This window comes from Arvicanthis niloticus, chromosome 10 (genome assembly GCF_011762505.2).
Source record: "Arvicanthis niloticus isolate mArvNil1 chromosome 10, mArvNil1.pat.X, whole genome shotgun sequence".
In the NCBI taxonomy this organism is placed as follows: domain Eukaryota; kingdom Metazoa; phylum Chordata; class Mammalia; order Rodentia; family Muridae; genus Arvicanthis; species Arvicanthis niloticus.
The window spans coordinates 52941755-53085933 of record NC_047667.1 but is presented as its reverse complement, the minus strand read 5'-3'; the positions used below and the strand labels follow the sequence as shown (position 1 = coordinate 53085933).

Here is a 144179-nt window from a genome sequence, read left to right as displayed (position 1 = left end):
TTATGTCATTACTATCATCTTACAAATTTGGAAACTGATAATAAACTGTTTCATGAGCTTTCCAGAAATTCACAGTGAGGGAAAAAGTAGAATAAGTAAGTATAAAACCCATTCTTACTCCAAAATTAACTTCTTCATTAATAAACACTGTCATGTGCCCAGTGAGGCAGTAAACAGTATTAAAATTAGTGAAATATTTCTGTGGTTTCCTAAGTGCTAATGACATCAGCTTCTTTATGAAAATGTTTATTCTAATTCTTATAATTATGCTCCCTAACATGCAGATTTCTCAGCCATCAGTCTATCTTCAGCGACGACCTGCCAAATAGCATCATTACTGGAAAAGTGCTGGTGAAGACCAATGTGAAGGAGTTCACCTCGACGACCGCCATCTTTGAGGATGGCTCGGAGGAGAGCGTAGACGTTGTTGTCTTTGCCACAGGCTACACCTTCTCTTTCCCTTTCTTGGATGAGAGCTCTGAAATCCTGGACAGCGAACACACAATGTTTAAATTTGTCTTCCCTCCTCAGTTGGAGAAGCCAACGCTAGCCTTCATTGGTATCCTCCAGCCGGTAGGAGCCACAATCCCCACATCAGAGCTCCAAAGCCGATGGGTTACACGAGTGTTCACAGGTATGATGGTCTTTACAGAAGCAACCATATTATGACCACACATGCAGATGATAAAGGCACCCAGTTTTCTAATGTTAACCTATTCTGCTAAGGTAGAGGTATAGCTCACTGGTAAAGAATTTGCCTGGAATGCGCATGATCTACTTCTGATTGATCCTTAGCATTAAAAAATAAAAGCCCTCAGCTAACTTGGGGTTCTATTTTCAGAGTGGCTAATAGCCCTGTTTTATCAGAAAAGGGAAGTCCGAGGCGAGGCTTACAATCTTATCTTTCGTTGGAATGTTCCTTGAACCTCAGGAAAACCTTGACTGTCCATCCTGTGAGCAACGCATCTCGCACAGGGGAAACTTGTTCACAGTGGCAGACAACTTTGTGGCTTTTTAAATTTTGTTTTAATTTTGTATGTGTGTTCCTGAGTGTATGTATGTGTACCAGGTACATAGAGATACCCATAGAGCCCAAAGGAGTGTGTTTTTAAAACCCCGGGACCTAAAATTATAAACAATTGCAAGCGGCCTAATGTGCATGCTGGAAACTGAACCTGGGTCTTCTGAAAGAGAAGTCGTCATCTCTCCAATTCCCCTGATGGCTTTAACTTGCATGCTATCAGTTCATGCCTGCCCCACCATCACTATGGCATCAAGAGCCCAACTCGGTTTTCTCTCTGCTGCCCTGCCATAGAGAAACCTGCTACTTTGTAGCTTAATTAAAAACTTTTTTAAAGTAATGAAAAGGTTTAAGGTAATGGATATGTTAATTATTCTGAGCTCATTATTACCCCATATATACATGAATCAAAGCCTCATAGTGTATTTCACAAATATATGCAAATAATATGTAATGATAAAAAAAACATATTAACATGAGCGTTTAATAGTCGTGAGTTTTAAATAGAGATTTAAACTGAAAAACAACCCAAAAACCTATTTTTCCTGAGAGAACACTGACTCCCCTTGCTGACAGCCTAAAGCTGACAGGAAGAAAATGGTCCTTCCAGGGAGTTTTCTATACATGGCTTTGACCATGCAGTCCATGGAGACTCATGGTTATGACTATTCCATTTCAAAGCCATCCTTTCCTTTTCTTTTCCTCTTTACTCAGCCCTCCTGGCAGTCCTCCAAAACCTATCTTGTTTTCTCAGGTCTGCAAAAGTTACCTTCACGGAGCAACATGATGGTGGACATCAACAGAAGGAAACAGAAAATGGAAAAAGAGTAAGGAGCCTGGTCTGAGGGAGTGTACTTGTAGCTGCTGCTGCTGCTGTTGTTATTGTTGTTAAAGTAAATGAAACCCGTCCAGAGGAAATTGCTTAATTTTCTTTTCATATGGTTTATGCCTAAGTGTGATCTGATACATTTGCTTTTGTTCAATGACACAAAGGGTCCATGTATAATAAAAAGAAAAAGAAAAAAAAAGTCCAATATATAAATCATGAGTTCCCACACTAACTGAAGCACCCCAGAATGCCGAGTCCATGCAACCAACAATCTCCAAACAGACCTTAAAAAATAACAGGAAGCAGTCATTCACTCCTTGTAAGAACTATGGTTGAAAGACTATTATTTGACAATCTTTTTTTTTTTAAGTTTTTATTTATATATATATCATCACTGTCCTCAGACATACCAGAAGAGGGCATTGGATCCCATTTCAGATGGTTATCTTGTGGTTGCTGGGAATTGAACTACGGACCTCTGGAAGAATAGTCATTGCTCTCAACCACTGAGCCATGTCTTCAATCCCAGAAAAGAATATTTTAAAACAGTTAAATTCAGAATCTAGGGAAAAGACAAATATGTTAATAGAGTAGCCAGTAGCTGGATGCACAGTTATTTCAATTTATTTATCAGTTATTCTGGGTAGATCTTCCCTCAAAAGCACCCTCAGGGAAATTTGAAAGAATTGATAAGACAATCTTGTCACAACTTCCTAACTTTAAGAAATGTGTTTATTCTACTATTTGGTTTTCCCTTTCAAGAAATGACCTCTATGATATATCAGTTCTCTTTTTTCTGATACCACAAATATAATTTTTCGCCTTTATGAGTAACTGCTGCTCCCCTACCCCCTGTGTTCCATTCCTATCTTTTTCATTTAGCCAGATGACTCGTTCACATTTTATATTTTTAAAACACTCATTCGTGTCTTCTAAACACTTTGAAAAGTTTTGATGGCTTATTAATTGTCCATAATTTTAGTTTTGCTCCTCTTTTACTCAAGAAAAAATTAGCCAGGAGCTTCTAAATTTCTAAGCTTGTGGAGCAAGTTACTATTGCCTGCCAGTATCCACACAAGTATGGGCACAATTTGTATCCAGCAATGGATACATGACAAGATATTTTGTGTAGCCTGAAAGCCTGAAATAGACTGCAGCTTAATCACAGCCTTCTACACAACTCATGATTCTTGCCTGTCACTTTTATATAATGGAACTGGACTCTATGCCTGCAGAAAAGATACATATATCTCCACGAATTAATCTAATCACTCGTTCAACAATTTCTGTACTAACATCACTCTACAAGGCCCATTGGGAAGTTTAAAGATGTCAATAATATAGGACTTATCCTTAAAACCTATAGTAAAGCATGTGTACAAAGTGAAGGTGACTTATAGTAAGGCATGTGTACGAAATGAAGACGATTTGTAAATAGAAGATAATAAACGTGTTGTGAAGCAGAAACTAACCCCACTGGAAATTCAGGGGTGAAGTCTAACCCAGGCATTTAAGTATTCCCTTCTTGTTCCAGGTTTGTGAAAAGCCCCAGAAGCATACATCGAGTGCAGTATATCGACTACATGGATGAAATTGCTTCTGAAATAGGTGTCAAACCCAACCTGCTCTCTCTCCTCCTCTGGGATACAAAGCTGGCCAAGGAGATTTTCTGGGGACCCTGTACCCCATACCAGTACCGTCTACAAGGACCAGGGAAATGGGCGGGGGCTCGGGCAGCCATCCTCACTCAGAGAGACCGGATCCTCAAACCCCTGAGAACCCGGGTGCTCAAAAACTCTGAGACATCATCCTCTAGTCTATTCTGGGCCACATGTATCTGTGCTGTCATTTTTTTCTTTGTTCTTGTGCTAGTTATCATGCATGTCATATATCTGTCAGCATGATTCCATACTGACAGAGAGAGAACCAGTCATTGCTATTTGACATGCATGCCTTAGAGCCAAGTGAGGGAATGGGGAAAGATATTCATTAGATTGACTAAGACACATATGAACACTTAAATGAAAGCAAAGTTACTCTATTATGGATCTCCCAAGGGTTTTATATGTAAGGGGTTTTAAAATGCATAGCTCAGTTCTACTTTATTCCATAGATGAAAGGACTTACCTTATAATTTTCCCAAAATAAGGTTGTATATGGAGAATAAGAAGCAAAGTTCAATAAGCCATAAGATAGGAGAGGTTAAGCCAGGAATAATGCCCAGAAGTACAGTATATGGGCCTCAGTCTATTTCCCCAAGATGAGGAAAACACATCTTTCCAGTAGAAAATCTGACAGTTACCACTTGAATTGATCGAACAGTGCTAAAAACTCAGTCTATTGCTTTTCACATCATTATATTGTATGGGGATTTTTTTTGGGGGGGGGGGAGTCAGTATATTTTATTTGATAAATTTTATCTGCAGAGTTTGCTGAAATCATTTTAATAATTGCCAGACTCTTCTAGATTTCTCTCTCACTCACAGAGTTATGTTGTAAACCAATACAAACTGCCTCCCTCCCGGTCACCCCCTCCCATAGTCTTCCCCCTCTCCCCATCCCCTTCCCCCTTGAGTGGAAGCTCCCCTGGGTACCACTTCCCCAACCATGGTACTTGAAGTCTCTGTGAGGCTAGGCACATCCTCTGCCACTGAATCCAGACAAGGCAGTCCAGCTAGTAGAACATATCCCACATACAGGCAACAGTTTTTGGGATAGCCCCTGTTCCAGATGTTTGGGACCCTCATGAAGGCCAAGTTGCACATCTGCTACATATGTGCAGGAAGGCCTAGGTCCAGCCTGTGTATGTTCTTTGGCTGGTAGTTCAGACTCTGAGATCACCAAGGATCCAGGTGAGTTGACTCTGTTGGCCTTCCTGTGGAGTTCCTATTCTTCCATAAGAGTCCCCAAGCTTCATCCATTGTTTGGTTATGGGTGTCTGTATCTGTCTGAGTCAGCTGTTGTGTGGAACCTCTCAGAGGACAGCATACTCTTGTCTACAAGCATAACAGAGTATCATTAATAGTGTTAGGAATTCAGTGCTTGCCCATGGGATGGGTCTCAAGTCAGGACAGTTATTGGTTGGCCATTCTCTCAGTCTCTGCTTATTATATGATAAGAAACCCAACACCATGTGATCTTACAAAAAGTGTTTAACTTGAATGTGATCATGAAGAGACATCAGAGAAGTGAAGAGGACAAGACATTCTTGAGACATCTCACTGATAGTCTAGAGAAAAGTCTGTGTCACCAGATAGTAAAAGTATCATAAATCTTTCTATAATAATGGAAACCAAGGAAGCATAGACCAGATGCAAGTTTTAAATGTGAGTGGGCTGTTTTACTATAACTGGGGAAATCAGATGTGCACTGTTTTATATGATCTTACAGGATTCACGTTTGTATTAATAGGTGCCAAGATTACAGATAAAGATCCTCATGTGTACAAGACGTGTGTGCAGAGGGAGTTGGTGATGGTGACTCTGTAAAAAAGCCTTTGTGGGGTGTGGAAGAGAACAAAAGAGGGAAATGTGTGGTGATTCTAAGGCAAGGGTTATAAAATATTCATTCCTTCAGCTCTTTTATAAATTTGAGACTTTCAAAATAAAAGCCATACTCATGTGATGGTTTATATGTGTGCCATGGATAGACCACAGATTCAGTGTTCGTGTTTTTATTAACCAAGCCATAAAAAGGAAACCTAAACAAATAAGTGAGACGTTAAATTTAACAAAAATGTCTTGGAGACGGGCAACCTAGTGGTAACACACACTCATTATGAGCTGGTTTCCCATCTCACAGTGAACTTAATTATGACCAGTGTTTAAAAGAGTGGGTCAATATAAGCACACTCTTCAAGATATTTTTCAACCAGCATAAATTTTAATGGACATGCAGGGCATAGTTTCTGAAACTCTTTGGAATAACATACTTACAAGCCTAAGGTTTCTATTTTATAGGTCTTTACTTCAATATATAAAGGACTCCTGCCCTTTGGAGGAATTGTGAGAGAGACTAAGCAGCTTCTATAAGGGAGGTCACCTTATACCAAAGATTTGAGCCCCAAGAAGACTCAGTTTGGGGACCAGGACAGTTTTTAGTGAGCTGTGTTAAGTCTGTTCCACATGGACAAATGTTTGATTGATGCCTGGAGCTGTACAGACTTTAACAAAGCCCAAGAGTCTTCCTGTGAAATGCAAGTCTGGGAAAGGTTTCCATGTACTCAATCACCAACTTCCCATCCAATGTTTAAACTGTGAGCTGTACCCCCAACATGATAGAACGTATTGTGAAAAAAGCAACTTACCAAATTGAAAAGTTAAGAAGTGTCCATCCAAAAACTTTATGTGTGGTTTAGACAAGAAAACATCCCCACTTTTTTCCCTAGAAACAACCAGCTAACCAGATCATTTGTCTAGATAGTCCCCTCAGAGCTCAAAACTCTAAAACTATAGTTTTTTAAAAAATTGTGAATATAAGAAAGGATAAAAGTATACATTATTCTATGTTAAAATTCCAAGATTTTATGAAAAGTCCACCCCACGGACCACAGTATTTCTCTCAGTCGGAGTTTCCGCTTAGACATCCAGAGGACCAATGGCTTGAAACTGAACAAGCCTTTTTCTTATAAGGTAAAGTCCATTACCAAAAATAGCAGCACCAAGTAACTAAAACTACTTCAGAGTTAACTGAATATCAGCATGATAGACAGACTTTCACCATCATCTCCTCTTCTATGTGGAGGGTCACACCAGCCCTAGAATCATCTCCTCTCAACCCAGAGACTGTGAAGAATAAATCTCTTCCTTTTTTCATTAGGCAGACGTCTGATCAGGCATCTGAGATCTCTCACTTCCTGTTTTGGCTTATAAGATGACCCAGGTGTGAAACAACCATTGTGGATAATTTTCAACCTAAACTCCCTTGAGGGTCACTCCAGAATAACTCAGGGGGACTACAAGGAAGCCAAACTCAGCTGCACGTCAAAGCTACAGTCTCTACTTGGATTAACCAGCCATAAAGGTCCTGTTTTCATTTCCACATACTTATCTCCTGTGTCTTTATCCCAATTTGTCTCTGACTTAGGAGAGATATAATGATTTGTATAACTGTGACCCAAGCTCAAACAAAAAGAAAAAAAGGGGGGGACTCATTTTGTAGACGCAAGAATGAAAGAACAAGTATAGAGTGAGAGATGACAACCGTGAGCTCTGGGCACCTTCTGCAACACCGAACAAAGAGGCTGAAGATGTACACGTCGAGCAGGGGATCTGAGGTGAAGAGGTATGGAGTCACAGAGTGAGATCCTGCTACTTCACGTGACCCTTTTACACTTCTGACACCAAAGAGAAGAAATGGAACCTGTGGGCTGATACGTGAAAAGTTATTAGATCAGAAGAGACACATCTGACTCACTTGTCTAGGCACTCGATGGCATACCACTCCTGGGTGTAGATGGTTGAGTTTATTAGACAGTGCAACGCTCTGTCTAGTGATACTATTAATATGTAATACTCCACTCCCCTAATGACTTAGAGGTGAGAAAAGGTAAGATTCATTCTTCCCAAATACTTCAAATACTAAAGCCAGCAGCAGTCCATGAAACTCTAGATTCCCTCTTTGCTGGGAGATTTTCCTGCGGAATCTGTAAGTTCATTTCCGGTACTTCGTTTGTGGCTGTTGCCAATGAGATCCTTTGCCTGGTTCCTTTTTCAGGGTGTTATTCATCAGTCTCAGGAAGATGGTGGTCCTGTTGGCAGCTCGTCCCTTGCTTCCTTCCCTGAGTCTGTTGTTTACACCCTCCTGTCCTGACGAAAGCCTTCTTTGCTTTTATTCCACTTTTCCAGTAAAAACTCCTGCCCTTTTCTTTACTTCCATTGATTTCAAGTTACACAAATGTCCAACCGGTTTTCAAATGACTACTCTAACCAACCAATGAAACAGGTCTGAAATTGCTTCCGAATAGCAAAGTGCAACTGTTGATGGCTTTGGTGTGGTTAACCTCATAAAAGAAAATTCAGAAAACTTATGAGCTCAGACCTAAGACTATTCTTTTTTTTCTAAGACCATTTTCATATTAAGTACACATTCCTATGTATATTTATATTAATTATATTATATTAATGCAAGCTTATTAAGTATACATTTATTAATATTTATCAGAAATAACACCTCTACATATTTTGCCAGAAATTCAAATAGTAATCAGCACCTTTTATCCACATTCTTCAAGAATATGGGCAATAATCTAAACTCTAAAATTACAATAGCTGGCCCAGTCAGAATGTTTTTTTCTATAAAAAAATTAATGAGTCTCATAGTTTTAAAAATAATTCCTTATCAAAATGTGTACTCTTAAGCTTCAGACTATTTGTGCATGGCATTGTTGCAACTTTGTAAGAAAGAAATGAATAATATGCCATGATATGCTACAACGAGTGTCAGTGTGAGGGAGTGTGGGCCGCCACAAGATTTTGGACCTTCAGCTGACAAGTTTTCTCATGAGTCAATGAGCAGAGTCAGAATCTGAGTTTGTTTGAACACTTTACCTCTGACGGTTCCAAGAGACTTCAAAGACGCATTACAGAGCTTGATGTGTTTCTCTTCCACATCTGTCTTCACTGTGTGCTAACAATCCAGATGACCTGCGGTGCTCACCAAACAAGAGGAACGCAGGTCAGTGACTACAAGTCTTGCTGCCTGCTCTTGTGGCATGCATGTGTATTCAGTAAGAAAACCACCAATCCTGAAACTTTCTGTATCTCCAAAGACTCCTCTCTTATTGACTCAGTAACACGGACTCCTTGAGGAGCTGAGCCTGAATGTCAACACGTCTCTCTGTTTTCCCTGGCAGCAGAGTTTCATCTGTGGCCTCCACACCATCCCTATTCCAGCCAAGGCCCCACCTTCACACACCCCAGGGAGGCCAGTGTGCTTAAGGACCACTGCTGGTGCCCCAGTGTAGCAGAAGGAGCATGCAGCCTCCAATCCAAGGTCAGGATTGGTGGAGCTTCCAGGCCTCTGGGCCAGAGCAGCAGATGGAGAGTATGAGCTGTGCAGGAGCTGGAATTCAATCTGGCATCAAGTTCCGAGTTGCATGGGACAAGTTATTAATTTCTCATCCCTCCTAATATAATTCATTTAAATTAAATTCATATAATTCATTTTTGATGTCTTTATTCATCCAAAACCTTAATATTTAAATGTTATAGCAAAAAATAAATGCAGAACGTGGCATATCTTGAAATGTTTTCAGCTGCCCTATTTCACACTTCATTGAAGAAAGTTTTTATGACTCCATCCTTAACTCTTTCTTTACACTCAGTCATCCAAAAATATAAATCATAGGAGGAGCCCAGAAATATACTGCTAAAGCCCACAGGCACCAATGTCAGAATGACCACAATTCAAACTCTAGTCTTACCCCATAGTGCTAAGTGACACTGGACAAGCTGACTCACCTGGCTACGTCTCTGTGGTCCTGTATAAGGCAGAGTTCATCAAAGGAACAAAAGGAACAGAATATATGTGATTATGAAAGGAATCCATTAAAGAGGCTCATGCAGTTAGGGTTGAATACTCCCATGTGGACCATCAGCAGGCTAGATAACCAAGGAAATCTATAGGTGTTCAGTCAAAGAGGATGATAGCCTCTGGATATTAAAGAAGCCCAGTGTTAAGGCTGAAGGCCTGAAGAGCCTGGAGAGCCACTGGGAAAAGGCTGAAGAATCTGGCATCTGATGTCTATAGGTAACACCAGCAACTGCCACAGAGGGTTAAAGCCAGCAGGAGACGTCTTCTGTCTTCTTCTGTCCCGTTCAATCTAGGCTCCCAGCCTAGATTGTGTCTCAGAACAGCTATCCTGATCTCAGTCCACTGACACACTGCCACTGTTCCCTGGAAGCAAGTCACAGGTACACAAGAGTACATATGCTTTGCCAGTTCTCTAGTCACCCTGTCCCCTACTCGGGTCAGGAAGACAACCAGCATCGTCTTTTACAGTTCTCATTCATAATGAGTGAACCGTCAACCATCCTTACCCACAGAACACATGTAATGAGTAAATAAATCCAGCAGGAGTGGAGCCTCTTAGCCCTGTGCTTTGTAAGTGCTGAGTGACATGAGGACCATAATCCTCTGCTGCATCCCAGCCTCCTGAGGAAGTCAGAAATACAAATTAGGTCATGGTCTTTGACAAAGCAGCATAAACAGACAGCTAAAAAGAAAAAAAACAACAACAACAACAGCAAAAACAAAAATAGCTTGATTGGCAGTATCATCCTTCCAAAATGATAAAAACCCATGTAACTTGCCTGCTTGTTTAGCCAGGGCACTCAGGGAGTCCCATTGACAGTGCTGTTAAATGATTTCACCTTTCCTGTACTATTTTGTTAGTGACATCATATATGGCATCAGCTGAATGCAAGTGGCCTTCTAGCTGGTGTCATTCTTTTCACAGTAATTGTGTCCTGGATATTAAAAACAAAAGTAACCTTAGCCAGTTTTATTAGAAAGGAAGACCAAACAACCGTGGGTGCCTAGAACTGGTAGAGGGATTCTATATACACACATCTGTTGGAAGACCCATTTGTGTAAATAAGGAGCAGTTAATGAAGTTGCTAAGAATTAATAGATCTTTCAAGATGTTTATAGTAAATAAAGTACACAGAAAGACCCAAGTTTCCTCTCTGAAAAACATTACTTTCTTGTAGACTCTATACAATAGTCTTATAAACTCCTTGTGATGATTTGAATAGAAACAGTAACCTCCCCACCCCCTGCATAGACTACTGCTTGTCCCGTAGGGAGTGGCATTATTAGGAGGTGTGGCCTTGCTGAAGTGGGTGTGGCCTGTGTGTCACTGTGGAGTGGACTTTGAAGTCTCAGAAGCTCAAGCTACACCCAGTGTGACACACAATCACTTCTGCTGCCTGCATATCAAAATATATAACTCTCGGCTCCCTTTCCAGCACCCTTGTCTGCCTGTACACTGCCATGTCTATGATAGACTACACCTCTGAAACTGTAAACCAGTCCCAATTAAATGTTGTCCTTTCTAAGAGTTGTTCAGGTCATGGTGTCTCTTCACAGCACTAGAAATCCCAGCTAAGATACTCTTATACAACATAAAGAAAGTATAGCGGAATTGCCAAGTCCATCCTAACTTCTTCCTGATGTTTTCTGCCACATCCCTGCCCAGTATTTCCATGGCAGTGGCTTTTTTCTTTGTCCCCCTTTTAATATATATTCATTCTATAAGTTCTGTTCTCTTAGAAGTGTTTTAATTTAGATATATCCCATGAATGAAAGAAACATGAAAAATGAGCAAAGGGACCATGTGATCTTTCATACAGACAGCGGTTTTGAACGTTGCACTAACTTTATATAGAAATTTGAGTTTCTATAATAGTGTGATTTAAGCAGTAATGATTGGCCTCATGACAATTATTAGATAAGCAATGGCCCCCGCATACAGAGAACAGGAGCCCTCTCCTACTTGCACCCCTGCAACACCATCTCTATGAGTCTATACAGTATTTCCCAATGTCTCTGTTGAGGCCCACACTGCCTGGCTTGGCGGCCACTGTGTTGCAAACCATTCTGCCCCATGCTTTGGGGCCAAAATGTTGCGGTCCACTCTCTGCTGCTAGGGTCTGCCGGTCAGGGCCTAGCAAGAGAGGCGAAAATGGAGACAAGACAGGGTGTGTGATCAAGTCCAGTTTCTCATTTATTGTCTCTCCTATTGTCTCTTATTGTCTCTCTCATTGAAGGAAAGTCCCGGGTATTTATACACTTTGTCACGTGCCTTGTAGGTGTGGATATGACATATGCCTTACAGGCGTGTATAGCATGGAGAGCTCATGCACCGAGCACCTTGCAGGCGTGGATACCACATGCGCCTTACAGGCATGTATGGCGTGGATAGCATGTGCACCACACGCCTTGCGGGCATGGATACCACGTGCGCCTTGCAGCTGAAGGCACTAAACAGCAAAACAAGATATGTGGGATAAACAAGATGTTTATCAGAGTGTGCTCAGCTGTTGTAGGCTGTTGAAAAACAAGTGTCATGTCAGGGTATATGGCTCGAGATGGCTGCAAAGCTGATAGCTGCTTTCTGCTACAAGTTGGCTCCCAACATGCCTCCCCTACCAGCATCCCTCTTTTCATATCAATGACATAGACAAGTAAGACATTGTAGCAGGAGTGCCTCACACACACATACACATTGGTAGATGCGAAGCAGAAGAATAAGACCTCAAGCCACAAAGGAGTTTTATAAGAAGAGCGGTGATCATTAAGCAGATGAAAGTGAGGTGACTGTCAAGCACTATGTAAACTTGCATTTTAGACACGTTTTCCTCGGCCCATGTGTAGCTCATGAGTGGTGTGAATACTACGGAGGAAAGAGGGTGGCACAACTGCTTCAAAACACCAGAGTAGCCTAGATGTTTTTCATAATGTGACAAGAGTACTTCTTTTTTTGCTGCTGATAGAAATTCACATTTTCCCACTGCAAAGCTAACCTAGTCTTATGCCTTGTTATTTATTCTCTCCTACAGAGATAAATGTACATGACTATAGTCTGTGCAAGAGTAATTTGGCAGTTTCGACTGGGCCACATACAACTGAGTAGCTTAAGAAGACACCAACCGAGAAGTATTTAAGAAAAGGAAACTTGTAGAAGCTGATGAAAATTCTTCCACAGCACAGTTCACTAACTCTAAAGCAGGGGAGCACACAAACCAGATAAGAGGAAAGCAGCCCCTAGGCTGTTCAAAAAGAAGCTAAACAATTCTAATAAAGCCAGAAACACTCCCAAGTGGACTCTCGGGGCTGGAGTCACAGAGGTCCTTGTAAGTGTGGAGCACTGACTCACCCACGGGAGAGAAGATCCCCTACCCTGTTTGCACGCATTTCTTGCCTCGGTGTGTAAGCTCCTTGTACAACTACACCTATCTTGTATTCTGTGGCCCAGAAAAATGTAAGTTATTTTATTTTTTCCCCTCCGTAACCCAAAGGGCAGAGTTTTGGAAAGTGGTCAGGTCTAGGTGGGCAGGGGCTGAAATAAAATACTGGGCTCCAAAAAAAAAAAAAAAGAAGAAGAAGAAGAAGAAGAAGAAGAAGAAGAAGAAGAAGAAGCAGCAGCTAAACAATTCTACACTTAACACCAATTCACATCAGCTAGTCACAATGGCTATATTTCAAATTTTCATAATGTTTCAAATTTTACAAATTTTAAATAGTTACCAGAAAGTGCCATCATCTGATTAACACACTTTAAGAACTATAGGAAAGTATGTGTTAAGAGATGTTTCAAAGGTGTCCCAATGTGGCCATTAGTAAAATGTCCATCACATCTCCTCTAAACACAGGACACAGAAAGCAGAGTAAGGAAAGCTACAAAAACACAGGAAAGAAAAGCACACAGGGAACCAGGTGCAGAGCAGCCCGGTGGTTAAGAGTGTGAGCCGTGTTGCTATTGGTATGGTAGCCTGTAGCTAGGCTACCAGCACCCATGCCAGGATGCTCACCCACAAGTCCATTTCCAGCAGACCCAACACCTCTGGCCTCTGTGGACACAGCACTCGTGTGCACATAGCCACATACAGATACACAATTATAAAGCAAGATAAATCTTTTAAAAAAAGAAACTGCATTTTAATAAAATTGCAAACACACTCACAATAACACATGAAAGTATGCAAAGTGCTGTCAACTAAACTTCCACACTAGAACAAAAACCCACATATAGTAAGTTGAAATGAAAACCAACTCCAGATGTTTTACAGAAAACACACCTAAGATACATGGCCTGAAGGATGAGCTAAAAATGTGTCTGTCACTGTTTAAACAAATATAAAACAGATAATCTAATGGTACAATCCAAGTAGAGTAGGGAGAGTCGTGGATCTTCACACCCCGATCTTTACAGTTCAATGTATCTATTAAGTAAAGTAAGCTAGAAGTTAAGAAACACACCAAAAACCTAATAGTGGTGGCTGTTTTTCACAACATAATCATCTGTGATTAATAACTTCCCTAGAGTCTGACAAAATAAAATGTAAAACTCAAACTGGAAACTAAAATAATCCAGGATACACAGAGCTCTCTGGACTGTAAGTGATAGCATGGGCCTTACATAAGAAATGAAAAATCACACATTATGCAATACATACAGGAAGTTTCATAAAAGCAAAGCAAGCACGGGGGAGCTGCCCATGCGCTACTTCCCTCTGCCTTTCCTTCTCTGAGAAGGGGTAATAGACTGAGGGGTTTGTAAAGGTGGGACTAGGAGGAGAGGTGGGAGGGGGGCTGCAATTGGGATGTAAATTGAATAAATTAAAGCATAAAGAAAAAAGAAAGATAGAATATGGGATTTCTACAAAGACATTAATTTCAATCGGGAGAATCTATGAAGAGTAGACATGCGACAAACTTGGAATTATGTCAGACAAATGTGGAAGAGGAGTCAGAGATGGAGAGCCATGGAAGCATAATTCCGAAGCTTAAATGGAAGCCCTCAGATGCTCCTGTAAAAATTGGGTGAATAATATTCCAGAAAGAATCCCCTACAATTAAGTAATGAGTCATAATGAAGAAAATTAGTCTGAAAACTTTCCAGAAATCTTTTAAAGTTAATAAAAGCTGTGGGAAAAAAAGCATTCACCTTCATGGTAATGCAGCCTCCAGTGACTGGAAGGTTTTCATGGTAAAGATGCACCCAACTGTCAACAGTGAGGAGGTAAAGGGAGGGAGAAAGCCAATGGGCATTTTGAAAGGGAAGCTGTGGCAGAAGCAAAGGCCAGGGTAACCCAAAGCCAATCTGACTCCCAGAGTCTGTGGACCAACCTTCTCCTCCACTGTCTTCTCCTCTGCCATCACAATCTTCGAAGGCGAGCAACCCTGAGGGCCATCTGGTGCACCACACTTCTCCACCACCATTGTTAGCCTCAAACTTGAAGCCTAGACCTGAGTCCATGGGGAGACAAACATCAAGACCCTGGTACACATACTCAACTTGGTGCACAAGAAATCTTCAAGACCTCCAGCCCAAGACTTGGGCCCAGAGACATGGCAGTACCTCCAGAATTCAGATTCTTCCACTGTCTGTACCTGGATGTCAATACTCACGTCCAACCAGTGGAATAAGGCAACGGCAACTGTGTTCTTCTTCAAGCGGTTTACTCAGCTATCCCTGTACAGAGAGCTTCTTCTCTTTTTCTCTCCCCTCCCCAGCTCCCGCAGCCCCTTATAAGCATTGCCTTAATCCTATCAGCAGCTGCCACGATGTCACTACTAATTGGCCACTCTCAATGACGCGAGGTAAGGCGAGATCGGGTAACCACACCTCTCAGCGCATACAGCTCCATATATGGAGTTGTCTTTTCTCTCAAGCAATGCCTATGTCAAGCGCCACCTTGTAATGGCGAGAGCGGAGCCGCTTCCCACACCTGGATGGGTATGTGCCTGTAGACTTTGGGTTTGTGCTCCAGGAATACAATCAGCTTACACTGCCTGTAGAAGAAGTGATCGCACCCTTTGGAAAGAATGGGCAGTTAAAATAAAGGGTCTTTATTTTTGGAGGCCTAAGCATTTCTGCCTCAAGTGGCAAACATCCAAAACCAGGAAGCGCGAGACCTGTTTCTTGTCTTCCATGATCTTTGTGAATTAGACTGTGAACACCTTGTTGATTGGCACCACCGGAGACAGGTTCCCCTAGCAAGTCCCTCTACCCACCATAGCTACTTCCAATACAGAGTAATCTGACCCAGAGGAATGTCAGCAGCTCCCCTACACCGACACCGACACTCACACGACTGAGGATATACTGTTGCTGAGATTTTGATCCCGGCTCTGCTCCTGGGTTCTCAAGGTTGTATGACTCACTGATAGTAGTGGATCCCACAGCTGTCGTGAGCCTTACAGAGGCGTTCAATAAACTCAAAAAACAAAGATGAGACCGTTCACATGCCCAGAGGCAGAAGAAAGGCCAGCAAATGTGTCAGGTGGACCCTTTCTTATTCAATATACTTCTGACGAGTTACCTTGTCTGTGTCTTGTGTAATTGACATACATGTTACTGTTGATGCAAGTTCACATTGAATGTAGAGGTCAGAGGTTAAAGCCAGGGGTCTTCCCCAATAGCTCTTTATCTCATCTTTTGATACAAGATGCTGAACCTCTCTCAGTGACCCACCAATTGGCTAGGTTGGCTACGAAGACAGCTCCAGGGATCTGTCTGTCTTTACCTTTTAGTAAACTTATAGATGTACAGAACCACACCTGGCTTTTTTTTTCTACTGTTGATGCTGAGCTTCTGAACTCGGGTCGCCATACTTGTATGATGGGCACCCTACCCACTGAGCCATCTTTCCAGCCCATTGTCTGTTAAGCCTGAACTTTCACTCACATAGCAAAATACTTCACACTCCGACGAAGCCCTCCAGTGATACGCTTGGCTTTTATGAACAGCCAGATGTGGAAGGATATACAGCTACAGTTGATCTACTGGGCTGTTCAATCAAGAATTCTGAACATGAAATCTGGGTTTTGGTTTTTATTTTTATTGATTCAAGGTCTCAACTAACTACACTGTCAAACTAACCAACCAGTGCCATTGCCCATGCAAGAGCTTTGTGCTGTCATACATCAGTAACTAAATTAGAGTTGATTTAGAAATTGCCTTTGCCAAACAAAATGAAGAGCCATTCATGGGGGAAGCATCACTGAAGTGTGAAATAAAAATGAATTAATTAAAAATTGTCAAGCAGCAATGTGCATTTAGTTTAGATTAAAAGAAGAGGAAGAAGGAGGAGGAAGGGGAAGGGGAAGGGGAAGGGGAAGGGGAAGGGGAAGGGGAAGGGGAAGGGGAAGGGGAAGGGGAAGGGGAAGGGGAAGGGGAAGGGGAAGGGGAAGGGGAAGGGGAAGGGGAAGAAGGAGGAGGAGGAGGAGGAGGAGGAGGAGGAGGAGGAGGAGGAGGAGGAGGAGGAGGAGGAGAAGGAGAAGGAGAAGGAGAAGGAGAAGGAGAAGGAGAAGGAGAAGGAGAAGGAGAAGGAGAAGGAGAAGGAGAAGGAGAAGGAGAAGAAAGGGAGAGGCCCCTGGCACTGGCAAGAGGGCAGAAGACACCCAGAGGCCTACCCAGCACATTGCCCACCCAGCCCAGGAGCCACTATGATGTGCAAGTATTTGGTGGAGAAGTGAGAGAGAAAGAGATGCAGAATGGTGGGCACTCTACAGTGAGCCTGATGTAAATAGCCTTCAATGTCACCTGAGGCCATGGTGAAGTCCTGGCCCATGCTGCCACTGAGAGCCATACCTGCATTCATGGCCATGCAGCAGCAGGGGTCTGTGTCCCTGGACCATGTTACCACCAAAGGCCATGCAGATGTCCCCAGTCCAGGCTGCCCCGGGACCATGATGACTGACACCCAAGAGCTGGCCCCACCCCTCATCTACTGTGAGGTGGCATGGATGAGGGAGAAATTTCCTTCTCCCCACTTACCCTTCACCACCTGTGGCAGGCAGGAGAGCTACTCCACACACACACACACCCACACACACTATTACCACCACCACCACCCAGTCTCCCCACCCCCAGGTCATGCGATGAGAGCTGGAGAACTGGCCCCTCACCAGCTATAGCACTTGGGAGAGCAGACACTGCACTTCACCTGCCCATCACAGTAGAGCAGCCCCAGGGCATGAGGGCAGAAGAGCTGGCCCACCCCTTGTCCACTGAAGCTATAAAGAGTTACCCAACCCCCACAGAAAAAAAAGTGGGGACAAACAGAATTAAATATAATTTTAGATGAAGTGGTGACAGGAGCTATTTTACCTTAAATTCACTCAAAAGCAGAGGCAGAGGTTTTGTGTGCAGGTGGTTAATTAAGGAGGATCAGGAAGGCTGGGGCAATGGCTCATTTGGTAACGTGCCTGTCATGCAAGCATGAGGACTTTTACACAGATCGCCCACACACGTAATTGCTGAGCACAGCAGCATGTGACTGCAAACCTACTGCTGGGCACGCACAACAGTCAGATCCCTGGAGCTCTTTCACCAGCCAGTCCAGACATTCGCCACACAGTGAGCTCTGGGTTCAGTGACAGAGCCAGTCTCACAACATCAAAGAGTAGCAGAGGAAGACACCCAACATCAACTTCAGGCTCCATAAGCACATATGTGCATGTACAATCACACACACACACACAGACATCACACACACACATACATTACATATACACACACATACATAATACACACACACACATCAAACACATTCACACTGACATCACCTACACACAGTCACAAACACACACACATATATATACATATATATATATATGCACACTTATATCACACACATATATACATATATATACACTTATATCACATACATATATATACATATATATATATACACACACTTATATCACACACACTCACAGTTACATCCCACACATTCACACACTCATATTCACACACACACATACTCATGAACTCACACACACTAGCTCACATGCACACTCATACACAAACACACACACATTCACACACACTGAGTTAACTAATTTATAAATAGGAAGAAGAGAAGTAATAAACAGAAGTGGCAAAAGAAGGTAGAAGATGCCACTGTAAGTGCGTTATTACTGCCAGGGTACCAGGGCTTCCGGTTTCCTGTTTTGTATAATTATAATCGCCTGCATGAAGCATAAGAAACTAGATTAGTTACTGACTCTCATCTGTTATGAGATGAGTTTCATCCATGGGCATGGCAACTCCTAAGCACTTCCAAAGCATGTGTGTGCACAGGCTGAATGTGCTTGTGAGAGCGTCCTAAGGAAGACCTGAAGATAAAGTGAGACTTGGTGAACGGTGTAAGGTGGACCTGAGACTAGGTGAGTCTGTGCAATACTGTCACCAAAGTGATGGGACTAAGAAATAAAGGAACTACAACTCAGAGCAGCAGAGTCCCCTAAAAAAAGGCCTCCTGAGTAGGTGGTGCTTGAACAAGAACTCCAAAGAAGGAGTGGACTTTGTAGGTACGGGAGCTAACAAGTAAAACGGGCAGGCGGAACATGGAGGAATACTTGGGAATGTGATGGAAACTTTTTGAAGAGGTTCAAACAAGGACACTGTGACTCAGCTGTTACACAGAAAATGGACAAAATAGAAGAAGTATGGGGGTGGAGAAATGAAAATGTTAAAATATACTTACAATGGCTAAAAGTTGTGGGAAAGAGGGGGGTAGATAGTGGGTCAGAGACATCACTTCACCCCCATGAACCTGGAGCAAAGCATCTATACACCTGCCATCGTCTTGGTCTCAGTCAACCGTAAATAGAAACCATGTGAACTTTCACAGAGAAACTAGACATGGGCAGAGCACTGAGCAAGAAAATGAGGAAAGAGAAGAATAACTCCCAGCAGGACCCCAAGCAAAAGAAAGAAAGCACAAGGACCCACAGTGACATGCTGAAAAAATGTAAAGTGTAAAACAGGAGACGTAATGTGGATAGTCATCGTAGCTCATTCCTGTGGTTCTAAGCAAGATCAGTGTTCAAGGTCCTCCTTACTGCCCATCTAGTTTGAAGTCAGCCTGGAAGACATGAGAACCTAGAAGTCCTACCAAGCAGCAGGCAGAAACTGGAGACAGATGCTTCCTGTACTTCCCAGCTGGCTCTCTGGTACCCTACAGGGGAATCCTTTTAGGAGAGGTCTTATAGACAAAGATTTTGGCCAGAAAAGAAGACTCTGCATTTGTACATGTTTAAACCCCAAAGGCCTCATGCTGGACAGGGGAATGGCCACTGTAGGGGTCAGTGGGTCTCAGAAACCTGGTTCTCACTTGAACTTGGATTCACAGACACAGATTCACTTAGATAGAGAAGTGCAAGCCACACTGAAGAGGAAACTGAGGATGGACACTTTGAGGAACCTATGGGCAGAACTGCAGTAAGAAGAAAAGGCCAGCCATGTGTGTACATGACAATGGGAGAGGAGGGCTTTAACTTAGAACTTCTTTAAGTCCAGGGCACACAGGACCAGCCAGTAGAACATCCTCTCTGCCATCACAGAGAGCTTGGGCATCCCTGTTTATGCACTTCAGAGGTTAGTGATGGCTGCATCCTTCTGGACTAGAATATGGCTAACACTTTACAGGGCTGTAGAGAATCCCACACATGCTAGGAATGTAGGGAACAACTGTAGTACTAAGACTCAGAGGGAACCGGCCTGTGTTCATTCTTTCAGGATAATCCTGGGTTTCAATTACCTTTCTAAAAGGATGTAGCCACAGACCCCGAGTAAACCACTGAAACGTCAGAATTCACAGCCTCTAGCACAGCAGAGGATGAACAGATAAGTGGCTTCAGAGGTTTGTCTATCCACTGGCTTCAGGCGTATAGCTATCCAACTCCAGGGTAGGTCTCAGCTCGTGAGATCTGCTCCAGCTCACAACTCTCCCTGTGCACTTCACTCTCTCAGTCATGCTTCTAACCGTGTGAATCCTCCAGCTTGTCAGCATTCAAAACCCTGCTTCCTTCAATTGCCTCCCTAGGCCTTTCTTGCCCAGAAACTATGGCAAGTCAAATTGAGATGCCTGGACTAATGTTGTTCCTATTTCTCAGGCCCCTATGGTAGAAATTATTTAAGAATAATTTCTCTCAAGACAGTGCCTGGACATTGCCCTCTGAGTATTAGAGTGACAAATTGATATTTTGTTCCACCGAGGTGTGTGTGTGTGTGTGTGTGTGTCTCTGCATGTGTGTGTCTGCGTCTGTATGTCTGTGTGTGCATGTGTATGCACACATGCATACGTGTGTGTGTGTGTGTGTTTAGTTGACTGAAATACAAGCAATATGAGTGGCTTGCCTTTGAAGTTGTAACGAGTATGCTTTCTAAAATGTTAATTACGTGTGTGTGTGTGTGTGTGCTCAATAACAATAACTATAGGATGAAAAAACATCTAGAACATATTGAGTAATAACCTTAAAATTGCACTTTAATAAATCATAGCGAGTTAGTTATTATGATGAATTTGACTTGGATTTTATATTTTTTAAATTTCTATAAAGTCTTAACTTTAATTTTTTTCTTGAGACTTGAGAAGTCTTATTATATTTTATGTGTTAGTGTTTTGCCTACCTTTATGTCTATGTACCACATTTGTGCAGTAACCATGGAAGCCAGAAGGGGGTGTTGGAACCCCTGGAACTGGAGTTAGAGATGGTTGTGAGCCACCATGTGGGAGCTGGGAATTGAACCTGAGTCCTCAGAACAAGCGGTCAATGCTCTTAACTTCTGAGCCATCTCTCTAGTTTCTGTCTTTTATTGTCATTATTGCTAAAAATAGAGTTTTTTATACAATAGATTCAGATTACAGTTTTTCCTCCCAAATCATCCCCCCTCCCCAACCACCCAAACCCATATCCTTTCTCTCTCTCATTAGAAATCAAATGGGCATCTAAAATAATATGAAAAAGATAAAATAAAAACAAACAAATCAGAAGAGTGTAAAACAAATGAACAGAAAAAAGTTCAAGAAACACATAAAGATGTACACACACACACACACACACACACACACACTCCTATGAAAACACTAAACCAGAAAACATCCAAGCAAAAAAAAAAAAACCTTCAAAAATTCCATTGAATTATTTTTGTGTGTGTTAGACACCTAACTGCTAAGCATGCCTGCATTTCAGTGTGGTTTGTATACATGATGAGACTCTATTGACCAGAACTACTAGTTTTCCTTTGTGGGAAGTTATCAATTGGAGATATCATCTGGGTTAGGTTAGTAACGGGTGCTTGTAGCCACATCCCTTCCCGGCATCCAGCCCCTTTGCCCATCTTAGCCTTCCAGTGAGCTATGGTTTATAGTTAGAAAATGCACATAAGTCCATTTTGAAGCTGGAACCTGCTTTGGATCCAGGTTCCTCTTCAACTTTGACTGAAACACATAAAAACAAAGTCAAGGGCAGGTGTATGGAGTCAAGTGTTTCACAAGAATCGTGTGGCCCTGCTGCATCCGATAGATGGTTGTTGTCTGAAACCACTGCCACCAAAGATGGCTCACAGCATCCTCAAGCTCTTTAAAGAAAAACAGTTCTGTTTCAGGAACGTGAGTCCTCAAAGACATAGAAGGCTACTTTCCTAGGACCAGAAACCTCAGGATGAGAATCCTCTTACCCTTTACTAAACATATCTACATTGTGCAGACAAATCACAATAGAAACCTGAACACAGCCCCAAAAATTCAGCTGTTGAATTTAGAAGCTTGGCATAGCTTCAGCTGAAATGTCAATAAGATTTTATTTTGCATCCCTCCTCCCCCAAAGCAAATCAAGTGGGGCTGCATCTCAGCAAATGAGTAATAGTGGGAAGGTCTGTGTGAGCACAGAATTAAAACATAATCGGACACTATCACAAACGTGCATGTAGTCAATGGGAAAAAATATTTCCTGAAAGCTGCTCTCCTTCACACTACACCTATTGAAGTTTCAAGGACATTAGGAAATGGTGAATCACATAGTTTAGACCGAAGCTGCTGGCTTCTTTTCAACCAAAAGATAGCAAACATCACTCAGATAGCTTTGCCAAAACATAAGACAAATAGACACATATTTCAAAGACTCTAAGTTAAACACGGGATCATTCATTTGTTAAGGATCTCAGTGTAAGGAAGCCCACTTGGGGATTTAGCCAAATGACCCACACATTGAAAGTAAGAGGGTCTGAGGAGTATCTGTACTACCACATTTTAGCTAGAAGAGCACTTGGCATGCTCTCAATTGGTTCATGGAGAGACTGAGACGAGAAGTAGACAGGAGTCGTGGCTCTTTAAGACCTGGAGGCGTGTTTTATCTTGAAGTAGCATCCCTGCACAGCCCGTTGAGATCATTCGACAAGATAGCATCTCAAACTGGGTTCAGCCATTCACCTAAACTTTACAAAACCCAGAGAAACACCTTTCCTACCGCAGGGCATTGCATAATCTTCTTTCAGTCCCAGGTGCCTCTCAATACAGCCCCAAGCAGCTTGCACCTGACCTAAGGGGCATGGGTGCAGGCAGAATAGAAAAAAAAAACAGAAGAGACCAGTCAGCACTACTGTACCCTTTATATCGGGAAGCTGTGTCACAGTGATACCGACAGGGTGGAGTGAGTACAAGAAACAAATTTAAGTACTACTTACAATTTCCAAAAACAAATATACACACAGAGAATTTAAATGTAGATCCTGGGATAGCACACAAGGTGTTCAGCATTTTCCCTTTTATCGCTTGAGACCTTCATGCATGCACATAACGTTTTGAATAAATCCTCCTATACCTCCTACCACATCCCCTCCCAATTTCTTACACTGTTTTTAGCCCACTGAGGCCATTCAGTGATGCAATATGTGCATAGTGCCATCCATGAGTGGGGTCAACCTGTCAGAGCTGGCATCCCTGAAACAAGCTAAAAACTCTCCTTCTCCAGCTGCAACCAGTTGTCCAAAAGGTTCTTCAGCTAGGGGTGGGGCCTTCATAAGCCCCAAATCATCCATAGTAGGGATTTTGGCTGGTTTAATACTCTGCAGGTCTTGTACACACATTCCCAGTTATTGAGTTCATCTGTAGAACAGCTCTGTTATATCCAGAAAATACTGTTAGCAGCAGCCCTGCCTGAACTCTGGTTCCTAAAATCTTTCCACCCACCTATCCTGCAATAATCTCTGAACCTTTTGGAGAAGAGGTGTGAGATACGTGTCCCATTTAAGGCTGAGCATTCCAGAGTCTCCTGATCTTTTCATATTGACCAGCCAACAGAGTACTGAATGTTCTAAGATATACAATAAATAAAATTGAAAGAAAGTGATGTAAGCAGAGAAACAGAAAAGATTGCCAAGTTATACAACTACTACTGTACGCTAATACAACCTATAAGTATATTTGAAATCATAGCTAATCAATCCAGGGGAAAATACAAGTGACCAAAATGGTTGGATAAAGGCAACCACTTATCAAAAATTAAGTTGAAAATGTGTCAAATATTTTACTTTTATAATATATTTTTATTCACATTATATCCCAATTGCAGCTCCCTCCTGTCTCTCCTCCCAGCCCTTCCCTTACAAATCCCTCCCCCCACTACTCCCTTCCCTTCTACTCAGAGACGGGAAAGCCTCTCTTGGGTACCACTCCTAGGACATCTGGTCCCAGCAGGACTAAGCACCTCCTCACCCACTGAGGCACAACCAGTCAGTTCAGAGAGAGGAAGGAGATCCAATGCCTGGCAGCAGTCAGAAACAGCCCCTGCCGCAATTGTTAGGGGTTCCACATGAAGACCAACATCTTCTAAAAATGGGGAGGGAAGCTAGGTCCAACCTCTGTGTGCTCTTTGGTTGATGGTTCAGTCTCCATGAGCCACCGTGGGCCCAGGTTAGTTGACTCTGTAGGTCTTCTTGTGATGTCCTTGACCCCTCCAGCTCACTCAATTCTGTCCTCTAACTCTTCCACAAGACTCTCTGGGCTCTATCTGATGTTTAGCTATGGGTCTCTGTATCTGTTTCCATCTATGGCTGGATGAAGCCTCTCAGGAGACAGTTATGCTAGATTCCAGAAATACGTGTCTTTCTGGGTCTGTGTTACCTCACTTGGAATGATTCTCTCAAGTTCCATCCATTTGCAAAAATCATGGTGTCTCTGGTTTTAATAGCTGAGTAGTATTCCAGTGTGTAGATGTACCACATTTTCTTTGTCAATTCTTCAGTTGAGGGAAGTCTAGGTTGTTTCCAGTTTCTGGCTATTATGAATAAATCTGCTATGAACATAGTTGAGCAAGTGTTTCTGCATCTTCTGAGTACATGCCCAGGCATAGTATAGCTGAGTCTTGAGGTAGAACTATTCCCAATTTTTTGAGAAACTGCCAAATTTATTTCCAAAGTGGTTGTACAAGTTTGCACTCTCACCAGCCCTGGAGGAGTGTCCCCCTGCTCCACATCCTCAACAGCATGGGCTGTCACTTGAGTTTTTGATCTTAACGATTTTGACAGATGTAAGATGGAATCTCAGAGTTGTTTTAATCTGCATTTCCCTGATGACTAAGGACGTTGAACATATCTTTAAGTACTTTTCAGATATTTGAGGTTCCTCTGTTAAGAGTTCTTTGTTTAGGTCTGTACTCCATTTTTTTTTTGTTTTGTTTTGTTTTGTTGTTTTGTTTTTTGAGACAAGTTTTCTCTGTATAGTCCTGGCTGTCCTGGAACTCACTCTGTAGACCAGGCTGGCCTCCAACTCAGAAATCTGCCTGCTTCTGCCTCCCAATTGCTGGGATTAAAGGCGTGCGCCACCACTGCCTGGCCTGTACTCTACTTTTTAATTGGGTTAGTTGGTTTGTTGGTGTCTAATTTCTTGAGTTCTTTATGTATTTTGGATATTTGTCCTCTGTTGTATGTAGGATCTGTGAAGATCTTTTTTTTTTTTTCAGTCTGTAGGCTGCTGTTTTGTCCTATTGATGGTGTCTTAGCCTTTCAAAAGCTTTTCAGTTTCATGTGGTCCCACAGAATGTTTCAAACAAGAGAAAGAAATGCAGTAATAAAAATATTACAAATTGAGAACATGGTGTGTGTGTGTGTGTGTGTGTGTGTGTGTGTGTGTGCGCACACACACACACACAACCCAAGGCTTATCTTAAAGATGGGTGACAAGAAGCTGATTGTTCATTTTTCTTGATAGTTACATGTTGATGATAAGTGATCCAGGACAGTGTTGTCACCTCAGTATATTTTTATCTTACATATCACAGGTGAAATATCAAGAACCACTGCTCCCTGGAAAGCAGATCACCTGCAATTTACACAACAGCTGTGACACATCAATAGCCACAGTAAGTTGACACTTGGATTTTAGCTTCCAGAGTTGAATGAGTCCATCTGTTTCACATGTAAATCCAATACATCTGGAAGGAGATTTTGATAACCGTGGAGATTTACAATGTATAGGGGCAAGAAATATGTGGAGATGTCTGTACCTATCATGAACCTCAAATAACTCAAAGAATGAGTCTGTTTAAATTATATGTATCACATTTATAACAGTTTTTTGAATGAATAAATAATCTTAGGGTAATGGTTTCACTCCCAAACTATAAAATCAGGTCTATCCTGTCTTGGTCATAATTTGTTTGCACTTTTTGTATTTTCCTTCATTCTGTTCCCACAATCAAGGATCCAGGTTTTATAAAAGTAGATTCATCCCTGAAATCCTAGTCGAAAACTAATGCTTCGACTAGAGGATTGTCCTCTCATTTTCAGGAGTAATCCATCCCCCTGGGCTTTAGTTCAATTATATATTCAAGAGCCTTTACATGTACCAATTAAAATTCTTCTGTGTTGATGGTGTTCCCTGCTAGGCACCATTAATTACTCTTACATCCCAAGACATCATTGATCATTTCAAACCCAAGACATTTTTATAGGAATTATGGGCACACTAGTTTAAAAGATTGAAATTGTTTGCCTCCAACGTTGGCAGAGCTAGTGAGCTTTAGTCTAAAGAAACACACAGCATTGAGAGTCCATGAAAATAACTCCCTTGTGCCTGCCACAAGCATTAGGATGTTTCTAAGGGGTATAGGCCAATCTGGCCAACCAAGTCCCAGAACAGATGCTGGGACCAGGATGGGAGGGTCCTGTCACAAGGCTTCATCCATGGCCAGACCCTGAGCTCCTGAGGCAGCACTGCTCAGGCAATGTTTTTTCTACTTTGGAGAACCACACTGACAGGAACTACTATCTACAGCCTGGGGGGAGCCAGGATGGTAAAGCAGAGGGTGTTTCATTTTTTCAGTGTGCCCGGAGGGAAAATAGAACAAAACCCATCTTATTACTGGGAATAAATATGTTTTGAACACACGTTAAACGTAAAAGAAATAAGGTGTTATAACTCAGGGAGAGAAAATTTTCCCTATCTTGGAATGCAGTTTCCTCCCTGCAAGGTTATAGAAGGAAACATGAATCCTGTCTCCTACTGTAGGTCAATCACTCACAAAGTCCTGTGTCTTTGGGTGGAGGGAGAATGATGAGCTGAGTGAGGACCTAGGTACACTAGATCCCACCCACAGTCCCCAGAGTGAACGGTTCCTTCAGTAACCTAAGGTCACACAGCTAGAACATGGAAGAGAAAAGCCCAAATCATAACCCTCTGCCTCCATGTTTATTTTTAAATGTGCCATGCCACCTTACATAACTACCCCAAGTCTTTCACGTCCTCTTCTCAGATATCTCCTGTCTCAAAAGTCTGAATGAAGGACTCATAATACTATCAGTTTTTAGTACAGGGCTAGGAACCCTGACTCAGTTGAAAAAGTGTGTGCCTTAAAAGTATTAGGACATCAGGCTAATGTGCAAGCGTGTTTGTATGTTCATGTGCACACATGCTATTGATGTGAACATGTATGTTTATAGAGTCCAGCCTGAGGCTAATGTGCATGCGTGTTTGTGTGTCCATGTGCACATACGCTATTGATGTGAACATTGTATGTGTATGGAGTTCAGAGGACTTCTTTGGGTGTCATTTCTCAGGCACTATCCATTTTTTTAGAAATATTTTTTGGGACAGGACCTCACTATGTAGTCCAGACTGGCCTGGAATTTTCTCTGTGGACCAGAAATGGTAATATCTGCTTGCAATCCCAGGAGAAAATATTCACAAGTCCTTAGGAATAGCTGTCCAGACACCCTAGACTACTTGTCAAGCTTCAGGCCAGTGGAAAAACTCTGTCTCAAAAACTAAAAGATGGATGTGACAGGCATGCTGCATATGCTTTTAACCCCAGCACTCAGGAAACAGAGGCAGCTGGATCTCTGCGAGTTGTAGGCAAGCCTGGACTGAGAAAAGACAGAGGATGTCAGAAGGTATAATAAAAAATATATCGTTATCATGTATGAAATTCTCAAAGGATAAATAAAACAACGTTATCATATTTGTTTAAATGTTTTTTAAAACTAACCATCCTAAGGTAAGAAAATACAACTACAAAAAAGCGTGGTAATTAGAAAATACAATTTTAGTCAACCACAAGAAGAATCTCAAAAATACACCATCGAAGTAAAAAATCTAGTGTGAAAAAAAAAATTAGTGTGAGCTCACTTAGGCAAAACTGAAACATGTACAATGACAAAACTTCTAATTATGCCATGTAGATCTACAGCATTTCCTGTCCTCAAAGGAGACAACATAACACTGTTTCGAAAGGTAGAGACTTTGTATCTCTATGACAAAAGATCCAGCATAAATGACACATGTTAGCTCATGGTCTCAGATGTTTCAGCCCGTGGTCCTCGGCTCCACTGACTCTGGTAAGGCAGAACATCCTGGTGTCAGTGTTAAAGGTAAAAGTTACTAAACCCATGTTGACAGGAAACAAGAGCGAGAAAAAAGTGACGCTTTCCTGTGTATCCCCTTCCTACCCCTATGTCCTCTCCTTTGTATTGCCCTGCTGTAGTGCAGATCTCACCCAATCAGAGACTATGATGTTCTAGAGCTATTCTTCACCATGATTATTATTTCCTTAAAAGCCTTCTTCTCCAAGCTGACCACTCAGAACTATTGGCCCTTTCTCTCGTACACAATAATGACACCGTACTTTGTCACCACAACATCGAGAACCCCAGATGAGTCCTAGCTGAACTCCTGTGTGCCTAAAGAAAACAACCCTTTAATTGGACTTAACTTGAGTTTGTGGCTTTTCCATCTCTGCCAAAGAGCCTGTTCACGTTTTATAAGCATGAGATAGTTAATATGTGTACCTGAGACTATCCTGTACCATAACCCTCACATGCTGACAAGCTTTAATACCTGTCTATCATCTCAGGGGCAATAAAATTAATGTATTGAGTAGTTTGGCCTCAGGAGCCACTGTGACTCACAACTGTATAGGGATTAATCCAGAATCTTCCAACCTTACATCACGTTCTTGCAGTAACAGAGAATCATCATGTCAGCCTTAACTCAGGAGTAGAAGCCAATTAGTCATCCATGACATGCTGATGGAGAGTCAGTACACACATTTATGTGCTGTACCTAACAGGTCTCCCCTCTAAGTGGTCCCCTCTCTTCAGGTGCAGTAAAAAAAATAAAGACAGAAGGAAAGGCGCAAAACCAAAAATTGTTCTTCTAAGTGTTTTTCAGTCCAGTGGATAAAAATAAATAAATAAATCAAGGTTTGAAAAAATGAGTAATGTTTACGTGAATTAGCTATAATTCACATAATTACATCATTAATTACATAATTAATCAACCCAGGGTGTAGCACCTGAAAAAATTTTATTGCCTCTCCTTATTCCAAAGAAGGTTCTGGCAGACATTTCTCATTAGATTGGCTGCAGCTGGAGCAACAACAATGTTCTTTGTTTTGACTCTCTATGCAGCCTGCAGTTCTTCCATATGGTCTGACTGTCTTTATAACATGGGAGTGACTCCGCAGTCAGGATATCCACCAGGCAGCTCAGGATTCCAGAATCAGAGCTTCTTTCAAGTCAGACACTTGCCTTTTAGACCCAGTCTCCTACAATGGTTCCTTTTAACTATCAACTCAGCCTAATGTAACAATCACCAGGGATGAGAGTCTCGAGGCAGGATTGCCTAGATCAGGCTGGGCACATCTATGGGGGATTTCTTGGTTATGTTAGTTAATGTGTGGAAACTCAGGCGGCTGTGGGTAGTACTATCCCTTAGACTGTGTAAGAATGGAAAAAGTGAGCTGACTAGTAAACATGTATGTATGTACTCAGTCTCTCTGCGCTTAAGCTCGCATGAGATGAGGTTAGCTGTTTTAAGTCCCTTCCCCCTTGACTTCCTTGCATTGATAGAATTGAGATAAAATAAACCCTTTCTCTTGTGCCTACTTCTCTTCTTCCTCTGGCAACTATGAAACAGACAAATATCTACATAATTACAAGCAGGAGAGAGTGAGTCGTCATCTTCTTTGTGTTTTCAGCACCAGTCCAGCACGTAGATGCACATTTAGCTAAAACTCACTCCGTGCAATGAAGGTATTCAAGAAATACTAAGACAACAAAGAACTCACAACCCAATCCTAGAGTCTGCCCAAAGACTAGGAAATAATTCAAAATAGTTGTCACTTACCATCCAAAAATATAAGTATCATTTTAAATAAAAATTCCAGTTCTTCTAGATGATGCTAATTACACTTCCAGTAACAAGTGAGAAAATATGGCCAAAACCCCTACATACAAATCTGATGATTGTTTGAATAAATTTCAGTTTATATAGCCAGAGTACCATCTACACATTTATTTAAAAACAGTCCTCGCCTGTGTGTGTTCCATTACTGATTACAGAGAGAATGCTACACGGAATACGTGAACTTCATCTGATCACTTCTTGTCCCACCAGCCGAGGACCACACACCCAGACATCTTCCCCAGCTTGTAGTTAATACTTCAGAAGCTTGCCTTCACAGAGCTGTGTGAATAATTTCTACTAATAACGATGTTAGTAGAAAGGAGTTATGGAATGGAAGTTTACTCAACCCATCAGAGCAGATCCCTTGGATAAGCTATGCAAACACACTGAGCTTCCGTTTCCTTAGTTATAAAAACAGAAGGGCAATGCCTCATGTATTTGATACAATTTATCTCAAGTTGTATAATATCCTTCCTACCTAGTGAGTGGTGACTAGCTTACAGGTGGTCAGGGAAGGGAAACTCTCTTAACTGGCAACATTTTAGTTTCCTTAGTCACACTTTCCTCTATGAATAGTCATTTTTCAATACCGGTTTTTAAAGGTCTTAATGCATGCCGCCATCCAATGATGTGGTTTGTTTTCTTGGGCCTTTGTTTCTGACTCTTACCAATTGCTTAGCAGCGTGACATGACACACTTGTCCCTTATTTAAGCTTAATTGCATTATGCCCCAGTGAAAAATGAGCTTTACGTAGACATTTTTTTTTTTCAATGTTTTTGGGAAATTTTAGGTGAATTACGTTCACAAAGCCACCCAAAATCTGTTTTCTGGTACACTCAAAAAAGGTAAAAGTGGAGGGCAACAAGATGATTTCATGGGTCAAACATCTACTGCTAAGCCTGACAACCCAAGTTTTATCCCAGGACCTACACGGTAGAAGGAGAAAACAGACTCCCTAAAGTTTTCCTCTGACCTCTACACTCGCATGCACGCACTCATGCACGCGCACACACATGGTTTTAAAAAACTAAAACTACAGGCTAGGGAGATCGTTCAGCAATTAGGAGAGCATATTGCCCTTGCAGAGAGGACTTAGTTCAGTTCCCAGTACCCACATCAGGTGACTCACAGCAGCCTGTCACTCCAGCTCCAGTTACTCGGATGCCCTCTTCTGGCTTCTGGCTTCTGGCTTCTGGCTTCTGGCTTCTGGCTTCTGGCTTCTGGCTTCTGGCTTCTGGCTTCTGGCTTCTGGCTTCTGGCTTCTGGCTTCTGGCTTCTGGCTTCTGGCTTCTGGCTTCTGGCTTCTGGCTTCTGGCTTCTGTAGGCACCTGCACTCACAAGGCATACAGACTCAAACACATAATTAAAATAAAAATACGGTTTTTTTTTTTAAATCTTAAAGACAAGAGTATCTTATCTCTTTAAATGTGGAGCTTAAATTTTGCATCATACGTGTGTTGGTACTTTATCGCATTGCAATAAAGGAAGACCTTCCCGATCACTTAGTTATTATTAATCAATGACTCTCAAGGACAGTAATCACAGTCATTGCACTCCTGGAATGTAAGAGGGCCCTTTGAGCTGCAATTTAAGGTGCTGCTCACATTAGCATTCTCTGACTGGCATCCAGTTTTACAGTTCAGATGAGAGCAGTTGGCGTGCTTGCTCGGCACACAACACACTAGAGCATGCATATTTACAATGAGAGTTCTTCATTTCTGCCTCCGCTTCTACCATTGCAACAATTACAATCAGTAAAACGGTTTTTAATGACCCAGATTTCCACTCAATAAGCACAGAGGCTCATTTTATAGAAAACACATCCCGTCTTAGCGTTTCCTGCTCTGCAGTCATCTACGCCCAAGTTTCTGCCTTTGGGAATTCGCTAATGGATGTTGTGTGTCTATTTGGCTCTTTTGTTTTAAATGTAGAAGATTGGTTTATTTCCTTTCTAGCCTTGATTTGTTTGTTGTGCAGTGATTTACTATTAATATTTAAGCATACTCTTCAGATGCTATCTCTAATGACTAATATTTCTTACAAAACGAATTATATAGCAATTTATTGCACAAAGAAAATCTACCTATTATATAGAGTATCTAAATGACATTAAAAACTAATCTGAACTTTTAGCCACCTAGTAAATGACAACATCTCTCCCCCTTATTTTAAATACTAATGAAACATAACCTTCATGCTTCTGAAGCTGTCAAAGACTATAAAAGAACTGTTTTTTCCTGTGCTTTATGCCTATGGACATTAGTTACCATTGGAAATTAAATGGAGATTTTTAAAGATTTTGCAGTACTTGCTCATTTAAAATGATCATGCAATGTATGTTGACATAAATAGCATTTTTTTTTTTTTTTAGAAAAATACTCCTCTGTTCAGAACCAAGAAATTTTAATGAAAAGATTAGCATTGATTTACATTTTGGCAAAACCCATTAATGTCTGGCTTGATGAAAGAACAGCTGGATTCCAGTATTTTCTCTGCATTTGATGAGTTTAGTTATGTTATTCTGATTGAAGTCTGAGATGGTTTGAATGAGAAATGTCCACGAGAGGCGGCTGTATTTAAATGCTTGGTCCCTACTTGGTAGCAGAATCTTGAGCTAGAGCCTTGCTGGAGAAAGTCTGTTATTAGTGATGGTGGCCTCTGAGAATTTATAGCCTTGTTCCATTTACAGTTCTCTCTGTGCCCTGTTGTTTGTGACTGGAGACATGATCCCCTAGCTCCCTGCTCCTGTCTCCATGCCTGATGCTTGGTGCCATGCCCCCTCACCACGGCAGACTCTTATCCTCTGGAACTAGAAGCCAAAATTAAAGACATTTTCTTTCATAGGTCATGGAATTTCATCACAACCCCCCCCCCCAAATAATTAATGTACTGTGGAAAGTGGTTAGAATAACTATTTCTGTGGCAACAATAAAAATGGAGTGAAGTGAGATACAGGAAAATAACACAAAATGTGGGAAGAAATAGATTAAACTACTATAAAATTATTACTTTGCTTGGAATGTGGCAAATGTCTAATTTAAGGTAAATGGAGCTGGAGAAGATTCACTGGACAAAACGATGCTGTGTGTGCGTGTGCACCAGTGGTCGCATCCCCAGGACCCATAGGCAGGCAGAGTAGATAGCACTTCCAGCACACAGAAGGTAGAGACAGGGTGCCCGGAGCAAGCTGGCTACCTAGAATATGCAGAATTAATGAGCTCCAGGTTCAGGGAGAGACTTTGCCTCAATAAACAAAACAAAAGGCAATGGAGAAAGACATCTAACGTCAAATTTGGACCTCCACATAAATATGCATACATGCACATGCGTGCACACGTGCGCGCACACACACACACACACACACACACACACACACATATTGTAACATGAATACATACACACAGCACATGTATACACAAATGATAAACTGTAAAAACTCAAGGGAATAAGTTGTGATCTCAACTGTAATTACTAAAATAATAATGTAGAACTATTTGACCAAAACATGACAGCGAAGAGAAAATGGAATATCAAAAAATTGCTTAATGGACAGAAGGCAGGAAAGGGCAGAATAATTGTAGAAAAGATGAATAGAAAATGCATCACCAAATTGTAAGACATTCTCTGAAAGAAGAGACAAAGACATATTGATGTAATGCCACTAATAATTACTGGCCATGGTGGCAGGCCCTGTGCTGAACACTTTGCATGGATATTTCATTTTGTCCTCACAACAGTGCAGTAGATAGGAACTGCTAATTTCATTTTATTAATAATAGGAAAGCCAAGGCTTTTAGTAAGAGGCAGAGTCAGCACTCTGAACGGAGCTGCCTGACCACAAGGCCTAGCAATTCTTCTATTAATCCCTCCATATAAGCAAAACTAGGACCGCAGACAATGACATCTACACAGGATGAGCTATGTGCACTGTGGGGAAGCATAGGTGACACACCCAGCTCACTAGCTGTAGAATGCAATGATTGAAGACTATCACACTCGTATTGCTTTAGTCCACACTTCTGTAACAGAATTACCACAGGCTTTTAAAATGTATAAACAGCAGAGTTTTATTTCTTACAGTTCTGAAGCCTGGGAAGTCTGAGGTCAAGACGCAGACAGATTCAGTGATCTAGAGATGATCCGTCCCATTTCCAAAATGGTACCTTGATGTGCCTTTACATGGTGGAAGGCAGAAAGTCCAACCAGACAAGTGCTTTGTGAAGTGTCTTTTCCACAGGCTGTAGTTCCACTCATTTGAAAAAAGACAATATGACTTTAACCAACTCATAAAAGCATCACTTCTGAACATTATCACATTGGCAATAACTAAGATTTTGAGACAAGAATACATGCAAACCAGAGAGTGTGTGTGTCTGTATGTTTTAAAATAATTTCTAAAACCACATATAAATATAATAAAAACATTTTATGTTTTAAATAGATGTGTATATACAACTTAGAGAGAGGGCAGTCCCTTCCTGTTGTTTCTATCTACCCATATATCTGTTATGCCAAGGCATGATATTTGGAGAAAATTTTATTTTGAAACAGTTACATAAATACTAGTGGTATTGATTTTACTCGAATGGCAATGCTTTGTTTTTAATCACAGACAAAGTTTTGAAACCTAGTGACAGAAAGCAATAAAAGTCATTCAATTTAAATCAGTAGGTAGCCACACTTAAATTTTCTAAGAGTTATAAAACTTGGAAGAAAAACAGAATGAGAGAGAGAGAGAGATTGCCAAAATTAAGAGAAAGTGGATGTGTTAGTAATACCTTACTGCACTGTGGCTTTTCTAACATAATGTCTTCACCCATTTCATTGTTGTTTAATTGGATGTTAGGCAGGCCAGAGGGTCAGGTCTGTGGAGCTGTTCCTCTTTCCTCTGAGGGTGAGATAATAATGGCTCACTTGGTCCTCATAGCTGGGGCACACAGATAGAGGTGTCTGTGAAATCCGATGGCACACCCTGTGGATACTGGAATAGTCAGGGACTGTTCAAATCTTCCTAAACATAGAATCCTGAAGAAATATCTCAACATACTTCACCATTATGAGAAAAGATTCATTCACTGGAGCCTGGTGAGAACAGGAAGAATAACGTCAGTGACCTGCACGGGAGCACACAGTAGGTACACAAGACTAGCCTGTACTTCTACACTTTAGAATTGCTCTTGGCAGTTCTAAGTCAGTAAGCATCATTAGCTGTGGCCAGCAGAGAGGTGGCCTCTTCTGGTTCTTAGTGTCTATGTTCACAGACGTGCAGTGATCCTGGCTGAAAGGGGGACTGATTGAGATTAGTCCAGACAACGTGGACCATCTCAAAATGCATAATAAGAGCTTGCTGGGTGTCTTCTAATGCCAAAAATATTAAAATTATTCTCTAAAGAAAACATTGTACAAGCCAGATGATTACATCTGTGGGGGTGAGGCAGGAGAATCACTAGGAGTCCAAGGCCAACCTAGGCTACATTGTGAATTCCAGGATGACTGAGGTATAGAGTGAAACCCTGTCTCAAAACAGTATAAAAGAGATAAATACATAGAAAAGGAAGAAAAATATCTGCCTACCTCAAATTATCTTATGTGTTTTTATTGCTTATTTATTTGTTTATGTATATATATGAATGCATGTATGTGTGTTTGTATGTATGTATGTATGTATGTATCTATGTATCTATGTATCTATGTATTGTATATATGATTTAGTTTCCTTTCTGTTGCTGTGGTCAAATGCTCTATCCAAAAGCAACTTTTATAGAAGAAGGTTTATTTGGCTTATTCTTGCAGTTCATAATCCATCATTTGGGGAGGTCAGAGCAGGAACTTAAGGCAGGAACATTGAGATTCAAGCCCCATGGCAGGATCCATGGAGGAACACTGTTTGCTGGTTTCTCTGGTTTACTCGCTCACAGGCTCATGTTTACTTAACTTCCTCCTATAGGCCAAAACCACTTGCCTAGGGATAATGCTGCCCCTAATAGGCTGGGCCCTTCTGCATCAGTTAATAATCAAGGTGGGATCCAGAGTAACCATCCAGGGCGGATGGTCAGCAGTTAAGAATGCGGCTGTTCTTTCTGGGTTCAATTCCCAGAACCCACATGGCTGTTCACAGCTGTTTTTAATTCCAGTCCCTATCGACACCAATTCCCTTTTTCGGCCTCTGTGAGCATCAGACACACATGCAGCATACAGATATAATAATATTTTTCTATATGTGGATATAAATGTGGGTGTCAGTTATGAAATGAGAGGATCATAAGAAGGGAAACAAATCCATTTTTCCCCTGTCACCATTGAAGGTCAGTGGGCAAGTCAAACTGATCTGCAAGCTCCAGAATCCTCTTTTAGGGTCTCCCAGCTCTCACCATCCCCTGGGGAGCTTACACACCTGCTGTGGTCATAAGACAACAGAGCAGTTAAGATGCTCCTGACCCTGACTGTCTCCACCAGAAGTTAGCTCACAATAGGCATCTAGATACAGACTGCTTTGCATGTTAGCATAACAGAAGGCTGAGCTCTAACAACTCTATAGAAAATCTAGTCTCTCATGAATGCGCTTTACAAGAGAAAAGAAGAAAACACAGCACCGGGTGTTGACTTATTACTGGGAGGTTTTGACAAATGCCAAGTTTGAATATACTATGTTGACACCTGGTGGCTAAATCTAAGCTAACTTTCCATTCCAGTGCTATGCCAGAATAAGATGATGTATGCTTGTGGTAGCCTTCCCAGTGTGTCATTCCCCAAACTGAGATCATATCTGAGTCTTTTCTCTGATTAGAAAACCCCACAGGATTATATATGCTCTGTGAGGGAGGGGAGTCTTTAGGCATGTCCCACATATGTGCTGAACACACAGTGAGTCTTCTTTAATCTCCTAAGAACTAACTGCTCTCTGAACTCACTCATGCAGAGCATGGTGATGTGGGTGCATAACCCAGAACACTGGAGACAGGAGTGAGGAAGACCATGAGTTCAAGGACAGCCTGGGCTATAAGACCCTCTCAAGAAAATCAAACAAAACAAAAAAGGCAGTTTCTCACATAAATAAAATAACAATAGGCGAACATTTCCTAACCACAGCTGCAGGTATCATGCAGTTGCTGATGAAATCTGTGGCTTTGATTATATTATATAAGCGTTATCAATCATTTAGTTGTTACATCAAAGAACTTAAATATTTTTAGTGCTGTGCTAAATTTTTAAGGGAACTATAATGGATCATATTTTCAGTTTACTGGGAAGACAGAGACACACTTAAATCAAATAGTATAAAAACTTTATAACTAAACAGTAAATTGTACACTGTAGACAGTAGGTATTGTAGAAAAAGATAATGACGGAGACGGGATAGAAGAAAGCTCAGGGAATGTGTGGACTGCAACATCGTTGCGACCGATCTGTACCTGCTACACCCCCTCCCCGCCTCCATCCCCTGTAGAAAGTTTTTATTTTTATTTTTGTGGAGTTTTCCTTTTGCCTAGAAACTGTTTGTGGTAATTAATAACAACAATAGTAGTAGCAGTAACAACAACAATAATAACTGATTACATACCCAATTACCAACTTGACCAGGTGACTTGTTTTTTTTTTTAATAGTTCCGGTTTTTCCTTTTTGAGATTATAATTTGATTACATTTCTCTATTCTCTTTGCTCCCTCTATCCCTGTCATGTAGTCCTTCCCCATTCTTCTTCAAATGTATACCCTCTTTTTGCACTATTTGTTATTGCATGCACATATGTATATGTATATACATATATATTCCTAAATATAGTCTGTTTGGCCTGTATAATATTATTTGTATGTATGTTTTCAGAGCTGATCATTTGGCACTGGACAACCAATTAGTGTTCTCTTCCCTGAGGAAGAACACCTACCTATCCTGCACAGAGACTCCTTCAGTAGCTTAGTTCTTGGTGTAGTGCTAAGGCCCCGTGGGCTTCTCTCCATCCAGTCTAGCATGTTCATTTGTAGCCCCTCAACTGCTCTGCCTCCTCGGGATGTCCACTTTATACCATGGCATGCAAAAAGCTAAATTCTGATAACTACGTGGGCAAACTACAGTCTATAATGAATGCACTTTACAAATAAAAGAAATAGCAGCTGGCAGCTGAAATCATTTGACTTATCTCATGGATTATGTTATGTTTTTGCCTAGAAACATCGTGTTGCAATTAATAATAATAATAATAACAAGAATAATAATACTGATTACATACCCAGTTACCATCTTGACCAGGTGACTTGCTTTGGATAATGGAAGCAAGTGGAATACATGCATCTGACTAACTAGTAACTCTAAATATGCATGCCTGGTTCTTCAGGCCTCTAGCATTTATGCCCTCTGCTATAAAAACAATATATTCTAGATATGGCACAGAAACTGCCCTAAACAAGCCAAGAATAGTCAAACTCACTGAGTGAGGATGTTCACAACACAGAACTAACTTCCTATACAAGAAAAATCAAACACTTGAATCCAGCCTAAGAATGTCAAAAGGCACACATAAGTTGCATGTCCTCCATCTCAGTGTCACCTGATTCTGTCATTCAATTTACTTCATGGATGAACGCTACATCCAGCTGATAGAGGGAGAAATCTTGGCCTGGCCCCAAGATAGTTTATCTGGGAATTAATTACTCCTGGTAGGCAGACCTGTGAGCTGTTTACCTTGTGTGGAAGGAGAAATAGAATCTACCTCGGCTCCTGTGCGGTAGACCGTGGGTTGACTGGTTGATCTGGATCCCAGAAATAAAAAAACTACAAGATTAGAAACCAAAAATGCATAAAGAGGCAAGTAGATAAGTAGATGGTTTCATTAAAATTGCCACAAAGCACCCCATGCTTCACATTGATGCCCAACAACAGGGCTCTCTCTCTCTCTCTCTCTCTCTCTCTCTCTCTCTCTCTCTCTCTCTCACACACACACACACACACACACACACACACACACAATTACACTATAGCCAGGTTCCTTCCCCATGGAGTCTTTGTTGATACAATGAGTCCGTGATGAATATGGGGTCCAGACTTGATGCTATATATAGACCTAACTAATGGTATAGAGCCCCTCCCAGTAACACAGCTTCCTGCTCCTGCTGGATGCTCAGTGTGCTGGTAGCAGAGGCCAACTCTGAGCTTTGAGGTGGCACCACCCCTGGAGGGGAGTGATGAGCTCTTCATTAGTGAGTTGATGACCTCAGACCTTGTGTTCTGAGGAGGAGGAAGCAGACAGTCCTTGCTTGATTGTTATTCCAGGATAACAATATAGATAGAGTAGTTTCACTTCTTCATCCCACCATCACTCCAAGACCCTACAGAATATCTGGTATATCCGGATAAGACACCACACTACATCACTGCAGACCAAGATACCTATTTTACAACTAACCTTCTGAGAAACTAACTCTAAGCCTCATTTACCTCATTCTTAAAACAAGGGATTTTGTTATCTGTTAAATTGGTTTTCTTGTTGCTCTGACAAGCAAGGGACAGAGGGTTTACTTTCATTCCCATTTTAGGGACCGCATGGTAGCCAGAAGAACTCTCTACTGTGGCATCAGAAGCACGAGGCTGGCAACTGGAAAGAGGGCTCAGAGGTTAAGAGCACTTGTTGCTTTTGCAGAAGACCCAGGTTTGATTCCCAGATCCCACAAGGTGACTCACAACCATCTGTAACCCCATTTCCAGAGAATCTAACCCGAATGCCCATGGTGCACATACATCATGCAGTCAGAATATTCATATGCATCCAGTGAAATAAATAATTCTAAAATAAATGATTAAAAACAGAAACAGAAGATGAAGCCTGAGGCTGCTTGATTACATCTGGGAAGAACACAAAGCAGAGAGAGGGCCGAGTAGAGGGTACACCTCTCCCCAACCTCAGAGATTCACTTCCTCCAAAGGCTATGCAACCTCCCCAAACAGCAGCATCATTTGGGAAGTAAGCTCAGGAGTGAGACAGTGAATAAGATATCATTGTAATGCAGAGAAAGAGATTAGTCTATAAATTCCTAGTTAATGTTAGCTCTGTACCCTATATCAACTGTTTGTCTTCTGTCCCTGCCCACAAGCTGGAGGACAGAGATTGGTTCCTCAAACCCAGTGACTGTCATTTATCTCATTGGAAGAGTTAATTCAAAGATTACAAATACATAGACACAGCTTCACCTGCCAATTTACAGCCTTCTGTTCTTCCGTCAGTCTTTCCACCTTCCACCTCCAGCTAATACAAAAGGAAACCACTGTATGATAAACGTGTCTTGATTGTCCTGGGGAAGAAAACTAAGTTATGGAATATAGTTGAGCAGTTGTAAACTTGGAGGCCAACTCAGCTGGGTGCTTGGTTTAGTTTCTTCTCAGGGATGAGGAAAAGACAGAGCTTCTTCAGGAAGTTAAAGAAGTTATGCAAAACCACTTGCACCCTTAAAATGTGGGGTGTGTGTGTGTGTGTGTGTGTGCATGTGTGTGTAAATTGTAAATTTATAAAAAATAATATATAGGTATAATATATATTATAAGTATAATTATATATATGTATATATATATGAAAATTTTAACTCACCTAACAAGTTTAGTGGAACTAGACTGTTTAAGTTTTCTTCAATCTTAAGTAACTAAATAAAAGTCATTTATTTCCTTTCTTAGAAAACCTATTCATATTAGATAACTCTAAACCCATTTTTGCCATAAATATCCAGCATTTGATTCTGGCCCCAGTGGTTTGCTAACTCATAAAAGTCGACTGATAAACTACACTTGTCAGACTACTTAAAAATTAAAATTAATAAAGTATATTAAACACTCCCTGCAAATCCCCCACACACATGCACACCTGTGGCATGCAGATGAGCTGGCCCCAGGACATGAGAGCAGAAGAGCTGTCCCTGCCCCTTACCTGGACAAAGCAGGGGAACCAGCCCTGGTGGCTCAGGTGCAGGAGAGCTGACCAGCTCAGCTCCAGCCAGGCCCAGAACCAGGGCTCTGAGTTGACTCCCATCAACAGCTATGCCATCTATGAGCTGCTGGAGTGTGTGAAGGGGCCAGTCCTGCAGATTCAAAGCTGCAGGATCTCCATAACACAGGGCAACAAAAGGATATCCAGAAGGGATCCCCGGTGAGGATGCAGAATTGACAGGGTAGCAGAAGCCAGAGGCCTTGAACCCGAACAGTGACTCACTGCAATGAGCATTTGCAAGCAAAGCAGTTTGGACAAATAGGGTATACCGTGTAACACACCTGACATACAGCAAATTTTGTTTTGTTTTGGGGGAGAGGTTGCAAGGGCAGAGGGCAGACATGAAGGATGGGGAAATGTGTTGTAGTTAGGCCTGGTTCTTCCTCCCAGCCCCATGCTCTCAGAAATAGAACTCAAACTCAAAATATACTTACAAATGCCTTGGCCATATAGCAAGGCTCTTCCCTGACTACAATCATAACTTAAGACAATCCAATTGTTTCAACCTACATTCTGCCACATGGCTGGTCACCTGTGCTCAGGTAGCATGCATCCATCTCCTCACATCTTCCTGGGCAGATCTTACGGTGCCTGGCTTTATCCCAGAATTCTTTCTCCTCCTGAGTGTCCCATCTTCTATTTCCTGCCTAAGCCATTTAATTGACAAGTGTGCATCCCCTACAACACAAGAGAGATGAGTGGGATTAGGGTGTGTGATGTGAAATTCCCAAAGAATCAATAAAAGGGTTTTTGAAGTATATTAAACACAAAACTGGTCTGATTGTCTATGCCTTTATGTTTGTAGTGGCTACTAGTTATAGCAAACTCACTTCTGAGTCAGGAGGGACAGGGGGAATGAGAAGCTGGGATGGGGTTGTCTGCTGGCCATGGCTGCTGTACTACTTGTGGCATGTGGCCTCAGTGAGCTCACCCCTTGGGGTGCGAGCGGTGCCCCTGAGCGGCCTTCTTAGCACTCACCACAGCAATGCCCTGAAAAAGCTCAGTCGCCAAGGGGCTCAGAATTTCCAGAAGGCATATTTCTCTCTGGGGTTTGGCCTTATCTTCTATTTTTCCTTTTAAAGATAACAATAATGTGGTGCAGCTTCTGAGAATTCTTTGAACTAATCCATTATTAACAGAAAATAGATGCCGCCAGCTCGTTCTCTACACTGAGAACAGTTGAGCTACAATAGAATCCACCCACCGTACACATTTTATTTTCCTATCCCAACATTTCTTGTGGATTTCACAATGGATCATGGGCTTATGAGATCACTCCACATAGACAAATGCTTTTTTTTAAACTACAGATAGGAACACAACCAACCAAAGAACTGATTCCACCCAAGGGCCAGTGAGATGGATCAGCAAAGAAACATGCTTGCTACCACAAGCCACATGCTAGGAAGCCACATGGTAGAAAGAGAAAATAAACTACATAAGTTGTCCTCTGGCCTCTGCATGCACTTTGTGGCACACATGCATATATATAATACACACACACTCACACACACACACATCACACAGACACACACACACCAAACAGACAAATACACACAGACACACACACACATAAACACAGAAACATACACATACAGACTCACTCACACACTAACACACACACAAGCACACATACTCACACACTTAAATATAGAAAACTATATAAATTATATAGAAAAAAAATTATATAGTAAATAAAGTTTTTAAAAAAGAAAATGATTTCATGCAAATCTAGCTTGATGAACCAGTGAGTTTATGAGGGTTTCTTAGGGATCATGAGCAACTTGTAGGTTGATCTCATCAAAGAACAGGTCCTCTCCCTCCCACAGTTGTTAACCACTCACACATCTCCAGAGTTGTGGGGCTTCATATGGCCCTTCAACAATGAAATGTTAACAAACCTAATGTTGTGAGGGTCTGACATGGTAATCAAAGTTGCCCTGACTTCAGGAGTAATGGCCATGTCATACCCAGGGGACAGAGTTCTACAATACCAGGCTATGTGTATTGGTTACACTTCAAATGCTCTGAAGTTTCTATGAGGTATAACTGTAACTATTCACAGTGAATGGCCTCTTTTCCTGAACTTCTCCTGAAATACCCCTTGGGGCTCACAAACATTACATTCTGTCTTAGGCCCTCGAACCACAAACCCTTTTCACCGAGCTGATTAAAGGATAATCAGAGACTAACTCATCAACTGGTCCTCTTGTTTCTATTTATTTATACTCTGTGCTCAAACTCATACCAAATGCTACCTGTTCCCCAAAGCTGCTCCTCCTCACTTGGCTCTACCGAACCATCTGCAGACCAAAGGTCAGTAAGGACAGTCCGTGTTCTTTGGCGTGGGGCTCACACACTAGGCATGGTGTGCTGCCTCTTCTGTGGGAAAGATGCATTCCTCTTGATGATCATGGGATTTTGCAAGCTATTGTTTTTAAAGGAAAATTCATTAATTTATATAATCAAAATGTATCTAAAAGTAGCAAAATTCAAGAAAACATGTAATGTCATTACTAAATAATATGCTGTGGGGTAGAGATAGTTTTCTATTAAAGCAGTCTCTCATTGGGCATGTTTCATGTCCTCCTGTCTTATTAATTTTCTTCTGTATTTTTCCAGGGAGTATCCACGTGTTATAGACTCTGTGGAAGAAACTCCACAGAGCCTAAAACCTCTGGACCCTCTTACTCATTCAGTTTTCACAAAACAGGGAAGTGAGGTTAGAAAGATGAGGGGTAATCTCTCCATGATCAAAATAGCACAGTGGGTATTAGAGCCTTGATGTACTTTATTCTAAAGCCCAGAGTCCTTGTAATATAAATACTATACATTTTACAAATAATATCGTTATTATTCTTAATAATCTTATTTTTAATTTACTTAGAGGTGGGGGTTACAAATAACAAGTAAGAAATAGTTTCTCTATTGCTTCCTTCTTTTTTACTGTGAATTTTCCATCTGTCTCCCACACCCAGACTTTGGAAAGCGGAGGAGAGCAGAGGAAGCTCCCAGCCCTCAGCCCTTCCTTGCTCTGCATGGCACATGGCTCAGGTCATGGTCCTTTCTTTGTCTTATTTGTTTTCCAAGGCGCCTTTCTCAGATGTATAAACTTAAAAGGGGAGAGACAGGAATGGGGAGAGTGAATAGACCCTCACCCTCCAGTGAGTCTGCTAAGGAGGTGCTGGGGCCAGGTGACTGGAGGTCAGAGCCACATCTGCCTCTTACTATTCGGTGTTACCACGGGGAGGCCACTTAATCTACTTTAAAGTCAGCATTCTTATCTGTAAAGCAGCAAAAGTTGTAAGAGTCAAAAAGACATCAAAGTGTCCGGAATCATGGAAGCACTTGTACATCTTGACGCACCAGTATCAGCGTGGGGGAACCCTGGGCAAGGGGGATGGGAATGTCACATCCAGCATCTACTCAGCACTTTACATTTCTGGGAAATTTCCAAGAGCCTAAAATGTCTTGACAAACTTAAGATGATAATACAAGGACCAGAGACAAGAGGACTTAAAAACCACCTACTGAGTCACCCCAAATGCAAGTAGTGATGTGCCAATTCTATCTAAACCTAGGAAAGGAAAAAAAAAAAAAAAAAAAAAAAAAAAAAACTTGCCTTCGGAAATAAAAAAAAAAAATCTAATCTTGCCATCAGTGGCCCAGATCCCTTGCTTCCTATTTTTGTTTCCCTTTCCTGTCAGTGTGGCTGTGAGCTTCGGCCACTCCTTCCTCAAGTCTCCCACCTTCCCTGGAAGTTTGTTACTCTGGACAGAACACAGTTCCAGGTCTTTGAGACTGAAGCCTCTGCCTCTGCAAGAGCCATAGCCATGTGTAAGTCCACAGCACTGGCTTAGTAGCATGCTCTTTTTGCTGTTTACAAGGATTTTGAAAAACAATAGTAGGTTGTGTATGTCTCAAAGCAACACTGCACAACTAAGAAAATGTTTTAATGTAAAAACGAATGATTAAAAGGTGTCAGTACCCTTAGACTGGGAGCCATGCACAATCGTCTGAAGATCTTGTTTCAGATAAGCTGCCTTTGCTACTCAGATTGTATTTTCTGATATTTGGGTTAAAATAAAGTCATCGCTTTTTAATATTTGAAATATTAATTACTAATATTTAATATTGGAAAATATCTTCTTTATTTTATTTTTTACATTCATTTACTCTGTGTATGGTGTGTGTGTGTGTGTGTGTGTGTGTGTGTGTGTGGTGTGTGCCTGTGTATGTGGAGACCAGAGAACAACCTCAGGGAGTAAGTTCTCTCCTTCCACCATGGACGGTCCCAGCATGGAACTCAGGTGCTCAGGTTTGGTAATAAGAGCCATCCCGTGGAGCCATCTTGGCAGCCCAGAAATATCCTCTTTTAAAATGTCTAAATCAACAAGTAGAAATCACTTTAACACCCAGTCCATCCTGAAAAACAACTTCAACTGCTGATTGCTGCAAATATAGTTTTGGGGTGCCCTCTAGTGCTGAAATATTGATAATATACTAACCATAGCTTTAGGAAATCTATACTGAACACACCCTATAGTGTTAGAGTAAGACCAAAGCATAGGCTCAGGACACACATGCCACACCACACACCACCACCTCCACACCACAGTACCCCATACATCACATACCAGCCCATAGAATATAGGCACAAATAAAGCCACATAGTGAAGTCTGAAATAAACTAATCTGTCCAATAATGAGTGCTTTCATTCAGCTAAAGCACCAAGAGCTCTCAAAGATAAGGCATCAAATCTGACCAGAAAGCAACGGATATGTACAAACTCTTTGACAGAGAATTTGAAATGGCTGTTTAATACTAAACTCAACAGAAGCCATCTAGAAAAGGCTAAAGGCAAACAAGTAAATTTTCTGGAGATGGCCCACTATTTTGCACAGCTACAGTGAATTGCAGGCAGTGTCTTCAGAGATTTTTATCCCAGGATTGCTTCTTACTGCTTATATGTCTTTCATGTCACTATTACATAGTCTAATGATTCCTGGGCATTAGCCTACCCTATTGGGCAGATTTTCTGCAGATCAATGAAGACGTCCTATCATGTAGTAATGCTATGTAGACAAATTGATGATTTCATAATTCCCGACAATGATTTTATATAATTCCTAAATTTATACAAGTAACTTCCAGCTTTCTGAAAAGCTGCAAATAGGGCTCTGTAAACCTACATGTGTCACGGGCTAATCGATCTAGGATAAAAAAGCAGATAAGATTGGAAAAGATTTACAACCAAGGAAAAACATTCATTCTAGGTCAGGTCCAAGGATGAAGCCACAGGTGTGCGCTATTTACTCTTGTGAAACTGTTGTTTTGAACTTACAATGAACTTAAAGAACGAAACACTGCTTTGAACTGATAACACCAACAATCCTTCTGTAATGCTCTTCTTGTGTAACATTTTATCTACGAGGTAATTTGAAAAACTATCTATGATGTAGTTTAACAAAAACTACAAAGAAGGTATAAGAAGGCCAAAGAGAAAAATTAAAGTGTGGCTTGAGGGAGGGGCTCTACCCTATTCACTAAATGTATATATGTATATGTCTGTTGGTCTCTACATACCTGTGCAGGCATATGTGCATATATGTAAATATGCATAAACACTTGTGGAGTTGATGGGACGAGTGGTAGAGCACGACCAGAGTGTGTGTGTGTGTGTGTGTGTGTGTGTGTGTGTGTGTATACATGTGTCTATGGGTGTGCTTGAATTTTCCATTTCTTCATTTTCTTTTCTCTCTAGTTCATGAAGGGTTACCAAGCTACAAGCCTCTTGCCTGGCCAGCAGGAGGCTCCTGAGCAGCCTTTTGTCTTAAGCCTTTTTTCTTCTCAATTCCCTGCTGCTGCCTACAAGAGTTTATTACCAGAAGCCAACAGCTTCTGGTCTTAGAAAAGCAAAGAGTTAAGAAAGGTAAATATTATTATAAGTAAACAATTTTAGCTCTCACAAAACTAAGTTCTTACCCCTGAAATCCGCTAACACTGCCATTACTACTTTCCTCAATACCTGGTTCTGGGCAGGTTCCCAGCACTCGACAAATGTTAAGTAAACACATGGCTCAGGAGTTAAGAGCACTTGTTGCTCTTGCAGAGGACCTAGGTTCAGTTCACATGGACAGCTCACAGCCATTTTTAACTTCAGTTGCAAGGGATTCGATGTTCTCTTCTGACTTCTGTAGGCAACAGGCACACATGTGGTGCACATACACATGTGCAGACAAAACACACATACATATAAAATAAAATAAATCTTAAGAAAGAAAATGGAGGGCTGGAGAGATAGCTCAGAGGTTAAGAGCACTGACTGTTCTTCCAGAGGTTCTGAGTTCAATTCCCAGCAACCACATGGTGGCTCACAACCATCTGTAATGGGATCCAATACCCTCTTCTGATGTGTCTGAAGAGAGCTACAGTGTACTCATATACATAAAATAAATAGATAATTTTTAAAAAAGAAAATGGAATTAAAATTCATTAATTCATCAGAGACAACAGATAGCAAGTTTTTAGAATCAAATCTTCAAGCAAAAAAGTACTTAAAATTGAATGTAAAATATTATATACAGCATCATTTTCAGACTCAAATAAACAGAAGACCATGCAATAAGCTCAAAAATGGGCTATTTGAAAATACATAACTGAAAGAGAAAAATGAAGGAGGTGGACTGAATAAATCCTATGGAAACTACAGGACAGAAATACAAGAACAAATATTCACATTGCTGGAGCCCAAGAGGGCTTTGAGAAGTCCAGAGGGTAGAAAGCTTATTTAAAGAGATGGCAGAAAACTCCTCGAGCATAGAGGAGAATGCAAACACCCAGCTATAGAAGGGGTTCAGAGGTACAGGTAACCAGTTCAACCCAGCTGTGGGAAACAGTTCACTTGGCAAATTGGTTTCCTTGCAAGCACAAAGACCTGAGTTCAGGCTTCAGAGCCCATGAGAAGACATGCCTAGAATGGTAGCATATGCTTCGTTTAATCCAAAACCTGGGGAGACTAATCCTTAGTGCTCCCTGGTCAGTCAGCATAGCCTACATGAAGAATTGCAGTTCAGTAGGAGATCTTGTCTCAAAAATGGGGACAGCATCTGAGGACATTCAATGTCATCCTCTGCTACACACACACACATCAAATATGCACACACATGTGCCTATACACACATGATCACATGTTCACACACACATGATCACACGTGTATACACAGGCACACACGCATGAATAAGAAAGAGAGGGAAATCCCAAGTACACATGTGTTCCAACTCACCTGACATTAGACTTTTCAGCAGACACCCTACCTGACAGCAGGGAGCAGAATGAGATTTTCCTAGTGTAAGGAGAGACAAGAGCTGCCAATCTACCCAGCAAAGAGATCCATGGTGTAAACACAGTGCATGGAAGAATTATATCTTTAGAATGAAGATCAAAAAAGAAATATATCTACATCAATATGCTTAAGACATAAAAATATATATGTAGAACGAATATTAAAAATCTATAAGGTAGGGGCTGGAGAGATGGCTCAGCAGTTAAGAGCACTGACTGCTCTTCCAGAGGTCCTGAGTTCAATTCCCAGCAACCACATGGTGGCTCACAACCATCTGTTATGGGATCTGATGCCCTCTTCTGGTGTGTCTAAAGAAAGTGACAATGTACTCACAAACATATAATAAATAAATAAATCTTTTAAAAAATCTACAAGGTAAAAATCTTGTAATCAAAACATGCTACCAGGAGCTGGAGAGATTGGTTAAGACCACTGGCTGCTCTTCCAGAGGACCCAAATCCCATTCCCAACATGCACACGGCAGCTCACAAACATTTGTAACTCCTGTTTCAGGGGATTTAACTGCCTCTTCCAGACTCTGTGCACATCTTTGGGCACACAATGTTGCACTAACATACTTGCAAGCAAACACACACACACATTTTTTAAAAATAAAGACACAACTAGGGAGAAATTGCTTAGCCACAAAAAGAAACTTTCCAAAAGGGAAAAATAAGTATAGATATACCAGAAAGCAATAATAAACTGGCAGTAATAATACATAAGCTACCAATAGTTACCTTAAATGTAAGCAAATAAAAATATCCATTTAAAAGATGTAGAGTGATTAAATGGATATTTTCTTAAAAATACAAACAATGTATTTTTAAACAATGTATTTTTTTTAAAAAAATACATGTAGTTTGTATGAAGAGGACATAGAAAGCTTTTTATCTAATGATGGAGGTGTGGATTCAGCCACAGGTAATAGTGATTATATAAAAATATCTAAGCAATTTCCAATAAATCTGAAGGGAAAGCTAAACTCCAATCCAATAACAATACAGGACTTAAACACATCACTGTCATTGTGGACGGATCATTTGGGCAGAAAACCAATACACCAGACATAATTGTATCTAGGCAAAATGAACCTCACAGAATCTAAAAGGATTCTGCCCCACAACTACAAACACACATTCTTCTAAGTATCACATTTAACATTCTCTAGAATGTGTCATGTGACAGGCTGTAAAAGAACAGCTTCTAACCTTTTTAAAATTGAAACCGTATTACTTTTTCTAACTAAAAGACAACAAATCTAAAAACAAATGGCAAGAAAAGTTTTGTGAAATATACAAATAGGTATAAAGTAAACAACTTCTTAATAACTATATGACTCAGTAAAGAAGCTAATAAAGATATTTTTTTATTTCTTGGAATAAATGATAATGAAGATATTACATACCAAAAGATTTTGGGCACAACAAAAGTCATACTAAGAGAGAAGCTTATAGAAATTAATGCATTTAAAAAACCAGAAAGTTCTCAAATGAACAATTTATCAGTGCACCAGAAGAAGCTAAAACACTAAGAACAAATCAAACCCAAAACTAGAAAAGAAAGACTAAAGATCAGAGCAGAAACCAGTGAGGTGAGAATAAAGTACAAAACCCAATGAACCAAAGAGTATATTCCTATAAAATAACAACCAAACAAACAACTGACAAGCCCTTAGCAAGACCAGGTGAAAAAGATAGAAGACTCAAATAAATAAACAAAAGTCACAAATGAAAATGTAGATATTGCCACCAACATCACAGAAATATTAGTGATCACTAGAGACTGCTATGAGCATCTCCACACCAGAAATCTAATAATCTAGAAGAAACAGACACAAACACCTCATTAGGACAGAATCATGAAGAAATGGCACTTTCATAGCTTGGTGTTATTGCTTGAATGTGAAATGTGCCCATTGGAGGTGCTATCTGGACTGGGGAGGGGCTTGCAACCTTTAGGAGGTGGAGCCTTGCTAAAAGAAGCATGTGACTAATGACCAGCCCTGGTGGTTATAGCCTAGCCCCACTTCCAGTTCTTGCTCTGCTTCTGAACTGCCAAATGAGGGATAAGCCGCATATTCCTGCCACTGTAACTGACTGTATCCCTTAAGAACTGTGAGACAAAATAAGCCCTTTTTCTCTTAAGTTGCTTTTGTCAAAATACTTTATCGTTTCAGAAAAAAATGAAACTAATACAGACAATAACAAGTAACAGAATTAAAAAGTTTCGTACCAAAGGCTAGCCAATAAGATATAAGTAAATAACAGAAGACGTGGAATGTGCTTGGATGCTGGGGATTGTGTTCTATTATCTTCCATGAGAAAAGTTTCTGAAACTCAGAAACCCAAAAGAAACAAACCTGAGCCCTAAAGCTGGAATCACAGCCAGCCAGGTATCTGCAAGAAACATAGCTACATGGGTATGCCAAGGCCACGTCAGATAGACAATAGTGGACTTTCCTTTGCAATGGCTTTCCTATGCCACACCAGAGATTTGCTTGGCTAATGCAGAAGTGCATAATTAGAAGTGCTGAGACAAAAACCTTAAAGTGTATTTCTGACTGAGTAGTGGGTATGCCAGAATCCATTATGGAGGCTAGAAAGTGATGTGTTTGTTAGGCAGTGGTAAGATTGTCACCATGGTTACCTGAGAGACAGGCATCAGACCTAACAAAATGATTTTAAGTGAGACCGTTGTTGGTGAGCTAGTTGCTACCAGATGCATTTGATAAAATACCAGAGCAAAGGGACAAATGAGAGGAAATGGTTTGGAAGTACACACACATAGATCCTAGGAGCACAGAAAATACAGAGTTGGAAAAAAATTAGACTCTTTCACATCAGACTGCAAGAATGGTCAGTAAGATATGGCTTCAACCTGGAAGGGTAATATAGACCTGTAATTCAGCATGTGGAAATCCAGAAAGCCAAGACTTGATCTGCACAGTGAGATCTTGTGTTAGTAACAACATGGATAAAGTATATAGTTCAATGCCAAAGCATTTGCCTAGCATGTTCAAGGACTCAGGTTCCAGTACCTTCTGCATCATCCCCTCCCCCCAACCCAACCCCAAAAGACTAACATAAAGCATCAGCCACTGTAGGCACTTTGGGAGATCAAAAGCAAGCACTTTGGTGAGACTTAAAAGGGCCTGAAATACATGGAGTATATCCTTTCAGCTGCACACAAGAATTGATAAGAACATTTAATGTCTTATCTCAGAAGCCTGAAGTGACTAAAGTATTCTTACTTGGGTTAAGAGAGAGATCCGTACCTCCAAAAGAACAATGGGGGTTCTTTGGGCTAATGATAGTAGCAATTGGAATCAAATACTTAGAAAACTCAAACATTTTTAAGAGACTTATGGCAGAAAAGAAAGTGTTCTACAAACATGGTTTAAAAACAAACTGAGGGCCGGGCAGTCGTGGCGCACGCCTTTAATCCCAGCACTTGGGAGGCAGAGGCAGGCAGATTTCTGAGTTTGAGGCCAGCCTGGTCTACAGAGTGAGTTCCAGGACAGCCAGGGCTACACAGAAAAACCCTGTCTCGAAAAACCAAAACAAACAAAACAACAACAACAACAAAAAAAAAAAAAAAAAAAAAAAAAAAACTGAGGGGACAGAGAGGAGGTTCAGGGGCTAAGACACTGGATGCTCTTCTAGAGGACTGGAGTTCAATTCCCAGCACCCACAAAGTGGTGCACAACTATCTGAAATTCCAATGTCAGAGATCTGATGCCCTCTTTTGGCCTCTGTGAGTAGTGCTCACATACCCATACTCCGCAAAATAAAAAGACGTATTTAAAATTGACTTTTAGTCAATATTTAAAAGAGTTCCCATACTTCCAACTCCTGAAGGAAGGAAGCAGGCTAGGAGGTCATTGTGTCAACAAGAGTAACCCATTCCCCGATGCCCTCTGCAGAAGAGCTAAGGAGAGATGATAAGGGACCCTCCAAAACACAAACCCAAATTGCTGAAGAATAATGGATTTTGGTATCACTCTCATAAAAGATCTGAACTGAGGTCCAGGGGACACACTATACTTCCAGAGCAAGAAGATCCATCAACATTTGTCCACTGGAAATTGAGAATTGTTATGAATATGATGATTTAAATGTCTATCATCCCCTATTTTTTCAAATGAAATAATTATTTCTGTTATCCTGTCCCAAGCCATTTTCTTAATTCATAAATGTATCAGGTAAACTTAATAAATGCTATTAATATTTGTACTTTGTATTGTTGCTATGATTTGATGAGGCTTTGGGATATATTAGATTGGGTATAGGTACATTTTTGCAAGAAAGAACTCAGAGATAATGCAAATTGAATTATTGGTCTTAATTTTTCATTTCTTGTGGCAGTATTATTTGTTGGCACCTTTGTCATGGTCTGATGGGGGACAGAATGTATTTATATGTATGTTGACTTTAAGCCTGTCCCCAGAAGTGTTTAGCCAGTGGGATATCAGTAGTGTCAAAACAAAAATTCAACTCTCACCTCAAAGGTGACAAGAAAGGTTTTTTTTCTGAAATTTAATATGAGTAACTATGCCATGGGAAAACAGATTTAGGTCACTCTAGATCCCATGTTTCAACATGGTAACAATTTTGTGAAGGTTTTACAGTAACAGAGCATAAATCATAGATCAGGACACTTTTCAAATGTCCTGGTGGAAAGCCACACCTGCTAATCCCTCACAAACATTTCCACCAACTGGGGACCAAGAACCACAATATCTAAACCTGTAGGAGCCATTCCCATTCACTGGGTATAGAAGGTATAGAATGAGATGTGTTATGGATTCTTCCTGGTGTGTCCCCTAGCATTTCCTACCTTTTCCCCAAGACTATGGACAGTGTGTGTGTGTGTGTGTGTGTGTGTGTGTGTGTGTATCCCCTAGCCCTTCCTACTCTCTTCCCAAGCCTATGGACAGTGTGTTTGTGTGTGCATGTGCGTATGCGTATCCTAACCCTTTTTACCCTGGATTATTATAGCTGGACACACACACAAAAAAAACTTGATATTTTATTTACAAGTTGTGAGCCTAGATTGGGCAGGTTGTGAACTATTCTAACTTATATATCCCAGAAATATGTCCCTTGTTTCTTGCTGTTTGAGTCTCACCCGGGTTTTTTCTGTCCCAGTAGCCTATCCTCAGGGTTGGTTTCTCCTGGTCATATGCTCATGGTCTATCTCCTCTCGTGGCTTCCTCCTCCTCCCTCTGTCTCCTTCTCCTTCTCCCCCTGGTCTCTCCTGAGACCCCTCACTGATCCTCAAGTCCTTCCTTTCTCTCTTTATTGCCCAATCACAGGCTCTAGCCTTTTATTAAACAATTGACTTTAAATTGGGGGGCAAGGTTTATACAGCAAAGGCTGGTGTATCTGAGAATTGTCTTATCTAGAGCAACCAGATCTTGGAGTTCAGGATTTAGCATTTTTTGGGGATAGCAAAAGACCAAACCCCAACATTTTTTTGTCTAAATAAAAAGGCTCTTTCTGTTACAATAATAAATGACATACAGTAAGAACAAAAATGAAACAATTATAAAAACTATAAGGTAAGATTTACATTCACAAAGTCCAGTTAGTTTGTATGTGGCAACTTTGGATAAACTATTCTATTATATATCCTATCTTGTTGAGTTCAGAGCTTTGTACCTAAATCATTTTCTATCATAAATTGTATTACTAACCTCAAACATTTTCTTAGATCTAAAAACATCTTCTTAAATCCTAAACAATTTAAGCTTAATTGTAAGACCACAACTATCTAGTCTTCAACCCCATCAGAGACTTGAGAAAGATAAATATTGCCTGGATGTGCAGGAAGTGCTGGGATGCAACTTCCAAAACTATAGGAATGACAGAGAAAGATGCCTGCCTGAAAATTCCCTCAGAATTTCTCTAAAATATTGGAGCCTCTAGGTCAGGCATGTGGACTGCACTACCAGATGGGCATAAAAAGTGGTGAGGTGGGGCATGCTCAAACCCCAGGAATCTCAGAGATCTGAGACCGCAGGAGTGGAGCTGCCTCTTCTCTGTCTCTGGCTGCTCTGGAGCATGTGACCACAACACCCAGTTGAGATGAGTCCTGGCAGTCCTGAAATGTGGCACCTAGAGTTCTTCCCCATGCAAGCAGAGCATCAGCAACATCTTTAACCTCAGCCAATAGAAAGCCTACACTCCCCAAATCCCATCCCAATCCCCAAGGTTCATTATAGTCCCTGACCACTTGGAATAAAGTGCACAAGTTATTTCACCAAGAATTGAGTAAGACTGGCTGTCTTTACTGAGCTGTAACACTTGGGGAAAGGCTCTCTACTTCAAAGCGCTCATCATTGGATCTTGGACCCAACTGCCTGGCCAGGTCCCCATTACCCACAGAGGCGCTCCTCGTGGCTGCTGACATTGCTGCTGGCAATACCACCGCTGGCACTGCCGCCACCACTGCTGCCGCAGCCACCACAGGACAGTAGACCCTAGCTACCTGGCCCACGCAGGCTTGAATCTCTTTATTTCCTCTTTAAGAGCTGTAACACTCCCAGCATTCCAGGTCAGATCAGAGGCCTGTGGAACCTTAGTTCCAGACATTCTATCAGCCTCAGTCTGGTACACAGTGATGCCTGATGCCTGATGCCTGAGGGAAAATCCGGTCTGCAGACTCCCATTCTGGACTTTGCCCAGCTCTCCCTGACTCAGTGTATTAGTAACCAACAAAGAGGCAGAACTCGGGATCACACGTCTGTCTTCAGCCTGCTGGCCCAGAATATTTGACAGACTTTTCTGTGGAGCAGGAATTATGAAGGGCTAGCCTACCTTGTCCTTGCAAAGCTTGGCAGTTGCTTCTTTTTGCCCATGTTTGTCCATTTTGGACAGCATTTTGTCTGCAGTTGACCTCCCCCTCTCTCATTCCTTTCTCCTTCTCCCCCCCCCCCCCGTCTCTCCTGAGGCCCCTCACTGAATTCTCAAGTCCCCCCTTTCTTTCTCTATTGCCCAATCATAGGCTCTGGCCTTCTATTAACCAATTAACTTTAAATTTGGGATCAAATTTTACACAACAAAGGCCAGTGACCATGAGAACTCTCTTCTGGGAGACAGATTTGGGAGTTCACAATTTAGCAATTGTAGACATAGCTCCAGACAAATCCCCAAAACTACACCCTCTCAAAGGCTGAAACCTCAGCTGAGAACCTCAGTGGTCTCCTTGTCCCTTTTCTCCTTGATGCTGGTGTTGCAGGCCTGAACAGAACCATGCCCAGCTTGCTACCTGTCTTCACGCTTGCTCTGAAACACTGAGCCATCTCTCCAGCCCTGCCTTTTATAGAATCTTATGTTATGGTGGTGCTATAATTCAATAGGAGTAAGGATGAAATCAGTCCAACAGTATCATTAAAGATCTATTATGTTGATTACATATTTCTGCTGATATACAAAGCACCTTCTAGCAGAAACCCATGCACCAACCCATGGATTAAATTATTGCAGCTATGCACTGTCTCAGAGATTTGCTTCAGCCACTCCCCATTTGGGTGAAGCTATGCTAAGAACCAAATCACTGAACTGTAGGAAAGCCTGAGCAATTCTCTCCTTTTTAGCAGTTGAAGGAAGCAGAACAGATAGTAGTGAATGGACTTAGAGAACTACTCAAATATTGGTACCAATAAGGTACCTGGACCTGTTCTGAGATGAGAGTAAGCATTCTTAGCAATTAAGTCTCTTTTGTTGGGTCCCTTGACCATACTTGAAAGCATAGGACTCTGGTTTCAAAAATAAGAATTCAAGGGGCTACAGAGATGGCTCGGCAATTAAAAGTACTTGTTGCTCTTAGAGAGGGCCAGATGTTGCCCCTCATGACTGTTCTTTGGGGTAAGAGATAAAAAGGCACAGAATCAACAATGCTGATTTTGGGAGCCAGGTGAGAAGTGTCTTTTATACCCTCTGCCCATGTCTCCTTGGTCTGTAACTGCTCATCCCTCATAACTGGCACAAGCTGATGGGTTGCCCTGGTCACAAGCTCTGTCTTTGTTCGTCTCAGGGTGTCCAGCAGGTTTCAGGGTTAGTAAATGGGGAAGCACTTGTTGAGCATGCTTGGGCCACTGTGGACTGCTAGTCAGGACACACTGACTTTACTCCTCCTATAGATCACCCCCTTTCGGTTTAGAAGTTGGCAGCTCAGTGGAAGCCAGAGTTCTGTGCTCTGACCTTGTTGACAACACTTCAGAGGGCGACCAGCATAGGGAAATTTGCCTGTCTTTAAGTTGCCCTCGTTATTGGGGTCTTACCTATCATTGACTACCAGCTCTGGAAGGTCTGTATCCCTGGATAGCATGCCTGAGTGAGGTAGGTCAGTCTATTGGGAAGCCTTTCATGTCTCTGAGAACCATGCCAATAAAAGCTCTCGGCACTCACATGGAAGTTCACAACCAATTGTACCTCCAGTTCCAGGAGATCCAATGTCATCTTCAGACCTCCATGGGCACATAAAGTACACACACACACACACACATGTATATATGTATATATACATGTAAATATATATATATTTATATATATATGTATAATATATATATATACATGTATATATATATTATATATGTATATATATAAATATATGTATATATATTTACTAAATATAAACAGGCATATCTGGGAAGAAGGAATGTCAATTCAGGAATTGCCTTCATCAGATTGGCTTATAGGCAACTCTGTGAGCCATGTTCTTGATTAATGATTGATGTGGGAGGGCCTAGCCTACCGGGTAGTGTCATCCTGGCAGGTGGTTCTGAGTGGCATAGGGCTGAGCCAGCTATGGGAAACAAGTCAGCAAGAAGCACTCTTCATGGTCTCTGCTTCAGTTCCTGCCTCTGGGTTCCTGCCTTGAGTTCCTGCCCCAACTTGCCTTCATGATGAACTACAACTGTTAAACTGAAATAAACCTTTTCCTCCCCAAGTTGTTTTAGTTATGGTGTCGTATCACAGCACTACAGAGCAAACAATGACATACATGCAAACAAACTCTCATCCACATAAACCTTTTTGAAAAAAAATGTAAAGATTAGAATGGGTCACTGAGTATATATATATATATATATATATATATATATATATATATATCTCAAAGACTAAAACTTAGCATTGCTTTTTTTTCTTACATCAGAACACACGATCATCTTTGAGAGAAGGTGCCAACAATGACCCAGCACCCTTGACTTTTCCTAACTGCCATTTCCCTCGGCAAAGTTAAAATGAGAATATCAATCAATTTAAGCCACCACTCCTGATTTTTAAAAATTAAATTTTACACATCAAAAGAGCCATCCATTAAAACCACAAAGAAATCCTAATCTTTTCTTTCAATATGTCAATAATCTCTATCTAATGATTAAACCCCCTTTGCTCTTGTCGGCCATAACGACATTTCAAGGGTGTGTCTGTTGTGCTGTACTGTATGGATTAAAAGCAGAGCTTAGCTATGCCATGGCATTTGTATTTACTTACATATGTGAACAGAAGCAGTAAGTTTAAAGTAACTATTTAAAGACAGCTTCTCCTGGGGCTGTAAAGGCAGCTCTGGAATTAAGAGCACTGCTCTTGAAGACGAGAATTTGGTTTCCAGCTCACAACTATCTGTAACTCCAACCATAGTATCCTATGACTGAGGCATAAGCAAATACCCATGCACATATTACTTAAAATAATAAAAATAATTTTTAAAAAAGTTCTTTTCTTAACCACAGTTAGGGTCTTGAACCCTCTTCTGAGCGGCTTCTGCTGCAGTGATCCCCGTCCCCATCTTCTGCTTGCCCAGCCTAATTTAAGCAAGAATCCCCCTAAGTCAGTTTAGCAACCTTGATATCTGATCAGCCTGGTCTGCTTTCAACAAGAATCCAGTTCAGTGGGTTTAGCAAGAATCCCTCAATCTTTGATAATTCCTCTTAGTAATTAACCACGTCCTGACAGCCACACCCCTTCCTCTCCTTGGCTATAAACCACCAGCCCCCAAGTTGATCTCAGTCTCTTAGTATTTTCAGTAAATATGAAGTGTGTGTGCACGTGCCTGTGTGCGTGTGCATGTGTGCTGTTTGTTTAAACAAGCTCTCAAAAGATCTCCGACTCTAGAATCTTTTTCTGAAATAGAGTTTCAAGGTCTCTTGGAACATAGTTACTATATTCTCCGCAGAGCTGAAAGCAAACAACTCGAAAGAACTTCACAGCTACTTCGTCCAGGGAACCACATGCTTGGGAGTTAATGGGCAGTGCTACAAAAATCTTCAAGTTCGCTTCTCGGTACGCTAGGAACAGCGTTCTGGACAGAACAGGAACAATGAGCCCAGTCACCCGTCCGCGCACAGACCATTTCTGGACGCCTAAACGGAGAGGCCACCGGTGTTCCTCCGAGCAAACGCCCACCCCGGCGGCCACAAACGAGGCAGCCACCCGGCAAAATTGGCTCGAAGCACCGACGTCGCCGGAAGCGCCGCGGAGGCCTGCTGACGTCAGCCGCACCTAGCCCGCCCCTAACACCCTAGGCTCCGCCCACCCCTCCCCTCCCACCACGTGTCCTCGCTCCCTCCGGAGGGGCCGAGCTGGGGCGGCGGGAGCGGCGGAGACGATGGCGCGGTGAATGCCGGGCCACAGCCCTCGTCGCCCCTTGCGGCGGCGCCGTCCGCTCGGCCGGGGTGAGTGCGCGCGGGCCGCGGGGACGGGGCGGCTCGTCCTCGGGGTCGGCGGGGGAGGCTGGGCCACGGCGGGGCGGGGGCCGCCGGTGACAGTGTCGCCGCTGCCGCCTTTGTTGCGGACCGGCCGGGGAGGTGGGCGGCGTGGGCTGTCGCCGCCCCGCAGGTGTACCGAGGGCCTTAGCGGTGGGCGGGGGTGGCGGGAAAGGGTTGGGCAAGATGGCTGGAGCGAGCAGGGGCGGCGGCGGGCACCTTCGCGCCGGCCCCTCCCACCTCCCCGCCCCGCAGCCGGCCTCAGGCCTCCCTTGGCCAAGTTCAGGCCGGGGCTCCTGGGACCTCACGAGTATTCCTACCTCTCCTTGCCGCCACCCACCCCAGAAACATTGAAGAAGCTGACTCCGAACTCAGGGAAGATCTTTGCTTGGGAAGTCCCGGAAAATGGAGCTCACAAGATGCACCCTCACTACACACCCAGCAGCTGCCCGCAGTCTTTTCTGGGGATCCTCTTTGTACCAGCCTGAGGAAGCTTCCAATAGAGAGAATTTGCGACCCAGAGTGGAGGAGAAGTCTGCCAGGTTTGGGTTGGCCTCTGCCACCCAGGCACGCCCCTCTCTCTATCACGGAAGTCCTTCGAGGCAGAAAGACTTAAGTTTCTGAAGTGGTTTGTGGACGTCACTATGAATCTCGGAAATCCAGGTGATAAGTATTTTGGGCTAACTATTCAAACTTCCTATCTAGGCTCATATACTTTGACATGGTAGCAAATCAGTACCACCCTCCTCTGGTCCAGATTCCGTGTTCAAGTGGTACTGGCAGTGGAAACTTGTGCCTGTCACTGCACTCTTTGAAACCTCTTCCTGGAATGTTCACCCACTGTTCTAAGTTCTGCCCTTCTGCATATAGGCTCTGTAAAAACTACTCTGGTCTCTGTACCACAGAAGACTTTTTAAATATTTGAAGTTAGCCAGATACATTATCTGCCCTCAGCCTCTCTAATAATTAAATAAGCCATCTTTCAGAACCCCTGCCTTCCAGCTGGAAGCAGACAGTGTTTTGACTGCTTAAACAGGTTCGTGTGTGCCTGGGCCACCCTCTCACAGACTAGTTCACACTGACACCAGATCTATCTGCTAACTCTTGAATGCAGAAATGGAGTCCCGAGCCTACCCTCTAAATTTGACCCTGAAAGAAGAACAAAAAGAAGAGACTGGGATCCAGGATTTGGAGGATGGTCCCATCGATATGCAGAGAGTACAGACCTGCTCTGAAGGCGCGTGGGTAAGTAAGGTGTGGGGATCCAGCCTGAGAGTCCAACATAGAACATGGAAGTGGACATGGGAAGAAAATAGCCCAGTCTCCTGTGTTTGCATTCCTGAGAAAACAGCCTTGTGGCTTCAGAAGGCAAACAGTTGAGGAGGTGGTGAGGGGACAGGGCCTCCATCGGCAAGGCTGATTAAAAGTCTCAGAAACTGAGACCTTGCCTTCTTGTCACTCTTTCAGTACCCATTTCCCCTGTTCCTGACAATAGCACCATACAAATGGTAGGCACCAAACGCATGTAAGACTTGGGTCATAGAGCTGACATGAGAGTTGTCACCCAGAGCTGTATGTCTCCTAGGTGTGAGTGGAAATGTCAAGCTCCAACGAATACAGAGCTACAGGTGCGACAGTATTTAATACATACATTTGTTTACAGTGGTTACTAGAGTCATGGAAATTGAATATGAACAATAAATTGGCATTGCTTAGTTTTTTGTTGTATATAAACATTATCAGTAGCATCAGCACATAATATCCTTGGTGCCCCATGAATGGGAAGCCCTTCCTTCATCATAGAACCCAGAGTTGCAAGCAAAGAACCAGAAAGACCCTTCTTCCAAATTATCTAGTCCACCCCTCTTACAGAAGGGAACTTGGGGTACCTAAAGGTCATCTTCTTTACTATGAAAATCCATAAACATACATACACACAAACACAAAAGGTTTCATTATAAGTTAGTGCATTGCCAGACTCTGGGTTCACTGGTCTGGAGCTGTTACATTTATCCATTCATGTTCTTAGTCAACTCTGTCCTCCTCAGTTCTGACTCAGGCAGGAGTCAGTCCTGTCTAGCTTGAAGGAAGACCTGAAAGGCAGTAGGAACCCTGAATTCTAAGGCTAAATTGAGCCTTAGAATATCTAAATGGGCTGGAGAAATATGGAGAAGCATTAAAAGTAGACATCTTGATTGTGTTGAGCAAATGAGAAAAGCCAAGGGAAGAGCATGCCTTGCCCAGTAAAGAAAAGAATGAGCAGAGTGCCTAGAGGAGGGAGCCTGGCAGCTGGAGGGTTAGGCCTGAGGTTCGGGCATTTGTAGCCACTGGAGTCTACCATGCACCTACAGTTACTGTACAGGGTTAAGATAAGATCCCGGTCCTCATGGCATCCTGTCTCATGAGGTGACTCATGACTCTCAAGACAGTGAAAGAAGCCTGACAGGACAGTGGAGGTCAGCTCCGGATGTTGTCACAGGCAGAATTGGGGATGGCTCATTCAGGCCCAACAGTGTACTTCCTGTAGAAGGCCTGGTCTTGAGCAATGGACAGTTGTGCCCCTCCCCACTCTAGAACGTTTAGCAGTATATGGAGACAAGGTAAAGGCTGAAGTATAAGATCCTTGCATCTTCGGTTTCAGCCAAGGGTCTCCCTATTCAGCTGAGTGCAGATGAAGGCACCCTGCACATGTAACAAGGAACTAAGTGGTCTGAAGTGTCAATAGCGTGTGCTTGAGACATGGATCTACTAGCACATTAAACTGGGAGAAGGAAGAAATAGAATGTGGGTGTTAAATGCATATTTTGACAATAAATAGATGGTTAATAGGGACTTCTCACATATAAGCTGTGTTCCAGAGTTGGAGTAGAAATACAGTTTCAAATAGAAAAGAACAACACACTTTGAACTGAGCCTTGTAAGAGAACAGCATGATAAAAGGCATGGGAGCAGGAGGCTATGGGTGGAGTTCAGAGCTACCCCTGAAGCTAGAACTCTAAGTGTGTGACAGGCAATGGAAGAAGGTAGACCAGGGCACGTGGTATGCTACACCAGTAGTTAGAGCTGCCTGAGTAACTTAAGGAGTGAGCCTTAAACCCTTCAGTCTACATGACAGGCCTCTGTTGAGCAGAGCTTGGAAGGATTACATACTACAGTAACCTTGGTAAAGCCTATGTGGCCTGTTGAGACAACACTGGCTTTAGAATCAGACTGGCTGTATTAATTCAGCCAAACTACTTAGCCACTGTTTCCTTAACCGTAAAGGTCAGTAGCAATCCCCATATTTATAGCTTATTTAAGTAATTCAAAGAGATAAAATGTTTACATGAATGGAAATACCGTAAACAGTACCTCACCTAGGGACTCCAGTGGTGTCGTAGTTCCAACTCCCCTCAGATGCCTCCTATCTAATAAACCTGTGCAGTTCTTCACAGAACAGGTACCGTTAGAAGGAAGTATTGGAATGCCAGCTTCCCAGGAGAGTAAACACCTCTCTGATGAATCTCTAATCGCATGAGAGAAGAGGGACAAGAAGAGCATGTTCTTACCTGAAGCTTGAACTGCAGACTGCCTGGCCTCTCAGTTTTTTCTAGAGCCAGCCCTGTTTACCTTCTGCTGTGTTTGACCAAATAAAAGGTTTCTTTGCAGCATAAAAGGCCTGCCTAGCAGGACCCAGAGTCTTGCCCCATCTTCACAGGGCTCTGGGGAGGCTTCCTAAGCCTCTGGACTGTGCCTTAGGTGCTTCTTGTGGACTTGTTTGAAGATCCTCTAGCCATATGATAATTAGGAGAGGAGTCCCCACATCAGCTCTTGATAGTCACTATTATGTGTTACCTGCTCTGTAGGGAATTGTTATAACCAGGCCTGCATTCTTCCTGTCAGCAAACAGAAGGGGCCTATAAATAGTTATGGCCTAGATCTGGAACTTGTAAGGGAGTAAAAAGGTCAAAAAGAGAGTTGTTTCAAATCTTGGGTGGTAGGAACAGTAGGCTGGAAATCCTCTGAGCTGCCTGGCTTCCAGATTGCAGAAGTCAGAAAAGCCTAGGGACCACGACAGTTTTACCTACTACTGTTCCACACGTAAAGACTTTTTTTGTCCATTCTTACTCCAGAGAGTTGACTTGGTTTCTTAACAGATAAAACTTTTAATTCTTTGAAACTGTTCCAAGTATAACAGGAAAAGAGAAATCCAGAGGTAATATATTTGCCTCAGTCACTCATTCTGTAATAAATGATTTGTGCCTACTAGCTATATCATTAGTTCTCATGACCCTTTTGTGAGTTGAATGACCCTTCACAGGGGTCACAGATCAGATCCTGTATATCAGATATTTATAGTACAACCCATAACAGAAGCAAATATCCAGTAATGAAGTAGCAATGAAAGGTTTTATGGTTGAGGGGTGGTCACCACAACATGAGGACCATATTAAAAGGTCACAGTGTTAGGAAGGTTGAGAATCACTGAGCTATAAGAAGCATCCTAGGCTTAAAGAAACAAACTGAGCAAGGCTGTTTTCAGAAAGTCAGATTTAAGTGAAGAGCAGAGAAGTCAAACAAAATGCCCAGTGTGACAAAGCACCAGAGTGCTGAGCACAGGACCATGGTGCTGTGTTGGTATGCTCATGGCCCACAGAGTAGGGTAGTCTGGGCTAGGTCTTGAAGATAGGTGAGTGTAAAAGAGGAGGACCTCATGGGCCAAGGGGCCAAGTGAGCAGGTATATAAGCATCAGGTGAGAAGCTAGTGTAGCTGCAGAATAAAGATGGTGAATCACTCAGGGAAAAAGCTTGCTTTCCCTCTCTAGTGAGAGCCTTGGACTCACAGTGCTGGCTGTTGTCTCAACCTTGTCACTTACTGGCTTTGTATGGTTTTTGCCTAGAAATAAGACTCCTTTGACTCCATACCCCCAACACTTGCTAAACTGCAGTGTCTGCACTTCTGTGAGGTTACTGAGGGAAATCAGGCAGTAGTTACAGGGCCTTTCCCAGTTCGCGTTCCCTGTATAGAAGATAGCACTTATTTCTACTTTAGTAAGTAGGCCTAGTTGATAAGGGAAGAAAGGCCAGGGTGTGTGTGTGATTGATAGCTTGACTGTTGAAGAGGCTGTAGGCCATACATACACTGATTTTCTAAGCTAAGGAGAGACAATATGAGCATCCTGGTTCAAGATAATGTAAGATCCCCACGAAGGGAGGACCTCACCCAAGGCTCAAGAATTCTCAGCCACCCAATAACTCACAAGACACCGTTCTTGATGCAATCATCAGGTGGTATATTTCGGGATCAACTGGCTGATGGTCGACTCATAACTCACACAGGAGCAGAGGAATTGACAAAACAGCCTGGCTAGAGGAGGTCTTATATAGGGGAACCCACAAACAAGGGGTGGGGGGGGGGTGAAGGGGTAACTAAGGAAACATAAAAACAGTGGAAAGTTCCAAGAAGTCCCAACCCATAATTTAGTCAGGGTCATGTGGAAAACATCTTGTACACTTATCTTTCACAAGAATGTAACCTTGCCCAACCATTCATCTTGTGGTCAGCTAGTTCCTGGGAGCACCCAGATGACTTGCATCTTTCTTTGTGGTCAGAAATGTGTCTCCTGCTTTGGGCCTTCCCCAGCCATAGGTGGGTTCTCTTCCCTGAGGTCTGAGGAATGTTAATCAGCCTCTCCCTTCCTCTCTTGAATGTTAATCCAGCAAGTGCCCTCTGACTCAGGAATAATGTACTCCTCCAGGGCAGTGAAGACCTAAAATCTCACATTTAGTTCTGTCTTCTTTGTGGAACTAGTGAACCTGCTGGCCAGCATTTTTGGCTCAGGTCTAGGGGTCATAAGAACTTTCTATACTTTTCATAAGTTTTCTATATCTTTCAATAACAGCTTTGAGAAAGAAGTTTAAAGGCGAGAATGCAAAGTAGAAAGCCTGAAACTAGTTCATTAATGATTTCTTAACACTAAATGTGAGCTTTGGAGTAGAATTTTTAATGACCACAAAGGAAAATACAGTAGAGAGAAAAGCAAATCAGTTGGAAAAACAAAAGATTTTGGTGGCTGGCCAACCTTAGCTAAGAAGGTATGCCCTCCTCTTGTTTCTTGTTCCAGAAAAGGAAGAGGAAAGATGGGCAAATGGGAGAGGAGCAGGGAATCTCCTCTTGGCATAAAAGCCCGCCATATTCCTGGGATCTCATTCCCTGAGTGAAGCTTGAATCAGGCCTTCTCTGCTATTCACACTTCTGTAGATTGAAGGGGAGCTAGACGCCTTCTCTTGCTGCTCTCCTCAGAACAGCTTTGGCCTTAACACAACAGCAGGAAAGGTTGGCTCACTGAGAGGAGGTCTCTGTGACTCACAAAGATGTCATGGAAAGCAGTAATCCTATTCAGTTTGAAATCCAGCCCCACCCTCTGGGCTGAGGGTCTCTGGCTGGGAGATAGGGAAGTGTAGGAGATAGGGTAGACATCTTTGTGGGGATACTTCTGTGGGCTGTGGATGGCTTGGAAATCCCAGGAGAATTGTGAGCAGATTTCATGCAGTACCTGAGGAGATGATGCCCAAGGTCCCCCAGCATGATGGTGGCAGCTGTTATGTGGTGGGACACAGAGGGCCTTGTCTCCAAGAGCAATGAGAATATAGACAGATCACTCCCTCTGGGTGAGAGCCCTGAAGTGACCTGTGAGGATGAAGACTGTGTTGCATGTACATACCAGTTATTAAGAAAGCACTGTTCATGTTCCAGGTACCAGCCCTATTTGATGAGGTGGCCATATATTTTTCGGATGAGGAGTGGGAAGTTCTGACAGAGCAACAAAAAGCCCTCTACCGGGAAGTCATGAGGATGAATTATGAGACTGTCCTGTCCCTGGGTAATGCTTTGTTGTCCTTTGTTTCTGGGACTCTCTGGACCCAGAGAACTTTATCAGCGTCTGTCTTCTCTGCTGTATTCTGCCTCCTCCTCTAAGTGGGACTCCCCTCCTGTGCCTATGCCAACTTAATTTCCTGGTTTTGATTTGGATATGACATACAGATTATGTACTTCTATTTAGAAACTCATACTACCTCTTAGAACAGTCCTCATTTGGCACAAGTATTCCCATTACTAGAAAGGAAGGAAAGAAGGAAGTCTTCAAAATATCACCATGGATCTAAACCTGTTTTCTGTTGATTCTTGGAAAGGAAAACTTTGTTGTTTTATTTGTTGCATGTAATTTTAAAATCATGCTGTCTCCTTGCCTGGTGCCTCAGCTCACGCCATGACCTCTCCTGGTCCCCCTAGTTCCAACTAGATTTCATCCATCCCTCAACCCTGGGGAATCCAGGAGCTACTGTTTATACTCCAGCGGCCCCTCATGGCTGGCTTCGCCAAGCTGCCTGCTTCCCCCTCCTGCCCACCTTATCACTGCAAATGGAAAACACTAGACAGTTTTATTATTTTAAAACTAGCCCGAAGACCCAATGGCTGAGAGAAGAATTTCCTGCCCTAGTCTTAGCAACTAGCTCCTTCCATACTCCTTGACATCTGCCCTGAGACCTACATGTCTACAACATCCTACCATCCCCACTCTGGTCTGAATCCTCTCTCTCTCTGCATCTCCTTCTCTTTGTCCTGCAACCCAGATGTCCCACCTTTTCCCCTTTGACCAGCAATTGGCTTCTGCCTTTTTTATTGACAAAATCAAGAACCAATTAGGAAAACACCTCCCCCTATACTTACCAACCTCAACACTTGGGGATATAACCCTGACAGTGCTCCCCCAACACACACATACACACACACACACACACACACACACACACACTGGCATCACTCCTCTTCTATTTGGAAGACTTTACCAGTTTTGTTTGGTTGGGTTCCAGGATGTTGATTGTTTTGATGGTGTATCCACCACCTTTCTGCCAATCACTTTATTTTGCTGTTGCTAGTACCAGCTCCCATTCACAGAGATCCAGAAAGCCCGACTGAGTTTGCTTTCCATCCTGTATGTCTTTAAGTGTCGCCTCACCAAGCTCTGTCCCCATCTTCTACAGTGGGAGGTGGGGGTGGGAGGAGGGTGCGTTGTACTTATTTCCCATTGCGCCAGGCTAGTAATACACAGCTGTTTCCCACTTTATTTTCATGAACAGAATTCCCATTCCCCAAGCCAGATATGATCAATCGGTTGGAAAGGGAAGAGGAATGTCCTAATTCTAATGAGTGGCGGCTCCAGGGAGTAACCTTTGCAGGTACTGAGTGAACCAGTTCAGCATCTACCCAAGGGAAACAAGCTGGGTTTTCGGTTTCCATGTGTATTATATAAGGTATTTAGGAGTGAAGCACAAAGATCATGTGTGGACTTTGGGATGTAAAGAGTCCCCTTTCTAGATTGTGTGTATGTAGGCATCCTCCTTCTCCTGGGCCTATATTTCTTCATTAGTGGTTCATGTGCAACTTGGTGTGAAGCTAAAGCAAACTGGGGTTGATCCAGCATTTGGTTGGTCCACACCTGAATGAGCATGGCCACTTTGGCAACATGCCAATGTCTCTACAATGACCTAATGACAGGAAGGACAAAGCACATTTGTAGATTTATTTACTCTAGGCTTCCTGTTCCTTTCTGGATAGGGAAGGCAGTGACAGCCATAGTACACATTTGAGTAGTTATTTCTGAGAAGTACCTGATTTATCAAAAGAAATTAGAAAAATATATTTATCCCAACACTTGGGAGATAGAGGCATGAGGATCTGAAGTTCAAGGTCATTCTTGGCCAGCCTATCCATGTACCCATCTCCACATACATACTTACACTTCCGTATATATATATATGTCTGTATGTGTATGTGTGTATAATATAGCTTTGAAACTACCAAAATATATTTGCTTTTCTCTATAGTTGAGCTTAAAATGTTATATTTCACTGAGTCTACAACATACTTTTCATTTTACATTGTAATTGAGAATGCCTCTTAAACAAAGGACATGTGATAGCTGGTTTTTTGGTTTTTTTTTTTTTTTTTTCATGGCACAAAATAGTGTGTTTTATAGCTGATGGCCTTTATGTTTTCGAGATGTAGTAAACCATGCTTCCTGTGACCACCTCCAAATAGAAATGTATGATGAAACAGGTTCATTTTTGCTGTATAGGAACCAGGTGTCTGCTTTATAAGAGGCTTAATTTTGCTGACACAGGCTTTGTTGTAGTTTGGGGGGGTTTTGTTTGTTTGTTTGCTTTGTTTGTTTGGGTTGTAGAGATGTTGTTGGCTTGGTGGTGGTGGTGTTGTTGTTCAAGGGTTGTGACTCGGCCAGCCCATGGTACATCCAGATTTCTATAGTATTAGGTAGTAGTATAGATACATTGGCCTTCCCATCAACATAAACACTGAACGATGCTGGTGGTGTAGTAGTGGGGCTAGAACCAAGGGCCATGTACATGCTAAGCAAGCTCTAACCCAGCGGTCCTTTGTACTTTATATTTTGAGACAGAGTCTCACTAAATTGCCTAGTGTAGCAGCATTGATGTGTGATCCTCTTGCCTCTGCCTCCCAAATAGCTGGGATTACAGATCTATATCACCAGGCTCACTTAAAAACATTGCTTTCATCCAAACATGGCCCCAGTACTATTTGCTTCAGGCTTAATACCAGTACTCAGATCACACTGAAAGTTCTCTGTCACTTCTTAACTTGGCGACCTTGTATCTACTCCATAACATCTATGGCTTCTTTGCTTATACCTGCAAAGGACCTCTGCTACACACAGTGCTGTGAGAATTAGATTTGGTGATCAGTATTAATGGGACATAGACAAGGACTGAGGCTGGTTATCTGTTAAACTTATGTTCACTTCTGATGTGCTCCAGACCAAAAATTAAAAGTATGACCTCCCCCCAAATCTACGAATAAACCATTTTACATACTGGCATTATTTTTGCCCCTCTTTATTTGTCTTTTAGAAAATGAAGAATCTGACTTTAGGACTCCAGATTGGGCAAGTCCAATGAATGCCACCTCCCATTTTCCTCAGCCTCAGCACTTCAACAGCTTTGGCCTGCGTCTGCCTCAGGACATCACCGAACTACCTGAGTGGAATGAAGGGTACCCCTTCTATATGGCCATGGGCTTCCCTGGATATGACCTCTCAGCTGATGACTTAGTGAGCAAGTTTCAGTTCAGTCGTGGCATGCGCCGCAGTTATGATGCAGGGTTCAAGCTGATGGTGGTGGAATATGCTGAGAGCACCAACAATTGTCAGGCTGCCAAGCAGTTTGGGGTGTTGGAAAAAAATGTTCGAGACTGGCGCAAAGTGAAACCACAGCTCCAAAATGCTCATGCCATGCGGCGGGCATTCCGAGGCCCCAAGAATGGAAGGTTTGCTCTGGTGGACCAACGAGTAGCTGAGTATGTCAGATACATGCAGGCCAAAGGGGACCCCATCACTAGGGAGGCAATGCAGTTGAAAGCTCTTGAAATTGCCCAGGAAATGAACATTCCAGAGAAAGGGTTCAAGGCAAGTCTGGGCTGGTGTCGAAGAATGATGAGAAGGTATGACCTATCTCTGAGGCATAAAGTGCCAGTTCCTCAGCACCTGGCTGAGGACCTGACTGAGAAGCTAGTCACTTACCAGCAGAGCGTGCTGGCTTTGCGCCGGACACATGACTATGAAGTAGCACAGATGGGCAATGCAGATGAGACACCCATCTGCTTAGAAGTACCATCTAGAGTGACTGTTGACAACCAGGGTGAAAAGCCCATCTTGGTCAAGACACCAGGCAGGGAGAAATTGAGAATCACAGCCATGCTGGGGGTCTTGGCTGATGGGAGGAAATTACCACCATATATCATTTTGAGGGGGACATACATCCCCCCTGGGAAGTTTCCCAGTGGCATGGAAATTCGCTGTCACCGCTATGGATGGATGACTGAGGACTTGATGCAAGACTGGTTGGAAGTTGTGTGGAGACGGAGAACTGGAGCTGTGCCCAAACAACGAGGGATGCTGATCCTGAATGGCTTCCGGTGCCATGCCACTGACTCTGTGAAGAGTTCCATGGAGAATATGAACACAGACATGGTGATCATCCCAGGGGGCCTGACCTCACAGCTGCAGGTGCTGGATGTGGTTGTCTACAAGCCACTGAATGATAGTGTTCGGGCCCAGTATTCCAACTGGCTTCTGGCTGGGAACCTGGCACTGAGCCCCACTGGAAATGCTAAGAAGCCACCCCTGGGCCTCTTCCTGGAGTGGATCATGGTTGCATGGAATAGCATCTCAAGTGAATCAATTGTCCAGGGGTTCAGAAAGTGCCACATCTCTAGCAACTTAGAAGAAGAAGGTGATGTCCTCTGGGAAATCGAGGGCGAGTTGCCCAAAGAACTACCAAAAGAATGTGGTCACGAAACTGTGGCTGAGGGTGACTGAGAGGACTCAGGTAACTGGGCAGGAATAGATCCTCCACCGTCACTGATGCCCTCCTTTTGGTAGCACTTACCTTTTTTCTGGCCCTTAAGTTTTCTCTTTTCATGTTCTCTTGAAATAAGCCTGCCATACCACAGTGTGGACAGCAGGTCATCAGCACTTTCTTCGTCTGAAGCCAATTTGTATTGTTACTTGTGGCCTGGATCCAGAAGTACAATGGGTTAAGATGAACAGGGAGCTGCCAGAGCACATCACATGAGAGCAGTCCCACTGCAAAGTTACTTGGGCCTCTAGAACATAGTTCAACATTGTTTGGCTCACAAACAGGTTGTCTGAAGAGACAACTTTCTTCTAAAATGCTGAACTTTGAGGGCTGGGCTATCTCCTTGCATTACTTAACATAGTTGCACTGCCTTTTGCTGATCAGCAGAACCATTGCCTAGGGAGAGAATGACGTCAGCCTTTAGTATGGTAACCTCTAGGCCTCAGCTCTGTGTCCTAGGGAGATTATTATCATCTCTGTGCCCACCAGGGAGATGATGATAATATGTATTGTTTGCTTTTGTCTAGGGAATACTGAGAGTTTAAAAACACTGTCTTGATCTCATAGAACTTCAGATATGGGGTGAGCCATTACAGTCAATTCCTGTTGTCAGCAGGTATCTGAGGGAAGATGTTTTTAAATTGAATCTTTGAAGGGCTGCAGAGCTGGCTTAGCAGTTAAGAGTGTGCTGTTCTTACACAGTTTGTTTCCCAGTACTCACATCCTGCAGCTCATAACACCTGTAGCTCCAGTGTCAGGAGTCCAGTGACCCTCCTTTGACAGCTGTAGTCACATACACACTTCCACATAACAGAAAAACAGTATTTGATTAAAAAAAGCTTTGGGCTAGAGAGAGGGCTCAGCAGTTAGGAGTGTTTACCATTCAGCCTTGCAGAGGATGGGTGGTTTCCAGCACCTGTACAGCTCACAACCAGCTGTAACTCCAGTTCCAGGGCATCCGATGCCCTCTTCTGGCTTCTGCTAGCTCCTACATACATATGGTGAGGGCTCATACATATACACATAAAATTAAATCTTTTACAAAATGAATCTGTACCAGAAATAGTACAGTGAATAAAGTTTGCGAGCCTAAGGTCATCATGTGTATGTGTAGGGGGTTGAGGGAGGTGTGCAGAAGAGGCACAACTTTGGAAAAAAGCAGGTGGCCAGAGCCCACCCTAGCAAAGGCCCACAGCCCCTATACACACACTTTGAGCAGACAGGAGGAAGACCAGAATAAGGGGCACATGGAAGGCAAACAATTCACCCCATTCTCATTTTCCTTTTCAATATGCCTACATACTTTGAAAAGGAAAATGGCCAGCTCTTTAACAGAAAACCTAATATTAACATACCTTTCCTTTAAAAAAGAAAAAGTCTATTAGTTTACATTTTTCTCCTCAATCCTACCATGTAAGTGAAATGCTAATAGAAATCCCCACACCCCTACAGCTGTATAAGCACAGACTCCTTCGTAGTATACACCACCTTGCTGTCCTCATACCCTAGACGCTGAACCTTAGGTAGAGTTCTCCACATGCCCCTGCTCTTTATAAAGCCATGGATTCAGGCTCCCTTTCTGCTGATCACTCTGCTGCCCCCTGTTGGATAGCAGAATTTAAGTTGGAGTTGTTTTATTCTTTCACGTTCTTGCTTTTCCCCTCTGTTAGAAAACATTTTCAATTTTCTAAGCAATTTACCACTCCAAGAACCCAGTCAAAAACTGCCAGAAAAGGAAAAGGCAGAAAACCATGCTAAGCCGCAGCTTTTACACAGGAACATTCCACATTAGCTTGAGCTTCTGCTCCTCCAGATGCTACCATCTTTGTACATTCAGTACATTCAGTGGCTTGGGAAGTGATGGAAACAGACAAGAACGAGATTCAGAAAACACAGGCATTAAACCACCTCCTGTTATGGAATAGAATACTATTTTGTTAAAAGACATCCAGAAATCCAGACTGATTCCTACTTAGGTTCTCTCTGTTTTCCAGCAAATGGAACTGTAATTGAAACAGTTGGGAGGAAAACTGTTGTAAGAAGATGGCTGCAGAGGGACCAAAATGGGCAGTGAGGCTCTCTGAACATCCTAGTCTGGACAGCATGAACACCCCCATCAAGACAGTCCTATCTACCACATCCTGTCAGGTGTCAGCCAAGTCTAGGACCCTTATGTTCAGCAACAAGATTAGAAAAGAAACTTTGTGCCCCATTTCTTCAGAGCTATCTCCGTCTGTCCAGTAAACCCAAATGAGCAAAGGCATTTTCTGGAGAACACCTTTTCCGCACCAAGATGTGCTGTAACACAGCTCTCGTGTTCTTTCTGTGAAGAAGAAACCTCAAGTATGCATATGTGTGTGTGCATGTGTGTCTGCCTTCACGGGAGCTTCAGTAGAAGCTGTTTCCACACAGGTCAAGACTAGGAAAGCTTTTGTAGAAACATATCACACGTGTACTGTTACTTACGTTTCCTCACTGAGGGAATGAGATGTTACTGACAGTGGGACACTGGTTTGGTGCAGAAGATGGCTTTTCCATAGGTAAACTAGGTTAGGATGTGAGATAAAGACTTTAAAATAAATGATGCTGTTACAGTTACCTTTCCAGTCTGGCAGCTAGACCTTTCTAGAGTCTTAATGACCCGAATTTTCCTGTTGTCCTTTTTAATGAGGCAGCCCTTGGTGCACAGGCCTTTGCTTTTCAGGCTGCCTGCAGAAGTCTACATTCTCTCCCGTCTACATAGAACAAGGCCCACTGATTTGGCTAATTTCTTTCTTTCTTAATTTTTTTTTTTTTTTTTTGTCAAAAGGGCAGTGGGAGAGTTGGGGCCTTAAGCCACAGCTACTTTTAGACTCCAACCATACAAGGATAGGTATGAGTCACTGACAACTTCTACAATAGTAATTTGCATTCCCATGTAAGTCGACTGCTAAGAAAAACATTACTTCAAAACTATATGTGCTACAAAATTCTACCAGAACCTCATAGGCAAAGCCATTGCTAGATCTGTCATTCCAAATACTCAGTCTAGTCAGCAGGTTGCTGTGATCACATTTCCTTTTTCCACTCAGCTCCTGTGGACTCTACACTGGTCTCGGCATCTTCCCCAGTTTCTACTCAGGTACTCATACTCCTGTTTGTCCTTCACTTTTCTTATCTGTTTAACCAGTCATTAACCTGCCCAGTTTGTCAGTTCTGAACACATGACCATGACTTCTAAGAACTCAATGTACTGACATTTTGTTTCCTATTAGCTTTGTCATCCTCAAGGGCCATCTAATTAAACCCTGTTCCTCTCCACATTCTCATCAGGTTTGTGGTTTTATTGTTTTCTTCCTTTGATTGTCCTGTTTCCAGACTCTTATTTTACTTGCTTGAGAGCTTAAAGAATATCATGTTTGGATTTCCACACAAGAGCCAGTTATCTTAAGAGTAGAAAATGGGTTTAACTCCTTTTTATGCCATACCATCCTTCACTCACCAGCTGCAATGCCTTACAGGTTACATAGCACTGGAACTTTCCTAGAGTAATGTTTCTGGTGTCTGGGTCTTCTGGGCACATCTTTACTGACTTAAGATGATCTCTGCCTAACAGAGCCCCAGTACAACTACTGAGCAGAATCGCTGTTTCCTGAGAATTACCATAGCACACTGAGACTGCTACTCCCTACTAGATAGAAACTGATCCCAGTAATAAACTTTAATAATAAAGACAATAGGCTCTGGTGGTTTTATTTATCTGCTGGTATTGTCAAAAGTTAAGTTTTAAACTCATGCCTGTGCATGACTCATCAGACTCATCTGGCAGCCCTGCATCACACCGTTGCAGCAGTCTCCTGCATGTACTACAAGTGGCCCAAGCATTGTTTTAAAGGAAAGGAAATACAGGGTTTTACACTAGTTCTTAAAAGTTGGAGAGGTTCAGATAGGTTTCTTCCCTAAGTCACGTCTTAGCAGCAGCGTACAGCCATGATGAAAGTTAGAGATGAGTCAGTGTGCCAAGTTGGACAGATGTAATCTTCATAAATGTCTCAAGTGAAAGCATATTCACAGGCCTCTGTTGTGTGCTGTTAAGCACAGAAGTGTTGGATGCACTTGGTTACAGCAGGGAAACAAAGTGCTACAGAGCTACAGTGAATGGCTGAGGTATGCGCCTGGTAAAGAAAGGCTGACTGTTGGTGCGTGTCACCTGTGGCCAAATGATACTAAAACTTAACAGTCAAAATAACTTGTAAGTGTAATTACACAGTTTCTAACAGCTTTCTTCAAGTACTTCTAAGTGGTTTTTGACAATATGTGTTTATTATTTCCTAATTGTAGGAGATTGCACATAGACTCATGACTAGCAGAGATAACAAAAAAGGAGCCAGCCTTTGGTGGAAAACAAAAATTGAAATCTTTTTCAGGAACTCTTAAATAACTTAATTCTTATTATGTCCCTGCCTTACCTCCAACCCCATCTTCAGAAAATCACTTGACATCTAGCATGGAAGACAGACCCGAGTGTAAACCTCAAAATAGGATGGATGTGGAGCCCTGTGGTGTCACTGGAGAGATCACTAAGTATAGGCCAGGGCCTAGCACAGTGAACAGCTTCAAGCTCAGAGCATGCTCTGCTACACAATCTTTTGGAATTCTCCATTGCTGGGGGCAGCCAAGACCAGTTACCACTCATAACTACCTCTGTGAATTCAGGAGAACACCCTGGGCAGCACTGGGGCCCTTTGTACATCAGCAGTGTGTGCCTATCACTCCAAATCCTTTCAACCACTAAAAGTTTTTAAGTGTCACCCACCTGACACTCTAAAAGGTTTGCTGTTAATTTAAAAAAAAAAAAAAAATCTTAGGCTACATACCACTAAATGCATACCTTAACAAGAACCTGCCTTTGGTATATTCTTTTGAAGTTTGAGCTAAGATCTCAAATGGCTGGACTTCTGTTTCTGTGGAAGAGAGTATTTCTTATCTCTTATTTGAATAAACAGAAAAAGGGTTTCTGCCAAAATGTTTATTATTCATGTTTAAAATACAAAACCAAATCCACAGATCCAGATATAGGAACACACAAAAACATTCACATGTATCCACTGCTTAGGCCTATGAAAACCCATCTATACATCTAATTTAGCCATCAATACTACATGAGTGAAAAAGCAACATAGCTTTAAAACAAGTTGGTTACCAGTAACACTGTCAAATATAAGTTCATAGTACCACTTGAAAGGGTAAAACAGACATTTTGTAGAAACAGGAAAATTAGTTTGTAAGATTTCATGAAAACATTCTATAGGATTGACAAGGTTGTCAGCTAAAACAACAGAATTACAGAAAACTCTAAGGAGAACTACATCTAAGAATGGGACTTGAGTATTAAATTCAAAGCAAGAACGACATATGTAAATCCTCCTGCTCTCTGGAGTGAAAACAGGTTGCTTGAGAACGTCAGATACTAACTAGACACTAAAAGACTCTGATGAACACTAGGCTATTCCACCAATATGCAGAGTACAGTTGTTCAGGAAAAGTAGATTTTACACTGCCAGATACAGAACATACATCACTGAACACACAGTAGTCCTGCTAATCATGGGACTGAACTACAACAGCATCTTTATTCTACAATGTCACCTATCTTACTGACAGACCAGATACACCTCAGGTGTCTTAATATCCCTATTCAGACACAGAACAATAACTGTTCCTACACCTGGGGACACAGACAGGTCATCAGACATTAATGGCTTCACAGTAGCAACACAAAATGCACTCAAAAGTCACATTTCCATAGGAAAGGTTATACATACACTATACACTTCAGTTTTGAAATGTGGACTCAAAAGCATTCAATTTTCAGCAACCAATTAATTTAGTGATGGTCCCAAGTCTTCAAATACTAATTTAGCAGAGCAAAAGTCCTTCTTTCGCTGCCAAGCGCTGGCGGTGGACTTTGTCTTGTTGTAGCTCTTCATGATTGGGGTGCCAGAGTTTCATGATGATCCTTTCAATGTTAAGGGCATACACAGTATGTGTAGGAATGACTTCCCTGTGTACCTGTGATTTTAAAATTACATGTTTTCTGTTATGCTTCAATAGACTTATTTTTCCAGAATTCAAAAATATAACCTGTATTTTTAAAAAATGCTCATGACTTAGATACCCTATGAATTTTAAATCAGAACCTAGTGAATCTCAAATCAGATAATAAGGAAACTAAATGGTTCTATGGGCCACTCGGCAGTTAAAAGATAATTGCTATGCAAGTCTTATTACATGAGTCCAATCCCTGGAACTCAGGTGAAGTAAAGGTGGAAGGAAAGAAAGAATGAGCCCACAAAGTTGTTCTCTGACCACACGCAAGTCACAGCACGCTGCACTGACACACACACACACACACACACACAAAACAGCTATTTAAATTTTAAAATAAAAAAAACTGAAGGAACTTTGGAATTACTAAGGGTGGAATTTTTGTTTGTTTTAATGAGGTAGAGGATGAGAAGTAAATTAAGAGGAACTACAGGGTTTGGGATTTTAAAATGAGGCTATACAGTTGACCAAAAAAGCAAGTCAAAAGTGAGAAAAGCTAGTATCTTTGTAGATTCAGAGTCATTAATGTATCAGTAAATATAGGTAAACCTTAAGGAGCCAAGAAATACCTGCAAAGCTTCAAACAGGTCATACATATTCACTGGAGGCAAAGATGCAGGTAGAGTGTCCCCAGAGCATGCCAAAAGGAAGGCAGCCTGCTGCTCAGCATCATCAGGGTGTGGGTGAGAAGCTGGGTTCTGACTGGCACATGGAGCAGAAAAGGCTGGAGGGCTGGAAAAGAATGTTTAAAGAAACATTCTCAGCACCTTTAATGGAGACAAGTGAACACCTAGAACAGAGAGGCTCTGCTGGAACGTCTCATTCTCAGTCTCTTTAAATGAAATAGAAACCACCACTGCATATATAAAGATTCTTGATTTTCAAAAAGCTCCATACATCAGGCTGAGACAATATAATGTAGCCACATTTGCTTCTTCCTCCTACAACCCTAATATACTCACTGAGCTCAGGGGACTGGACCAAATTGTTTCCTGGCCCTTAAGACTTTCTATTTTGGAAAGAAAACAAAAAACCAGTGTAACTTTAGAAATATGAAATTGCAAACAAATGGAAAAGGCAAATATTAGTGACAGCGGGCTTAGAAAATACACATCATGAAAAGTAGCAAGCAAAATGGGAGTAAAAGAAAAAGTCACCCAGATCTTGCTAACTTCCCAAAACAGGCAAAATAACTGACAAGCTGGGAAGTTAGGCATGGCTTTTACATGAGCACAGGTAAGTACACAGTTGTCAGGAAACATCAAGGAAGTGGAGCAAAGACGGGGCAGTGACTGGATTTAAAGCACCAACTGAAAGCCCTGCTAGAGAAACAGCTTGGAGACTGGGAGAGGATGGAGGGCTCCAGGGCAAAGCCATGGCAGAGACAACACCTCTGACCACAAAAACACTGGTTTGTTTTTTTTTTCCTTTTTCCCCAGAGAATGACTTAAATATGAAACAATGCCAAACAAGTAGGTCTGAATGAGGTGTGAGTAGTAACTTCCACAGGGGGAAAGCTAAACAGGGACCCCAGTGTAAGATGATCTTCATCAGTGTCTCCAGGGCCTCGGAATGGCCACTGTCGGCTCCTCACACCTGCCCTCTCTCTGTAATCTCCCCCACTGCAGCTCCTGCCTGTCCTCCCGGTCTTAAATATTTGCTCTGACCTTGTATGGTCACCTCCTTCCTTCTGTCCTCCACTAGCCAGACAACAGACAGACAAAATCCAGCCTTTAGAGGAAGTACAGTTGCTACAGTAACCACAAGAAAACTGTACTGCTATTTCTTTCCTAAAGGTTAAAATTAACACTAAATTTCGTGGAGAAAGTATAATGGGTAAAGGTAATCTGAGCCAACTCCCAGAAGAGTGGCTTAGAACTGAAGACGGCCCTGGGAGCCCAGAGTGGGCTGAGGATCTAGATCACATCTGTACCACACATGTCCAACAATCAGAAGACATGGGCACAGGCCACGGCCTTGAGCTCCAGCTAAAGGAGTCACATGTAAGGCCATGAACGAACATTTACCATTCTTCCTCCTCTTCCCACCATCAAAAGACCCAGCCTTAGGCCACACTTCTGGCTAAGAACAGACCAACCACCTCCTCACCAGGCAGAGGCCACCATCAGGAAACACTACCTAAGGACCTGAGAAGCTACCCAATCCCACTTCAGAAAGTGAGAAGCAATCAAATCAAACAATCACCTGATTTTAAAAAAAAGTACCAGAAAAATATAAAGCATGTAGCTTAAGAAATCGCTGTGTTGATGTCAAACTTGCAGAGACACAGTAACTGACTCTTTAGACGGTGTCTATCACGTCCGGTCAGTGGCCAAGCAGCAAAGGACGGAAGCAGAGTACAGGAAGCCACTCACTCACCCTTCAACCAAGTTGTTGTAAGCCACCACACTGTTCTTCAGGTATGGCTGTGGGGTGACGTTACTACCAAAGGCATATTTAAAATGACTGTCTCGTACCCGGTAAGCTTTCCTTCTCGACACAACTGAAGTCAGAATATCTTTGAGGTGATTCTGTAAAAACAAAAAGAAAAATAGCAAGAGCCCCTCAAAAGCAAAGTGTATAAGTTCCACTTTCAAATGCTCATCCCGTTTAGACAAGAGGTGCAGACTGACAGAACAGAGCCCACACCCAGATGCAGGGTGCCGCTGAGGGTGAGCTATCTTCACTCTGCTCTCTCAGGACGCTGTGCTCCATGAAGAGCTTTGTTTTGAAGTAGACTTTATTTCCGTTTGCAGGGCTGAGATCGGACATCACACAGGGCAGATGTCCACACCCCACAGGCATTGTGTTTTGTTTTCCTTAGCTGATGCTTCTCAGAAATGAGTTTTGGGAAAGAAAGTAATTTTTTTAAGACAAATGACTCTGAAATCTGACATAAGACCTAGTATTTGCTGGCTACCAAGTTCACTGCAAAAGCTTTTGCTCTCCAACACTCTTCAAACAGATACAGAACACCACACGTCTGTCTATTCAAATTCTCTCTATCCACAGAAGAGCCAAGTACATTAGAGCTGTTGGGGAATGTGAAACTAGAACCCTCCCAGCATGTGTTAGCACAGAGCCAGGATCCCGCGAGGCGCTTAGACCAAAATCACTATCTTCTATCAACACTCCATTGTGCAATTTAATATAGGTTTTCACACAGAATTCATTTAAGGCATCTCTTATCTTAGAAATGTCTATGAGGAAAACATGCACTAGAAAATGACGTGTAGTTACTGTGTACTGTCTGGCCTTGGTACATTTTAGTACATTAGTGAGCAGAGGACTGAAACAGTGGGTTGAGCCACCATGCGGTTTAAATGTCCACACTGACACTTTTTAAATGCAGCACTTACACACAAGTGGCCTGAGCCACTACAGTTTCTCAGCTCTTTTTTTTTTTCCTTAGAAACTCTTCCTATATTGACAAGTTAAAACAAGAGACAAGCAGAAGCATGGGTACAGTAGGGAACCTTTCTGGAAACCCTGTCCATTAAAGGTGATTCTGTGGTTTTAAAGTGTGAAGTGTCTTTCCTTCAAATGATGACAAAGAGTAACATTCAGTTCCTGTCAGGGTCAGCTTTACACACACAAGCTCATCACAATTATCTGTGGTTATTTCTACCAGGAGCCAACCAACCTCCACTGCGTAGACAACAGCAGACACGGCCTCCTCGGTGACGTTGTCTAGCCCGTGCTCATAGGCAGTCACAATCATCCTCCCTTCAAGCTGACCTCGAGTGGGGAGCATCATGGTGTGTGAGCAAAGCTTCAGATCATCGTCATCCTGGGGGTCCTTGGCCACGAACTGCTGAGCTCCAGAGAGGGGGTTCTGGGGCTGAAATCTATGCTGAGTAAGCACATGCAAATTATTCACTTCAATAGCAAGTAACAAAACAAAAGAAACCCATCTGCCATACTTGGGGATCTACACATTAAGGCAGCCCAAACTATACCACAAGAGTATTAAAAGTAAAAAGTAAATCATGGGCTGGAGAGATGGCTCAGCCATGAAAGGCTGGGCTCACAACCAAACTACAAGGAGTAAGTCAGGCACAAACAATCAGCAGTTCACACCCGTTACATGACGATGTGCTGCAGGAACAATGGCTGTGTATATAGCAATTTGTTTTTGTTTTCTAAAATAATCTTGCTATGTACAATAACCTAAATAGGCCTCACATTCATAATACTGCCTCAGCCTCGCAAGAGCTGGGATTACAGGTCTGTACCTCCACACTCAGCTCAGGCACTGATACTCTACACCTTGGTGGTCACAAAATGTATGGCCTTATGCTAAAAATAACAATGGTAACAATTGGACAAGACAACATGGAACTATACTCAGAAAATCCACAAGTTTAAGTAGATTCTGAAAGTACAGATATACAATCAATGCTTCAATTAGGATTTACAAAGCCTAATGAACCAAATAATAGCTCCGACAAACATCCCAAGCTAGTGCAATAGGACGGTAGCCGCTCATTATTGTTACTGTCTGCTTACATTCCTAACACAAGCTAAGGCATAATCTAAAATACTTAAATGTTTGTAAAATTTCAGCATTCCTATGAAATTCCTATACTCCACCATTACTGGGACATTTGTTCCTGGTACCTTTGATTTTGGAGTGGAGACAGCAATCCATATATATATTATAAAACAATATTGGCATTTTTCCATTTCCTAAGTACAAAGATCATCCAAAACACTTGAAAGCAGGTGTGACTCTAGAGCCGGGGAGGTGGAGCATGTCTGAGTATCTATTACGGACATGAAGCATACAGCACCAAAGCCTGGATGAGAAACTTCTGGAAAACTTCCTTCCTAAAACCACACATCCCATACTTCATCAAGTCATGTAGGAAGCCGCTGTTAATGGTGGTATAATCTGCCATCCCAAGATGGCGCTGGCCTCGTGTCTTCCCACTTGTAAACAACTGACTGCGCAGTTGCAAAAGGCAAAAGGCACGCCAAAGTCACTGCCAATCCCGAGGCATAATATTGGGTGGTGAGCGAACAGCCAATCAGAAGTGAATATGTCACTCTAGGCTGTATTTAAGCTAGGCCCCTTCCGCTTCCTTCCGTGTCCTTCCGCGTTCTTCCATGTTTTCCATGTGTGTGTTACAGAGTAAAGCCTCGTTTTGCAGTAACTACCCGAATTGCGTCTCTTGTGTTTCTCTTCCACCAGCGTGGGGCGACTCGGGAGGCGCGCGTTATAAAGTCAAACACTTCATACTCTCTGTGCTGATCTCTAAAGGCTCAGAGCACAGCTGACTATCAACAGAAGCCTACCAGAGTCTCCCAGGTGACACACTGATCTGAAAGACAACTGAGGAGGTAATATAAGCTCAGCTTCCACTAACTGGAAATTCTGAACTGCTAATGACATATATGTAAACACTGACAAGAATACATTTATACTCATAATATTTAAAATCATAGCTACTTGGCTGGAAAGATGGCTCAGTAGTTAAAGGTACTGGCTGTTCTTCCAGAGGTCCTGAGTTCAATTCCCACATGGTGGCTCATAACCATCTAAAATGAGATCTGGTGCCTTCTTCTGGTCTTCAGGCATATATGCAGCCAGAACACTAAATAATAAATAAATCTTCAAAATAAATAAATAAATAAATAACATCGCAGCTACTTAGCCATGTGAGGTGATGCCTTTAAAGTCTTAGCACTTAGGAGGCAGAGACAGGCAGATTTCTGAGTCCAAGGCCAGCCTAGTCTACAAAGCAAGTTCTAGGACAGCCAGGGCTATGCAAAGAAAACATTTCTCAACACCCTTCCCCAAACAAGGAAATTCACAGCTATTTTATCACACTAGCTCTTAACCTCACAGTTGCTGGGCTGTGATCTATTGGAGAATGACCTACATCAAATTTTTGACGAACAGAAGAAAGCTTTTTCTTGCCCTTGGGTTTTCCAGGCTTGGCTGCAGAGCCCCCTGTCCAGGGCAAAGATCCAGCACCCTCTATGAGACAGAAAAACAATAGTTATAGTGAAAAGAACAATTACCAGAGTGGAAATGACAACAGCTAACTTTTTTTCATCTGGAGATAAAAAGCATGGAGGTAATGAAAATAAATAACGAAACTCAAATTTGAACCTTGTCTTCCTACTTCTCTACAAACAATATTATAAATTCTCTCAAATAACACTGTTTTCTGACTATAACCAAAATTACATTTTTAAAGAAAGCAAACTTTTCACTTTTTAGTGTGTGTGTATATGTATGTGTATGTGTGTGTGCACGCATGTGCATGTGGAAGTCAGGGATAAATGCCAGTGTCTTCCTTCGTCACTTCTCCATCTTGTTTCTCATGATGGGGGTCTCTCACTGAACCTAGGTAGCCAGCAAGCTCCTCCCTTCTTTGTCTTCACAGCAAAGAGATTACTGGCAGATCATTATAGGCAGACGCCGCCATGCCTGGCTTTGACATGGCTTCTAAAAGGATCAAACTCGGGTGGGTCTTCATGCTTCCATCTTCCCAGACCTATATGTTTAATTAACTAGGGGTGGGGCACAGCCCAGGCTGGTTAACTGACACATGTATTTATCTCTTTTTCAAAACCTAGCTAAAAGTAAAGGAAGGCAAATAGCACACAGCTACAAGAAGTCAAGTCTCAGCAGGTTCTAAGATGGACTGCCGACATAACGACTTACAAAGTTTATCCAGGAAGCTGTAACCCAGCAAGGACAGACAAGGAGTGAGGAGGGCTTGGTAAGCTGAAAACTCAGTGTCAATACAAGGGGAGTGTTCAAAACTCCCATGGGCTAGGTCTAGTATGAAATACAAATGTGGTGGAAGAAGAATTAATCAAATACACTATGTACATTATGAAATCCTAAAACAATGAAAATATTTTTAAAATGTAGCACTCCTTGTTTAATAATTAAGAACATTAAGACAGCAATGGTGAAGTAGCAAGCCATGTGCAGGCTTCTGTGCAAACGCAGCTCCCGTGCCCACAAAGTACTCTGTTCACTTCCAAGCACGGACAGCACACAACAGGGAAGATACAACAGATGAGTCGGTGAGAAGAAGGGGGCAATTCTTCTCAGACCACACTCAGCATCGCTGGTGTCTGCTAAGGGAGACGACCGGATGCAGGTTTCCTAGGACAAAGCTTTCAGCATATACTCATCCTCAACAGCGGGCTCTCAAGCTCACTGTAAAGCATCTCCACAGGTTTTTGCTACATTTCTGAAATGAAAAGGAGAACACCAAATAGGTACTTCATCATACTTGGTAATATGGAATATTTGCAATGGAACACACTCAAGATTTGAGGGTGAGGTGGGTCACATGACCAAACAGTAACCCAAAGAGAAATCAACCTGCTTACTCTCTCAAGCTCAGCAGTAACCAGGCATGGTGGCATATGATCCCAGCACTGTGGAAGGCAGGATGATTCCAAATGCAAGGCCAACCTGGGCTGCACAGCCAAACTTTGGCATACTACCCCACCTACCCAAAAAAGAAACTCAGGAGTACCATGCAGCAGAACCTCATCCGCAAGAGAAAGATCCAAACCATCAGGAGAACCAAGATTCACTAGCCTACCCTTGCTTCTGAAGGTGGCTACTGAGAAAGTGCTATAAAAGTGCTGAATTCAAGAAAAGCCTGGAAAGGCTGGGGAACTCAAAGGACACAGGGTAATAAAATAAAGCAGACAGTGCCGCTCACACAACCAGAGACAGGCTTAAAGCAGGACGAGGGACAGTGGACCACTGTCCTTTACAACAGACTCTGTGCTGACTGACTGGGATGCAGTGTACTATGAGGAACAGCCTTTTCCAAAAACTGTTTTGTGCTGACTTTTTGGGTTTTTTAGAACTATAAATACACTGTTTAATTTAAAAAAAAAAATCCTTGGAAAAAAAATCTCCAAAATAATAATTTCAAAGTACTCCTCCAAAATAGTTTTTAAAGTTTATTTTTAATATATATGTGGAATGTGTTGGGGGGAGGGTAATGCGTGTGTGTACATGACTGTAGGTGCCTGAGGAGGCTGGGTCATGTGTGCATGTACATGACTGTAGGTGCCTGAGGAGGCTGGAGGCTTTGCATTTCCTAGAACTGGAGTTACCAGTTAGGAGCTGAGAACCACCTAACATGGATGCTGGGAACCAAATTTGGGTCCTCTCCAAGAGCAGTATGTTTTTAACTGCTGAGCCATTTCTCCAGCCCCATTCCCTACCAAAATAATTTTAAAAGAAAAAAAATACTCATAATTGTAATAACATAATTATTATTAACCATTTTTAAGATTTATTTATTTTTATGAGTGTTTGCCTACATGTTCATATGTGCACCGCAAATTATGTCCAGTGCCCTCAGAGTCCAGGAGAGGAGTGCAATCCTCTGGAGATGGAGTTACAGATGCTTGTGAGCTGTCATCTGGTTCTAGGAACTGAATCTGGTACTTTGCAGGAGCAGCAAGTGCTCTTCACTGAGCCATCTCCGCAGCACCACTGGATACCATCTTAATGAACTCCAGGTTTGTTGTTTGTTTGGGGGTGGGGGAGCGTTAGTAAAGCTTTGTGGAAAAATTAACCTAGGTTCTACAGTTCAATTCTACAGTTCTTCAATTAAAACTGGACCCCAGGTGCTAGCAGAAAAGCTGACAGTGCAGGCCCATGAAGGAGCGGGGCACAATGAGCTCAGGAGCAAGCTGTGTGGCCACAGAGGGTGCCAGAGGGAAGAGGTGCCAGCTCACTGAGGGCTGGTTGGAGCCAAAGCTTCCGCTTAAGGAGGCAGGGCCATTCTGTCTTGATCTGATGTTTGTTTTCATTCTACTAAAGAGGCTGACAATACCCTGAAGAGTTGCATCAAAGATTATCTAACATGCTGTACGCAATAAATATTATTATTTAATTTGTATTTCTGGCCTTCCTTAGAAAAATAGAAAACAGTGCTGGCCAGAGGGCTCAGAGAAAGAGAGCATCGGCCTAGCCTAATGACCTGAGCTCAGTCCCTGGAATTCGGCTCACAGGGTGGACAAGGACAACTGACTCCTGCGAGGCGCCCTCTGACCTCCACACACACATGCTGTGGCATGGCACCCACATACATACACACAGAACAAAAGGAATAAGAAGTGTAAAAGAAAAGAAAACCGGTCCCTCTGTGATTGTTACATACAAAGGACATTTTGCTTTTAACAAAAACCATTCTTTTGTTACTTGCAAATATATTAATTTCAGTATGAGGAAATAGTGCTTAGTTCCCAAATTGGAGATTTTCACTTATTTTAAAATAACCAATAGCATACATTCAAGAAGACTGAGTTTTACTTAATTAATCTCCAAATGCATTCTCACTGACACCGTTTTCCACTTGGAATGTACTTCATATAATCTCTCATCTGGCTTTCATGGTCAATGTTATTGTGCTTGTTCACAAGTATAAAGGTTAAGAAGCATCACGTAAGCCGGGCAGTGGTGGTGCACACCTTTAATCCCAGCACTTGGGAGGCAGAAGCAGGCGGATTTCTGAGTTTGAGGCCAGCCTGGTCTACAGAGTGAGTTCCAGGACAGCCAGAGCTACACAGAGAAACCCTGTCTCGAAAACACCAAAAAAAAAAACCAAAAACCAACCAACCAACCAAACAAACAAACAAAACCACAAGAAGCATCAAGTATTAATTATATTAGAGACACAGCTGAATCTTGTGGCCATCTCTCTCGACTTGTCAGCCTGGTAGATGTGCCGCACTCTACATGCCTACCTAGAGAGAGCCACTCCTCACAGGCTGCTGGCTCTTCTGCTCAAACAGAAATCTAGTGAAGGAACACAGGCCCCTGACACAGTGCAGAACTGCGTGGTGGCAGCATGATAAACAGTAAGGGAGCCACTTCCTCTCCAGCACCAAACTTTCAGAACAACCACCGTCTACTACACTCAGAGGACCAGATGTTAAGATCTTATTTGAATTCTTTATCAAATAAGGGAAGTTAGTTCTAATCATTACGAGGTATAATGCAGGGGTTGGAGAGTGGACTCCTGCAGAGGACCTGGGTTCAATTACTAGCACTACAACTGCTGGGAATTTCAGCCCCAGGGGAGGTAATGCCTGTAACTGTACCCACCAGCACATAGACACACCCATTGATAAGTAAATAAAAATGATAAAAATCAAAATTGTTAAGGGATAACTCAAAACACCAGCCATTTCTAGACTGCCTTTTAAGATATTCAGAATTACCCCTGGCTTGAAAAAGAAAACACTGACTTACTCTACAGAGGCAGGAAGCCCCTTGGACCCACAGTTAAAAAGGCCCAAGACAGCTTTATCAGGAGGGACATTTTCAAAGCATTTACTTCCTCCCAACAATCTACCAAACACACACTGAGCTTCCTACTGGGTGCTGTTCTGCTCAGAACACATCCAAAGCCCAGGCTTCCACGGTGACTTCCCAGCATCTACTGCTCAGCTGTGAACATCCTCTCCTAGTGCCAACTGCCTCTCTTCACAGCCTCCATTCTCTGGGTCCTGACTCCCACCCTGTCATCTGGAATGTGGCAAGCTGTGTTAGGAGTAAGAGTACTAAGTACAAGGAAGTGTGTGCGTGTGTGTTGTGTGTGTGATTATTACCTTCATAACATTTTGTGGTGGTGGTGGTGGTGGTGGTGGTGGTGGTGGTGGTGGTGGTGGTGGTGGTGAAACATTTCCTTTGTAAACCTGAGGGCTGTCTGATAAAGGAAGTTAAATATCCATCCCACTACCCCCTCCTGGAAACTGGAAACATTCCCACTCCCTTACCTGGTGTAGAAACCAAAATCTGACAACGTGTGAGGATGGCCAGGAGGAAATCATTGTGAGAATGGACTGAAAAGAAGGAAGGTTGTCACAAGTCAGAGCAGCTTGAAAATACTTAAATGTTCCCTCTCTCCCTACCAGTCTTCCCAGTTAACTTCGTAACAATAATACTGTTAAGATTTTCTTACATAGCATCAAAAACAAAAGTACTAATTGCAAATCTGGGGAAACTTGGAGAAGATCTACCGTTGTCCTGTGTAAGGAGTCTGTGAGCTTCCAGGTCAAACTCCTCTTTGCTGATCTTCTGCTTGAACCACAACTTCAAGTTGGCCCAGTATCTGCAGAAAGAGAAATGACATTAAAGCCACAGACTTCTGTCCCTGCCCCTGGAGCTGACTCCAGCTGCTCCGCCTCCTAGGGAAGACAACTGTATACTCCCCGGTGTCCCTCCTTGAATTCCCATGTTAGACCCAGTCTCTTGGCATGTGGCTCTGGGCCAGGCCTATATAAAGATATACCTGGGTTAGGATGACCACATGGGGTGACTCCTAAGCCAGTCTGTCTAGTCAGCAGCACAGAAGGGGACAGATACTTCAGACTCCTGCAGGGTCCCAGGAGAGCCTCAGAAGAAACCCAGCCTCCAACACACTGGCCTTGGATTTACAACCCCCAGAGCTGTGAAAATATGAATTTCTGAGGTTTAAGCAACAAGCCTGTGGTGCTCTGACATGGCAGGCTTAGCAAATGAACATACCAAAGACGCAGAGGACCAACAAGAAACATCCTTTCTCCCTAAAAGATGGCTTCAGGGCAGACTCAGTATAGATAGGCACAGCTGTGCCTTTCCTTCTCTTGGTCGCCTTCTTAAAAGAACATGGGAGCCTCACTCCTAAATGTGGATGTTTTGTGAGGAGGAAAGTGGTTACTAATACCTCTGTGTACCATGCTTCCCTTCAGATGAGCTCAAATTGTACACTAATCGGCAGAAAAACTGAGCTTCTAAGCACCTCATCAAAAAGTAGCTCTTCCTGGATCTGAGTAACTGAAAGCCTGTGGTTTTACCACTTGGATCGCTGGACAAACGGTGAACAATTTACACCTTGCACTCTGCATACGCCTGTTTTACCCACCCACCACGGAGCACATGTGAACAGTCATGACGTACAACGCAAAGAAAACTGCTGAGGAGGAAACGGCCAGAGACGAGCAAGCTTAACCAAGAGGGCAGTTTTTACAATGAACAAAGACCGGAAACTGAAATGTAGAACAATTCCATCACTTACTGTATCCCTGACACAAAGATTTCACATGACAGATCCATAAAATTTAGAATCAGCGCCCATATTTGAGCAACATCACAGTGAGCTTTGGCCTTTACAAATGGAAGAGGGAAATGCAAAGATTTCTGTCAGCCCTGAATTTGCTAAGTGAGTCTGGAAGGTACAGTATCTAGCCAGTTACAGCCACAGCCTTCAGAAGCCATGGCCTGCAGGTTTATCACCATGTGAAACCATTCACTTCCAAACCTGTGAGAACAGTACATGAAAAGAGTGCCAAGACTCCTGATATGTTTTTAAATGTAAGTCTTACCACACAGTATTACAAAAGAATACAGCTGTTCTAGTGAAGCCAAAGGCTGCCATTTTTACCTATTGAAATGATTTTTAAATCTAATTTCCTCCTTGCATCTCAGATGGTCCTTCTATGATACTATTTAGTGCCCATGGAGCTTGGTGTGAAGGTCTTGAAGCAGGACAATCAAACTGAAAACATTACAAACACAAAGAGGCCAAAGAGGCCCTCACCCAACTTGGCTTATGGCCTCTCACCAGCTAAAATCAGAAATTCCAAAACAACTATCAATATCTACCTAAGGCCCCCTTCTCCCTTCCAGGCTGTAAAACCACAAATGTCTGGTCATCTGGACAGAAACCCCTTGTGCAATTTTAATGCCTCCTGGTTTTACTTTATGTCACCAAAATGCATAACTTGTGACTCTCCATTGAGAAGTCCCTGGGTATGTCTTCTCCTTTCCCTGGGCATCTCTTTTTAACTCTGGTGCTAAAATCTAAAATCTAAAAATAATAATAACTGTTATTATTATAGGTTTTAAAGCCTTTTAAAGCGGGGCTCAGGTGAGAAGCTTGCACCTACACTTTTTTGACAGCCTATCAACACACCCCAGCCCCTCCTCACTGGCTGCTCTTGACAATCTTTTCTGCATCAGCGCCAGGAACTATGGGTTTGCCAGGGTTGAAGTTCCCCAAAAGATCGAGGCACCTCCTCGGGCTGCGGGAGGCTACTGCTTAAAGAGCTGTCAGTCTGTTCGAAGCGCTGCTGGACAGTCCGATGGGGGAAACGGGGGCATTTTACAAGTAACCCCTGTAAAGCATCACAGGGCAAGAACCAGAAGCCTTTATCCCACCATTGGCCAGTGCCTTTGGGGGAATAAGTAATCTGTCTGGGTGTCGGAGTCCTGTCTATCAAATGGGAGTAATAACTGTGCCGATCTCCGTTTTGAGGATCGGATAACCCGTACAGAACACTGGGAAAGGCGTCCTACGGCCGGCTAGGCTGCCGCCCCCTTGGATGCTGTGGTTGTTGGGTGGGTGACCCACCGATATCACCTTCCGAACTCGCTCTCAAAGCGCTACTCAACGCAGCCCAGCTGGCCAATGAGCGCTGCAGGCTTCCACCTCCAGGAAGCCCTCCGGGTCCCCCGCCCCGGCGCGCCCCCGGCTCCGCCGGCTCCCGGGCGTCTGGGGCGCTGCTCCCGCCCCACGCGGGCATCACCGGTGTCGGGGCGCTCAGGAGGAAGTCCTCCTACGTCTCGAGTCCCGGAGGAGCCGCACGGGAGCCGTGGCGGCCGCGAGACGCCTGGGGCCTCCGGGAGGTGAGAGAGTCCAGGGACTACGGCAGCCCTGGGCTTGGGGCACACCCACGGACAGGCCAGGAGGCTGCTTCCCGCGTCTCTTACTGTTTCACGTTGTCCCCCAGCGCCTCGCTCAAGTTCTTCTTGGCTGCCTCCAGCTCGCTCACAAAGGTCGCCATTGCAGCGCGCGTCTCAGCCCGACCGTAGACCGCGCGGCCCACGGCCACCAGCAACCGAAAGATCAACTCGGCGGAAGGCCTGCGCTCCGGGCTCTGAAGGCTCGATCGACTCCGCTCGACTCCGCTCGACTCCGCTCGACTCCGCTCGACTCCGCTCGACTCCGCTCGACTCCGCTCGACTCCGCTCGACTCCGCTCGACTCCGCTCGACTCCGCTCGACTCCGCTCGACTCCACTCGTCAGCCCCGCCCCCAGCCGCTCGGGAGACGTTGTGTGTGTTTGGTTCTCGGCCCCGCCCGTCTCACCGTCGGGAAAGCACCCAGCCAAACTCCGTTCACCAACTCCCGCCTCCCGGGTCACATGATCCGCTTCACCTACTGGGCGCGTGCCCAATCTATGCCCGCCTGCCCGCCCGCGGCGGAGTCCGGAGCGCGGCATTGACCGCCCCGCCCGGCCCCGCCCTGCCCCGCTCGACCCGCCAGGCCCTGCCCTGACTAACAGGTCGGAAGAGCTCAGGTCCAGGATTGCATGCAATATCCAATTTATCCTCTTGTCATTTTTGTTGTTGTTGTTGAGTGCTCACCACCTATTGTGACATGTAGTTGGGTTATCTCGTTTCTGCCTTCTGCGACTAAAACGGAAGTTCCCTGGAGGCAGGATTTGTGTTACTCAACTTCTGAACATTCACTATTTACTGACCAAATAAAATAGTTCCCAAGCAGGACACCCAAAGCGCCTAGGGGCGGTGACAGGTGGAATCTCAGTGTCTAATTAGCCCGACCCGCAGAGGAAAAATGCAATGGACACCACCGCCACCACCACCACCCCCACCCGTTTCAAATCAAGGTCAAGTGGAAGCACCCACAAGCTAGCTTGTCCTCTGACCTCCCTATGCTCAAATTCACACTTGAATATGTATATATTTAGATACAGAACTTGAAGATGATAGATAGATAGATAGATAGATAGATAGATAGATAGACAGACAGACAGACAGACAGACAGATACACAGGATGTTCACCTCTCAACAGACTCTTAGGCTAGGCCACATCCTAACTATTGTAAGTAGTTACTTTTAAGCTAGACCACATTGTAAAAGTAACATTTAGTCACCTGATGTAAATGTCTTCGAGACTTACTGCCTCCTGTCTGCTAACCTAGGCCTAGTCCTGGAAGCTTCTAGCCTCCGTACAATCTAATCTAGGCCTAGAATATTTTCAGCTTCTGAAATTTACTGCTGAATGAGCTCACCCTTTCTAGCTCTTTCCAACCTCTGACTGGCTGGTTCGACTCAGCTGCTCTGGCTCAAATTCACCTCCAAGCTGACTGATTCAATCTGGCTTCTTTCTCTTGGCCTGTCCTGAATTTCTCCACTTGGCCTCATAGTAACTTCAGCACCGTCCTCCTCTCTCTCATATCCTTCCCCTCATTTTCTTTGCAACCCCCAATCAGGTAAACTCAAAACCTGCCTACCTCTAATCCCTCCAGTAATTGGCTGTAGCCATTTTTATTCAACCAATAATTTTAAATTAAGGAACAAGGTTGCACAACAAAAGCTGGTAAATGAGAGAATTCACTCGTAGACAGCTAAGCCTTCGGGTACAGAATTTAGCATTACAATACATAGCAACAGACCAACCCTCAACAACTCCCCTTTTTTGTCTAAATAAAAAGGGTCTTTCACTTATAACAATAAATAACATACAGTAGGAATAATTATGAAACCATTTTAAAAATTATTAGGTAATAGTTACATTTAAAATGTTTCTATTTAGCAACTATGGAGAAGTATTCTATTATCTATCCTATCCTGGTGAGTTCAGAGTTCTGTATCTAAATCATTTTCTCTCCTAACTTGCATTATCAATATAAAAACATCTTTTTAGACCTAGAACATCTTCCTAACTTTTAAACAACTGAAGCTTATAATAAGACTATCTAGTCTTTGATTGAAACTATCTAGTCTCAATCAGAGACCTGAGAAGGAATAAATATTGCCTGAGTATGCAGGAAGTGCAGGGACAAAGCTTCCAAAAATTATAGAAATAACAGAGATTGCTGACTGCCCAGACATCCCCAACATCCTCTAAAGCACTGGAGCATCGTCAGCCTTCTGGCCCAGAATATCCGACAGACCTTTTGTGAAGCAGGAGTTGTGAAGGATTTGCTTGTCTTGGCAGAGTTTGGTAGTGACTTCCCTGTGTCTTTTTGTCCTGGACATCATTTTGTCTACAGATGAAGTTAGGAAGTTAGGGCTTTTTTTTTTTTTTTTTTTTTTTTTTTTTTTTTTTTTTTGCCTGGTGGCTAGCCTGCCACAAATGAAGCCATCTCCAACTAGAGGGCCTTCAATGTTTATCATCCTCTTCCAAGTCAAATGGGATACTACCAAGAGCTGACATGTCTCCATGACAGGGTTTCTCTGTGTAGTCCTGGCTGTCCTGGAACTTACTCTGTAGACAGGCTATCCTCGAACTCAGAAATCCGCCTGCCTCTGCCTCCCAAGTGCTGGGATTAAAAGCCTGCACCACCACTGCCTGGCAAAAAAGGTCTTAAATTAATAAAATAAAAAAAAAAAACTTTAAATGCCATATTCTGTGGATCTCTGAGGTTTCTGAAGAACATCTATCTATTCATAACATGCCTGAACAAGAAAATGCTGCCTGTTTCTAGCTACTTATAATTTGTTTAACCCAGGATGTATATTTCTGTGATAATCCAGACTAGTGTCTAACATACCCATTAGTTTGACTGTCTCATTAATTTGCATTTCTCAACTATCCCTAACAGTTTGCAATAGCATCTATTAAAGGCTTGGGATAAATCTTGCATTTTTCAAGTGATCTGCATAGGCATAACATCTATATTATAGTTGAAACATGTATACATGATGTGACAAATTTAACCTAAAATTTTGTATCAATATACAAAGATTCATACCAATAAAAAACCTTAAACCTGTATCAATATACAGTAATCATATCAATGTAAACTAAAATAACCTCATTTGAGAATAGCAATAGCTCTAAATTGAAGAGTAGATTCAATAATCTACCTTTTATTCTATTATTTCTGTATGATAATTCTATATCCCCCTTTTCTTCTCAACCCCCTTCCTTTTATCTAAGAAAGAAAGAAAGATAGAAATCCCTGAGTCTAAGCTCCCGATTTTGTTTCCTCCCTGTCCAAGACCATAATTATTTGTAATCATCTCCTAACATGACAACATATCTATAACTTATAAAATGACCAAAACCACCCATCCCAATTTAAGAGACTGAGACAATGGTTTTCTTATAATTACTTCCTGCTGATGTTGGACATAGAACTCATTTTGGGGGACTCAAGAAAATGAGAAAAATGGTTAGTCTTAAGAAAGCTAGCTGTAGCATTTGTTGTCCAGTCTGTATGTGCTGAGAAAGTTCAGGGCCTAACTGAAGTCTTCACTGGATCAGTCTATGATTCTGAATCAAGTGAGCTAGCTGTTTTGAAGTTGTTCTGAAAGCAAGTCTTTAGATGAAACAGCATTGCTGTAATCTGAAGTAGGGTCAGGCAGGAAGCTGGAACAGCAAGTCTCAGCATCTCAGCATCCCCAAGGGTGGTCTTGTTAAGGCTCCATTCTTGACCCTCCATTCTGCAACATACAAACTTTTACAAACAATATGTAGTTCTATAAGGACATTTGTACAGAGCCAGGCAGCGGTGGCACACACCTTTAATCCCAGCACTTGGGAGGCAGGGGCAGGCAGATTTGCAGATTTCTGAGTTGGAGGTCAGCCTGGTCTACAGAGTGAGTTCCAGGACAGCCAGGGCTACACAGAGAAACCCTGTCTAAAAAAAAAAAAAAAAAAAAAGACATTTGTACAGAATGTGCAAATGTGCAGAGCTCACAAATCAGCTAAAGATTTTCTGCTCCTTGTTTGTACAGGTGAAAGACATTTTACCTGAATTGTAACTGACATTGTAGTATATCTCTATCTATGCCATATGAAAGGATGGCATGATGGGTCCAGAGAACTTTGTAGCCAAAGATTTATTGGCCACATATAGCTGAACTTATGGCTAGAGACATTTATACATCTCAGTCGGTTTCCGATTTGTTCCATTAAAGGGACTAGCATGTACATTGACTATCTTGGCCTGTTTAATTTTCTTCTTGTCTGTAGTCAGGATCTTCAGGAGGTCTTCCCCTATCATGTCTGATTCTTGTCAAATTGGAAGGAACCCATAGCTTTTCTTTTTCTGTGGAAATGTGGATATAACCTCTCCCCCAGCATAATAAAATTCCTCTCTTCCATTCTGAGGTTAGGACATCTTTAAAATAAGCAGTCTGGTTTAGTTCAGCAGCTTTTTCCATAATTCAGTGTCTCTCAGCTGCTCTAATTCTTGTTTGCTAGCATTCAAAACATTTAGTGTTAACAAAGCACTATGTAATCTATCTCTGGGGTCTTTTGTGTCCTGTTTCACTTGTTGAGCACCTCTTTTAAAGTACTATTAGATCTCGTTACAATTGCTTGTCCTGTAGGAATATGGGGTATGCCTGTAATACATTTTATATCATACTATGTTTTTAAAAACCCACTTCATTTTATTAGAGACATATGCTAGAACATTGCTAGTCTTAATTTATACAGGTATTCCTATAATGGCAATTACTTCTAGTAAATGTGTAATTAAAGATTCAGCCTCTTCAGAAGTTAAAGCAATTGCCCACTGAAATCCTGAATATGTGTCTATAGTATAGTACACATATCTCAGTTTATCAAACTCTGTAAAAGAAAAGACATCCATCTGCCAAATTTCATTTCCTTGGGTGCCTTAGGGTTACTCCCTGTAGGTAATGGAGTTTGGTTATACAATCTTTACAATCTCCTTGGCTTGTTGGCAAGTGATAGAAAATTCTTTTAAAACCTGTTAACATGATGTTTTTTAAATTAAATTCTGTAGCCTCTAGCAGACTTCCTACCAATAGCTGAACAGTTTCATCTTTACCTTGTGCTAGGAGATCTGGTAGACCTACCTGTACGGGTTGTGATATGTGTTATATAATGGATGATTTCTATTTCTGATCACGTGTTTAGCTGAATAAACAATGAAGTCAATTCTGAATCATCCTGAATAAGTTCAGCAATTTCTACATGCAAAACAACTCTGCCTATTGAGGGTCATTTATTATATTAATAGGGCCTTGAAAATCTAATAATACCATAAAAATCACATATAACTCTGATTTTTGAACTGAATTGTAAGGACTCTCAACCACCTTACTTATATTTTCTGACTTATATCCCACCTTTCACAATTTATTTGTACCAGTACAAAATGTAGGGGCTCCAGAAATTGGTGTTCATTTTACTATATGAGGGAGAATCTAATTGGTTCTTTTATAAACTGAAGTCACTTGCTTTGGGGGTTCTTATTGTTAATTACCCCCAAAATTACTGCAAGCTCTTTGCCAATGTTCATCTTGTGCCCCTAACAAGACAATCACTGCATTAGTAAAAGATACCAAAATCTCAGTTGGATTTATTCCAGCTAATTGACAAAGTCTCAGTTTTTTCCTTTTAGAATTCTCTCAAAGACCTTTTCAATATTGGACTTGAAAATTTTTAACTCTCTTTGTGTGCAAAAAAAAAAAAAAAAAAAAAAATCTCTTATAAGATATAATCTTTCCACCAGGCAGTGGTGGCACACACCTTTAATCCCAGCACTTGGGAGGCAAAGGCAGGCAGATTTCTGAGTTCAAGCCCAGCCTGGTCTACAGAGTGAGTTCCAGGACAGCCAGGGCTACACAGAGAAACCCTGTCTCGAGAAAAAAAAAAAAAATATATATATATATATATATATATATAATATATATATAATATATATATATTATATATATTATATATATGATATGTTTATAATTTTCCCTCTGCATAAGAATTCCTGTGAGAGAATGAGTAAAAGACAAAATAACTAAAATACAGGCCAGCTTTGGGTCAATCCAATCTACATGAACATTGTGTAAATGTCTTCTATTAGAGCCAATTTCTTTTCAGCTACAGCTAAAAAAAATCTTCTTGGAGTATTTAATTCTTTACTACCTTGAAGATTTGAAATAAATTACTTAGCTCTTGAGTGATTCAGTCAATTGTAGGACAAAGCCGGATAATATCACACAGTAATTTTTAAAAATAATTAAGAGTATAATTAACAGAAGCTCCTCTTTTTATTTTTTCAGTAGGAATTTATAATCCCCAGGAAGCCTTTTTTTTCTTCATTAAAAACATTTGTTCATCCCAGCACTTGGGAGGCAGAGGCAGGTGGATTTCTGAGTTCGAGGCCAGCCTGGTCTACAGAGTGAGTTCCAGGACAGCCAGGGCTACACACAGAAACCCTGTCTCGAAAAACCAAAAAAAAAAAAAACTGTTCTAAGGTATCTCTACTTGAATCAGCCTGCAAAATATCATCCCTACAATGGTAAATTTCCAAATTATTTCCAATGGCTGTTATATAAAATATCTGCATAAAATATCCTACTCAACATTCTTTGTGGCAGGACTTTCCATTGGAACCTTTTGGTTGGCATTGAGTGGTTAAATGTGGGCACCCTGAAGGCAAATCTCTCTCTATGTTGTTCTTGTCAATGAATTGTGAAAAGGCAACCCTTTAGATCAATCACAATGATAGGCCATTCCTTAGGTAACAAGTAAGGCAATGGGATTCTGGGCTGCAAGGAACCCAATGACTCAATAATTTTATTGATTGCTCTGAGATCTGTTATCATACTCCATTTGCCAGATTTCTTTTTAATGACAAATATAGGAGAGTTCCAAAGGCTGGTGGACACTTCTGTGTTGACCCTCTTGGACTAGCTGTTCTAGTGCCTGTACTTTTCCTTTGTCATAGACCATTGTTCAATCCAAACAGGTTGGTCAGTTAATCACCTTAGAGGTAAGGCTGTTGGTGTTTTATCAGCAGTGGTTCCTTCAACCAAGATTGAAGAATTAGTCTCTGATGTATTATGTCTATGAACAGCCTTAAGTTGAAGGTATGCTAATCTGTGTTTTCCATTGTTGCAATAGATCTCTTTCTTATAAGTTCATGGCTACATCTGCCACATACAGCCTTAACCTTTCTATTTGACATCATGGTCCTATACATTTAATCCATTTAAGACTTCATTGTACCTGAGACAATGTCTCAGTCTCTAGGAGCTGTGTAGACACCATTTGAAGCAGCCAAGATGGATTCCAGGAATCTTGTGTGTTAATGTTACATCTGCCCCAGTATCTGCTAATCCTTCAATCTCCATTCCATTAACTCTAATTTAAACTTTGGTCTCTTTTCATTTTATAGTAGTCTCCAATATATCTGTTTTTCTGTGTCCTTAGAACCTCTCTTTTTATCTTTAGGAGACACTCAATTTCTGCTAAGTGGTTTAATTGAGTTTTGAGCAGCTCTCTCTTTATCCTATCAGACTTTAAATTTTGTAATTGTTTTTCAGAAATATCTTTCCTTACTGGACAGGTAGGCTCATGTTGTTGTTGTTGTTGTTGTTATTGTTGTTGTTGTTGTTGTTGTTGTTGTTTTGGACAGCAAGCATAGCCCTTTAGCTAGTTTCCCAAAATTAAGGAATTGCCTCGTATATCTTTGAATGACCTACATTCATGAACTGTATGCCTGTTCCTTCCCCCATCTACATTTCACAGGAAAATTTCTCCCAGAATTATTACCATTGTAGAGGGATTTATCCTTAGGAATCATTTGGCTACCGGTTACTTAGGGAATGACTTGATCTTTCACAGCCACAACAATGGATACGTTTTTCTTTATCTCCTGGAATTGTTTGTTCAACCATAATTGAATTGTGAGCATCTGCTTCTATGTCTGCAGTAGTTTTAATCCATTCACAAAGAGATGCAGATCTTGCTCTTAACGGTCTAATAGCCTTTTTGCATTCATCATTAGCATTTTCAAAAGCTAAAGATTCAGTTAATTGAATTAATTCAATTCTCTAGCATTTGGATCTGATATTGCTCTCTTAAGAGCTATGGTTAGTCTTTGGGAAAAGCCCATGAAAAATATGTTTGAACTCTAGGTTATGTTTGTAAATTATTCAGCTCACCCCTGTTCAACCTTGTCCCAAGCATTTAAAGCTACTGTGTGACATTGTTGTAGGACAGCATCTCAGGGGCAGTCTGTACTGCTTACCTAGAGTCCCGGCCTTTACCCAGTCAGTGGTCCTTGACCATATCAATGGCTCTAGCCCTATTTCACTGCTCCATAGTGGGTGCCTCGTCTTTCTATCATGTCAGCCATTGTAACTGAGGGCCAGGCTCTAGGAGGGCTATCATCAAATCTCTCCAATCTTTTGGAATTATACAATTCAGTGTGGCCCAGTGCCACTATCAGTTGCCATTTGAATTTTTGACAACCCTGTGGATTTCTTCATCTTCTTCCAATTCCCTTATCAGGGCTGGAAAAATCATTTTAGTTTTTCCCCCCACCCCAGAAATAGACTGCCCTTTCAAAGTGTTGCTGCAAGGAGCTGCTGTATGTTTTGGTCTTCCTTCCTCTGTCCATAACTCAATATATGCTTCCATTTTACTTATAATCTTTTGTAAGTTTTCTTCTAAGACTTCCCTCCCATTTTTATTATTTTCCTTTTCTTGTATCTTTATTATCTTGATCTCCCCCTCAATTTTGCTTATAAGTTTTTCTAAATTCTCCTCTACTGTTCATTTTCCTCTCTTTATTATTACTTGTGGGGGGCCAACAGAAGGCGGCTATCATCCTTGCAGCCATCTTGAGCCATATACCCTGACAAGAGATTTGATTACAATAGCCTGCAACAGCTGAGCACACTCTGATAACATCTTGTTTTAGATGCCCAGGATCTTCCCTTGAGTGTGTGAGGCTTAAAGCTGTGATTTAGAGCCGAGACTTAAGGGAGTGACTTAGAGATCAGATTTAAAGACCTAAGGGTGTGACTTAAGGGCGTGGCTTAGAAGTGAGACATATAAAAGGCTAGAGGCAGACAGAAGAGTTCAGTACAACTTAGAGTAGGAATTAGGCATTGAGGAAGAAGACACTTGGACTAGAGAACTCGGAAGAAGGATTATTAGGTATTAGGCACTTGGAAGGTAGCTTGGAAAGAACTTGAAACTTGGAGGCACTAGAGACTAGGAACTAGGGACTAGGAACTCAAGACTTGAGACTTGGAGAGAAGAGAGACTGAAGAATAAATGGGATTGAATCGCACTCTGTCTGGTCTCCATTCCTCACATCTGTCCTCACTCTCTCTCTTGCTGAACCCTGACCCGTGGACTGGAGCAGCTTTGGGCAGTGCAGGCTCTAACAATTTAGCCCCCAAGGCTTTTGGTAGTGCGGGTTCCAACATTGATAGAGCGGTCCCCAACATTTTTGGCTCCCAAGCGTGGGGCAGCTCGGGCTGCAACAATTACTGTCCTCAATTTTGCTCACAAATGTGTCTAATTTTTCTCTAATGTTTGCCTTCATATTTCACCCTTTTCCTTTCCCTGTCTCCCAGACATCTGAACAGTCTTTATATTCTGATTTATAATGTTCATCCCCCCCCCAATGTTTTGACATCGTTTCATTCTGTTTCATAAAATATTTAATCCTTTTTCTAAGGCTTGTAAATTTTTTAAGGCCCTGTTTTTTGAAAAGACACAGCAAGCTAAAATGCTTATCAGGATAAGAGTGAAGCTTAGTAATGCAATCATTGTAACTGGCAAGGTGTCATTTCCTCTAGATCCATCCTTTTTGAACTGTTCAAAATAGTATTACTTAAAGTTTAAAAGGTCTTTGTTGTGTTTATCATCTTTACATGTTTAATTTTTTTCAAAATAAGAACTTCCAACTCTATTAACTAATCCGATGTTTTCTGTGCCTTTGTCTTTCTCTGGTGTTCAGCTCAGGACCCCACGGAGGTTTCTGACTCTTTTATTCGTAGTGAGGAGCCGGCATAGAAAACAACCTGTGGCTTTTGTGCTCCTGAGATGGTTTTGTCTTCTATCTCCTATGCGTGACCGGTGATAGCCTTTCCTCTACTGGAAAAATGATGTGAGTCCAGCTCCAAGCCTCAGGTGTGGCTGGCTCAGGGTGTGGACCTGAACTGCAACCCACAGCTTGTGTATCAATTCAAGGCTTCAGCCTCCTCAGTGTGGCGGGCTGGGAGAGTGGGGCCTGGCTGCCCGGTGTCCTGCCTAGATGTGGGGACATGGGAAGGAGAGCGAGGGCAGGCAGAGGCCAAGCTCTAAATGCCCAGACCAGATAGATCTCTATGTCAGTGAGAAAATTGCATTACAAGCCAGCCTCTGTGCTGCATTTAGGGCAGTCTCCAGACGTGTGTACCTTATGCTGGGAGGGAGCCTCCTGAAAGCTCTCTGTAGCGTGGATACTTCCCCAGTTGCTGCACTTGGCTGGTCCCAAGCAGTGTCTGTTTTTTGTCTCAGGTAGTTTGGTTCTATGTCCCACATAAGTTGTGCCAAAATGTACTTGAACCAATTTAAACTTAACCCTTCAGGCTTGCATATGAATTGGACTCAGTCTAAGGTTATTTTATTTGGCTTTGACAATCACTGGGGGATAACCCCTGATCTACTTTTCTAACTTCTGGCCTGGCTACCTCCCCAGCAGTGTATTCCAGATACTTGCTGTTTCTCTTGGTCACGTGTTCAAGGTCCATCTCCCCCTCATGGCGGGTTTTCTCTCCCCCATCCCCATCCTCTTAGCAACCCCCAACCAGATAAACTCAAAACCTGCCTACCTCTAATCCTTCTAGTAATTGGCTGTAGCCATGTTTTTTTTTTTTTTTTAACCAAATAGTTTTAAATTAAGGAACAAGGTTTGCACAACAAAAGCTGGTAAACCTGAGAATTCACTTGTAAACAACTAGAATTGGGTACAGAATTTAGCATTACAATACATAGCAACAGACCAAGCCTCAACCGGTCAGTTTCCCTCTGTGTTTACCGTGTTTAGCTTGTTCCTCTTGAACTGTCTCTGTAAAAACTCTCCCAGTAAAACTGTCTCCTCTTTCTCTCTGCACTGCTCTCTCTGAAGTAGCTTCTCTTCTCGTGAGAGTTGGGCATATCCTATTCTGTCAAATCCTTCTCTGATTTGTCACATTGTCTGCCGCTCAGTCAGAGATCACTTTCAAACATGGGTGCTTACTTCTACAAACTAACTTTACCTTCATTGTTTGGAATTAAAAGTGTGTGCTAAGTAAGGGTTGAGCCTCACCACAACAAGAAGCAGAATTATTTTCAGTACATAACACAATCTTGAAGTTCATAGTGTGATGGGATATCCTGCAACACCACATTCCAGCTATTGAGCCCATTGCTAAGTAGTTTCTCTTAGCTAGGTCACATCCTAACTATGGTAAGGATCTCTCTCTCTCTCTCTCTCTGTCTCTCTCTCTTTCTCTCTCTCTCTCTTTCACACACACACACACACACACACACACAGCATTCCATTTCATCAGCTCTTTTGGCTAAATGCCTAGATTGATAGATCATATGCTATTTCTATATTTAAGATTTTGCAGAATTCCCAGCTTCCCACATGGCTACACCATTTCTACATTTACACCAAAAGACCGAGATTCCAGTTTCTCCACATCCTCGCCAACACTTGCCTTGTGTTTGCTGTTGATGGACTTGTGAGCTGGTCCAGCTCTAGAGTCTGACAATGATTATTTTTTCTCTAAGAAAGGCCGCTTGGTTTCCTGAGGCCTTGTTAGGAACCTTTGAGCCCTTTACAGTCCCTGGTACAGGAGAAACATCAGCTCCCCACTTCTCCACACAGCATCACTGAGTGCATGGGCTGTTTCTGTTCCAGACATCTGCATCTCTGCTATTTGGGAGAACCCTGACCAATCAGTAATGTTATTTTATGTCCTTGTCAAATTTACTGTGATGTTAGCTGTCATTTGAAAGACTTACACGCTATCCTGCACCTCACATGGTACATGCACATGTCAATTAAACATATAATGTCTATACATAAGGTTACATAGTGTTACTTAGTGGCTCATATTCAATATAGATGCCTGGTAAAAGTCAAATACACTAGAGGATTCTGTATAATGTTCTTTACCATCTGACTGTATCAAACAATAGAGTCTAATATAGTTGAAGGTTATAGACTTGAGTTATATTGGACCCTAGTAAAATTTATGGCTTACAAGTTGAGAGACACACCAACACTAAAGAAAGAGGTCAGAAAAGGGGTTGTTTTGATTTTGTCTGGGGTTTTGTTTGGGTTTGCATCTTGGACCTTATTGTCAGTCTGTTGATGCCTTTGAAGTCATTCTAAGAATAATGTTTTAAATGCCTACACACATATGTTTACACTTAACTGAGTTTTATTGATAACACTGTTCTGTCTGCAGACCCTTTAGAACCCGTGTGCCCCATAAAGCTTGCAGACACTTGCCTTGCATGCCCCGGCTACTTGCCAGCATTCCATGTGGCTTGGATACTGGAACCCCAACTACAGTAAAGCCTTGGTCACTATGGATTCCCATACTTTAGCAGGCTAGAAGTCCAAAATCAAGATGCTAGCAAATTTGGTTTCTGTGAGAGCTGTTTCCTGCTTGTAGATCTATCTTCTTCCTGTGCCCTAGCCTTTCCTCAGTGAGTTCTCAAGAGGAGAACATGTGTGTATGCATATGCATATATACATATACACATACATGCATACATACACGTGTGTATATGATTATTCTTTTAAGGACACTGTGCTGGATGAGTTTTTGTCACTTAAAATAAATCTAGACATATCTAGGAAGCAAAACCTCCAATGAAAAAATGCCTCCATCAGATTGCCTGTAGGCATATCTGTATGACATTTTCTTGATTAATGCTTGATATTGGAGGGAGGTCTCAGCCTGTTGTTGACAGTACCACTCCTGGGCAGGTGGTTCTGGGGGATATAAAAAAGCAGACTGAGCAAGCCATGAGGAGCAAGCCATGGCTTCTGCTTCACCTCCTGGAGAAGCACAGGGGTCTTTGTGCTCACAGATGCACTAACTAGCACAACCTGTAATGTTAAGCACACAGGGGTGTTCCTCCAAGGGAAGGAATGCAAACCTGTTATCCATCCAGAAGGCTGGAAACAGACATGTTTACTAGTCTGGTGACCTATGCTCTACTGTGTGGCTAGAGACTCTCCCAGCAACAGACCTTCCCCAGACCCTTTTTATAAATGTGTTTTTCTCAGTAAATCTATGGAACCTGCCTTCATGGAGTTTACAAAGAGTTTCAATGTATCCCATCTGACTGTTTAGTTTACTTTGTTCCTCAAAGAGATTCATGTTTGCTTTTTTTGTGAACATAGACTTGAATTAATTATCAGCAGAACAAATTTTTAACTAATTTGCGCTATGCTTAAATGTGCCTAAAATAAATTACTAGGGGTCAAACTCTCCTTCCTGCTAGTCCAAGTGTAATGGACCAGTTGAGCATGGACTGATGTCTCCAAGGTTGTGAGACAAAATAATATTTGTCTTTTAAGTATTTGGTGTTTGGTGCAATATCCGAAAGCTGATTAATACACCAACTGTAAAACTCTTCGGTCTCCCTAGACAGTTTCTGTTCGGCGAAGTCAATCTCAAAAGCAGCTTTCTGTCCCCCTTCTCACTATGGGAGCCTGACAGCCAATGTCTCCTTGGTCCTACCTGGCAGTAAAAACACCACCGTCTGCAATAAAGTTGAGCAGATGGCGTCGAGAGCTCCAGGTAAAGGTAAAGTTGTCCCTGGGTGTGATAATGAATGATATTTATGAGGCCTTTAAAAAACCTGTTTCAAGTGTGAGCTACTCAACTGCACCTGTTGGAAACGAGCCCTTTCCTGCCTCTGCAACCTTCACAGCGAGCTAAAACTGGAATTTGGAGGAAGTATAACATTGTATAAGCATCGCTTGCCCGCCATGTGGCTGGGAGCTACAAGGCGCTACGCATGCTCTGTGTGGTAATGGTCACTCACTCGGATGACGTTTGGCGCTGGGGCAGGGGCTTGGGGGATGCCCCAAGTTTTCAAACTGGCACAGGAAATGCTCGTGATGTGGGGAGACTCGGCTGGAAGCAGAATGAGCTTCTAAAACCACCTCCCAGAGAAGGAAAAAAAGCCCTTGTTGGCCCAGAATGATGAACTGCTATCTAATGTTCCCAAGGAAAATCTGACCTTGGGGAAGGAACGTGGTAAATGAGTTTTACAAGATTTGGTCAAGGCTCATTGGCCAAAAATCAGGGAGGCAGTTTGGTGCCTGGAATCACAGCTGTGATTGCGCTGAACACCATTATCATCCACCTGCTCCGGAGTTCACTGCGTCCTTGGGAGCTAGGACTCCCCCTGAGCAAGAGTCAGTCTTACATCTCACTGCCTAATTTCTTTTTAAAACTTGCGTTGTTTCTATAACGATGTCTTCTCGTTGTTTGTTACTTTCCTCCCCTTATCCTGACCACATTTGGTTTTTTTTTTGGTTTTGTTTTTTTTTTTGTTTTGTTTGTTGTTGTTGTTGTTTTGAGTTCTGGAATACAGGGGAGAAAAAGAGCAAAGTGTTAAAGGATAAATTCCGGGGATGTTTTCGCTGAGGTTTGAATTCAGCTCTTCCTATGCTCATTGTTACTTAATCACTCTGCCTCAGTTTCCACATCTGCAAAGTGGAAATGTAATACTGTTTGCTTGAGGGTTGTTGTAAGAAATTAGTCTGACAGGTAAGCATTCATGAAAGTTCTTGAAAATAAGAGTCAACAAGTGGGTAGAGTTTGCATCCCTCTCGCGCACGAGGTTCTCGTGTCCTGCTTTTCAGTGCCTGCAGTGAAGATGTTCTACCCATCCCCAGCAGCCAAGCCCTCCAATTCCAAGAACCCATGAGTTTTCTTTGATGTGGGCATCGGCGGGGAGCGAGTTGGACGAATTGTTTTAGAATTGTTTGCAGATATTGTTCCCAAAACTGCAGAAAAATTTTCATGCATTGTGTACAGGAGAAAAAGGAACTGGAGCCACAGCTGGGAAACCTCTCCATTTTAAAGGATGCCCTTTCCACCGAATTATTAAGAAATTTATGATTCGGGGGTAGAGACTTCTCAAATCAGAATGGGACAGGTGAAGAAAGTATTTATGGTGAAAAATTTGAAGATGAAAATTTTCATTATAAGCATGATCGGGAGGGTTTGCTGAGCATGGCCAATGCGGGCCCCAATACGAATGGTTCTCAGTTCTTTATCACAACAGTTCCAACTCCTCATTTGGATGGGAAGCGTGGTGTTTGGTCAAGTAATAAAAGGACGAGATGTGGCAAGGATGCTTGAAAATGTAGAAGTGAATGGTGAAAAACCTGCCAAGCTCTGTGTCATTGCAGAATGTGGAGAATTCAAAGAAGGAGATGACTGGGGAATATTCCCCAGAGATGGCTCTGGTGACAGTCATCCAGATTTCCCCGAGGATGCAAATATAGATTTAAAAGATGTAGACAAAATTTTATTAATATCTGAAGACTTAAAAAAAACATTGGAAATACTTTTTTCAAGTCTCAGAGCTGGGAGATGGCTATTGAAAAATATGGGAAAATTTTAAGGTACATGGATAGTTCAAAGGCTGTTATTGAGAAAGCAGATACACCCAGACTGCAACCTGTAGCCTTAAGTTGTGTGCTGAATATTGGTGCTTATAAATTGAAGATGTCAAATTGGCAGGGGGCAATTGACAGTTGCTTCGAAGTTCTTGAAATGGACCCTTCGAATACTAAAGCACTATACCAAAAAGCTCAAGGATGGCAAGGATTAAAGTATATGATCAAGCACTGGCTGACCTTAAGAAGGCACAGGAGATAAAGCTATCCAGGCAGAATTGCTTAAAGTCAAACAAATGATAAAGGCACAGAAAGATAAAGAGAAGGCTGTGTATGCAAAAATGTGTGCTTAATAAGAATTACACTCTCCTTAACTATTATACATTGATTATATAAAGAACAATGTATTTTACTGTCTACATGATCCCTGATGTGTTTCCCTTGATCTTTGTCATGGTTTACATAGCAGTGCTGACATAGGTTCTTTCTTAATAAAGAGTTACAAAAAAAAAAAAAAAAAAAAAAAGAATCAACATGTGGGACCAGCCAGATGGTTCAGCAAGTAGAGGTGCTTGCCACCAAGCCTGTGGACCTGGGTTTGATTCCTGAGTCCCACAGGATGGAAGAAGAAAACAGACTCCCTCGAGTTGCCCTTTGCCTCTACACAGACACAAGGGCACACATGCATGCACCCAGATGCATACAAAATAAATAAAACGTAATAAAAAAGGAACCGTTACATAACCCCCTACTCTTCTATCTTAAAGTTCCACTGAAAAAATTCTGCGATGTTGTATGTGGTTTATTATATTGTTTGCCAAAAAGAAAAACGTATCCTGAGGCGGGAGTTAAGAGGTTAACAGGTATTTCCTAAAAGGACAGGCAAAGACTCAGACTTTGTTTCCTGGTCCATAGTCCAGTACTGGATGAACAGGAGACTTCAGGCACACAACTCCGACTGGGTTAGCTGCTGTCTACCCAGCGGCCACTAGGGGACGATGTTTCCTCACCTTTGCTCCATGTTGTTTAGCCGCTAGCTAGACCCGTAGATAGCTCTCCAGAGCCAAAATGGCTTCAATGGCCACCAGGGGTCTCAGCTGAGACTCTGGGAAGCCCTGGCCTTTGGACTAACACACCAGGCAATCCAGACATGAATTTTTTTTTTCTCAGTCTCTCCAAAAGTAACAGTTCTGAACTTCAACTCAAAACTGAATTTCTTCAAGAAGAAGCCAAACAATTATCCGTATTTGGGAACAACCTGGAATAGGCTTTAGTCAATTGAGTGATGAAGTCTTACATATGTTGCCCCTCATGATGGTGGGAAATAGCAGAAGCCTTTGAAAGGGCTCTTTCTCACCAAGCCCATGAATAATGATAACATGTACTGAATGCCTACCTAAAGCCAGGGCCATGCACTGCTCCCATTCACCCAAATTGTACCACACTGGGTGTAAACCTCTGTTCTCTCCATGCCGTAGATGAGAAAACTGATGCTCCATAAAGTTTAGTTACCCAGGATTGCAGAATGACTGACAGAAGTAAGATGGGCAAACTCAGTCCGAATGGCACTTTGACATTTTAACCAAGACAACACTGGTCCGTATCTGCCAAGAACTACACTGAATACTGTCATCACTCCACGGAGGCAGGATTCCTGCCTACTTCAAAACTAGGAATGAAGTCCATTGTATAAGGTAGAATCATATTCACATGTAACAAATACACACTCACCTAATAAACTTTAAATCTGGATTCCTTGTAAGGTGTAATATAATAAAAATACTATGTAATTAGTTTTCCTACTATATTGTTTAGTGGGTTAAAAAAATGACAGACTATCTCTACTTGTTAAGTGCAATATTTTTTAACATCCCTCCTCTATCCTGTGTGTATGTTTGTGGTTGTTAGAAAAAGAATGCCCCTCCCCATAAACTCTGTGTTTAAATGCTTAGTGGTTAGGGAGTGGCGGTACTTAAGGTGTGGTCTTGTTGGAGTAGGTGTGATCGTGTTGGATCTAGGTGTGTTCTAGGGATAGAACCAAGGTTTCAAGGACCAAACCAGGCTCAGACTCTCTCTTCCTGCTGCCTGCGGATCCTGAAGTAGAAGTCTCAGCCATCTCTCCAGCACCATGTCTGCCTGCATGCTGCCACGCACACTCCCTGCCATGATGACGATGAACTAAACCTGAAACGGTAAGCAAGCCTGTTAAATGTTTTCCTTTGTAAGAATTGACATGGTCATTGTGTCTCTTCACAGCAAGAGAACTCTGACCAAAGTTCTGTGTGTGAGTGTGTGGATGTGTGTCTGTGTGTGTGGATGTGTATATGTGTATATGAGTGTGTCTGTGTGTGTATGAGTGTGTGGATGTGTGTCTGTGTGTAAGAGTATGTGTGTATGAGTGTGTGTGTGTAAGAGTGTATGTATGCATCTGTGTTCATGCCTATGTGTCTGTGTGTGAGTGTCTGTATGTGTGTCTGTGTATAAGTGTGTGTGTATGTGTGTATAACTGTGTATGTATGTGTCTGTGTAAGAATGTGTGTGTCTGTATCTGGGTGTATAAGAGTGTGTGTCTCTGTGTATATACGTGTGTTTATGTGTGTGTGTTTGTGTAAGACTGTGTCTGTGTGTGTAAGAGTTTGTGTGTGTGTGTGTGTCTGTGTCTGTGTCTGTGTGTCCCTGTTCATGCCTGTGTGGCTGCAGAAAGCGTATTTAGAGCTCAGAGGTCAATTTCAGGTGTTTTTCCTCAGGACCTGTCCACATTGGCAAATTAAGTAAGCTCTGCTGCTTGGCTAACAAGCCCTGGGATCCTCCCGTCTCTGCCTCCCCAGTGCTGGGATTATATGCATTCTAGGGATCAAAATCAGGTCATCCTTACTCAGCCAGGACTTCACATGCCAAACACTCTTCCCAAGCACATTTTAAAATGAATTTTTCAGGTCAGCACATAATGCAATAGGCTTCGGTATGGAGTTTTTCATACACACACGTCATTCTGTTTGGCTTTCAATTGTTCCCCTCCATCATTGCCTTCCAGGTGTCTGTCCCCCGTCTGACTCTGGCTCATTCTGTACGTTCCTCTATAAAGTGTCCCCTCTGCCTTCTTAACACGAGCATTCATTACCATCCCCACCTTAGAGTTCTTCCTCCACTTTCTCACCCCCTTTCTAGTCTGGTGACCCACACGCACAGATACAAAGGCAAACACACGTAATTTTAAATAGAGGCTCTGCATATAAGATTGAACATGTGGTGCCTGTCTTCTGAGTCTGCCTTATTTCACTGTACATAAGGATTTCCTGTTCCTTCTCTCTCGATGGAAATGTCATGATTTCATTTTTCTTTACAGTGTGTAAAACTCCATTGTGTACACAGACCACATTTTCTTTATTCATTCATCTGTTGATGGACATCAAGGCGAATTCAATTTCCTGGCTATTGTGAACAGTGCAACAGTAAGCACACATGTACAGGTGTCTCTGTGATGTATTGACTCGGCCCTTCTGACATACGCCCCAGGGTAGTACAGCCGCATCATGTGACAGCTCTGTTTCCAGTTTTCTTGAGGAACCACTATAATTTCCAGGATGGCTGCATACATAGTGTCCATTCCCATCAACAGTGAATAGGAGTTCCTTTCCCCCTACATCCTCGGTAGCATTTGAAGTCAGCTGGTTTGGTTTGGTTTGGTTTGGTTTGGTTTGGTTTGGTTTGGTTTGGTTTGGTATGGTTTGGTATGGTTTGGTTTGGTTGATTTATGATAGCCATTCTGTCTGAGAGATGGATTCACAGCAGTTTTAACTGTATTTGCCTGATAACTAAGGATGTTGAACCCCTTTTAAAGTATATAATTGGCTTTTTGAAAGTATATAATCAGCCGGGCGTTGGTGGCACACGCCTTTAATCCCAGCACTTGGGAGGCAGAGGCAGGAGGATTTCTGAGTTCGAGGCCAGCCTGGTCTACAGAGTGAGTTCCAGGACAGCCAAGGCTATACAGAGAAACCCTGTCTCGAAAAACCAAAAAAAAAAAAAAAAAAAAAAAAAGAAAAAAAAAGAAAGAAAGTATATAATCTTCTTCTCAGGGCTGCCCATTCAGAGTATCAACCTATCTAATGACTGGCTGACTTGGGGGCGGGGCTAGTATTTGCAGTTCTTTCTCTAGGGGACACTAATCCCCTTTGGGTGTGTAGTTGGCTAAGACTCTGTCTGGAAACGTTTAGCCTTGCACACTGCTGCAGGCCGTCTTCAGTCTTCGAACCTTCTTAATTTCTGTTTTTTTTTTTTTTTTTTTTTTTTTTTTTGGTTTTCCGAGACAGGGTTTCTCTGTGTAGTCCTGGCTGTCCTGGAACTCACTCTGTAGACCAGGCTGGCCTCGAACTCAGAAATCCACCTGCCTCTGCCTCCCAAGTGCTGGGATTAAAGGCGTGCACCACCACCGCCCGGCAACCTTCTTAATTTCATATCATGCTGTTTGTCCGTTCTTGGGTTTGGAGTCCTTGCCTACACTGATATCTTGAGATGTTTCACTGTGTTTTCCTGTAGCTCAGTGGTTCTCTACCTCCCTAACGCTGCGACTCTTCAATATAGAGTCTCACGTTGTGAGGACCCTAAACCATAAAATTATAATCATTGCTAATTCATAGCTGTAGCTTTGCTACTGTTATGAGTTGGATATGTGACTCCTGTGAAAGGGTTGTTTAGCCCCAAAGGGGTCATGACCTCAGGATGATAACCATTGCTTAACAGCTTCAACATTCCAGACCTTTAGGTCACTTGTTCTATTTTTAATAGATTTTTGGAAGGCTGAGAGATGGGTCTTTCACTCTTTTATAATGCAAATCCTGTTTCTCCAGCATCATTTATTGGATAGGTTATCTTTCCTCAAAAAATACGTTTAAATTTTTTTCCTGTCAAAAAAAATAGGCTGCTCAAGGCTGAAGAAATGGCTCAGTGGTTAACAGCGGTCAGAGGACCTGGGTTTGATTCCCAGCACCCACATGGTAGCTCACAATTGTCTGTAACTCGTGTTCTGGGGGATCTGATGCCTTCTGGCCTCCGAGGGCACCAAGCATGCCCATATGCATGAGCATGTCTAGGCAAAACACTCAGATACACAAAAATAAGTTTTAAAAGCAGGTTGTTGTGGCTGTGTGGGCTTATCTCTGAGTTGCCTGTTCTGTCCTGTTTTGTGTGGTTTTGTCACTGAGGCTCTGTGATGTAATCTGAGAGCAGATGTAACAGCTCCAGTGTTGTACTTTCCACTAAGGAACACCTTTGTTGCTTTGGGAACTTGACGTCTCCATAATGAATATGGACTGTCTTCTCTAATTCTGTGAGGAATGTAAGTGGGATTTTGGTGGGGACCATACAAATTGTGTGGGCCACTTTTGATACTGTAGCCATTTCTACAAAATTGATTCTGCTTTTCATTGACCATGGGGTATCTTCTCATCTCCTCGTCTAGTGGTTCTCAACCAACCCAACACTGTGATCCTTTCCTCACGCCGTGGTGACCTCCAACTATAAAATTATTTTCACTGCTACTTTATAAACAGTGAACTATTGCTGTCTAGTGGTCTTAGGAGACTCCTGTGAAAAGGCTGCTCAACCCCCAAAGGGGTCACAACCCACAGGTTCACACTGCCACTCTACAGCCCATGGGTTCACACTGCCGCTCTACAGCCCACGGGTTCACTTTGTCGCTCTACAACCCACGGGTTCACACTGCCACTCTACAGCCCACGGGTTCACACTGTCGCTCTACAGCCCACAGGTTCACACTGCTGTTCTAGTGCTTTCCTTAGCTTTGTTCCTCAGCACCTTGAAGTTTTCACTGTCAGATCTCTCACCTACTTAGTTAACTTTATTCCCGGGATTTTTTTAAAAGTTATTGTGAATAGGATTTCTTTTATCTTTTCTTTCTTTCTCACATATCCATTATTGGTACATAGAAAAGCTATTCATTTTGTGTGTGTGTTGCTTTTGTATCTTGCTACTAAAAGTGTGTGTACATCTAAGTGTTTTCTAACTGTGTCTTTCTTGGTTAATTTAGATGCAAAAACTATCAATAAAAATCTTGCAAATCAAACTTAAGAACACATTAAGATCATATACTAGGCCTCAGGAGTGAACCTACTACTGTTATTTTGCTAAATGGAAATGCTATCAAATTGTCCCCTAAATTTATATTTCTTTTTTTTAAAAAAACATTTATTTATGTATGTGAGTGTACTCACTGTCACTGTCTTCAGGCATCCCATAAGAGGGCATCGGGCCCCATTACAGATGGTTGTGAGCCACCATGTGGTTGCTGGGAATTGAACTCAGGACCTCTGGAAGAGCAGTCAGTGCTCTTAACCACTGAACCATCTCTCCAGCCCCTTAAATTTATATATATTTTTAAATAAATTTATATCTCTAATCCAAAAGCATAATGTAGCTCTCAGACATCATAAGAGAAGTATCTTTATGAAGTAGATCAACAAACGTGTGACTGGTCAAAGTGCAGAGAGTGTCTGTGGTGTGCTCAGCTACAAACGGGACATCTGTATCTCACCACCTCATCCCAAGACTTAAGGACACTGTGGAGGAGGAGTGAAAAGACGGTAAGAGTCGGAGGTGAGAAAAGACAGGATAAAATGATGTCTTCTGGATATGACAGGACCACTGTAGTCACACACTCAACAGCAGCTGTGGTTGCCAGCATGGGATCAAGCCAGTCAACGTGCTAGCATGCAGAGAGGAGGGGCTCCTGAGCCTCCACCCCCAACTGAGGAGTTATTGATAGTTGGCTTTGGGGGAAGGAGAGTAAGTTTTCTTTAAGGATAGTGGCCCTTGTAGGCCAGCCACATTCTAGTGGCTCATCCCACACCCATGAGTATTTAGGCAACACAAGTGGGACTTAGTGCATTATTTTAAAGTCAGGGTGGGGGCTGTGGGGGAGGGGAGATATGGAATTTGAAAAGGGCGGGGTAAATCTGAGAGAGGTCAGGAGAGGAGTCGGGTGACTATCATCGGAGTACATCATACTACATTGTATGCATATATGATGTTCTCAAATGCTAAATAAAATTATATATATATTATACATACATACATAGTACATACATACATACATACATACATACATACATACATACATTTCTCTAAGATCATATACCATGACCAAATTGGTTTCATTCCAGGCATACAGGGATTGGTTTAACGCATGCAAACAATAAATTTAATACAGCACATAAACAGATTTAAAAACAGAAATTATATGTTAGTCCAATTGATACAGAAGAGCACTTTGATAAATTTTAACATGACTTTATGATAAAAAAAACCTTGAAGAAACTAAGAGCAGAAGAAACCTACTTCACCATAAGAACGGCTACATAAAACAAACCTATTGGCAGCAGGGTACTGAGTTGGGAGAAGTAAGAACATTTCTTCTCAAGTCTAGGAGGAGATAAGGGTGCCCACAGCCTTCGCTCTTCCTCAATCAAGTGCCTTCACTAGCTAAAGAGACAAGAGAAATAAACAACTGAGATATAAATAAGGAAGAAGCCAATTTCTTTCTTTCTTTCTTTCTTTCTTTCTTTCTTTCTTTCTTTCTTTCTTTCTTTTAAATCTCAAGTTGGTTGAATCCGTGGAAGGAGGATCCGTAGATACAGAAAACCAACTGGGTGGGTTTGGTCGTGACTGATTTACTCCTCAGCACAGCCTGGTAAAGCAGGTTATGTTATCATCGTTCCTAGTTCACAGGGAAATACTAAGCAGTCAGAGGAGATTACGAAGCTCCCCCACCAGTGCACAGCTAGGAACTGATGGCTGTGCTTTGGCCCAAGCAGCCTTGCTCTGGAGTCCACACAGGATCTCCTGTGTGGAGCCTGTTAGAGATGACCAGGCACACTTCTCATGGACTCCTCTGATGCAAGATGAGACGGTGTGGTGTGCTGTCGTCAGGGCAGCCGATGCTGTCTTCATGTATGCCCTTATATGTACCAGATCTCTGAACCCCATCAACGCATGTATCTCAATAGTTAACTCCAAGATGAAGAAGGAGGGTTCTCTCTCAGAGAAGTGATGCACTTGACTGTTTCCTGGTAAGAATGGAAACTTTTAAAGGATACAGCAAGTATGCCTTTGGTATAGCTGTGTTGTACTACGTTGGAAGGTTATGGCTTTAATTCCATTTGTGGATGAAGAGGCCTAGTATAAAAAAATAAGCCTTTATGCGTTGGCCTTCTTCCACCTTTCCTTCTCAGGTCTGTGAGCTTTAGTATGGAAACCTCTCAGTGTGATGGATCAGTCTTGGTTTGTGCTGGGGAATCAGGGCAGAGTTGAAGAGCAGGCTTACAAGAGAGAAACAGCAATAGCTCTTAGCCTGAAGTGGCAGCTGAATGGTATAGGAATAGTGGCAGTGATGACAGGGACAGAGCCAGAGACAGCAGGGAGCATGGCCCAGAACATGATGGCAGAAGTTTCAGGATTGTCTTTGACTGACAGGGCCTGTGTGAACACCCTGTGCCCTGGAGGTGCTCAAGCCCCTGGTGATCCCCAAAGTGAGGTTTCCAGTGAAGGGAGGAGAGATGGAAGGGGTCAAAAGGTGTTATTATTTGAACATGGTAAATGTGACCTCATTTGTATTTATAAAAAAATAAAATCTGCCACAAAACAGAATAACTAGTATGCGTGTTCCACTTGAGGCCCATGGACTGTTTGTGACCCAGGAAAACTGTCAATGTGACCCAAGAAATCTGTAGATGGTAACATGTTTTGGCAATTTTCTGCTAATTCAAAACATATTTTAATCAGATTTTTTTTTTTATCATCGAAACCAAGCCCAATACACAGACGTGTCAGTTTCCTCTTGGCTTTAAATGTTATGGATGCTGTAGGAAGAATCCCATATTCTGAGAGGCAGAAGCAGGCAGATCTCTGCATTGGGGGCCAGCCTGCTCTACAGAGCAAGTTATAGAAAGCCATGGCTACAGGCTACCCAGAAAAAACCCTGTCTTAAAAAAAAAAAAAAAAAAAAAAAACAGAGCGAACGAGCGGTGGTGCACGGCTTCGGCGCCCACCGCCAGAGGGTGGACTGCACCCGACTCTCCGGGTTCGAATCCCGTGTTCCCGTGTGACTCTGCCCGAGTCTCATGGGAAAAAAACAAATAAATAAACAAACAAAAAATAAAAATGAACCAAACAAACAAAAACAGGCTCTCCAATGAGCAGCAGGATCAGAACTCAGGCCGCAAGGACACTCACCGCATATGCCTGCATGTTCTATGACATGGTACTTCTTTGAGTCAAAAGCTGCTTGTTGTTCCCTAGCTGGGACAGACGTGAATCACAACGACTATGTCAAGCTGGTATGAGTTTATAATCCGCACTGATTTTTAAGTAGTTTGTCTCTAGTTTTCCCAAAAGAGAACACTAAGGAAAAGGAAGACGGTAAGTCGTGGTCTGGCAGATAAAAAGCCTGGTTTTGAAACAACTATAACATGCCTGTGCACCTTTTTCAGAATCCTCGCCAACAATGTCACACTCTCTCGCCAACCATAATTTCAAGCACTGTACCTCCATAGTGATGGTTCAGGCTCTCGTTGCCATGGTGATTGTTCCGCAGAATAAAACACTTCCATCAGTGCTGCTCCTCCTAATTGCCATTGCCAGTTCTTGAATCTGGGCTTTTATTATGTCATCAGGACCTAGTACTGGACCTGATTAATTATAGCTGCTCAACCTACTGAATAAACACCTCTATTAAAGTAGCCTGCCCCTTCTGCCTCCACGCCTCATCCTGTGGGTTGTAATGCCTTCTTGTCTTTTTTGATTTACTGGACTTTTTAAATTATGGAAGCAAATGCACACTCATTTTAGAAAATGCAAGCAATAAAAATGCTTCTACAAAGTTAAAAGTAAATATTTCTCTCCCCACTAAAATCAGTGCTTACTGGATTAATGATTTAAGCATACAATACTTTAAATCATAAGAATTTGTCCTCCGCAGTGAAGAAATTGTTCTAAGTTAGGAGCAAAATCAGAAATCATAAAAATATAATCACAGTTATTTGTTCATCTAGTCTTTTAAAAGTTGCATGGGGAAATGTGACAGAGTCAAAAGACTAGTGACAAACTGGAATATTGTATCTATAAAATAGAACGACACAGTGTCAAACGTCTTCAGTTTTCAAAGAGCTTTTACAAGTCACTGTGAAAAGGATGCTCAGTCCAGGAGGAGAAGGGTCCAAGGTCTCTGTATGAGAAAAAGGAACACTATCTCACTCATGATTCATTAAATACAACTGTGAGCAAAAGGATTTTTCCTTGCTTCTCTGATTGACAAACATGGCTATAAGATGACACCCAATGTTACAAAGCTGAAGGGGAAAGGAAATCCTCTCACAGATTGCTGGTGGGAATGGATATTGGTGTGACCACTCTGGAGAATTTGGCAATGGATGTCAGAGTTTAAAATGTGTGTCTCCTTCTACAGAAGTTTACCCTATATACAGCTATTATTGGCCAAAATGTGTTCACAAGAATGTTTTTGCTTTACTGCTTTTGAAAAGGTGAAACACTGGAAATACACAACATCCATTATCAGGGACAAGTTGTCTAGCAGAAAGTTCAGATAGTGGACTCATGATGTCTCTGTGGGGACAGTGAGTTGGCTCTTAGTTCTCTAGAGGCAAAGGAATTGACTCCAGTACAGTGCTGAGGAACAGATAAACAGATGTATGTCTGAGGTGACTGTGTGTATTGCAAGATCTTCTGAAATGATCAACAGGAAGCAGTTATCAGAGACATAGAAGCTGGTATAGAGGAAAAAACAGTCTTCATGATCACTTTGGATCTTTCACTCATTAATATCTTGTACACGTTTCCATGGGAGCATTTTAGAATCGGCCAGCAGAGGTTGCCTTCTCTCTACTGCAATAGCCAGAGATATTCTTTGCATTCATTTTTTCCTCTGTGTATATAATAGAGATGTAAATTTGTATCTTTGACTATGCATAATTATAATTTTCATTGCTACAAAATGGAACTATCTATAGTTCTGGAAATTGCTTTTTCTGGTTTACACTATTCACATCTCTCCATGTAAAGATATCATAAAAAGACAGTAAAAATATGCTATAACTTATTCACCTTTCTTCTATTCTTTCTAAATTCTTACCTCTGCAATAACTTTTGCAATAACTACATTTTGCATAACTTATTTGTGTATTTATATATCAACCAATGCCAGTGCTAGGTTGAATCCCAATTTGGAACTCTAGTTAAAAACATAGATAATGCAACCCAAGGAGATCAAGTCAAACCATAGAAAACCATACAAATCTTCAAAAGCTTCAACTCTTATATCATCTTATGTGTTACATCTTTTAACCTCACGTTACATAATATAGATTATATTGAAAACACAGATTAAGTAGCTTAGGTAATTACATGGGCAGCCATTCATCCATGGCAAGGGCAGAAAAGAAAGGCTTTAGGGTATATAATATAATCTAACTTCCCTTTTCTTTAATGACATCTAAATTAATGTTATTGATGTCTGTGATGATTTGAATGAAAATAACCTCCATAGTATCATACGTTTGAATACTTGATCTCAGTTAGTGGAACTAATTGGCAAGGATTAGGAGGCATGACTTGTTGGAAGAGGTGTGTTACTGGGAGTGAACTTTGAGGTTTCAAATCTCCACGCCCCTCCCCCCTTTCTCTATGCTGTCTGAGGATCAGGATGTAGCTTCTCTCAACTACTTTCTTCAGCATCACGCCTTCCTGCTGCCACCTCAGTCTCCACCATTATGATTATGGACCAACCTTCTAAAGCTGCAAGCAAGCCCCCAATTAAATGTTTTCCTCTATAGGTTGCCATGGTCTTGGTGTTTCTTCACAGCAATAGAACAGTTACTAGGACAATGCCTTACTTGTATCCTTAATATCTTCCCGTACAAGCCAACATGTTCACCATAAAAAACTCTGACCCTCTTCAAAAATCAAAACAGCTAGTCAGAGGATGAATGCAACATGATCGAGGGCCCACATCCTCAGAGCAGAAGAGGGGAATGGGGTGAAAGGTGTGGGGAGTAGGTCCGGATTCCTCACGTCTCAATCAGGGGGCATTTGTTCCTACAGTCTCCAAAATATCCCTGCTGAGATTGAGTTCCAGCTGTGAAATGATGTCAGCGGATGACAACCTTGAAGTGTAGGTTTCTGGCTATGTCAGGTGATGCAGACTCACGTGGTGTTTTTCTGGAGCTGACTCACATGTTGTTTTGCTCAGGCAAGACCCATGGGAGGACATGGGACGATTGAAGAAAGTATAACTAGAACTCAATGAACAATGATGGTGTAGGATTTCCAGAGTGAGGACTGGTAGAATTTCAAATCCTGAGCTTGGGGGAGCTCAGGAATTGGTAGGTTTTCCTGTTCAGGGATTGGCGGGTTTCTGTGGGAAGTTCAATGATTGATGGGTTTTCCTTTTCAGGGATTGGTGGCTGTTGTTGAGATGTTTCACCTAAAATTAGCATAATCTGGAAAGGGTCCTGCTGAGGGTCGGAAGATGACCTTTACAACCTTTATGGAGGCTAGAAATGCTGTTATAACAGTTGGAAAAGTCAGGGGGAGGGTCTGGCTTCAGGAGCTCCTTTAGTAAGGACATGGCCATTTTTCTGCCTTGAAGGTTTACAAAGTTTACAAAGGGAATCCATGACAGGAAAGCCTTTCCTGACACTTGAGTGATGTGAATAGCCAACAGGTATCATCTTGGGTTTAAGGTTGACACCATTAGAGTTTGGGATTTTAGGATTTGAAGTTTTGTTTTTGTCTTAAGATGAGAATCTCACTATATAACCAGTACTTATAAGTCCTGATTTCAAGTGATTTCAGCCTCTCAACTAGCTTTAACAACAAGTATACACTACCGTGGCAAGGTAGGACTGGTGATCTTATAAGACAGGAAAAGGGAGACTTGAAAGACAGACACATATAGGGAAAAAAAATTTAAAAATGAAGGCAGAGATTGACGCATCTACTGGCCGAGGACTGCTGTATGTTGCCAACAGCCACCAGAAGCTTTGCAATATGGCACAGAGTCTTCCTGAAAGCCTCCGAGAAGAGTCAAAAACCATTAACAACTTGACCTTGGGTTTCTGATCTTCCAGGCTTCAAACATAGCAAGTTTCTGTTGTTTTTAAGTCACCTGATTTTTGGTAATTATTGGCTATGGTAGCCCCAGTGAGCCGATCTAGTGGGGAAGGTCTGGGAAGACATGCCTCTGGCCCTCTGCTCAACTTCCGCTCCACCGCAACAGCTAGGAACACTGAAGAAGCGACCTAAGGAGAAAGGCGTACAGCGGTCTGGAGTGGGGCATACTGAGCATCAGCACCATGGTAAAATAAAAATTGTTGTCGGTGAAAGACCTTGGGCTGACACCAATCTTCATCGGTTTTCCACTGGCTACTGTGTAGCTGCTTTACTGTATTGCAGATGCTAATTATATTCCTCAAAAAACTATTTGTATGAATATTTACACATGGCTTCTGGGAACCTGCCCCCAGTCGGTTCTGATTGGTAAATAAAGATGCCAACAGCCTATAGCTGGGAGGTCAGACAGAGGTGGGATTTTAGGATTTCCCTGGCTTGGAACTGGGAGTGGGGAGAGAAGGAAGACATACACCATGCTGGGAGAGAATGGAGGAGAGGAGAGATGTCAGCCTGAGAAGAGTGCGGGACAGAAAAACACAGCCACCATGTGAAGGAGCCAGGAGAGGGTGGCCCAGACGGCTTACCCAACTGGGTTTAGAGCAGCCAAGATAGAACATAGAATTTAGTAAGTAGTAACTCAGAATTATTGACGGGAAGTAGATTTTAACAGCAGTGAATGTTAAGCAGTGGCCCAGCTATTGTGCTGCTTAAGGCATATAAAAATATAAAGGTTCTCTCTCTCTCTCTCTCTCTCTCTCTCTCTCTCTCTCTCTCTCTCTCTCTCTCTCTGTGTGTGTGTGTGTGTCTTTCATTTGGGTACATAAACTTTTGGGACAAGTAGCGTCCCCATGCTGGGATTTATTATTTGGATAATTATTAGTATACTACAGTAATATTTTCTTCCTCTGGAAATATTTCAGTCAGTCAGGAATGCTATATTACTGTATGATTTCTCCATTCTGTGCTATCTCCATGACAAAGGCTCTTTTTTCCAGATCATCTGCCCTGAAGAACTCAACATACCACAGGGATCACACCCTATCTTCGTGGCTGAACAAATCACCTGGAGCATCAGGTACCAGTGAGGTACACACTGATGGCCCCGCTGCACAAGGCATGCAGAGTCAGGCTGAACAAGCAGTTTGCCTGGAAGCCAACCGATTTGCTACATGCTCAGATTCACTTCCTGTGTGCATGGGCAATCAGCACCACCAAATACCAGGCCTTGTGCCAAGCAATGGGCATGTGGTGCTTGTGCCCAGCTTGCAAGGCAGGAAATCCTCTGGGTGATGGAGCATAGACGGCTACTTTCCCCTCAGTCACCACAGATATTCACAGACAAATGCTGTTCTTATTCCACACTGTCTGTCCCTAGTTTTAAAGTCTTTATGTTTAGAGCAGATTTTGGAGTTCCCTCTTTTGTTCACATGCGTGTAACCCCCACGCTGTCACCCTGTCCCAGCAGAGCAGCACATTTGTTGCAATGAACCTACCATCCATAGTCCATTGTCTATATTCATTCTTCGAATTCAGTTCTGTGGATACGGCCAAATGTATAATGACAATATCAGCCATTATCTTACAAAACGCTTTCACAGCCTTGAAAGTCCTCTGGATCTGCCCATTCATCTCCTTCCAGACTAACCCCTCGAAATTACTGATACAAACCTCTTCATATGTTTGCCTTTTTCTAGAATGAATACTGTGTTAAGTTTGACTCCTACCGTGTGTAGCTTCCAGACTGGCTTCTTTTTCGTGCATCGTTGATGTTCCCTCTATGTCTTAATCACTTAAGCACCAAACAGTTACCCCATTGTCTAAATGCACTGTGCTTACCTGTTTACTTACTGACAGCATCCTGGATGCCTCCAGATTTTGGCAATTATGAATAAAGTTGCTATAAACATCCATGTGCAGATTTTTGTGTGGATATGTTTTCATCTCATTTGGGTAAATACCAAGGAATGTGATTGCTGGATCATATGGTAAGAGTATGTTTAGTTTCGTAAGAAACAGCCAAGCCATCTTCCAAAGTGGCTATACTATCACACATTTCTAAAATGATTTAATCTTATGTACCAGAAAGTACCTACATGAGGTACTTTAAGTAACTCCAGAAAACCTCTCTGCTCAGCCAAATTCTTCCCTCTTGTCAGGTGAGGCCTCTCCTGCGATTCCTGTGCCAACTTCCCATAAGCCTTTGCATTCTTGTCAAAATGAAACCCTTGTGTGGTTGGTAATCATTTTCATGGTCATCAGTTATGCATATCTTGAACAGAAATAAACAGTGTAAGCTTATCTTGGAGCAGATGGAGGAAAGGCTAATAGAAGAAACAGTGTATGTACCTGGTCTATATACTGCTTCTCCCGGGAGTATCACCTGGAGCCATGCGGAGAACTTCCTGTAGTCTAGTGAGTGAGAAAAGCGTTCATCAGATGGGCTGGGGAGAGATGACTCAGTGGGTAATATGCTTCCTGCTTAAGCATGAAGACCTGAGTTTAGATCCCTAGCAATTGTAAAAAGCCAGGCACAGCGATATGCACTTACAGCACAGTACTGGGGAGCCATGCAGATCACAGGCAGACATGGTGATATGCACTTTCAGTACAGTACTGGGGGGATATGCAGATCACAGGCAGGAGGATTCTAGAGGCTCCTTATCCAACCAGTTTAGGGGAAATGATGAAACTCAGGCCCAGTGAGAAACCTTGTCTCAAAAAATGAGATAAAGAAGTGACTGGAGACAACTTAATATTAACGTCTAGCTTCCAAACATTCCCACAAAGGGAAGTGTCCTCCTCAGGCACACACATGCACATGAATATAGCACACATGTACATGTGTGTGTGTGTGCACGCACACACACACAAGAAGGGAGAGAGAGAGTCAGAGATGGAGACAGAGTCACTGAACTAGAACATGGGATTTGAAGGTGAAGAGAAATAGACATGTCGTTGAGAAGCTCATCACCCAGGCGTGTGCTAACACAATTCAATATAACACGGTAAGCACTATAATCACAAAACCACTTTTCCTTGATTCTCAAATAGTCTGTCTAGTTGTCACTTATTGTGTCAAGTCATGTGTTGCAGTCTTTGATGCAGAAAAAAAAAAAAACAGTTTACTATAAGGGGCCATTGACACTCAGTGGAAGCTCAGAGGTGACTCTGATAGACCTAGCCTGCAGGGCCTCGGAAGTGTTCACAGAAAAATCAAGCTGGAATTCAATGCCATATGAGATAGAAGAATACTTTTTCTTTCCAATTTAGTCTCAGAGCTGAGGACCCTATAATGAAAGTCAAATTAATAAGAGAGAAATAATAGCTAGGCATGGTGGTACATGTCATTAATCCCAGCCCTGGAAAAGTAGAGATGGGCAGATCTTTGCAAGCGTGAGACCAGCCTGGTTTACACAGCAAGCTACAAGCTAGACAAAACTATATAGTAAGACCGTGTCTAAAGGGTGATTTTTAATATGTTATATGAACATGGAACCTTTTAGGAAATAAGGGGAAGGCCTAAGAAAACATAAATGTGCCTTTTATGTTTAGATTTGATGATAAGTAGACAGTTGAGAAATATGATTGGAAAATGAGAGGATATAATCTGACTGACAAACTAAGAGACTTAACAAGGCCTGTATATTCAGGTTCTTCCTTGTGTACACGTATGTCCATGTCTCTGCACATGTGTGCATGTGTATATGTGTGTGTGAGTGTGTGCCCACATATGCAAGTGTCTATGTACATGCATGTGTGTGCACTTGTGCATGTATGTGTGAGTGTGTGTGGTGTTGGTCCTATTTGGATCATCATGATGAAATATCTGAGATAAATACCTTAAAATAAAAGACATTTTGGTTGGGTTCATGTTGCAGAACTTTTAGTCCACACTCAGTGGGCCCTGTGGCCTTGTTGCCAGGCCAGGGGATTTTACAGGTTACAGTACCAGATATGAATTCCCTCCTGTGTATAGGCCTCAAATCCAATCAGAAAATACCTGGTTACCCCAGTCTCGTCTTCATATCACTATTGTGCTAGTGGCCACTGTCACCTGGCAGGTCAGTATTATAGCATCCTGGGTCCAGCACTGTATAAGACCATTGCCATACTTTCTTCCTTATTAGCCCGTGTGGCACCTTCTGGCACTAGAAAGCTAAATAGCAGGGAGGACATTTCTAGTAAGTACGAGATTGAGTTCTCCATGTCTTACAACCAAAGTGTGTGATGTCTTTAGCTACAAGGCTTTAGCCATCTAGCCATGGTGGGCAACTAAGGACAATGGCAAGACCCTATGTCATTCTGGGAGCATCTGGGGTCTTTCTTACCAAAATTAATAGGAAGATATTTCAAGTCTGCTGGCACTGAAATTTTTAATTAATATCCCATGTCTTCTGGGAGCAGTATTGTCTACCCATGTTCATCTACGAGGATGCCATGAGACCAGTGGCCACAAACACCTGCCATGTTTATTGTTTATTTCCCCTAGAATGATGGACTCTAACCTTGAATTGTATGCTAAAATAAACCATTTTCCCCTTATGTTACTTTTGCCTGAGTATTTTATCACGGCAGCAGAAAAGATTTCTAACTTGGCTAAGTTCACTGAATTGTAAAGTACATATAAGGGATTTAAATATATCAAACATCTCAGAAGTGTACACTACCCCCTCATGCTGGCATGAGAGGGAGAGAGATGTGTTGTGATTCTTGGGACTCAGCTGAACTGAGAGCTGGTGAGGTAGAAGTTTCTTGTAGGCTTAGAGTTTTCAAAATCTACTTTATTTTTTATTTTTGTTTTTTTTTTCAAGACAGGGTTTTTCTGTGTAGCCCTGGCTGTCCTGGAACTCACTCTGTAGACCAGGCTGGCCTTGAACTCAGAAATCCGCCTGCCTTTGCCTCCCAAGTGCTGGGATTAAAGACGTGCGCCACCACCGCCCGGCCAAAATCTACTTTTAATAAGGGTTTTTAAATGCTTCCACCTCCCTTCTAACCCACCACTCACCAGAGGTAGTGGAAAAGAAAGGTTAATAAAGCAAAGGAGAATGTGACCTGTTTAGAAGTATTTCTTTGGAGCAAATTCAACCTATGATATCAGCAGGATTCAGTTAACAGGAGTCAACAGCAGCAGCAGCAGCAGCAGCAGCAGCAGCAGCAGCAGCAGCAGCAGCAGCAGCAGCTTGATCCACTTGCAAACACCATTCACAAATCAGCAACGGCAGGTTGATTCAGAAGAAACCAAGAGGCTCTGCCAATTGGCCCAAATCTGCAGAAGCAGCCAGAAGCCACCAGAAAATTTTTGGTGCCTTTCTCTCTATGAAGTCAGGACAAGCTACGACTAACAAAGAATGGTAAGTCATACCAATACCACTCAGCATCATCAGCAAAAACCAGCATCAAAGACGAACAATGACCAACAAAGAATGGCAAGGCACACCGATACCACGCAGCAAGGTCCACTGTCTGTTGGACGATATTTATATCATTTTTAAACATCGTGTGTTCTCTTAAGCATCTGCTCTAGCAAAACATCCCATGCCCTTTTCCCAGGCTGCCTCTGGAAAAACACGTGTTTTGTCTGTTCTTAGCAAAACATCCTTCCACATGTCTGCTTCAGCAAAAACATCCTCTCATAAGACAGTTTCTAGAAAAAATATCACATGACACAACTGAGTCTCCAAAGAAACCAGAAATTTCCACTTCAGTTTCTGGTTGTGTCATGTGATGCAGACTCGGGTGGTGTTTTGCTGAGACCCACGAAAGGACATGTGGTGTTCAGAGGGAGTATAAGTAGGACTCAACAGACGGTGACAATCTGCTTGCATAGCTAGCTCTGCAACTCTTCGCTGCTCTCACATCTTCAGTGATCTTCACTTCACTTGAGAAAGGCAGGGCAGAGAACTTCTGGTGTCCTCGGCTGGTCCTGGTCGCTCCACTGCCTCATGCCTATTTGGCAGAGGAGGCCTGGCTTTTTCTGCTGGATCGTGCCGCCTCTGCTGATTCACGTTTGGTATCCTCACATACTGAGCTGGACTGCTGGTGTCCTGACAAACAGAGATTGGAATCACCCCAAAGAACTGCTTCTAAACAGGTCCCCATCCCCTGTCCTACTTACCATCCCTTCTCCCCTTCCTTTGAAGGGAGGACTAGAACTGGGATCAAAGCATTTGGTAACCCTAATTAAAGTATGCTTTGAAAAACCTAAGCCTACCATGAGGCCACAAAGAGAGACAGGGAAAAGAGGTGAAAGAATGAATCTCTGTTTGGTGGGATATTATGGATTTTTCTAATTTACAATCACTCATGTTAAAACTCCTAAGTTCTTCCTTTTAAAAAATTATATATATATATATATATATATATATATATATATATATATATATGTGTGTGTGTGTGTGTGTGTGTATGTTATATAGTTATATAGTTATATATATAGTTATATATAGTTATATATGTAGTTATAGTCATATATATGTATGTATATGTACATATACATACATATATACATATACGTATATATATAAACATATATACATATGTACATATATATATATGCACATATATATATTTGCCCACAAAGGCAAGGCCAGAAGAGGACATTGGACCCCTGGAGCTAGAGCTGTAGATGGCTGTGAGCTGCCCAACTTGGATGTAGAGAACTGAACTGGGAACCTCTACAAACGCAGTTCCCATTCTGATCCACAGAGCCATCTCTCCAGCCCCAAAATTCCCAAGTTACTTCTAAAGTTATTTTTAAAAATTGCCTACTTTCCATTTTCTCCTTTCTTTGTTCTGCCTTCATAACAACTAAACCTGATGTTAATTGTATTTTGTAAAGGGAAGGTATCTTTTATAATGTAGCTGCTACAATAACGTTCTTCAGTGGGGAAGTGCCATCTTGTTTCTGACCCTTTAAGTTCAACACGCTAAACTCTGCGGAAAGAAAAGACAGTTGAGGGAGAAGAGGAAAAGCACCCTGGCAAGCAAAGGATGTGCTGATGGCTTGTTCTGAGCATTCATTTACTGTTAATCTTGGGACTAAAAGAAGTTCAGATTCTACATATCTGACAAACAGTAATTGGATAGTACCCTAAATGTCTGTGCCTGAGTTTTTTTGTCAGAAAACATCTACAGTGGAATAAACTGCTCCCTTGCTCTTAGGCTAAAGCCCTAGCTGTGACCCACATTAACCTGGAGTCATTTGATGTTCTTGGATGACTACGAGACCTTCATCCCCATGCCTCCAACTGAAAACAAGTTTAAAATGTTTCACACGATGACAAGCAAGGAAGTTGCCCGACTGGGGAGCCATGCCCCTGGCGGAGCGATGAGGCAAACGTTTGATGGCTGTTTCTTCTCATCTCCCTCATCCTGCCTGGACCAACGCTTCCTTTGCCCTCAATGGCACTGTCCCAATTTGCTTTTCATATTCAAGGCCTGATTTCTCAAAATGTCACAGAGCTGGCTTACAAAAGGGAAGCCGTTTTAGAAACCTTTGTGATCAGTCCCCAGCACACAGAAACCTACATCTCTAGAGCACAAAGGCCAGGAGCAGCAAGAGTTTTTATTTGGCTGTCTTCTGCCCTGGTTCCCTGCAGAGCTGCCCAGATTCATCAGTCACAGACAACACACCTGTGTCACCAAACATAGTCACTGGCTCACATTGGTTCACCGGTATTTCACACTTGTAATTTGGGTCACTTCAATGTGAAGAGCCTCTTTATCTGTGCCAGTGAAATTTTGGAGGGATATTAATTTTCTTCGGACAAACACAAAATCTCTCTGTGTTTCTTCTCTTCTTCCTTGGCTATGCATGTATCTCTTCCTCAGACTGAGACAGGCTTGTATAGCTTCAGCACTTGGAGGAATAAACAGGAAAAGTGGTCATTGAAGACCAGCCTAGGCTACTTGGGGGCTAGCCTAGGCTATGTAGTGAGAACTTTCCCCTCAAAAAACATCTCTTGCCTTGGAATCATTTTTCAGCACTCTACAACTCAAAAGAAAATAAATCAGCAACATGAACATAAACTTGTGTGTAAGGGAAAGAGTTTATGTGTATGTGTGAGTGTGTGAGATGGTGGGTGTGTGTCTGGATATATGTGTGTGTTGTCAGAGTATGTGAGTGTGTGTGGGCATATATAGAAGTGAGTAACTTTGAGAGAATATGTGTTCATGAACATATCCAAGTGTGTGCGTGAATGTGTCTAAGGGTCAGTCTATGAGCGTATATGTGAGTGTGTATATGAGTGTGTGAGTGTGCTTGAGTGTGTGTGGTGCATGAACATGTCTGCAACTGTGTGCAAATGAGTAAATGTATATTAGCATGTGAGGGTGGGTGTGTAAGTGTGGGTATGTGAGCATGAGAGTTTGTATGGTATTTGTGTGATTGTGTTTATGTGTGAGTATAAATGTGTATATGGTTGAATCTGAGTGTGAGATTTTTGCATGGGAGTGTGTGAGCATGTAAGTGTAAAAGCATGTGCAAGTATGATTTTGTCTAAGTTCGAAGTATGTATGAGGATGTTCATGTGTGAGTATGCATGAAAGTGTGTTTGAGTCTGAAAGAGTATGAGTCAAGACTTGGTGACTGTATGAGTGTGTGCATATGTGTGTTTGAATTTTTGAGTGTATATGTGTGATAATGTAAGTGTGTGAGTTTTCATGTGTTTAGGTGTATAAATGTGTGAGCTTGTATGTGTTTGGGTTTACATGAGTGATTTGGGTGTGTGACTGTATTTGAGTGTGTAAATGTGTGTAACTGAGATTGTAAGTGTAAGTTCAGTGGGTAGGAGTTGCAAATATGTGGGTTTGTGGAAGTTTGTGTTGAGTACATTTGTGATGTGAAGCAGTATGTAATGTGAGTGTGTAAGTGAGCAAGTGCGTTGTCTTATATGTGTGAGTGGGTGCACGGATGTGGGTGTGTGAGAATGTGGAAGTGTGGGTATGTGATTGAGTGTGAATGTGGATCAGTGTTGAGCACATGTGCATGTGTGTGAATGTCAGTGTGTGACTAGACATGAATGTCTAAGAGACTGTAAACTATGAGAACAGTTTGTGTCTGTGGAAATGTATAAGTGTGTCTAACAGAAGACGTGCTTGAATGTAAAAGTGTGAATGTGATTATGTGTGTAAGTCAGCTGAGTGAAAGTGTATGTGTGTCTGGATATACATGATTGTGCAAGTGTGTGAATGTAGGCAAGTGGTGAGAGTGTGAGCATGTGAAAGTATGAACATGGGCATGTGAGTATGTATTTGTGTGATGTGTGTGTGTGAGTGTGAACATGTGAGCATATTTAGCAGTAAAGCAGATGTGAGCACGTACACAGGTGTCTTTGTATGAGCCTATGAGAACAAGTATGAGTCTGAGTGTGTACAAATGTGTAAGAAATTGCAAGCATGTGAGCTTGAGTGTTTGAGTGTATGAAACAATGAGTGAGTTTATGTGTGTTAGCAAGTGTGTGTGATTGTGAATCTGATAATGTATCTGATTGGATGTGTACATATAAATGTTCAAGTGTCTGGAGAACTTTAGTGGGTGAATGTGGCTGGGTGTATGTGCCAGGGTATGCAGTGTGTCTGAATGTGTGTAAGTGTGGGAGTGTGAGCATAAGTGTGAGAATATACATGGAGAAATGTGTATCTGTGTTAGAGTTTATTGTATGTGTCCAAACGTGTCAGTGTGTCTGTGTATGAATGTATCAATGTGTTTTGACAGTTTTTGAATATGTGTGAGTGTGAGAGTGGGTATCTAAATGTGTAAGAGTGTGTGTGCACACATCTGAGTGTATGGCATGTCTGTGATTGTGTGACTGGGTGAGCATGTGTGTGCCTATTTGCATGTGTGTGCATGAGCATATGTGTGGAAGCTCAAGGTTGACATCCTGCATTCCTCTCCACTTTAGGTGAGAGGCGGGATCTGTACTGAATCTGGAGTTCACAGACAAGACTAAACCAGCCACTCGCTTTCTCTCCTTGCTGTTTGTGGCAGTCTATGCTAGTGTTATGTCTGGTTTATGCAGTCCCTCTCCTCCTGCACTTAGTTTCCTGCGCTTCTGAAAATCCCACCGCAGTCTCACCAGTCATTTGAGACAGAGACCTCAGGATCATATTTTTCCCTTTTCCCTTCCCTCTCCAACAATTTAAGAAATCATCCAGCCTACTTGATCTACTGCCAAAATGTTCATATTCTCGCCAACATCTCCTCTACCGTTCCACCTTAGCCTGTGATCTCACGCAGCAGGTCTGCCCTCTTTCCACTGCTGGCTTCCTGCAATCTGTTCTCCATACAGGACTCAGAAGGATTTTTTTAAAGCACGGGCCATGGCACTGATCCATTTGAATGTTTCTAGCAGCTTCTAGCTTCACAAAGGACAAACATCTCATGGATTTAATTATAGGAAGAGCTATATTACTGTAATGAAGGCCTCAAAGTACTGGAGTTTAAATAAGATAATTTATTTCTCACCTAACAGTCCAGCCTGGTGTTCTATTTTTATTTCTGTTGCTATGATAAAACACCGTGACAACAAGCGGCCAAAGAGAGGAATGAGTTTATTTGGCTTAAAATTTTAATTTATGGCCCATTGGTTTTTTTTTTTTTGGGGGGGGGAGGTTAAGGCAAGAATTCAAGCAGCTAGACACAGCACACCAGCAGTCAGGAGCAGAGAGTACCCAGGCGTCCTTGTTAGTTTGCTCACTTGCTGTTAGCGTTCTCTAGTTATTTACCTGTTTAATTTATTTTTATTTTATGTGTATGGGTGTTTCCCTGCATGTATGTCTGTGCGACATGTACATGCAGTACCCACAGAAGAGGATGTCAGATCCTCTGGAACTGCCATTACAGACAGTCGTGAGCTGCTGTGTGGGTGCAAGGAATGGAACCCAGAACATCTGCCAGAGCAACACGTGCTCTTAGCCACTGAGTCATCTCTCCTGGCCAATTTTCTTTGCTCTTAGGCAGCTCAGGACTCAGCCCATCCAATAGCATTGCACACTATGGGAGGTTCTCCATCTAATCTAGACAATCCTCAAGTGAGGCTCTCCTCTCAGATGATTCTAAGTCGTGGCATGTTGACAATTGGAATGAACCATCGCACATGGCACAATAATTCCACATTGTCATGTGGGAGTGTGGTCCCTCCATTCCTCTGAGTACTATACCGTCTATTTGAATGCTTGCTACTCAAGGTAGTAGTAAGACAGGAAGTTAAACACAATTGCCCTTCAATAAAATGAGCTTCTTCTTGCACACATCTTTCCTGCTCACATTCCACTAACAATAGCTATTGTCATGTGCTTTCACCCCACCACAAGGAACTCTGGGAAATTTAGTATCTAAGTACCCAGATAAGTCCTTTACCAAGGAAAGAGAAGAACTGATTTGGGAAGAATGACAGTGGATATCACCATTGTACCAACAGAGCCCAATTACCTGGACCCTGAAATCCCCCTGGCAGCTCTTAGGTCTTTTTTCTTTCACTGACTTTGAGGCATGGTGGCTTCCCTTCTGCTCCTAACACACCCTAAAGTCATTCCTACTGCAAGCATCTTGCTTGCTCTCTCCCTGGAAGGCTGCCCAGTGGTCCTTAATAATCTTCATTTCTTTTTCCTTTAGGTAACATTTAAAAATGCCCCCTCCTCATAGAGGTCTTCTCTGGCCCGCCTCCTAATGTCCTCCTATTCCTTGTCATCCAGTGTCTTTACTGTCACCTCACTTTATTTTTTTATTGGCACTGTATTTCTCATGAAACCAGCCGCTTATTAGCTAGCTACTCACGGGGAGCTGAGGTCTGTGTGGTCAGGCTTTATTTGTCTAAGTCTTCTTTACAGCTGTAACCTGAGTGTCAAGAACATTGCACAGTCGTGGTGACTGGCCAACAAATACTTGGGAAGACAAGTTAAATGAAAGGATTCGAACCAGTGTATCCCCATCTGTCCTGGAACTGCTTTCTCACAGATCAAAATAATCAGACTTTGCCTTGACACCTCCTGATTTCACTTGTCTTGTTCCAGTCTCTAGATCTCTCTTTGGGTTTGAGTCTGGCTCTGTTCACTACTCATGGACCAGCAGGCTCTTCATGAATCTCACTAGTTGGAAGCTTTGTGCTGTGTCAAGAGAGCTATGTGATGCTTCATTTACTGTGACTGCCTTTCATATGAGCTTTTGTAACCTCTGTATCTGCGTACACAACATGGATTAAGTGCACGGCGGTTAAGGAACTAAGGATCAGGAGATGTAGATGCTAACTCCAGTTCTACTCAGTGCTAAAAATATAGTAAACTAAGCTTGAGAATGCCATTCCCTCTGCTTGTGGTCTTGATTTTTCTCATCTGTAAAACATAGGCGGCTACTATCTCAGCTTGGATCAGATGACAATGCACGTGAGTGTTCTATGGAATAAGCTTAAAATCCTGTTGAAATAGAAGGTAGAGCCAGACGGAGCCAGGAGCAGCTGGGCAGACACAGGAGCACCCTCTGAAGCCCATTGCTACGCAATGGAGCATCCTGGCTCCCTCCCTTGTTTTGATGCTAAGTACAGATGCCTCCTCAAAGAAGCTGTGAAAGAAAAAAAAATTCTTTAATGCTAAATGAAAATACAGAGGCCTCCCTAAGAGGGGGGGGGGTGCTTAAATGCTGTTACAACCAGTTTGACCCAAGCGTTTCATCCTAACAGTCTCTCAAAAATCCCTGAGAGTATGGCATTCACAGCAAACAAACCCTTAAAAATCTCTTCATGTACCTCTCAAAAATCACAGGCATAAATGGTGTTTATGCATCAAAGCACCATGTTTTTCATCTCCCAAATCCCCTAATCCAGGCCTCTCCCTCTCCTCTCCCATACTCTGATGTTTCTGAGACAGATCAAGTCAGACCAGAGGACTCTGAGTGACCCCTTTACCCACTATGTCATTTTACATAATGAATAAGGGAGGTGAGCTGGCTACTCCTCATCCTTTTTACTTATCACCTAGATTTGTTGCCTTTTATATGAAAAAGAAAATGAGTCTCAGAGATGATGGAGAAGAGCAGATTCCATGTCTACCTGAGACTAGATTTTTGTTCTTTGTTTTGTTTTGCTTTGCTTTGCTTTTTTGCTGCTTTTGCTTTTGCTGTTTTGCTTTTGCTTTTGCTGCTTTTGCTTTTGCTTTTGCTTTTGCTTTTGCTTTTGCTTTTGCTTTTGCTTTTGCTTTTGCTTTTGCTTTTGCTTTGTTCAGTTCTGTTTTGCAGTGTCCCAGAACCTCTCCTCTATCTGGGCACTGTATCTTCCATGTCCTTCTGAGTTGTTCAACCCTGATGTCTTGAGTGGAGAGCTTCTAGTCTTTTGTGGTTCTCTTGATAATGGAAACTTATGGATAGTAGTTACAAGTCTAGGTGCTGATTAAAACACACACACACACACACACACACACACACACACGTGCGCACGAGAGAGAGAGAGAGAGAGAGAGAGAGAGAGAGAGAGAGGAAGAGGGAGAGAGAGAGAAGGAGGGAGGGAGGAGGGAGGAAAAGGAAGGGAGAGAGAGAGAGAATGCATGAGCAAGCTGACTTTTTATTACCAAATCTTAGTTCCACCAAGAATCTCCATAGCTATAGATTCTCAGTTGGGTTGAGAAGCCAAGGCTGGCTGCTGATGTTCTGCCTTGGGCATTGCCTTGCTATTACAGAACCTCTTACTTATAATAGGCTGGTAAGTGAGACTAAGACCCACATTCTGCCCTCTTATATCACTGAGAAAGCAAACTGTCTCTTGGCAAGACCCTTTGAAAACATTTGTGAACTTTGCTTAGCCTATAGCTAGGCTGAAGAGCCTCAGAGTGTCTGCCATCATCTGTAGTGGCTGAGATGACATAGCTAGATAAGCATCTGGGCAATCAATCTCTCTGAGTGTGATTCTGCCAGCCTTTTTAAGATTAGGCTTCAGGAATGTTATGAAATGTCTTCATGTGGGTTTGGTTAAGCTAGTGTGTGAAAATCTGTTGTGCACTCTGTACCATCCTAGTACGAGATGATTAGTTTTACTTGTAAACTTTCCATAATCTAGACTCATCTGGGAAACGGGTTTTAATGAGCATTGTGCAGACCAGGTTGGCTGGTGGGCACACTTTCCAGGAATTTTCTTACTTGGGTTGAATGATATGGGAAGACTCCCCATGAGGGTAGACAGCACAATTTCATAGTCTAGGACATTCACTAACTATACCAGAGTAAATGGTGGGCTGGTGAGCAAGTGTGTATGCACTCATGTGAAGGCAAGATAGAAGTAGATGTTTTAAGTCCCCACCGCCTTGACTTCCCTGCTGTCATAGAGTTTCATCTGGGGTTGTCCACTAAGATAAACCCTTTCTCCTTGCAAACAAACAAACAAACAAACAAACAAACTTTCTTCTTGGCATATTTTCTCTTTATAACAGCAACAGAAAAGAAACTAAAACAAAAATAAGATTACTTTTAGAATAGTGAATAACTAAACAGAAAAGGGGGTTTTAATTTGCGTGTTGAACTTGGTGACAGAACACACACTAATGTGGAAACACGGCACTGGAACTTTTAGCTGAACCTGGTGGGACAGGGCACTCAAACTGAACAGTTCAAGACAATGCTCAAAAATGGCACAGAAGGAATTCTGGGGTAAAGGGACCACACACACACACACACACACACACACACGTACACATGAACATATGCACATACACGAATGCACACGCATGCACACACACCCTATGCAATGTATTCACATGCTATAAATGGACCTCATGCTGCAGTATAGCAAGGACTTAGATGAGAAGAAAATGGATGTAGAAATTGTTGCTAAGCAACAAGCTCAGGTCATAGGGAACTTGTGTGCACCCTAAGTCATTTGACTGCCAGACAGGCTGCAGAGGTCCAGACAATGACAAATCAGACTTCAGTCTTTGCCAGAAAATATACTGTCAATCAAACCACTGGTTATTTAAGTGTTCTGTTTTCTATGTAGAAAACACTTTCACATGTTGAATGTCATCAGTGAGGGAAGTTAAGATATGACAGGGCTGTGTTTGAAGTTAGGGCTTGCCCTCCTGGAGGATGTATGTGGTATTTGAGTTTCTCACCAACATCCAGGGCCCAGTTACCCATCAAGTTAGGGACATCACTGCTTATGAGTCCAGGACCCGAGTCTACCATGTAAATGGTATCCATTGCTGCCCTCCTTCTGCTGTAAGCTAGTGCTAAGGAGTTGTCAACCTTGAGATTCTTACAGTGCTTATCAAGTCTTCCATTTTAAACATGAGACATACTTGACAACTTTATTAAAATGGATTCCCCTTAAGTTAAAAGAAAAGAGCAAAGCATTATGTTTCATTTTGAACATCCTTGAGAAGCTGGCAACATGCATTAAGTGCTTTGGAATGAGCAGTGCTTTTGCCGGGAGGAAGGACAGTTTGTCAGTGGCTCTGTGCACAGAGCCAGCCCTCCACTGTCTGAAGAAGAACCAATGGATAACTCCCCAGTCTGTTCTGAGTGCCTCGAGTTTGCCTTATTCTGAAAGCCCACTTTATTTCTCAGTTATTCAGATCTGAAGAGTTACCATGGGGAAACGTGTGCTTTTCGTGCTCTCCCGTGGAGACTGCCCTGAGCACAGAGTTCACTTTTCTTGGGAGGATGCTATCTTAATAAATGGCCTTTTCCCACAAGAATTTACTGCTATGGATTTGCTAAAATTTTGTCCAAAATGCTGTTTGAATTTTTATATCAAATGCTAGAATGTAAAGAAAATGAAATCTTATGGAAAGTATAGGTAAAGTTAGTTTGAGGCTTTGCTTACATGAATTAAATAAATGAATCATTTTGTTATTGTTGTTTGAGACAGGACTTCTCTGTGTAGTCCTGCCTGTCCTGGAACTCACTCTGTAGACCAGGCTGGCCTCAAACTCAGAGATCCAACTAACCCTGCCTCCTGAATGTTGGGATTAAAGGCATATACGCCCCCCCAACACCTGACAAATTTTTTTTTAATTTATATATATATATATATATATATATATATATATATATATATCACTTGTATGACTTCTTTATATGTGAGTTCAGTTAAACAGGGGGGAACTCACCAATGGCCAAATCCATTCCCAATATAGGAGTTCTCATAACCGTGTTAGAAAATGAAGCTTTGGTCTAACACTGAGATGCATAGGAAGAATTCTGCCCAACTGTTCTGTCCACATGAAAAAAGGAAGCACAAGGGTGTGAGTTGTCTCTGAGAATTAAAACCAAAAGGGTATGGAGCCAGAAAGGGGGATGAGGAATGCAGGTCACTCAGTTTGATGCTGGAAATGTAACACAACAAACCTCACATTCTTGTGAACTCAGAATGTTTTTCCTACTTGTACTGAAAAGACAACACAGGTTGGTAACTATCTTAGTCATTTGAAGTTTCTGTAAGAAAAAAAAATGTCCCAGATCCTACAGCCTACACTTTGTGAATTTATTTCCCACAGTCTTAGAACCTAGGAAGTCCAGAGTAAAGGTGTTAGTTCACGCACTCCTGATGAAATATTTTTTTCCCGGATTATAGATGGATATTCTGTTGTTGTGTCCTCCCCATGACAAAGAAACAAACCAAGCTTTCTCCTGTCTACATCATCATGACTTAATTACCTCTTGTCCTGGCTAGCTTTGATTATCAACTTGACTGAGCCTAGAGTCATCAGACGAGAGATCAGCTTGGCTTGTTGGTACATCTATGGGGAATTGTCTTCTTTGCTAATTGATTTGGAGTCCCCAGCTCATGGGTAGCACTTTGGTCAGGTGGCCTTGGCCTGTACAAGAAAGCTAGCATGATCCTGACAGTGAGCTAGAGAGCAGTGTTCCTCTGCAGCTTCTGTCTCCAACTTCCTCTTTTGAGTTCCTTTCCTTATCTCCCTTGGGGATGGACTGTGATCTGGAATTATAAGCAAATAAATTTGTTCCTACCCTAAGTTGCTTTCAGTCTGAGAGTTTTATAGCAACAGAAGGGAACTAGAACATCACTCAAAGGTCTATATATCAGAAGACTGCAACCATGTCATTCAGGATTAATGTTCCAAAATGTGAATAGGGAACCAGGGTTAGGGGCACAAACAGTCCACAGAATCAGAGAAATAAAGAATTCTCCTGTTCTTTGAGACTTGAGAACAGGAAAGGCATCTTGCCCAACATCCAGTATTTTTATCAAAATTATCTAGAACGGTGGTTCTCAACCTTCCTAATGCTGCAACCCTTTAATACAGTTCCTCATGTCATGAGTCTCCCCCTAACCAAAAAATCATTTGTGTTGCTACTTCATAACTGTAATTTTGATACTGATATGAATTGTTATATAAATGTTTTTTGAGATAGATGTTTCCCGAAGGATTAGAGACCCACAGATTGAGAACCACTAATCTAGAGCCTCTGACAACAAAGTAGAAAATAAATACAGTAGAAGATGATGCCTGCGGTGGGAGCGGAGAAATGAAGACACTGGAGCAATCAAGGGAAGAGATTAAAGGTCTCTCTAACTAAGGTGGCGACACAGATGGCTTTCTAAGTCCAACACAAGCTGAGTGAAACCGAGAAGGTGTGCAGATGTGTGGGAGGCTTTGGTGGGATTTGTCACTGAGATGCAGTGGAAATAGTCACCCTGGTAACCTGGGTGAGGATGCTCTGTCTGAAAAGTCTGGCATCAGAGCGGAGCTTTTTTATGCTGTTATGGCCACAGGAGAAGAATATAGATGCAGCAGTGGATAACTGTTATTATACATGGATTTCCATTTGTTTTTCCCATTTCTATTAGTATTTTTTTTTACCTCCTTTGGGTAAGTGTTTATATCCCACTATATTAGATTTCCATCACTATAACAAAAATATTAGAAATAATGAATTTATAAAGAGAAGACATTTATTAAATTTTGGAAGTTCCAGCCCATGGGTAATTGGCCCTCTTACTTTGATGGCTACCACATCATGACAGAAACACATAGCTGTGCAAAGCTGTCCACATCATGAGCCAAGAAACAAAGAAGTGCTAAACACCCACAGTTCCCTGAAAGGAAACACCCCTAATGATCAAAGGATCATTTCCCAGTAGATATTGTCTCCCAGTGCCTCGCAGTAATTCCAAAAGCATTTGATACTAGAGCCTTTGGGTGACATTCCTGGTTGTAAGTGGATTTGCCTCTTTCTGATCACAATGATTATTTAAAATATGAGCACGGGACTCAATATGTGTAGGTCACTGACTAGGATTGTTCTTTTAAGTAAAGTCATTCTCCAGTCTGGTTAAATACATTCACAAAAAGTTCCTCTTGGACTGCTAGTGGCCATATTCCTGCCTTGAAGAGAAAGACTATTCTCCCTGGAGGAAGGCATAGATGCAATGCATAGATACAGGACATGAGTAGACACAGGTGATGATGCCCTCGGTGAGGTTCAGACCCAGCTCCTACAGGCCTTCCACTCTTCAAGTCACAATATATTCTGATTATGATTTCCCCTCCCCCAGCTTCCCCCATACCCCCTCTGCTTCCTTACCTACACAAATCCATACCATTTCTTCCTCTCGCTCACTAGAAATCAGGCATCTAAAATAAACTAAACTAAGATTTAAAAAAAGAAGAAGAAATTGAGCATCTGTGGAGTTACTCCAGTTGTGGTGAGACAGCCACTAGACAAGAATTGCCTCTTTCCATCTGCAGACAAATTACTGTCCAGAAAAGGACACACTTGCAGAACAGTCGACTGATTATATCTGCCTAGACAGAGTAATCAGCCCTTAATAATTCTGCAGCACTAAGGTCTGTCAGATGATCCTGGGCCAGAAGGCGGAAGAACAGATGCTCCAACGTTATGTAGTAGAGGGAGTGTCCAGGTGTTCAGAGGTCTCTATAAATTGGCTAAGTTTTAGAAGCTATGCTTTGTGCTTCCCACAATTATAATTAACTCAGTCACTCTAGATTTCTGATGGGGTTGAAAACTTATAGCCTCATAGCCAATTCTGGTTATTTACCTTGAGAGAAAAGATTTGAGTGGATGGTCGTCAGCTGACATTCATCCTAAAGCCAAGGAAAAAGCCAGGTTCAGAACTAAGTGTTATAGTTAGGAGAGATGACAGAGGTTCTGGTTAGTCAACAAAATGTTGGACTGGGTATGAGGACTATCTTGTACCTCACAGGTACAAATTGGCATAATTAAGCTCTAATTGTATTTTGAGAGAAAAGTTTCATTTTAACAGGAAGGGTGATATGTAGGAGGAGCTAAGGTGGGAGGAGTACTGAGAGGAAGAGAAGGAGTAAGAAGAGGAGGAGAAGAAGGAGAGGAGAAGCTAGGTGATGAAAGAGAGAAAGAGGGGGGAGACAGGGAGGCAGATGTTCATGTATCTCCACCAGTCAAAGATAGCTGATATATCTAGGTTGGATAGTGGGTTACACCTCTGATTGAACAATACCAAACTTATAAAGCCTATGATTAACATTTTTAAAAAAATGTATATGTGCAAAAATAAAAAGGGGGCAAGTGATAGGGGTTTTCTAAGGGAGGGAATGGGGAAAGGGGATGGCATCTGAAGTGTAAATAAAATATCTAATAAAAAAAGGAAAAAATAAAATAAAAAAATAATAAAAAAAAGATTTAAAAAAACAGAAGAGGACAAGGCAAACAGAAAAAAAGAGGTAAAGAAAAAGCACAAGAAAGAGATATAGATGCAGACACACAGACATTCCATAAAAACACAAAGCTGAAAACCATAATATAGAGGCAAAAACTTGCATCAGATAAAGTATTATGAGAAAGAGAGAGAGAAAGGAAGAGAGAGGGAGAGAGAGAGAAAGAGAGAGAGAAAGAGAGAGAGAGAGAGAGAGAGAGAGAGAGAGAGAGAAACCAAAACAAAGTTCACCAAAAATACCATTGAAATTGTTTTGCCTTAACCATCTATTGATGAGCATGGGGCCTGTCCTTTAGTGTGGTTTGTACACCGAGTGAGATTCTACAGGAAAAAAAGAACTTCCCTTGATAGTGGTTATCAAATGGAGATAGCTTCTGGGATGAGGCTTGTGTCCATTTCCCCTCTCAGCTCTGCATTCCCCTTTGGCTTAGACATATGCAGGCTCAGTACATCATCAGCCTGGCTGTGTCTAGAAGGCTTTCATCCATTGGTGTCTTCCAGCACCGCTGGCTTTTACAATATTTAGTTGCTCGAGCCCAAAGGGGAGGGACTTAATGGGGACATCCCATTTAGGACTGAGTATTCCAAGGTTTCTCACCCTCTGCACATTGTCTGGCCCTGCTTGTATTTGCTCTCATCTGATGCAGGAGGAAGCTTCTGTGATGATGGCTGAGCAAGGCACTGATCTATGAGTAGAGCAGACAGTCTTTCAGAGTTGTTTTATTGCTATGTTTCTTTAGCAGAAAAGTAGTATTTGGTTTTCCCCTAGGTCCCTGGCCTTTCTAGTCTCATGTTTTTGGTCACCTGATCAGTGTCAGAAAATGCAAAGATTTTCTGACCAGAGCACCAGTAGCACACACACTATGATCAACCATGAATACACAGGACTTCGTGAGACGTTTCTGCTTGGCAAAGGTCACTGTCCTCTGGATAAAGCAGCAGCCTGTAGAATGGAAAGGAAGTTTTTACTAATGACACAGAGGACAGAGGTGTAATGTCTGAAATATATAAAGGACAAAGAAAAGTGGACATCAAGAAAATAAATAACCCAATTAGAAATGGGGTGCAGATCCAAACAGAGTTCTAAAAAGACAAAACATACATGTCTGAGAAACACTTAATGTTCAACATCCTGAGTCATCAGGGAAACACAAATCAAAACTACTTTGTGCTTTCACCTTACACCAGTCAGAATGGCAAAGGTCAATAAAACAAATGACATCTCTTGCTGGTGATGATGCCAAGTAAGGGAAAACTTGTACAGTTACTACAGGAGTCGGTGTCCAGTTCCTCAGGAAGATGGGAATAGATCTACCTCAAGATCCAACTATACCACTCTTGGGCAAAGACCCAAAGTATTCTATCACAGAGATATTTGCTCAGTCACGTTCATTTCTGCTCTATTTATAATAGCCAGAAATCGGAAACAGTCTAGATATCTGTTAATGGATTACTGGAATTTAAAAACAAGTGTGGTGCATTTACATAGTAGAATATTACTTGGCAATTAAAACAAACCTAAAGCAAACCAAACAGGAGGAGGAGGGAAGGGGAGGAAGAGGAGGAGGAGAAATCGTGAAATTCCCAAGTAAATGGATGGAGATAGAAAAATTATTCTAAGTGAGGTAACACAGACCCCAAAAGATAAATATGCTATTGTCTTAGGCACTATTCTATTGATGTGAGAAGACACCATAACCATGGCAACTCTTAAAAGGGAGAGCATTTAATTTAGGGTTGCTTACAGTTCCGGAGGTTTAGTCCATTACCAGTATGGCACGAAGCATGGTGGCAGACATGGTGCTGGAGAAGGAACTGAGAATTTTCCATCTGGATCCACAGGCAGCAAGAAGAGAGATACATGGGTCTGGCTTGGGTCCCTGAAACCTCAAAGCCCATCTCCTAGTGACACTTCTCCCAAGATGACCACACCTACACCAACAAAGCCACTCCCCCAACTAATGCCACTCTCTAACTATTAAGCATTCAAATATATGCTCCTATGGGGGCCATTTTTATTTAAAGCAGTGCATGCGTGTGCGCATGCACACAAACAGGCACACAGGAGCAGGGTACTGGAACAGGAGGATCAAATTCAGAGGGGAGGAAAGAAGGAAGTAAAAATAAGGGCCATTTAAAGAGCCACATAAAAACCTAATACAGTAGAAGCTTCTTCAAATATATACATATATGAAATAAATTTAAATGAAATCACCAAATAACAGGGGAGATGGAGCCCCAACTGGATACCTCTCGTCACCAAATGAAGCTTCTAGTACTGAGAATGGGTTACATCTAATTGAGTTGTGGGCCAAAAGGGCCCCATGGAAACCCCAAACAACCCAGCCTACTACCAAGGCTATATTGGTTGCTGTCCACAAACTGATGGTAAGACACTATTGCTGAAGACAGCACCTATATAACTTATGAACATGGAGAAGAAGTCGGGCTGGTGCCTACCTACAGCCTTCACTCCCATGGCCTAGTATTCATGGTACTGAAAGACACTACTGGAGAAGAAACACCAACCCAGCTGAAAACTGTTCAGTCTACAAATGATGCTCTTTCTGCAAGATGTAGCAGTGCAATAGTGACACCTGGATACACACACACATGTGTACGTATGCATATACATCATATACACACATATACATCATATACACATACATATACATTATATATCATATATATCATATATATATACATCTATATATCTATATCTGACCGATGCCAAAAAGACTCGGTAAGCTTATTGTATACATGTGTGCATGTGAGTGCATGTGCGGGTGTGGTCACATGTTAATGTGAGTGCGTGTGGTGTGTAATAATTAGAGATCATGAATTTGGAAGGGGGGCCATGGGACCGGTTAGAGGGTAAGGAAGGAGTAGGAGTGATACAAGTACAGCGCTCATCATGTATGAAGGATATATGTGAATGAACATATTACATGTACCATGTGAATCATATTACATGTACCAAGAACTATTCATGTCGGGGTTGTAAGCTTTTCCATGGGAGTTTTGAGTTTAGGATTTTCCATATTATGCTTTCAAGGTAAACTCTTCTGGTAAACTACAAGAGGAAAAACTAAGCACTTGTGATTAGACATACTGTGTGGGAACTCAGTGCATCCTTAGAGGAAACTAATTCTCCCTCTCCCAGGAACCACTGATGACTCTTAGCTCTTCCTGTAAGCAGGGTACACACACAGCCTTTTAAGAACACCAAGCCCTCCTGCCTCTGTCCAGCATGCTGACTCTTGGGAAGTGAAAAGATTCAGGCTTTGCAGTGAATGTGCGCCACTAGATGGCGTGTCAAGCTAACCCATGTCCCTTGGCTGGGCTCCACTCCCGCCATGTTGAGTGAGTCATCTCAGGCTACTTGAAAGGCATTCAGGAAATGTGGGGAACCAACTCAGCAGAGAATGGTATTTCGCCAGCATAGTATGATCATACGCATTACTCTACCAGGAGACTCGAAAATCACCCTACTTCTTATTTCTTTGAATTTAAAGTATATAAAAACTCAGATTAGATTTAGCCAAAGTGAAGGAAAATAGATCATTGTGTTTCTCCTTATTCTATCTCATACTTTGGATCTATTCTTTCCTTGCTTCTTGAATGAAATCTAGATCCATAATTTGTCTAGTCTCTCCTCATAATTAATGATCTGTTCACATCTGGCCTCTAAAATAGTCCTTTATCCTATACCTTAAAAGGACATTTTCTTATAAAGATCCAATTCTGAACCATATGTAAATGTGAGTCTACTTACCATTCTGTTTTATCTTATTACAAATCACTATACTTTGTTACTTTTTTCTCCGCAGCCTGTTCAGTTATTTGCTGTTTCCCCTTAATCTTGGACTTTCTGCTTGTTGAATATATAGATTTGGGGGAACGGGGTACATTAAAAATTAGAAAAGATCTTTCTTGATCAACATTTCATGATATTCTATCACATATGTTCAAAATATTAAAAAAAAGAAGAAGAAATCATGTACAACAGTGAGCAAATTAGCAATTTCCAAAATTAAAGGTACAGACAGTATAGGTGTTGAGATATGGTCTGTAAAATTTAATATTATATTGATAGTTGCAAAGAAATAAAAGGGAATTGTATATAAGAATAAAATAGCAGCTGCATATGTAGTAGAGGATGGTCTTATCTGGCATCAATAGGAGGAGAGGCCCTTGGTCTTGTGAAGGCTCCATTCCCCAGTGTAGGGGATGCTAGGGAGGTGAGGCGAGAGTGGGTGGGTGGGTGGGGGAGCACTCTCATAGAAGCAAGGGGAAGGGGGTGTGGGATAGGGGGTGTGTGGAGGGAAAACCGGGAAGAGGGATAACATTTGAAATGTAAATAAATAAAATAACCAATAAAAAAGGAATAAGCTGGCACAATCAAAATGACTATGAAAAAAAAAAAAAACTAAGTTGAACACCCAGAACTGAAAAGTATATTAGAATCAGACTGGAATCAGCTGACGAAAAAATAGGAAATTGTAAGATAAACATGAAGAAATTACCCAGAATAGAGAGCTGAAGACAAAGAGAAAACACAAGGACTGTATTAAGAAATACAGAGAGTAAAACAAAAAGATGAAACACTTAATTGAATTTGTCAAAAGAGAGTTTGCAGATGAAATATTTGATGTGTTAATAGCTTAAAGTTTTCCATATTTGATAAAAAAACAAAAAAGCCAGCCCATGGACTGAGGAAGCACAGTCCCAGTCGTAATAAATAAAAAGAAACCCATAGTAGCATGTTCTTTAAAACCTAAAAACACTAGAGACGAGGTCAAAGTTGAAAAGCCTCCTGAAGCACAGGTAGATTGCTGACAAAGGAAAAGCAATTGGGTTGACAGACATCTCAAAAGCAGCCAAGGGAATCAGCAGGAAGCGAGATGATGACTTCAGTTTGGTGAAGGAAAAGTGACTTCTGTAATCAGGGAGATTCTCTTTGGGGGACAATAACAAGACACTGTGATTGACAGCAACAAAACCAACAGCATATTCCACCAAGGGACCAGCACAAAAGAAAATTTCCTTCAGGAAGAAAAACAGTTCATAAAGAAGATGTATAATGTAGCCAGAAAAGATTTATAGAAGGAAATGGGGGAAGGGAGGGAGATTCTAAACACACTTGAGAAATTTAAAAATATTATTTTATAAGGGCTGGAAAAATCCAGGTGGAGTTAAAACATTAACAAAATAGCAGGAAGTCCAGAAGAGTTTAACCTCTTTAGAGTCTATTTTTAAATTAAACCTACATGGAAATATTTTAAGAGAATTACTAAAAGAAGAGA

The 144179-nt window shown here is 42.1% G+C and overlaps 3 protein-coding genes, 1 long non-coding RNA gene and 1 pseudogene across 4 annotated transcripts in view; 4 read left to right on the top strand and 1 right to left on the bottom strand.

The window, feature by feature from the left end:
* Window positions 1–3896, top strand: part of LOC117716477 (flavin-containing monooxygenase 5-like) — an 11963-nt gene extending 8067 nt beyond the window's left edge. Inside the window, exons 6-8 of the mRNA XM_034513517.2 lie at window positions 285–634; window positions 1776–1848; window positions 3385–3896. Coding sequence (XP_034369408.1) covers window positions 285–634; window positions 1776–1848; window positions 3385–3754 — 793 coding nt within the window. The 3' untranslated portion in view covers window positions 3755–3896. The remainder of the gene's footprint in view (window positions 1–284; window positions 635–1775; window positions 1849–3384) is intronic.
* Window positions 3897–59425: 55529 nt separating this feature from the next.
* Pogk (pogo transposable element derived with KRAB domain) lies at window positions 59426–70642 on the top strand. The gene is made up of 5 exons (XM_034512817.2): window positions 59426–59743; window positions 60195–60325; window positions 65817–65943; window positions 67202–67300; window positions 69008–70642. The coding sequence occupies exons 1-5, from the start codon at window positions 59725–59727 to the stop codon at window positions 70471–70473; spliced, it is 1842 nt and encodes a 613-aa protein (XP_034368708.1). The 5' UTR covers window positions 59426–59724; the 3' UTR covers window positions 70474–70642.
* A 4864-nt stretch (window positions 70643–75506) lies between these two features.
* On the bottom strand, window positions 75507–90937 carry Tada1 (transcriptional adaptor 1). The gene is made up of 8 exons (XM_034512816.2): window positions 90354–90937; window positions 87623–87714; window positions 87380–87445; window positions 82486–82583; window positions 80244–80453; window positions 78980–79131; window positions 77170–77332; window positions 75507–76564 (listed from the first exon to the last, which is right to left on the bottom strand). The coding sequence occupies exons 1-8, from the start codon at window positions 90425–90427 to the stop codon at window positions 76412–76414; spliced, it is 1008 nt and encodes a 335-aa protein (XP_034368707.1). The 5' UTR covers window positions 90428–90937; the 3' UTR covers window positions 75507–76411.
* A 14327-nt stretch (window positions 90938–105264) lies between these two features.
* On the top strand, window positions 105265–106638 carry LOC117716501 (peptidyl-prolyl cis-trans isomerase D pseudogene; annotated as a pseudogene).
* Window positions 106639–108056: 1418 nt separating this feature from the next.
* On the top strand, window positions 108057–121123 carry LOC143443812 (uncharacterized). Its single transcript, XR_013113104.1, has 2 exons — window positions 108057–108204; window positions 120211–121123. It is a non-coding gene; the product is annotated as an uncharacterized LOC143443812 (long non-coding RNA).
* The last annotated feature ends 23056 nt before the right edge of the window (window positions 121124–144179 follow it).

Bases quoted from the DNA above. Each gene is read 5' to 3' on its own strand.
- Pogk (XM_034512817.2), top strand. The intron at 60,326-65,816 runs GTAAGTAAGGTG...TTCATGTTCCAG, and splicing joins CCTGCTCTGAAGGCGCGTGG to GTACCAGCCCTATTTGATGA. The intron at 67,301-69,007 runs GTACTGAGTGAA...TTTGTCTTTTAG, and splicing joins CCAGGGAGTAACCTTTGCAG to AAAATGAAGAATCTGACTTT.
- Tada1 (XM_034512816.2), bottom strand. From the start codon at position 90,427: ATGGCGACCTTTGTGAGCGAGCTGGAGGCAGCCAAGAAGAACTTGAGC. The intron at 80,454-82,485 runs GTAGGTCATTCT...GTGCTTACTCAG, and splicing joins CTGTTCGTCAAAAATTTGAT to CATAGATTTCAGCCCCAGAA. The intron at 79,132-80,243 runs GTTGGTTGGCTC...TTGTTTTTACAG, and splicing joins CTGTTGTCTACGCAGTGGAG to AATCACCTCAAAGATATTCT.